This window comes from Pelobates fuscus, chromosome 4 (genome assembly GCF_036172605.1).
Source record: "Pelobates fuscus isolate aPelFus1 chromosome 4, aPelFus1.pri, whole genome shotgun sequence".
Classification (NCBI taxonomy): Eukaryota; Metazoa; Chordata; class Amphibia; order Anura; family Pelobatidae; genus Pelobates; species Pelobates fuscus.
The window spans coordinates 2,226,182-2,370,360 of record NC_086320.1 but is presented as its reverse complement, the minus strand read 5'-3'; the positions used below and the strand labels follow the sequence as shown (position 1 = coordinate 2,370,360).

At 47.4% G+C, this 144,179-nt stretch overlaps 1 protein-coding gene across 1 annotated transcript; it reads right to left on the bottom strand.

Moving 5' to 3' along the window:
* Positions 1-77,711: 77,711 nt before the first annotated feature.
* On the bottom strand, positions 77,712-137,979 carry GRINA (glutamate ionotropic receptor NMDA type subunit associated protein 1). Its single transcript, XM_063450899.1, has 7 exons — positions 137,896-137,979; positions 101,315-101,716; positions 101,094-101,218; positions 100,806-101,006; positions 98,361-98,489; positions 83,444-83,587; positions 77,712-80,761 (listed from the first exon to the last, which is right to left on the bottom strand). The coding sequence occupies exons 2-7, from the start codon at positions 101,619-101,621 to the stop codon at positions 80,612-80,614; spliced, it is 1,056 nt and encodes a 351-aa protein (XP_063306969.1). The 5' UTR covers positions 101,622-101,716; positions 137,896-137,979; the 3' UTR covers positions 77,712-80,611.
* Between the last annotated feature and the right edge of the window lie 6,200 nt (positions 137,980-144,179).

The following is a 144,179-nucleotide window of genomic DNA, read 5'->3' as shown; positions in this document are numbered from 1 at the left end:
CTGCCTAGCAATTAGGTTTCATGTGTTATATTTAACCCTGTACCCGCAAGTACTGCTAGAGCAATTTCAGACCGGCTATGCCAATGTCATACACTCTCAAAAATACTTATCTGTTCTCACGTATTGTGGGGATATTTATGGGATAATAATTGTAAACAGAGAGAATTGCCCACGATTTCAATTCTCAGATCCCTAATCGTTATCGTTATAAGTGAAATGTATGATCATATACCGGTAATTAAAATCACAAATTGTTATAAAAATATAATTTTTAACAATTTAAATTAATAATGATGAGTAGCATGCATGATAATAATCAATGGAATTCGAGTATAACAATATGCAATACATTATGGTAATTTAAAACAAACATTTCCTAATGACTAAGACATAGTTTAAAATCTACACATTAGGTGTCAAGATTGATTTACGATGGGCTTCACAGAGGGGATGTTTCAGTGTGCAGCATGAGATCTTAAAAGAAACTTTCAGCTGGCAGTTTAGAAAAAACCCTTGCAATGATGGCTAGACCTCCTAGGGATTTAAGATCTACTCTTGTGTAATTTTAAATAAAAATAATATTTAAATAGTCAGTAACCACTCCTTGATCCATCCAATGAGAAATCTACATGTTACATAAGCTGATATTTTAATTAATTTGTCTAAATAGATATTTTATCTTATTTTAGAGCCAATCAATACAGCTGGATAAATGGTCATGATATGCTAACGTGATATTAATCACACAAATACATTAATGATTATATTGATCCCAGCTGCAGATCGGATGCTATAACCATATATATATCCTTTAATAATTAAGATTTCTAAATATGAAATCAAACATGATTTATCCAGTCATATATCATGCTATTAATTTAATTAATTTAAATTAATTAATTAAATGCCTGTATATTTACCAGTTAAGTAGATATTTTCTCATCAGATATCCTCAGGTAGCTAAGTGTCATGGATCTCTTTCTCTGCATGGAGTGTAAGAGTTTCTTGGTTACTCTGATCGCCCGATTCTGCCTGGATCTCTCTGAATCCCCAGAGTGTCGTAATGTGTCTCTCTTCAATCTTTGAATCTTCGACTCTTCCCTTGTCTTAACTTTTTAAAGGGGACATTCCTCTAAGTGATAGCCAATCACAAATGTGGGGTGTGGTTGCCTTCTAGGTAACCATTCTCGTATTTGGACTCTAGATGGCAGCATTGTTCCACTACACATACCTATCCAGGAAAGAGTTAACTTTTCCTGGTGGCTATTTTTGACGTCATTTACGTTATCTTAATGGTGGCTATAACTTTATATTTTCTGTCAGATCACAGGGTCTTTCTCAGTTTTGTCCAGACTATGCGTCTGCAAATTCTGCTATAATTCCTAAAATTGATAGTTTGTGAACTAAGTTTCACCTTAAACTATAATGGGACGTTGTACAATATCGAAAGTAAAATTTAATTATTTAATCTCCTCTGTCACCTAAGTCTGGGAATAGAATTTATTATATTCCATTTGCAATTAGACAGTCTGTCTACCCCCATTCTCAATGTCTTATCTATTTGGTTTGTTTATATACACATTCCATTCAGCTTGGGCAAAGCAGTCAGTTTTAGAGAAAAGATAGACATTTTGTGTCTCTTTGTTAACTTGAAGATACAAAATGGAGTCTGGTCTATTTAGATTGACTTCAGAATATACACTTTGTACTTCTATCATAGCACAAAATGTCTGCCGATATAAATACCCTGACAGTATGACCATGTTATATATCTGCTTAGAATGCTTTTCAAGTGTAATAGCTATTAAGCGTATGTCTTATCAAATATTACTGCTACAAAAACAAAATGTGCTGATTTATTAACTGCCCTGTATTGTTAAACAATGTATGCGGATTCGCTTGCTACCGCTATTGGGGCAGTGCAAGCGTAAATGTAACCTTCGAGCACAACAAAAATAAAGAATGAAAAAAATAAAAAAAAATAAGTGCTTACGTGCAAATACTCTACAGATAAGACATAGGGATGAGCGCCATGTATACATAACAAATACGTTTCTGGGTAAGAGAGAACAACAAGATTAGAGTAGAGACATATTAGGTGGGGGCTCTCTGCTCCCGGGACTTAGACATATATGGTCTTAAGTGTTGTTCAAGCATCAAGCAATCAATCCTAATTCCAAGTTAGCCAATTTTAATATAGGATATCATTATATGACACCTATAAGCTTGAGCCTTGGAATCAAGATAAATTATATCACACTGGTGAAGGGGGGAACCCACTGTCTCCCCTTTCAATATTTTGTCCTGCGGCTGGGGTGCGAGACCGACGGTCTCTGCTCCCTGCAGGACACACTGCCGCTGGGGAGGAAGGACGGCACCTTCAGCTCCCTGGGATACACACTGCCGCTGGGGAGGAAGGACGACACCTTCAGCTCCCTGGGATGCACACTGCCACTGGGGAGGAAGGACGGCACCTTCAGCTCCCTGGGATTCATACTGCTGCTGGGCAGAGAGACCAATTGGCCACAGCCCCAATCTCCGCAATCGGCACTCGCATTCCCATACCGCTCGATTCTCCGCATCCAACTTGCGCACGGTTGCCAGAATCGTCTCTGTCGAAGGATTCGGGCCACATCTCGTTAACCGCCTCATGACCTCATCCCTGCAAGCGTCGCCCTCAAAGCTGTGAACAGGGGCGCTGTACGAATACTAGCGTTGCCCTTAAATTGTAATTCCAAACGTTACCGGTGCCTATGCGCTGCTTCTCCTCGCACTAGGACGCCATCCCACCGTTTGCCACCAATGTAATGGATCGACGGGCACCCCGACTGGGTACCTCCATTAAAGGATGCTCCTAGCGTTTCCTGAGGACTCCAAGCACTCTGGCAGACACCACAATCACAAACCGGAGAAACATATAAATTCTCTCAAGCTTTTGAATGCTGTATACAGCCGAATAGGAAAAAACATGCAAATAGGTTTACACTCCTAGCAGTCAAACTGGAACAGCATACAATAAATCCTCCCCCAATAATGAGACGACACTTCACTTTGAGGGTTAAGCAGGAACTGGCTGTACTGGCACATACAGTCTCTTTTATTCCCAATCCACAAACATAGTACAGCGCACAGGGTTTTACAGAACAACCAATCAATCCATACAATACACACAGACACTCCCACACAAAATTTTCCCCTCTGCCTGTGATATTATTACTGAACACAATGTGTAATCTCATTATCACAGGCAGAGGAATACAGTTTTTTACACAATATTCATAACTTTGAAAGTATACATTACATTCACATAAACTTACATTTTCCAAATCAGCATGCTCCAAATACAAACATATGTCAAAATCATACAAATTGGTCCATTGGTTCAAAAGATAGATCGAAGTCCTTTGTGACCAAATGAAGCATGGCTTTTCTGCCCAAAACCAGTTCCACAGAGTCTTCTATCCTGGAGATAATTGAGAAGTAATCCAATTATCTCCAAGGACAGAGGCAAAACTCGATTAAGCACATGGCAGTAAAAAGACAGTAAAATACAATAAAATACACAAGGTTACATTTATTACATAAAATACAGACATTCTACCTATCCCCAGATAGCTTAGGAGTTTAAGTATGCGTGGGATAGGCATAAGGCTATCCTAACTATAAGATAAGGCCAGGGACTAATGAAAGTATTTAGAAAACTGGGCAGACTAGATGGGCCGAATGGTTCTTATCTGCCGTCACATTCTATGTTTCTATGTTTCTATGTTTCTAAAGCTATGTATATTGCTGCTTTGATGACAGAATTTGTATTGGTGTCAAACGGTTTTAAATCAATCAGGTTAGACAATGCTTTGAAGATATGGTTATCTATGAGTAGCCTCTGTGATGTATGTGTGGGTTCAGATTTCTGAATGCCTCTGAGTATGGTCTTAATCTGGTGAGAGGCCATGAAACTAGTGTTATTTGGGTGTAAGATTAGCATGTGGTGTTGAATGCCAGTGAGATAGAGTTTGATGGTGTTATATGACATTTTAAGTTTAAGGTGGCAAAAAGAAGCAAAACCCAAAAAAGATGTCATAACAAATGGTTGCATGATGTTATGTTCCAGAAGGAATCTTTTGAATAGTGTGAAAGCTCTGTTGTATGTTTTGTGTGTATTGTTTGAAAGTGACAATTGGGACAGTGTCCTGCTATGATGCATGATGGTTTCTAGTCCAGAGTTGTTGAAATGTTGGAGTGATGGTGGCTGTGGGCGCCGCTGACGGGAGTGCTTAATGAAATGCCTGAAATTTGAAACGAGACAAACTGTCAGCAGCTGTGTTACATACACCTGGAACATGGAAACAATACAGGAAAAAATTATGACAAGCCGCCAACCAAGTGAGTTTCCTCAGAAATCTCATGATAGTAAGGGATTTGGAATGACCTTTGTTGATGATGTGACAGGTTGCCTGGTTGTCTGAGTAACAACGAACTGGCATGTTTGCCCATAAATGACCCCATGCTACGGCAGCCGCCACGATGGGACAGATCTCAAATAGAGCTGAGGTAGTGGAAAAACCTTCCAAATCCTGAACTGCTGTAGGCCAGCTGCCCCAAAGCCATTCGTTCCCAAAAATTGCTGCAAAACCTGTGGTAGATGCCGCATCTGACCAAATGGTAGGAGATGAGTCAGTCAATTGAGGGAGGACCATACTTTTACCATTGTTACGGTACCTCCTGTAATAAATGCCCAAACCCCCGTTTAGTGGATATTCCCCGGTCACAATCCTGCAGTCGGTAGCGTATGCAGTATAACCATGCGAACCGATAGTTAGGGAATCCTCCAAACTCTCGAACGGTACTGGTACGGCTTTCTACCTTCCGAGCTCCAGTCATACGAATCGCCACTTACAGCCGAACGGCAATAGGTCCTAAGTGGCATATAATCCCCATAAGCAGTCTCTAGTCGCTGGTAATAAAATCCCCCCCCAATAACGAGACCAAGCTCCATTATGAGGGTAAAACAAGAACTGGCTTTACTGTGGGCTACCTGCCCGTATTCATGCAGGTCTCCCACTTGGTGGGCACTCCCCTAGGGGACCAAATGGAAGACTGAAATAACAGAAGGACATGGGGACATTTCAGACATACATCCTCCCAATATTCCCAGCATGCATCACAGTTTCCTTCCCTCTGCTCGGGAGATAATTGGGAAGTAATTCAATTATCTCCTCGAGCAAAGGCACATCGTCATTTTAACTTCAAGTTATAAAAGACATAAAAATATATAACTTTGCAACTGCCGAACATATTGTATTCGCATAACCCATCTCCAGATAGCCTGGATCTGAGCGCATATTATTGACGAATAGCTCTCAGATCCCATACGCATAGTTCAATCGCCATGGAGTCAAAGTCTGTTATAGTCCTTCGGTATGCGATTGACTCCATGGGACGGCTATCTGAGTTCAAGTCTATTCGTGCTGTTAAAGTTCCCGAACGGCCGGCGTTCGTATATCCCGGTCGATGGAGAAGGGAAGGTTGATGGCTTCAGCGGTGTTCGGTTGACTAAGTGTCCGTTTTGAGTTCCATAGAATAACCGTCGAACACCGCTGGGCTTTCGCATAGTCAAAATGGCTGCCGTCTCGTGGTCGACATACGAACGACGACCACCCTGTCTTCGGTCTTAATTGAGAAGTGGCTGTGGTTAACCTCAACGTTTTAATTGGGATCAATAGGTTAACGAGCAGCACACTTCTCTCCTGGGTGGCCGTCCGTTCGGTAGTTGCGGTCGGCAAACAAATGTATTCCCTTAATCCAGGCATACGAACGGGGAATACAGGCAAATGGCAAAGCAGACAAACACAGTACGTTTAGTCCAGACGGATGGGTCTGTCACACGGCTCCCCCCTTGTGGAACACTCCGGCAGACCCGGCTTGACCCTTTGGCGGGTCAACTTGGGGATGACCGGACTTAGAAGAAATAGGGATGTCTGTTTGCCGGGATAACCCATCCGCATTCCCATTCTGCTTACCGGGTCTGTAGCTGATGGTGAAATTATAAGGCTGTAATGCCAAACTCCACCTCAGCAGCCTGCCATTGTCTCCTGAGACCCGGTTAAGCCAGACAAGGGGATTGTGGTCTGTTATAAGAGAAAATTCTTGTCCATATAAATAAGGGCTCAGTTTCTTCAGTGCTAAACACTCTTTTTCCACTACCGCATAACTCACTTCTCGGGGTAGTAACTTTCTGCTGAGGTATGCAACAGGGTGCTCTCCTCCATCCTCCCCGACCTGGCTCAGCACAGCCCCCAGTCCATACATGGAAGCATCTGTATGGACAAGAAAACGTTTGTTAGGGACTGGGGCAGCCAGGACAGGGGCATTCACAAGAGCTTGCTTCAGGGCCTGAAACGTGGCTTCACACGCTGGAGACCACAGGACCTGCCTAGGTAGGTTCTTTTTAGTCAGGTCAGTCAGGGGCTTGGCAATCGTGCTGTAGTCAGGGACAAAACGTCGGTAATACCCTGCCGTCCCTAGGAAGGCTAGCACTTGGGTCTTGGTGATAGGTGTGGGCCAGTTAGCTACCGCCTCTACCTTAGCTGGCTCTGGTCGCTGGCTCCCACATCCTACCCTGTGACCCAAGTACTGCACTTCTGCCATGCCTAAATGGCACTTGTCCGGTTTCAAGATCAGACCGGCGGCCCGAATCTTGTCCAGCACTACCCCCACGTGTACTAAATGGTCTTCCCAGGACTCACTGTAGACCACAATGTCGTCCAGGTATGCACATGCAAATCCCTGGAAGCCATCGAGGAGCCTATCCACCATACGCTGGAAAGTTGCCGGAGCATTCTTCATCCCGAATGGCATAACCTTAAACTGGTATAGGCCAAATGGAGTGACGAATGCCGACTTAGGGATAGCATCCTCGGCCAGGGGGATCTGCCAATAACCTTTGCATAGGTCAATGGTGGTCAGATAGCGTCCCCTGGCAATGCGGTCTAATAAATCGTCTACCCGGGGCATCGGGTAGGCGTCAGTGGTGGTCCGCTCGTTGAGCCGCCTGTAATCCACACAGAACCGGGTGGTCCCATCTTTCTTAGGCACCAGGACTACAGGCGAGGCCCAAGGACTGTCTGAGTGCTCAATAACCCCCAGCCGGGTCATCTCTTGAATCTCCTTCCGCATTCCTTCTCGGACTGCTTCAGGGATACGGTATGGGGGTTGTCGTAGGGGGTTCTGTCCGGGTGTCTCGACCTTGTGCACAGCTAGGGTGGTGTACCCGGGTTCTTGGGAGAACGTCGCCTGCTTCTCCCACAGCAGCTGTCTTGCCTGTACCTTCTCTGCCGGGTTTAGTCAGTCTCCTAGCTGCACAAGGCTAGTAAGGTCAGTCTGGGGATCCTTCTCTAACAAGTCAGGTAAAGGTAAGTTCTCGGGGTCGTCTGTAGCTGGGGCACAAACTGCCGCAACATCCTCTGGTCGCTCCTGATACTCCTTCAGCATGTTCACATGAAAGGATCGCTGAACCCTTTCATCTGAACAGCTGGCTATAAGGTAGGTAGTATAACATACCTGAGCTAACACCTTATACGGGCCCTGCCAAGATGCTTGCATCTTGTTTGCCTTCACAGGCTTGAGCACTAGAACCTTCTGCCCAACCTGGAAGACCCGCTGTCGGGCACCCCAATCGTACCATCGTTTCTGTCTCCCCTGGGCCGCCTGGAGATTTCCCCTTACCATCAGGGATAGTTTCTCCATGCGGTCCCGGAGTTCCAGAACATATGGCACTATGGGGGTCCCCTCTTGCTCTGTTTCCCCCTCCCAGTGTCCTCTAATGAGATCTAGAGGTCCACGGACCCTTCTCCCATAGAGCAACTCAAAGGGGGAGAACCCAGTAGATTCCTGGGGCACCTCTCTGTATGCAAATAGCAGATGAGGCAGGGATCGCTCCCAGTCCCTGCAAGTGTCAGTAAAGGTCCTCAACATCTATTTAAGGGTGCCATTAAATCGTTCGCAGAGACCGTTAGTCTGTGGGTGATAAGGTGACCTAAGCAGCGGTTTAATGCCGCACACCTTCCACAGCTGCTGGGTAAGCACAGCGGTAAACTGAGTTCCCTGATCAGAGAGGATCTCCTGAGGGAACCCGACCCTAGTAAAAATTTTAACCAGGGCATCAGCAACCGTCTCTGCCTCTATGTTAATAACGTGTGGCGTAGTCCACCACGGTAAGAATGTATTTCTTACCGGTGGGGCTAGCCCTGGCCAGTGGACCCACAATGTCAACGGCTATGCGGAAAAAGGGTTCTCCAATGATAGGCATTGACTTGAGAATAGCTTTTGGGTGATCCCCCCGCTTACCTACCCGTTGACAGGTGTCACACGTGCTACAATAAATCCGCACATCTCGGTTAAAATTGGGCCAGAAAAAGTTTTGGGTGATTCTATGAGCTGTGCGGTGGGAACCTAGATGGCCTGCTAACGGCACATCATGCCCAATCCGCAGAATCTCCTGCCGATACTTTGCAGGTACTTGTAACGGAATGCAGTATATTAGTCCACGATATCCGTTGGTATCCTCAGGTAATCCACAGTCAGAGTAGAAAGCACGGCAATATTCCCAATCCTCCCAATAACCGGACGAAACACAGTTTGGGAGTCAACTAACTTGCTTTATTCACAGACTTCCATATTTATGCAGTTCCCCTTGCAAGGGGTTTCCTTACAGATGTTACAGGGGATTTCTCCCATCAGGCATTGTAATTATCCCAACAGGCATTGCTACACGAGAGGGGTACTCCCACTAAAATGGACGATTAAGTGGATTATCCCCTCGTGGAGCAAAACCGACAATTTACACAGAAATCCATATTTTATACATTTTTACTCGCTTTTAGACGAATGACCGTTCGGTAGATAGCTGGGGTCGGCGGGCACATTTAGTGAGAATACTGCTCTGATCCCAGCTAAACTAACCGAACGCCGCACAAAATACATTAAAACATTGAGTTCGGTTTAAAAGTACCGAACATCTATGGGGAACAGAATGTGCCGAACGCGGAACTCCCGAACGCTCTGGAAGTCCAGCGGTGTTCGGATCATTGAGTAGCCGTTTTCAGTTCCAGGCTCTCGACGACCGAACACCGCTGCAGAGACAAAGGATCCAAGATGGCCGACCGCCGCATGGTCGGTAGCCGAACGACGGCCACCTAGGAGAGCCCTTAATTACAATGTTGCAATCGGTTAATTGGTGCCACACGACTGGTGAGTGGGTGGTCTACCTGGGGAGCCCTCATTCGTATGGCGAACGGCCTGGATAGCGGGTTTCGTCAAACAAAAGGGATTTGTATGCTGGCAGCGTACGGCTGCCAGCATGCGAACGGCCACAATACGGTACATACACAGGTTAAAATACACAGTACATATTCAGCCTACAGACAACCTTTAATAACTACAGTCCAGAAGTGGCTAGGTTTGCCACAATGCTCCCCCAGAACCAAGCCGGCATACACAGTCTGATCCCAACGGATCGGCTTGGGGATGTCCGGGGGAGTACTCACAGATCACTTCTCGAGTTCAGTCTGTTCAGTCTGTCTGGATAACCCGTCGGCGTTACCATTTTGCTTTCCTGGGCGGTAATGGATGGTAAAGTCAAAGGGCTGCAGCGCCAAACTCCAGCGCAGCAGCCTGGCATTGTCCCCAGACACACGGTTCAGCCACACCAACGGGTTGTGATCTGTGAGTAATGAAAAAGGTTGTCCATACAAATACGGCTGTAACTTTTTAAGGGCCCACACCACGGCCAGGCATTCTTTCTCAATGGCGGCGTAGCTCACTTCACGGGGCAACAACTTTCGGCTTAAGTAGGCTACGGGATGCTCTCCGCCATCGGCTCCCACTTGGCTCAGCACTGCCCCCAATCCAAACATTGAAGCATCTGTGTGGACAAGAAATCTTTTAGTTGGATCAGGAGCTGTCTTGAGTTGTTGGAATGCCTGCTCACACTCTGGGGCCCAGACAACCAGTCGGGGAAGATTCTTTTTGGTCAGGTCTGTCAGAGGTTTGGCCAGGGTGCTGTAGTCGGGGACAAATTTTCTATAATACCCGGCAGTCCCTAGGAAAGCTAGCACTTGAGTCTTAGTCCTTGGGGTAGGCCACTTAGCTACGGCCTCAATTTTGGCTGGCTCGGGTCTCTGCTGCCCACACCCTACTCGGTGGCCCAGATACTGCACCTCGGCCATACCTATGTGGCACTTACTAGGTTTTAAAGTTAACCCGGCTTCCCCAATACGGTCTAAGATCGCCCCTATATGGCGTAGGTGGTCTTCCCAGGTCTGGCTAAAGAAGGCTATGTCATCTAGATAGGCACAGGCATATTCCTGAAAGCCATCCAGTAGCCGATCTACCATCCGCTGAAAAGTAGCCGGGGCGTTTTTCATTCCGAAGGGCATGACCTTGAACTGGTACAGGCCAAACGGAGTGACAAACGCCGACTTGGGGATGGCGTCATCGGCTAGAGGAATTTGCCAGTATCCCTTACACAAGTCAATGGTAGTGAGATACTGGCCCTGTGCCATCTTATCTAACAGCTCGTCTATCCGGGGCATCGGGTAGGCATCAGACACCGTTTTGTCATTCAGCCTCCGGTAGTCAACGCAGAATCGGGTAGTGCCGTCCTTTTTAGGCACCAGTACTACCGGCGATGCCCAGGGGCTATCTGAGGGTTCGATAACCCCTAGCTGCAACATTTCATCCAACTCGGCTTTCATATGGGTCCGGACTGATTCCGGAACCCTATACGGAGCCTGTCGCATAGGTAGCTGTCCCGGGGTTTCGACTCGGTGGGTGGCTAACGGAGTGTACCCAGGTAAATTGGAGAAGGTAGCCCCTTTAGCTACGATCAGCGCCTGTACCTGGGCACGCTCGTGAGGGCTTAGCCGCTCCCCCAGTTGAACTCCCCGGGAGGGCTCTATCGGTTCTTCTGGTTCTAGTAGGTCAGGTAGGGGCAGGTTCTTCTGATCTTCTAAGGAGGAGGCACAGATCGCCGTCACATCTTCTATCCTCTCATGGTAGGGTTTGAGCATGTTCACATGGAGCATGCGTCTCTTCCCTACCCATGAGCAGGGGCCAATCACATAGGTAGTGTCGCATCGCTGCTCCACTACCTGGTATGGGCCTTGCCAGATGGCCTGCAGCTTGTCTGTGCGGACGGGTTTTAAAATTAACACCTTCTGTCCCACCTGAAAGCTGCGGTCTCTGGCTCCTCTATCGTACCAGCGCCGCTGGCGTTGCTGAGCCGCCTGGAGGTTGGTGTGCACAGCCTGAGTCAGCGCCTCCAGACGGTCTCTGAACTCCAGTACGTATGATACGATAGGGGTTTCGTTAGTAGTACTTTCTCCCTCCCAGTGTTCCCTAATCAAGTTCAAGGGTCCCCGCACCCTCCTCCCAAATAGTAACTCAAATGGGGAGAATCCTGTCGACTCCTGGGGAACCTCTCTATACGCAAAGAGTAGGTGAGTCAGGAACCTCTCCCAGTCTTTGTGGGTCTCCCCGAACGTCCGAAGCATCTGCTTCAGCGTCCCGTTGAACCTCTCACATAGTCCATTGGACTGGGGGTGGTAGGCGGAATTGACTATTGGCTTAATGCCACATACCTTCCACATATGTTGGGTGACTTCGGCCGTAAATTGGGTGCCCCGGTCCGATATTATCTCTTGGGGAAACCCTACCCTGGAAAACACTTTCATTAAGGCTTCAGCTACGGTCTCAGCATGGATGTTAGTGAGGGCCACAGCCTCGGGGTACCTGGTGGCGTAGTCCACTACAGTTAAAATGTACTTTTTGCCAGAGGGACTGGGTTTTGGCAGGGGTCCTACTATGTCTACAGCTACCCTGCTGAAGGGCTCTGCAATAATGGGTAGGGGACATAGCTTGGCCTTGTGGCGATCCCCTCGTTTACCTACTCGCTGGCAGACGTCGCAGGAGGTGCAATACTGTCGCACATCCTGAGAGATTCCGGGCCAGAAAAAGGCATGCGTTAAGCGGTATCGGGTACGGGTCATCCCTAGGTGTCCTGACAAGGGGATATCATGAGCAATTCTAAGCAGCTCCTGCCTATACTTCTGCGGTACCACTAACTGTTTGTTAGTCAAGGTGACAGACCCCCCCACATCTTTTGCCGTGACACGGTATAATAGCCGTGACACGGTATAATAACCCTTTCTCCCACGTGTACCGCTCCCCCTCTAGCCCTGCTTGGTCAGCTTGTGCCCGGTCCCTATATACTTGTAGGGTGGGGTCTGTCTGGACTTCGGTTGCAAAGGTAGTCGGGGTATCCCAGGACATGGGAGTCGGTTGGGGGTCATGGTCTCTTACCTGAGCCTCAGAGTGTATCGGTGTAGCCGTGGTGCGAGCCTGCTGCCGGGTAGTTACGGGATGGGCCTCCTGGTATGGAGCCTGGGGAATAAAAGCGGAAGTCATCTGGCCCAAGTCATTCCCCAGTACAACATCTGCGGGTAAATTTTGCATAAGCCCCACTTCCACAGTTCCCTCTCCCACACCCCAATCCAAATGTACCTTGGCAGTGGGTAGCCGGTATACTGCTCCCCCTGCCACCCGTACTGCCACTGATCCGCCAGTGTGGGTTGCGCCTGTTACCAAATGCGGTGCAACCAAAGTTAGAGTGGCTCCCGAATCCCGGAGCCCTTGTACCTCCTTCCCCTCCAGGGTCACTAGCTGCCGATGATGTTGTCGGTTGTCGGTGGCTCGGACCGACATTACTTCGTGAAGCACCCCTAGAGGCTCCTCGATTTGAGCGCTCAGCATTTCCTGGGTAGCCGGTGCTACCTGGTAGTGATGCGCAGCAGCCCTGGGTGTTAAATTTTGTCGCACCTGGTTCCAAGCTTGACGGCTCTGGTTCTGCGTACACTCACGAGAAATGTGTCCCCACTGCTTGCAGGTGTGACACTGAATGTTAGCCCGACCGTTGTATCGGGAGGGGGGTGGTGGAGTATTCAGTGCTGGCCTGTACAGGGGTACTGTGGGGCTGGTAGGAGTAAAATTATTGGGTGGCCCGGTAATCCGAGGGAGAGTCTTACTTTGTAGTCCGTGATGCCTCCTGGCATCAAAATGCTGATCCGCCAATCTAGCGGCTTCGGGTAGGGTGAGTGGTTTACGATCTCTCACCCATTCTTGTGCTTCTGGGGACAAACCATTAAAGAACTGCTCCAGCAGCATTAACTGTCGCAACTCTTCCATATTAGTAGCGTTGCTGGCAGGGCTGCCATCAGAAATTTCGGGGCCCCTGACACAGTTCAAAGTGTGGGCCCCCTGGGCCTGCCCCCGAGGGCCCATTCTGAGTCCACCCACAAGGATGGCCTGTGTGGTGTGTAAAATGGATACAGATTGCACATTTGTATAATGAATGTAGTTTTGTGTGTTTTAGATAAAGTGTGTGTTTGTGTGGTGAATGCAGAGTGTTTGTATGGTGAATGCTGTGTGTGTTTGTGTGGTGAATGCAGAGTGTTTGTATGGTGAATGCTGTGTGTGTTTGTGTGGTGAATGCAGAGTGTTTGTATGGTGAATGCTGTGTGTGTTTGTGTTGTGGTTTAAGTGTGTGTATGGTGAATGCAGTGCGTGTTTGTGTTGTGGTTTTAGTGTGTGTATGGTGAATGCAGTGCATGTTTGTGTTGTGGTTTTAGTGTGTGTATGGTGAATACAGTGTGTGTTGTAGTTTTAGTGTGTGTATGGTGAATGCAGTGTGTGTTTGTGTTGTAGTTTTAGTGTGTGTATGGTGAATGCAGTGCGTGTTTGTGTTGTGGTTTTAGTGTGTGTATGGTGAATACAGTGTGTGTTTGTGTGGTGGTTTTAGTGTGTGTATGGTGAAAGCAGTGTGTGTTTGTGTTGTGGTTTTAGTGTGTTTATGGTGAATGCAATGTGTGTTTTTGTTGTGGTTTTAGTGTGTTTATGGTGAATGCAATGAAATGCAATGTGTTGTGGTTTTAGTGTGTGTATGGTGAATGCAGTGCGTGTTTGTGTTGTGGTTTTAGTGTGTGCATGGTGAACGCAGTGCGTGTTTGTGTTGTGGTTTTAGTGTGTGTATGGTGAACGCAGTGCGTGTTTGTGTTGTGGTTTTAGTGTGTGTATGCAGTGTGTGGGTGCTGTGGTTTTAGTGTGTGTGTTGTGGTTTTAGTGTGTGTATGCAGTGTGTGTGTGTTGTGGTTTTAGTGTGTGTATGCAGTGTGTGTGTGCTGTGGTTTTAGTGTGTGTGTTGTGGTTTTAGTGTGTGTATACAGTGTGTTTATGCTGTGGTTTTAGTGTGTGTATGCAGTGTGTGTATGCTGTGGTTTTAGTGTGTGTATGCAGTGTGTGTATGCTGTGGTTTTAGTGTGTGTATGCAGTGTGTGTGTGCTGTGGTTTTAGTGTGTGTATCCAGTGTGTGTGTGTTGTGGTTTTAGTGTGTGTGTATGCAGTGTGTGTGTGTTGTGGTTTTAGTGTGTGTATGCAGTGTGTGTGTGTGTGTGTTGTGGTTTTAGTGTGTGTATGCAGTGTGTGTGTGTTGTGGTTTTAGTGTGTATGCAGTGTGTGTGTGTTGTGGTTTTAGTGTGTGTATGCAGTGTGTGTGTGTATGCAGTGTGTGTGTTGTGGTTTTAGTGTGTGTATGCAGTGTGTGTGTGTGTGTGTTGTGGTTTTAGTGTGTATGCAGTGTGTGTGTGTTGTGGTTTTAGTGTGTGTATGCAGTGTGTGTGTGTATGCAGTGTGTGTGTGTTGTGGTTTTAGTGTGTGTGTGTTGTGGTTTTAGTGTGTGTATGCAGTGTGTGTGTGTTGTGGTTTTAGTGTGTGTATGCAGTGTGTGTTGTGGTTTTAGTGTGTGTATGCAGTGTGTGTGTGTTGTGGTTTTGGTGTGTGTATGCAGTGTGTGTGTGTGCTGTGGTTTTGGTGTGTGTATGCAGTGTGTGTATGCTGTGGTTTTAGTGTGTGTATGCAGTGTGTGTGTGCTGTGGTTTTAGTGTGTGTATGCAGTGTGTGTGTTGTGGTTTTAGTGTGTGTATGCAGTGTGTGTGTTGTGGTTTTAGTGTGTGTATGCAGTGTGTGTGTGTTGTGGTTTTAGTGTGTGTATGCAGTGTGTGTGTGTGTGTGTTGTGGTTTTAGTGTGTGTATGCAGTGTGTGTGTGTGTTGTGGTTTTAGTGTGTGTATGCAGTGTGTGTGTGTGTGTGTGTGTTGTGGTTGCAGTGTGTGTGTGTGTTGTGGTTTTAGTGTGTGTATGCAGTTTGTGTGTTGTGGTTTTAGTGTGTGTATGCAGTGTGTGTGTTGTGGTTTTAGTGTGTGTATGCAGTGTGTGTGTTGTGGTTTTAGTGTGTGTATGCAGTGTGTGTGTGTTGTGGTTTTAGTGTGTGTATGCAGTGTGTGTGTGTGTTGTGGTTTTAGTGTGTGTATGCAGTGTGTGTGTGTGTGTGTGTGTGTGTGTATGCAGTGTGTGTGTGTATGCAGTGTGTGTGTGTGTTGTGGTTTTAGTGTGTGTATGCAGTGTGTGTGTGTTGTGGTTTTAATGTGTGTATGCAGTGTGTGTGTGTTGTGGTTTTAGTGTGTGTATGCAGTGTGTGTGTGTGTTGTGGTTTTAGTGTGTGTATGCAGTGTGTGTGTGTGTTGTGGTTTTAGTGTGTGTATGCAGTGTGTGTGTGTGTTGTGGTTTTAGTGTGTGTATGCAGTGTGTGTGTGTGTTGTGGTTTTAGTGTGTGTATGCAGTGTGTGTGTGTGTTGTGGTTTTAGTGTGTGTATGCAGTGTGTGTGTGTGTTGTGGTTTTAGTGTGTGTATGCAGTGTGTGTGTGTTGTGGTTTTAGTGTGTGTATGCAGTGTGTGTGTGTTGTGGTTTTAGTGTGTGTATGCAGTGTGTGTGTGCTGTGGTTTTAGTGTGTGTAAATGTGGGGGCTGTATGTACAATAGGGGGCTGCATAGGGGGGTGGGGGGTGAGAGGGGAGCTTTTTTGGCTGCATTGACATTTTATTCCCCCCTCCCTGCTTCTTACCTGGCCAGGGAGGGGGGAGCTCGCATCCCTGGTGGTCCGGTGGTCTGGTAGAGGGAGCCAGCCGCTGTCGAACTCAGACGGAGACCAGCCAGCACCATCTTAACTCTCCAGCAGCTCCTCCTGCCTGTAAGTCTCGCGAGCTGTGCTGTTTGCCGCGCGGAGCGTTGCCATGGTAACCCGTGACAACGCTCTGCCGGCCGCGGAGCTCGCGAGAGTTATGGGCAGGAGCAGCTGGAGAGTTAAGATGGTGCTGGCTGGTCCCCGTCTGCATTCTACATGTAGCCGGGGCCCGAGGTGAACATATAGATAGCGATAATCGCTATCTATATGTGCACAAATAGAATGTGGGGCCCGGGACTCCCTGAGCAGTCCGGGCCCCCCAGGACCGCCGGGCCCATGACAACCGTTATGGTTGTCATGCCCTGATGGCGGCCCTGGTTGCTGGCCTGTATCCAGCCTTGCGATGCTTGATCTAGCTTGTGCGCCCACTCTGCATGAGACTCTTTCTCAGGTTTGCGCAAGCCCCTGAACTTGCGCCGGTACGCCTCTGGGGTAATGGCATACCTCTCCAAGATCGCCCTCTTTACTTTAGGGTAATCTTTGCTGTCCTCTCGGGGCACAGCGCGGTAGGCTTCAGCTGCCCTACCCGATAATTTGCCTGCCAGTAGCGGTACCCATACTGCGGGTTCCAAGTCGTGCAAATCACACAGCCGCTCAAAATCTTGTAAATACCCGTCAATCTCGTCCTTTTCTTCACAAAACGCTTTAAATGCGTGATGTGGGACTTTGGGTTTTACCTGTCCGTATATGGAGGCAGTAACAGACTCTGCCCTAGACGGTGTCTCCGGTGTGCGGTTTGCCATCAGATAATCCTGTACATCTGACATCAGCACGGTCAATATCTCCAAGGGTACTGGCTGTGGCAGAAAAGCCATCCTGGTTCTTAGCTCTTTCTGGTATGGGGTCTCTTCCATGGCTGGTGGAGGTGTAGCGCTGCGGGCTCTGTCTCCCTCCATCAGTTCAGCGATCAGCACAGCTTTAGATTTGTTGCTGGCTATCTTACCCCTGGCTTCCAGTAGCTCTTTTAAAGTCTGTCGTTTCAGTATGGTATAATCAATCTCCATACGAATTGCCCTTGCTTTCTTTGTTCGGTAGTTCCAGTTTACACGAACGCTGCTTTTCGGCTGTAAGGTTCGGATCCCGTCGCTTGCCACCAATTGTAACGGAATGCAGTATATTAGTCCACGATATCCGTTGGTATCCTCAGGTAATCCACAGTCAGAGTAGAAAGCACGGCAATATTCCCAATCCTCCCAATAACCGGACGAAACACAGTTTGGGAGTCAACTAACTTGCTTTATTCACAGACTTCCATATTTATGCAGTTCCCCTTGCAAGGGGTTTCCTTACAGATGTTACAGGGGATTTCTCCCATCAGGCATTGTAATTATCCCAACAGGCATTGCTACACGAGAGGGATACTCCCACTAAAATGGACGATTAAGTGGATTATCCCCTCGTGGAGCAAAACCGACAATTTACACAGAAATCCATATTTTATACATTTTTACTCGCTTTTAGACGAATGACTGTTCGGTAGATAGCTGGGGTCGGCGGGCACATTTAGTGAGAATACCGCTCTGATCCCAGCTAAACTAACCGAACGCCGCACAAAATACATTAAAACATTGAGTTCGGTTTAAAAGTACCGAACATCTATGGGGAACAGAATGTGCCGAACGCGGAACTCCCGAACGCTCTGGAAGTCCAGCGGTGTTCGGATCATTGAGTAGCCGTTTTCAGTTCCAGGCTCTCGACGACCGAACACCGCTGCAGAGACAAAGGATCCAAGATGGCCGACCGCCGCATGGTCGGTAGCCGAACGACGGCCACCTAGGAGAGCCCTTAATTACCGATTGCAACATTGTTGCAATCGGTTAATTGGTGCCACACGACTGGTGAGTGGGTGGTCTACCTGGGGAGCCCTCATTCGTATGGCGAACGGCCTGGATAGCCGGGTTTCGTCAAACGAAAGGGATTTGTATGCTGGCAGCGTACGGCTGCCAGAATGCAAACGGCCACAATACGGTACATACACAGGTTAAAATACACAGTACATATTCAGCCTACAGACAACCTTTAATAACTACAGTCCAGAAGTGGCTAGGTTTGCCACAGTACTACTAGCTGTCGTTTCTGCGGAGGGGTACTCGGTTTCTGGGACGGTTTCGGGATCCTGTACAGCCTATCCCCCACCCACTTATAGTGCTCCCCATCTACTCCTTCTTCCCCAGAGTCGGCCCTGGCCCTGTACTTTGCTAATGTCGGGTCTTCCCTAGTTTCTTTCCCGTACATCTCTGGGGTATCCCAGCCTAACGGGGCCTGGTCTAAGGTACAAGTCGGGGTAGAGAGTCTTACCTGGGTCTCAGCAGCAGGTGAGCCGGTCTCGGCGGCACGGGTCTGGGCACGGCTCGTGACAGCATCCACTGCAGCGGGACCCATGGGGGCGTAGGCCGAAACAAGGGGAGCCAAGTCATTGCCAAGGAGGACATCAGCGGGTAAATCCTTGATGACCCCCACATTCACATGTCTAGCGCCCACTCCCCAATCCAAATGTACCCGGGCAATGAGTAGACGAAATACTGCACCCCCGGCTACTCGTACTGCAACCGTGTCCCCGGTATGTTGGGCTTCGGACACCAGGTGCTTCTGGAGCAAAGTCAGGGTTACACCGGTATCTCGCAGACCACTGACCTCCCTTCCGTTGACCTTTACATTTTGTCGGTGGTGCTGTCTGTTATCCTGGTGGGCAGCCTGAACGGGGCCTGCCTCATGTAAGATGCCCCAGCATTCCTCTTCCCCTACACAGTGAGCTGCTGGGAGAGGTGGTCGGGGATTGCCCCCTGCGGGTCTCCTCCAGGACTGGTTCTGGTTTGCACTGTTCATTGGTCACTCCGTTTGTGCCCTATCTGATTGCATAGGTAGCACCGACTGGGTTGGGAGTACTCTCGGGAGTTAAACCGGGGTGGTCGTTGAAACTGGGCAGATGGAGGGGGTGCGGAAAGCCGATTCATTGGAGGCTGATAGATGGTAGCTGCTGGTTTGTATTCCACTCTGGCGGGAGCCTTGCTGATGGAATTGTCCAGTTTGCGGGCATCGGTATACTCATGCGCCAGGCGAGCTGCTTCATGTAGAGTGGAGGGTTTACGGTCCCTTACCCACTCTCTGACCCCTGCTGGTAATTTGTCGAAACAATGCTCTAATAGGAACATCTGTAGAACCTCTTCTCCAGACACCGCCTGGCACCCCACCATCCAGTGGGCGGCGGTGCGGTGTACCTTACATGCCCATTCAACGTAGGAGTCCCCAGTTGTTTTAGCAGTGTCTCGGAACCTCCTCCGGTATGCCTCGGGTGTAACGGCATACCGGGTAAGTAAAGCTTCCCTGACGGCCACATAATCCCCGATCTCCTCATCAGGGATGGCCCGAAAAGCCTCGCTGGCCCGGCCGGATAACTTGCCGGACAATAGAGTAACCCAGTCTTCCAGGGGTACCTTGTGCAGGGCACACTGCCGTTCAAAATCAGCCAGGTACCCATCAATCTCTCCTTCTGTCTCACTGAAGGCTTTAAATGCCGCAAACGGCACTTATTTCTGTCCCCCGGGTTTGCTGTGACTGGGGCTGCTGCAGCACCGCTTTGGCGTAGCAGGTTGGCCTCCACAGCGGCTTGGACCTGGGTGATAATCTCTGCAGATGGGTTGGGACCATAATGGGCCAGCCTAATTCTTACCGCCCGGTCAAATCTTGCCTCCTCGGGGGTTCTGTCGTCTGGGCTGGGTCCATTGGTTCCCTCTGCCAGTGGTACTCCATCCATTTCCAGCAATAAAGCAATAATGTCCCTCTTCTTGAGGTTACTGGCCTGTCCGCCTCTTTGTTCCAATAAATCTTTTAGGGTAGCTCTTTTCAGGTTTTGGTATTGTAATTCCATTTAATCCTGGTCGTAGTGGTCTCTTTGGGCGCTGAGGATCATCCCGTCGCTTGCCACCAGTTGTTACGGTACCTCCTGTAATAAATGCCCAAACCGCCGTTTAGTGGTTATTCCCCGGTCACAATCCTGCAGTCGGTAGCGTATGCAGTATAACCATGCGAACCGATAGTTAGGGAATCCTCCAAACTCTCGAACGGTACCGGTACGGCTTTCTACCTTCCGAGCTCCAGTCATACGAATCGCCACTTACAGCCGAACGGCAATAGGTCCTAAGCGGCATATAATCCCCATAAGCAGTCTCTAGTCGCTGGTAATAAAATCCCCCCCAATAACGAGACCAAGCTCCATTGTGAGGGTAAAACAAGAACTGGCTTTACTGTGGGCTACCTGCCCGTATTTATGCAGGTCTCCCACTTGGTGGACACTCCCCTAGGGGACCAAATGGAAGACTGAAATAACAGAAGGACATGGGGACATTTCAGACATACATCCTCCCAATATTCCCAGCATGCATCACAGTTTCCTTCCCTCTGCTCGGGAGATAATTGGGAAGTAATTCAATTATCTCCTTGCGCAGAGGCACATCGCCATTTTAACTTCAAGTTATAAAAGACATTAAAATATATAATTTTGCAACTGCCGAACATATTGTATTCGCATAACCCATCTCCAGATAGCCTGGATCTGAGCGCATATTATTGACGAATAGCGCTCAGATCCCATACGCATAGTTCAATCGCCATGGAGTCAAAGTCTGTTATAGTCCTTCGGTATGCGATTGACTCCATGGGACGGCTATCTGAGTTCAAGTCTATTCGTGCTGTTAAAGTTCCCGAACGGCCGGCGTTCGTATATCCCGGTCGATGGAGAAGGGAAGGTTGATGGCTTCAGTGGTGTTCGGTTGACTAAGTGTCCGTTTTGAGTTCCATAGAATAACCGTCGAACACCGCTGGGCTTTCGCATAGTCAAAATGGCCGCCGCCTCGTGGTCGACATACGAACGACGACCACCCTGTCTTCGGTCTTAATTGAGAAGTGGCTGCGGTTAACCTCAACGTTCTAATTGGGATCAATAGGTTAACGAGCAGCACACTTCTCTCCTGGGTGGCCGTCCGTTCGGTAGTTGCGGTCGGCAAACAAATGTATTCCCTTATTCCAGGCATACGAACGGGGAATACAGGCAAATGGCAAAGCAGACGAACACAGTATGTTTAGTCCAGACGGATGGGTCTGTCACAACCATTCCAAGTGGTGAAAAATTTCTTCCACATGCGTAAGTCTGCCGGTGCTTGGGTATCTAGTCTAGTCTTGGGTAAGAGTCGTGATATGAAGGAGCGGCCTTGAGGTATGATACGCATGGCAAAATTTAGTGAACCCAACAGAGGGAGGGGGCAGTGTATTTGGATGGAGGGGACAGTGTATTAGAATGGAGGGAGGGGGCAGTGTATATTATTTGTGGGTAGTGTATTAGAAAGGGGGATGGGTAGTGTTTTAGAATTGAGGGAGGGGGTAGTCTATTGTATTTTGGTAGTGTATTAGAAAGGGGGAGGGCAGTGTATTAGAATGGAGGGAGGGGGAAGTGTATTAGAATGGTGAAGGGGCAATGTATTGTATTTGTGGACAGTGTATTAGAATGGGGGAGGAGGCAGTGTATTAGAGTGGGGGGAGGAGGCAGTGTATTATATTGGGGTGGGGCAGTGTATTGTATTTGTAGACAGTGTATTAGAATGGGGAGGGGCAGTGTATTAGAATGGGGAGGGGCAGTGTATTAGAATGGGGGAAGGGGCAGTGTATTAGAATGGGGGAGGGGCAGTGTATTGGATTTGAGGGCAGTGTATTAGAATGGGGGAGGGGGCAGTGTATTAGAATGGGGAGGGGCAGTGTATTGGATTTGTGGGCAGTGTATTAGAATGGGGGAGGGGCAGTGTATTAGAATGGGGGAGGGGGCATGTGGCAAACCTAGCCACTTCAGACTAGAAAACTGTGTTTGTAAAGGTTGTCCTAAGCACTGCTGCCATATCGTGTTTAAATGTACTTTGCTTTCTGTATTGAACTGTATGATTGCCTGTATCCTATAGTATTCGTATGCTAGCAGCCGAAAGCCGCTAGCATTTACATGGTTGTTTCACGAACAGCAACTTTACCGGCTGTTCGTGAAACTAAATAAGTACCGAACCCAAGCCCACACACTGAGGGTCGTGTGGCACCAATTAACAGATTGCAACATTGTTGCAATCGGTAGTTAAGTGCTTTCCTGGGTGGCCGTCGTTCGACTACCGACCACGCGGCGGTCGGCCATCTTGGATCCTTTGTCTCCCCAGCGGTGTTTTGTCATCGAGTGCCTGGAACTGAAAACGGCTACTCGACGGCACGAACACCGCTGTACTTCCAGGCCGTTCGGGAGCTCTGGTCTTTTCCTATTGTGGTTTCCCATCGGTGTTCGGTACTTTCATACGACTTTAATAGTAAAGTGTATTTCGTGCGGCGTTCGGTTGTTTTAGCTGGGATCTGAGCGATACTCTCACGAAAAGTGCACTCAGACCCCAGCTATCTAATGATTCGTCAGAATCACATGAATATTGTACGAATGGTGAATTTAAATGTAAAATGCCGGTTCTGCTGCACGGAGGGATAATCCACTTAACGGTGTATTTCAGTGGGAGTGTCCCACTCATGCAGCAGTGCCTGATGGGAGAAATGCTCCAAATGTTAAGTCCCCCATGTAGTACCTCACTGTATTACCCCTGCTATGTCAGTAAGGAAACCCCTTGCATGGGGACTTGCATAAATACTGGAAGCTGTGAATAAAGATCTCAGTTGACTCCCAGAACTCTGTTTCGTCCGGTTACTGGGGGATTTGGGATATTGCCTTACTTTTCAGGACTTACTGTGGATTTACCCTTAATACCAGCGGAGATCGTGGGATTTAATATTGCCGCTCTGCTACAATTGGTGGCAAGCCACGGGATCCAACCTTACAGCCGAAAAGCGCAATTCGTGCTATTTAAACTGCCGAACCGGAAAAGGGCATGGCAATTGGAATACAACAAAAGAACCGAATACCGAAGTGAATGGATACGGATTATTCTACATTAAAGCGGCAGACATTAAAGGAACTGCTAGAAGCCAGGGGTAAGATAGTCAGCAACAAATCCAAAGCTGTGCTGATTGCCGAACTGATGGAAGGAGACAGAGCTCGCAGCGCTACACCCCCAGCAGCCATGGAAGAGACCCTCTACCAGAGGGAAATGAGGACCAGGCTGGGATTTGATGGCGGATGTGCAGGAGTACGTGATGGCACACAGTCCGCGGAATGCACACTCCCGAGCAGAATCCATTACTGGTTCGCTCAGCAACCAGGTAAAACCCAAAATCCCATATCATGCCTTTAAGATGTTTTGCGAGGAGAAGGATGAGATTAATGGGTATTTACAGGACTTTGAGAGACTGTGTGATTTACATGATTTGGATCAGACAGTATGGGTCCTGTTACTGGCAGGCAAGCTGGCCGGTCGGGCAGCAGAAGCATATCGCGCTGTACCCAGAGAGGACAGCAAGGATTACGCTAAAGTGAAAAGAGCGATACTAGAGAGATATGCCATTACCCCGGAGGCATGCCAACGCAAGTTTAGAGGCCTGCGCAAGCCGGAGAAAGATTCACATGCCGAATGGGCACACAAGCTGGATCAAGCATCACAGGGGTGGATACAAGCCAGCCAAGCCACCACTATGGAGGAGTTGCGACAACTGATGCTGTTGGAGCAATTCTTTAATGGCTTGTCCCCAGAGGCACAAGAATGGGTGAGAGACCGAAAACCCCTCACCCTAACTGAAGCAGCCCGATAAGCTGACCAACATTTTGATGCGAGGAGGCATCATGGGCCCCTACCGAAGACTTACCCACGTGGCAAACCAGTACTCTACCGCCTACCGCTCCCACAGCAACCCCTTTCCGTCCATCTCAGGGGAATCCACCACCACCCTCCCGATATAACGGACGGGCTAATATACAATGCCACACCTGCAAGCAGTGGGGACATATATCACGTGAGTGCACCCAGAACCTGAGCAGACAGGCATGGAACCAAGTCCAACAGAACCTGGCACCAAGGGCTGCTGCCCACCATTATCAAATGGAGCCAGCCACTCAAGAGATACTGTGCGCTCAAGCCGAAGAACCCCTGGGAATCCTGCATGAGGTGATGTCGGTTCGAGCCACGGATAACAGACAGCATCATCGCCAGCTAGTGACCCTGGAGGGGAAAGAAGTTCAGGGGCTCAGGGATTCAGGAGCTACTTTAACCCTGATAGCACCCCATTTGGTTCCTGATTCAGCACACACCGGCGGATCAGTGGCAGTACGAGTGGCAGAGGGAGCAGTGTACCGACTACCCACTGCCAAAATACATTTGGATTGGGGTGCGGGGGAGGGCATGGTAGAGGTGGGCCTGATGCAGAACTTGCCAGCGGATGTTGTGCTAGGGAATGACTTGGGTCAGATGACCTCTGCTTTTGTACCCCAGGCTCCACACCAGGAAGCCCATCCAGTGACCACCCGGCAGCAGGTGCGCACCACGGCTCCACAAGCACACACTGAGGCTCAGGTAAGAGACCATGACACCCCCTTGACACGTATGACCTGAGATTCCAACACCCAAGTTGAGGCGGAGGTGAAGTCAGACCCCACACTGCAGGTATACAGGGATAGAGTGAGCACAGATCAGGCCGGGTTAGAGGGGGAGCGGTATACCTGGGAGAAAGGGCTATTATATCGTATGGCAGAAAGGGGAGTGGGGGGGTCAGTCACAGTGACGACCAAACAGTTGGTAGTACCCCAAAAGTATAGGCAAGAACTGCTTAGGATAGCTCATGACATTCCCTTGTCTGGGCATCTGGGAATGACACGCACCCGATACAGATTGACCCACGCCTTTTTCTGGCCCGGCATCTCTAAAGATGTACGGCAATACTGTACCTCCTGTGATATTTGCCAGCGAGTGGTCAAACGAGGTGACCGCCACAAAGCTAAATTATGCCTGTGGCGAAACCGACCTCGCCACGTGTGCTTGGAGGGGGCTGCTTGCCCGCCTCTTGCCTTTGGACTATGGCCCTGGGAGATTGGGCCCTTTTACAAAACGTATTCTGGCCCTTTAAACACAGTGGGGCCATTCGGTACTTGCCCTGTGTGAGCAGTGATACCCCCAGATAGCTATACCATGGAGCCTATTCATATAATGAAAGACTATGGGAAAGACTTTGGCTCCATGGCAATTAAACTGTATTTGTGTGGTCTACGTGCCATTCACCTAATAATGTGCACGCAGACCTGAGCTATCTGGGGATATGTTACATGTCTGTGTTTAATGTATAAAAAGTAACTTTATATATTTTAAAACATAATCCTGTATTTAGGTCCCCACATGTGTAATGGAGTTTTGTCTTTGACCTGGGAGATAATTGGATTACTTCTCCAATTATCTCCAGGGCAGAAGGGAGGAAACCAGGATGTATTGTGGGGATGTTTTACTTTTCCTGTTTGAGAAGATTAAAATACTGCCAGCCAGGGGGAACAAAAGATACTTTTACTAACTTTTGAACCCCTGGTCTGATTTTTTAATATGTTGTTCCCCTGAATGGATTGATTGTGGATATGTATTTTTTATGAGAATGCGATGTATGGTTTTAAAGTTACAGAGTATGTGTGGAAACTGTATTTTTACTGTATGTAATAATTATGTTAATGGCTTATCTGAGGGGAGGGGATGTGTGGGTTGTACTGTTGCTTGATTGGTTGTTTTATGCCTCCCCCTGGGTGTGTCCTGTATGTGCACAACTGTAATAAAAACCAGGCTGGGTGTTCCAGACCTCAGATTCTGCTTGACCCTCAAACCGATGTGTCGTCTCGTTTTTGGGGGAATTGGATTGTATGCTGACTGCCAGGAGTGTAAGCGGATTGTATGCTTTTCCTGTTCAGTTTATTCCAGGGTTTGTGTGTTTCCAGTTCGGGATTTTGAAGATTTGTACAGTTTGCAGTCCGGGAGATTGGTGCTTGCAGTAGCTGCTGGTCTATGGAAAAGGGGGCTGTCGCCTAAACTGGGTTTTATCCTCTTGTAAATGAAACGGTCCGTTACAATTGGTGGCAAGCGGCGGGATCGTTCCTACAGACAGAAGGACAGCTACAGAACACCAATTCCTTGGAGTTACAAATTGAGGGCAACGTTAGCACTCGTGCAGCGCCCCTGGCAGCAGAGGTATCCAGCGACTTGGAGCAGACAAGTATGGAAGGCTCTGACGCTGAAGATTATGGGCTGGCCGAGGTGAGGCAGCGAGTGGCCCAGTATGGGGGTTATGTATCCATGGAGATATTCCAGGGGATCTGGAACAAGGTCATGGCTAAGCGAAACTCAAGGATGGACGGAGAGTATGCTCAGCGGAGTGTTACAGCAGCAGAGTAGAGACTGCATCCGAGGAGGTTAGCCGTCTTCCCCTGAGGCAGCAGTGTGTAACCCAGGGAGCTAAAGGTTCCGTCCTTCCTCCCCAGCGGCAAATTGTATCACAGGGAGCTGAAGGTGTCGTCCTTCCTCCCCAGGGGCAGATTGTATCTCAGGGAGCTGAAGGTGCCGTCCTTCCTTCCCAGCGGCAGTGTGTGTCCCAGGGAGCTTAAGGTGCAATGCTTCCTCCCCAGCGGCAGTGTGTATCCCAGGGAGCTAAAGGTGCAATCCTTCCTCCCCAGCGGCAGTGTGTATCCCAGGGAGCTGAAGGTGTCGTCCTTCCTCCCCAGCGGCAAATTGTATCACAGGGAGCTGAAGGTGTCGTCCTTCCTCCCCAGGGGCAGATTGTATCTCAGGGAGCTGAAGGTGCCGTCCTTCCTTCCCAGCGGCAGTGTGTGTCCCAGGGAGCTTAAGGTGCAATGCTTCCTCCCCAGCGGCAGTGTGTATCCCAGGGAGCTAAAGGTGCAATCCTTCCTCCCCAGCGGCAGTGTGTATCCCAGGGAGCTGAAGGTGTCGTCCTTCCTCCCCAGCGGCAGATTGTATCTCAGGGAGCTGAAGGTGCCGTCCTTCCTTCCCAGCGGCAGTGTGTGTCCCAGGGAGCTTAAGGTGCAATCCTTCCTCCCCAGCGGCAGTGTGTATCCCAGGGAGCTGAAGGTGTCGTCCTTCCTCCCCAGCGGCAGTGTGTACCCCAGGGAGCTGAAGGTGCAATCCGTCCTCCCCAGCGGCAGTGTGTATCCCAGGGAGCTGAAGGTGCCGTCCTTCCTCCCCAGCGGCAGTGTGTACCCCAGGGAGCTGAAGGTGCAATCCGTCCTCCCCAGCGGCAGTGTGTGTCCCAGGGAGCAGAAGGTGCCGTCCTTCCTCCCCAGCGGCAGTGTGTACCCCAGGGAGCTAAAGGTGCCGTCCTTCCTCCCCAGCGGCAGATTGTATCACAGGGAGCTAAAGGTTCCGTCCTTCCTCCCCAGCGGCAAATTGTATCACAGGGAGCTGAAGGTGTCGTCCTTCCTCCCCAGCGGCAGATTGTATCTCAGGGAGCTGAAGGTGCCGTCCTTCCTTCCCAGCGGCAGTTTGTGTCCCAGGGAGCTGAAGGTGCAATCCTTCCTCCCCAGCGGCAGTGTGTATCCCAGGGAGCTGAAGGTGTCGTCCTTCCTCCCCAGCGGCAGTGTGTACCCCAGGGAGCTGAAGGTGCAATCCTTCCTCCCCAGCGGCAGTGTGTATCCCAGGGAGCTGAAGGTGCCGTCCTTCCTCCCCAGCGGCAGTGTGTACACCAGGGAGCTAAAGGTGCAATCCTTCCTCCCCAGCGGCAGTGTGTATCCCAGGGAGCTGAAGGTGCCGTCCATCCTCCCCAGCGGCAGTGTGTACCCCAGGGAGCTGAAGGTGCAATCCGTCCTCCCCAGCGGCAGTGTGTGTCCCAGGGAGCAGAAGGTGCCGTCCATCCTCCCCAGCGGCAGATTGTATCTCAGGGAGCTGAAGGTGCCGTCCTTCCTTCCCAGCGGCAGTGTGTGTCCCAGGGAGCTGAAGGTGCAATCCTTCCTCCCCAGCGGCAGTGTGTATCCCAGTGAGCTGAAGGTGTCGTCCTTCCTCCCCAGCGGCAGTGTGTACCCCAGGGAGCTGAAGGTGCAATCCTTCCTCCCCAGCGGCAGTGTGTATCCCAGGGAGCTGAAGGTGTCGTCCTTCCTCCCCAGCGGCAGTGTGTACCCCAGGGAGCTAAAGGTACAATCCTTCCTCCCCAGCGGCAGTGTGTATCCCAGGGAGCTGAAGGTGCCGTCCTTCCTCCCCAGCGGCAGTGTGTACCCCAGGGAGCTGAAGGTGCCATCCTTCCTCCCCAGCGGCAGTGTGTACCCCAGGGAGCTGAAGGTGCAATCCTTCCTCCCCAGCGGCAGTGTGTATCCCAGGGAGCTGAAGGTGCCGTCCTTCCTCCCCAGCAGCAGTGTGTACCCCAGGGAGCTGAAGGTGCCGTTTTTCCGCCCCAGCGGCAGTGTGTACCCCAGGGAGCTGATGGTGTCGTCCGTCCTCCCCAGCGGCAGTGTGTAGCCCAGGGAGCTAAAGGTGCAATCCTTCCTCCGCAGCGGCAGTGTGTATCCCAGGGAGCTGAAGGTGCCGTCCTTCCTCCCCAGCGGCAGTGTGTACCCCAGGGAGCTGATGGTGTCGTCCGTCCTCCCCAGCGGCAGTGTGTAACCCAGGGAGCCGAAGGTGTCGTCCGTCCTCCCCAGCGGCAGTGTGTACTCCAGGGAGCTGAAGGTGCAATCCTTCCTCCCCAGCGGCAGTGTGTGCCCCAGGGAGCTGAGGGTGCAATCCTTCCTCCCCGGCAGCAGTATGTACCCCAGGGAGCTGAGGGTGCAATCCTTCCTCCCCAGCGACAGTGTGTACCCCAGGGAGCTGAAGGTGTCGTCCTTCCTCCCCAGCGGCAGTGTGTACTCCAGGGAGCTGAAGGTGCAATCCTTCCTCCCCAGCGACAGTGTGTACCCCAGGGAGCCGAAGGTGTCATCCGTCCTCCCCAGCGGCAGTGTGTACTCCAGGGAGCTGAAGGTGCTATCCTTCCTCCCCAGCGGCAGTGTGTACCCCAGGGAGCTGAGGGTGCAATCCTTCCTCCCCGGCAGCAGTATGTACCCCAGGGAGCTGAGGGTGCAATCCTTCCTCCCCAGCGACAGTGTGTACCCCAGGGAGCTGAAGGTGTCGTCCTTCCTCCCCAGCGGCAGTGTGTACTCCAGGGAGCTGAAGGTGCAATCCTTCCTCCCCAGCGACAGTGTGTACCCCAGGGAGCCGAAGGTGTCGTCCGTCCTCCCCAGCGGCAGTGTGTACTCCAGGGAGCTGAAGGTGCAATCCTTCCTCCCCGGCAGCAGTGTGTACCCCAGGGAGCTGAGGGTGCAATCCTTCCTCCCCGGCAGCAGTATGTACCCCAGGGAGCTGAGTGTGCAATCCTTTCTCCCCAGCGACAGTGTGTACCCCAGGGAGCTGAAGGTGTCGACCTTCCTCCCCAGCGGCAGTGTGTCCTGCAGGGAGCAGAGACCGTCAGTCTCACACCCCAGCAGCAGGACAAAATAATGAAAGGGGAGACAGCTGGTCCCCCTCTCCACCAGCAGAGAGATTGTCAGGGAGAGGAGCCTGTTAGCCCCTCTCCCCAGCGGCAGTTGACAGTACAGAGAGAGGAGCTTGTTACACCCTCTCTCCAGCGGCAGCCTAACCCACCAAGGGGAGATGTTGAGCCCCGCAACTGTGCAGATGGGACCGTAGTCTCTGCACTTACAGCCCAAGGGGTGGGACGGTCGGTCCTGTCCCACAGCCACAGAGCAGTGTAGCCAGAGGGGAGACAGTCGGTCTCTCCCTCCCACAACCAGGCTCCAACCAGGCTACTTCCGCGGTAGTACTGGCACCAGGGCAGAGTACCGCTGGTCTCTGCCCACTCAGCAACCCACCAAGGCAGACTACCAGTCCCCCACACAGCCGTGGTGAGACACCTGGACCTGGACAAAGTTCTCCTCTACCCAAGTGTAGTAACCAGTTATTGTGGGTGGGCTGTACTGCTGTTTCTGTTTTGTGGGTGGGTTGCTGGACTAACCAGGGCACTGACCGGCAGGAGGTCAGATACCCTGTTAGTCTGGGGGGTAAAGGGGAGAAGTGTGGCGAAACCGACCTCGCCACGTGTGCTTGGAGGGGGCTGCTTGCCCGCCTCTTGCCTTTGGACTATGGCCCTGGGAGATTGGGCCCTTTTACAAAACGTATTCGGCCCTAACAGAGTGCATGTCACTCATTCTGGCCCTTTAAACACAGTGGGGCCATTCGGTACTTGCCCTGTGTGAGCAGTGATACCCCCAGATAGCTATGCCATGGAGCCTATTCATATAATGAAAGACTATGGGAAAGACTTTGGCTCCATGGCAATTAAACTGTATTTGTGTGGTCTGCGTGCCATTCACCTAATAATGTGCACGCAGACCTGAGCTATCTGGGGATATGTTACATGTCTGTGTTTAATGTATAAAAAGTAACTTTATATATTTTAAAACATAATCCTGTATTTAGGTCCCCACATGTGTAATGGAGTTTTGTCTTTGACCTGGGAGATAATTGGATTACTTCTCCAATTATCTCCAGGGCAGAAGGGAGGAAACCAGGATGCATTGTGGGGATGTTTTACTTTTCTTGTTTGAGCAGATTAAAATACTGCCAGCTAGGGGGAACAAAAGATACTTTTACTAACTTTTGAACCCCTGGTCTGATTCATGCCATTTTTTAGTATGTTGTTTCCCTGAATGGATTGATTGTGGATATGTATTTTTTATGAGAATGCGATGTATGGTTTTAAAGTTACAGAGTATGTGTGGAAACTGTATTTTTACTGTATGTAATAATTATGTTAATTGCTTATCTGAGGGGAGGGGATGTGTTGTCAGGGTATTTATATCGGCAGACATTTGTGCTATGATAGAAATACAAAGTGTATATTCTGAAGTCATTGCTAAACAGACCAGACTCCATTTTGTTATTCTCAAGTTAACAAAGACACAACATTTCTTTCCTTTCTCTATTGCTGACTGCTTTGCCCAAGCTGAATGGAATGTGTATATAACCAAACCAAATAGATAAGACATTGAGAACGGGGGATGGACAGACTGTATAAATTCTATTCCCAGACTTAGGTGACAGAGGAGATTAAATAATTAAATTTTACTTTCGATATTGTACAACGTCCCATTATAGTTTAAGGTGAAACTTAGTTCACAAACTATCAATTTTAGGAATTATAGCAGAATTTGCAGACGCATAGTCTGAAGAAATTCTCTTGATCTGACAGATAAAATAAGTAATAGCCATCATAAAGATAACGTAAATGACGTCAAAAATAGCCACCAGGAAAAGTTAACCCTTTCCTGGATAGGTATGTGTAGTGGAACAAGGCTGCCCTCTTGAGTTCAAATACTAAAATGATTACCTAGAAGGCAACCACACCCCACATTTGTGATTGGCTATCACCTAAGGAATTTTTCCCTTTAAAAAGTTAAGACAAGGGAAGAGAGAAAAAATTCGGAGATTCAAAGATTGAAGAGAGACATTACGACACTCTGGGGATTCAGAGAGATCCAGGCAGAATCGGGCGACCAGAGTAACCAAGAAACTCTCACACTTCACGCAGAGAAAGAGATCTATGACATTTAGCTACCTGAGGATATCTGATGAGAAAATATCTACTTAACTGGTAAATATACAGACATTTAATTAATTAATTAAAATTAATTAAAATTAATAGCATGATATATGACTGGATAAATCATGTTTGATTTCATATTTAGAAATCTTAATTATTAAAGAATATATATATATGGTTATAGCATCCCATCTGCAGCTGGGATCAATATAATCATTAATGTATTTGTGTGATTAATATCACGTTAGCATATCATGACCATTTATCCAGCTGTATTGATTGGCTCTAAAATAAGATAAAATATCTATTTAGACAAATTAATTAAAATATCAGCTTATGTAACATGTAGATTTCTCATTGGATGGATCAAGGAGTGATTACTGACTATTTAAATATTATTTTTATTTAATATTACATAGGAGTAAATCTTAACTACTTAGGAGGTCTAACCAGCATTGAAAGGGTTACTTCTGCCAGAAAGTTTTACTGCAGCTCTAAGGAATGCTCTGTCTCCTTAAAACTTTGTTTCCTTAGCTGTAAAGAAAGGGTCGTAAATCAGTCTTGACAGCTAATGGAGTCTATGCTATACTAACCAGGAAGTAAATTGCCTATTGTATTGCATATTGTTTTTATACTGCATATTAATTATTATTGCCATATTGTATTACATATTCATGTTATACTCGAATTCCATTGATTATTATCATGCATGTTACTCATCATTATTATTTAAATTGTTAAGAAATAAATATCTATTTTTATAACAATTTGTGATTTTTAATTACCGGTATATGGTTATACATTTCATTTAACACGATAACGATTAAGGATCTGAGAATTGAAATCGTGGGCAATTCTCTCTGTTTACAATTATTATCCCATAAATATCCCCACAAATCGGAGGCACTGCTGAGATCGTTTAAATTGAAATTATATTCCATATACAATAATATTTGTGTAATTCATGCAATTAATCTTAATATAGAAAAGAGTTTTGTATTGAGATTAAATCACTGTATAAAATATGGCCAGCGGCAGCGACACATCTGTAACAGATAATACTGAAATAATTGAAGACTTAAGAAAACATGCTTTAATCAATATTCATAAACATATAAAAAATGATTTAAGCTATGACGTTTGGTTAAAGAGCGTAGAATGGGATGCTAAACGGACGCTTATGACTGATGAACACATACTGAAACAACTTAAAGTAATTGCTGAACAAAAGAACATAGAGAAAAAGATGGGGTACATAATACACTCTTGGCCTTTCTTTATGACAGCACTTCTTAAGGCGTTAGATGAAAACAAGGTATTGAATACCAAACTGGACACGTACAGTGAACAATTTGGCATTCAAGATGGGAAACTCCAAGATTTACTTGCTGAGCATAAAACTCGTCAGGCTGATCATGAAAAAGAAATGACAGCTTTGATGGATAAATATGCACAGGAAATAAATCAGCTCAAAATGCAAGTGGATAAATATGAAAAGGAAAGCCTGAAATCAGGCAGTGAGGTTGATAGCCATCATTCTGTGCCAAAAAGTTGCACAAAAATGAAAGAAAAGACTATCTATAAATCCCCTCCTTGTCATGATTTTCCCACACCAGACCAGGTTTTCATAAAACAGTCTGTAAGGAATGAGGTGAGTAATTCAGGAATATCACATGTGAAACAGAATTCTCCATCTCCTGGCATTGCCAAACAACCTTGGCAATCTTGGGCAGAACAGTTTGAAAAAGCTGTCTTGGCCAAACTTGAGAGGGAGAGTCCAGTTCAAGGTGATAGGAATGAAAACAGACATGGTTCTGTACACTGGCAGGATTCTGATGCTGATCAGAATTGTGACAGTGAACAAGAAGCTCAGAGTGATGGGAGTGAAAGTGATTGCACTGTCCACTCTGAAGGCCATGTGACTGATATGCCATCTGCACTGTTGTACGGGTCTAATTCCTCTTCAGCAGACAGATCACATAGACGTTTACCCAAAAACAGAAACAGAAGTCGTAAATCAACGACGCCTGTTTATGAATCGCCAAAGGTTGTTAAGTTCCTTAGAGAGACTGTCCCACAATTTTCTAGAGGTTCAGGAAACATATCTGAACATCTGGAAAATTATGATAGAGCAATGAATTCATTGGGCATGTATGATGACATTCAAAAGAAATGGTTCATTACATGGACCTTTGATTCAATGTGCCGTGTTCATCTTGAAAGTCTTCAAGCTATGCAGTTAATGTCCTGGTCCAAAATGAAATATGAAATAATCATGGAATATGGTAAGTATAAAACCGTTGCTTCTGCAAAGAAGGCGCTTTATAACTTAAAGTGCCGTCCAGATCAAAGCCCCAGAGAATTTTTAGTAATTCTTAAGAATGCATACTCCGTGGCCCAAAGAAAACCCAGGTATGAAAGCACAGATTTCAAAGATCTGTATTTTCATGCCATGCCTGTAAACATACAGATGAATCTCGCAAGAGATTATGACTGTAAGCTACCATTAGAATGGCTAGTCAGTCAGTGCATGAAATTGTATACCATACACCATGCACATGACGAAAATCAGCCAAAGGTTAAGAAACCTGGTGATAAAATGGTGTCAGAGACTAAAATACAGTTAGGTTTAGAAACCCAACAGAAAAAGAGGACCTATTCTGAGGTTTTGAAAACACCAAAGCCTCAGAAACAGGAAAACGCCAGAAGCAATTCTGCAAACTCCTCTGACAATAACTCTGAAAAATCCAATTCCAATGGGAATAAACGCCCCTGGGTTAATAAAAACCAAGGCAATTCCCAATGGAGAAGGAATCCTCAGGAGATATGGAAACAGAAACAACCAATCTGCTTCCAATAACTCCCAACAGTCTCAGCCATCCCAGCCAAATTCTAATGGGCAAAGACAAAACGGCAATGGGGGAAATAATTTGCGTCGTCAGGTTGGTCAATTGACAGATCAGATGGGCAAATTAATGGAGCAAATGACAAAGATCAACCAAGTCTTTGCTATCAATCCTTTTTTAGGGACAGCTCAAATTGCAGAGACACCTGTTCAATTGCAACAGCAACAACAAGTGCCGCAGCAAATATAGCTACAGTGACTAAACAGGATAGGTTGTCAGTAGATGTAATGCCTAACCCTGTTTCCTTTCCAGGTACTAACAGTCAAATAAACAATAGTTGTGTTAGGAAACCTATTGCCAATCCCGTCACTTCACTTCCGGGTGAAGGAGGCGCAACGTGTTCCTCTGTTTTTTCATTTCAGCCAAAGGCTAAAATAGCCCCAGCAACCACTAGTTTCCAGGATCCAGCCCTGAAAGGGTTAACTGATGAGATGCCGACCACTAGTTCCCGCTTGACAGTTCAAGATATTCCTACAAAGGATGGGCCTGTGGTTAAGACTGAGCATTCCTCAGTACAGGTAGAAACTACTGCTGTGACCGTGTAACGAGTATATACCCCTACACGCAGGATCCAGCAAAACAGACGACAGCACAGAGGAGAGATACGTCTACCGGACCTTAGAGTGGCCGGACTCGACGTAAAGGAGAAGTACAGAGTCAGGAGCGATCCGAGGTCAAGGGCACAAAGAGACAGCGTAAACGAGAACTAGCCGGGGTCTGGTACACAGGAATCAGCAAGCCGGCAAACAGTACAGACAAGGATAAAGCGAAAACGAAGTCAGAATACAAAGCCAAGGTCAAGTACGGAGAAACACAACTGAATACAACAAGCACTAAAGGGAACTGTAGCAGAAACCACGATAGGGCAAGGAACTAAGGGAAAAGGGTAAGTATAAGTAGCCTTCAAACTAACGTGATTGGCTCCTGTCACTTCCACTCCCCCAACAGGTAAGTGTATGGGGTGATTGGCATGACAGGAGCCAATGGGAGCCTTTTTGCAATTTAGGCTCCCACTGTCTCTTTAAGAGCGCGCCCGAGATTCGCGGCGCGCTCTTAGCTGCAGGCGGGACACTTGGCCGCTTCTCGCGGTCACTGCCCGCCTTCCTGTTTGAGCAGTCGGATGAGCCGCGCGCGGCTCGTGCAGCCGCAGGACCGCGCGCGGCTTGAAGAGAGGACCGCGGCCGGCCCCCGGATAAGGTAAGTACCGCTACAGTACCCCCCCCTGAGGACACGCCCTCCGGGCGGGCAGGACCAGGCCTGGCAGGAAAACGCGAATGGAAAGAACGTACAAGGCGGGGAGCATGAACAGCATCCGCAGAAATCCAACTGCGCTCCTCAGGCCCATAACCCTTCCAATGTACCAAGTACTGAAGCCGACCCCTGAGGAAACGAGAGTCAATAACAGCAGACACTTCGAACTCCTCATGACCCTCCACAGAGACAGGAGGGGGAGGGGGAGTATGCCGGGTATAGCGGTTGCGTACGTAAGGCTTCAACAACGAGGTGTGAAATACATTGGGTATACGCAGATTCTTAGGCAGACCCAAGGCATAAGAAACGGGATTAACCTTATGTATAATGCGATAAGGACCAATGAAGCGGGGAGCCAATTTCATAGAAGGCACCCGGAGGCGAATATTCCGTGTGGAAAGCAAAACCCTGTCCCCCACAACATAGGAAGGAGCCGCTCTGCGATGCTTGTCAGCCTGAGCCTTCTGGCGGGCAGCAGAGTCCACCAAAGAACGCTGAACCTGCTCCCAAGTATTACGCAAACCAGCCAAATGCTCATCCAGAACTGGCATGCCCTGTGAGGAGAATGCAGCCGGAAGAACAACGGGATGCTGGCCATAGACAACGTAAAAAGGGCTTTTGCCGGAAGAATCATGAGTGGCATTATTCCGAGCAAATTCAGCCCAAGGAAGCAGGTCAGACCAATTGTCCTGATGGTGAGACACAAAACAACGGAGGTACTGCTCCAGAGACTGGTTGGCACGTTCAGCAGCTCCATTAGACTGGGGATGGTAAGCGGAAGAAAATGAGAGGGAAATACCCATCTCCGAACAAAAGGCTTTCCAGAACCTGGAAATAAATTGGCTACCCCTATCGGATACAATAGATAAGGGAATACCATGTAATCGAAACACTTCTTTAGCGAAGATAAGAGCCAGTTCCTTGGAAGTGGGCAACTTGCGAAGAGACACAAAGTGAGCCATTTTGGAAAACCGATCTATTATCATTAGGATGACTGTGTTACCATTCGAAGGGGGTAATTCAACAATAAAATCCATTGATAGATTAGACCAAGGTCTCTCGGGAACGGGTAACGGATGCAACAGCCCACAAGGAACTCTACGAGAGGTTTTCATACATGCACAAGTAGAACAAGCACTTATATAGTCAGTGACATCCTTACGTAAGGTATCCCACCAGAAATACCGAGAAACGGCTGACACTGTTTTGGAAATACCAGGATGTCCAGCAGTCTTAGTATCGTGATACAGTGACAGAATATCCCGTCTCTCGGGAACGTCAACGAACAATTTATCATTAGGCCTCTCGCTAGGTGCCATGCTCTGTTTCGCTTGTATGGCCTGCAAGAGGGACGAGGAAATAGACAATATAGTAGTTGCTATTATCCTGTCTGGGGGAATGACAGGAGTAACATCAATCTCCTGTTTGTCAATAGTCTCGAATTGTCTGGACAGAGCGTCCGCTTTAGTGTTCCGATCACCTGGCCTATAGGTGATTATATAATTAAAATGGGACAAGAACAGTGACCACCTAGCCTGCCTGGAAGACAATCTTTTAGCTTCGCTAAGGTAGGACAGGTTCTTATGATCCGTAAATATGAGGATGGGATCCTTAGTGCCTTCTAACAAATGTCTCCATTCTTTGAGTGCTAAAATGATAGCAAGGAGTTCGCGATTACCCACATCATAATTCTTTTCTGCTTTGGACATTTGTTTAGAAAAGAAGCCACAAGGATGCAATGGCTTGTCAGGAGACTCTCTTTGGGATAAGACAGCACCTACCCCTATATCGGAAGCATCAACCTCAAGTATATATGGCAATGAGGGGACAGGATGCTGTAAAATAGGGGCAGAGGCGAACGTAGTCTTAAGAAAGTCAAAAGCCTGAAGTGCCTCAGTAGACCAGACACGTGTATTGCCATCCTTTTTAGTCATACGAGTAATAGGCGCTACTATAGACGAAAAACCTTTGATAAAACGTCTATAATAATTAGAGAAACCCAGAAAACGCTGGATGGCTTTCAGACCTTGCGGCAGAGGCCATTCTATGACCGCAGCGAGCTTCTGGGGATCCATCCGAAAACCCTCAGCGGAAATCAAATACCCTAAAAACTGGACCTCGGATTGGTCGAATAGACATTTTTCTAATTTGCAATAAAGACCATTAGCAAGAAGGGTCTTCAGAACTGTCGTAACATGTCTGTGATGAGTGTGAATGTCTGTAGAATATATTAAAATGTCATCCAAGTACACAATAACAAATGAGTGAATAAAGTCCCTTAAGACATCATTAATAAATTCTTGGAACACTGCTGGGGCATTGCAAAGCCCAAATGGCATGACGGTATACTCATAATGACCTGACCGAGTGTTAAAGGCTGTCTTCCATTCGTGGTCCTTTTTTATACGTATCAAATTATATGCTCCTCTAAGATCTAATTTGGTGAATACCGTAGCATGTTTGAGCCTGTCAAACAATTCTGTTATTAACGGTATAGGGTAAGCATTTTTGATGGTGATTTTATTAAGACCTCTATAATCAATGCAAGGTCTTAAATCACCTTCTTTCTTCGATACAAAGAAGAACCCCGCTCCAGCCGGAGAAGAGGATCTCCTAATAAATCCCTTTTCTAATGATTCTTTAATGTACTCCTCCATGACACGGTTTTCTTGAACCGATAGGGGGTACACCCTGCCCTTAGGAGGTATAGTACCAGGCAACAAATCAATAGTGCAATCGTAGGGTCTGTGAGGCGGTAATTTGTCAGCCTCTCTTTTATCAAAGACAGTCTTTAAAGTTAAATACTGAGAGGGTATAGCCGTAGATAAAGGAGGAACAGTAGGAACGTTAATAGAATTCACAGGCGTGACTTCAATAGTACATGACTCATGGCAGGCTTCACTCCATGATTTTATCTGCCCTGTCTCCCAGTCAAAAATGGGATTGTGGGCACGTAACCATGGATACCCTTATACCAACTGTGAAGAGGGAGAGGTGATGACCTGGAACCGAATGGTTTCATAGTGTAGAACCCCTGTGTACATGTGTAGCGGTGCAGTCTCGTGAGTAACAACTGGAGATATCAATGGTCTACCATCTATGGCCTCAACGGCCAAGGGTATCTCCTTCTCCCTGATGGGAATATTGTTTTTCTTTACAAAACCAGAGTCTATAAAATTCTCAGCTGCCCCAGAGTCAACCAGGGCGTATATGTTTTCAACTATACAACTCTCTCCCATATGTAAAGAAACAGGGAGAAGCAGTCGGTTAGGAGGCAATGTAGGAGACTTAGAAATCACACCCAAGGCCAGTCCCCTATAAGGTCTTAGGTGCGAGAGTTTTCCGGGAGCAGAGGACACTCCTTTACCATATGTTCTCTCCTACCACAATAGAGGCAGAGTCCCTCTCTTCTCCTGTGTAATTTTTCATTATCAGAGAGTTTGGCAACCCCTAATTGCATTGGCTCCTCTTCAGATACTTTTACACTCTCCGGTGGATTAACTCTGGGGTGAATAGGCGTAACAAAACGTCTATTCCTGTTCTTGGTATAGAGCCTGTCCCGAATCCTATTATCTATATCGATGAGGTAGTCAATAAGGTCCTCTAAGGCAACAGGAAGTCCCTTACCCGCTACCTCATCCAATATAGAATCTGATAAGCCTTCCATGAAGGCAGTAGTTAACCCATTATTGGTCCAATCGACCTGTGAGGCAAGGGTACGAAACTGTATAGCGTAATCAGCCACAGACCTAGAACCCTGTTTAACCCTCATTAATGCTCTAGCGGCATTCTTAGACCTTTTCATAGTGTCAAAAGTTCTGCGAAAAGCTGTTAGGAAACTGTGAAAGTTATGCACCATAGGTCCATTAGCCTCCCAAATAGGGTTTGCCCATTCAAGTGCTTTGTCGGTAAGTTGGTGCATAAAGAACCCAACTTTGGACCTCTCTGTGGGAAATGAACGTGGATACATTTCAAAATGAAACTCTATTTGGTTAATGAACCCTCTGCATGTCTTAGAATCCCCTCCATACCTAGGAGGAGGCGTTAAATGTGCTGCAGCATTAGGCATAGTCGATACTTCAGGAAGCAGGGGTGTAGGAGGGTTAGGTGCGGTTGCTGGAATGGTTCTAGCTAAGAGCGTCTGGAGAGCCTGAGCTATTTGATCCATACGGTGATCCTGCTCTACAAATCTAGCCTCATGGGTTGCCATCTGTTGAGCTACATCTGCGGGGTCCATGGCCCTATCGTAATGTAACGAGTATATACCCCTACACGCAGGATCCAGCAAAACAGACGACAGCACAGAGGAGAGATACGTCTACCGGACCTTAGAGTGGCCGGACTCGACGTAAAGGAGAAGTACAGAGTCAGGAGCGATCCGAGGTCAAGGGCACAAAGAGACAGCGTAAACGAGAACTAGCCGGGGTCTGGTACACAGGAATCAGCAAGCCGGCAAACAGTACAGACAAGGATAAAGCGAAAACGAAGTCAGAATACAAAGCCAAGGTCAAGTACGGAGAAACACAACTGAATACAACAAGCACTAAAGGGAACTGTAGCAGAAACCACGATAGGGCAAGGAACTAAGGGAAAAGGGTAAGTATAAGTAGCCTTCAAACTAACGTGATTGGCTCCTGTCACTTCCACTCCCCCAACAGGTAAGTGTATGGGGTGATTGGCATGACAGGAGCCAATGGGAGCCTTTTTGCAATTTAGGCTCCCACTGTCTCTTTAAGAGCGCGCCCGAGATTCGCGGCGCGCTCTTAGCTGCAGGCGGGACACGTGGCCGCTTCTCGCGGTCACTGCCCGCCTTCCTGTTTGAGCAGTCGGATGAGCCGCGCGCGGCTCGTGCAGCCGCAGGACCGCGCGCGGCTTGAAGAGAGGACCGCGGCCGGCCCCCGGATAAGGTAAGTACCGCTACAGACCGGTAATGTATGGAAAACAAGTAATATGTTGACACATTCTAAATTCTTATGTGAATTAGAAGAACATGAAGGAAGGTCTGTAGAAATACAGGATTCGCTACCCCAGCCTTTCAAGGGGTTAATAGATACTGGCTCACAAGCCACGATCTTATCCAATACCTACTTCCAGCAGGTAATGGACTTAGCAACGGATAAGCCGAAGCTAAGAGATTTCCCCAATGCTCTGTTGAGTGTTGGAGGGAATGCCCTTCATGTTATTGGCAATACCTGGTTAAAGTTTAAAATAGGTAACAAAACCTTTAGACACCCGGTGATAGTGGTAGATCTCCCCTATAACCGATTGATTCTGGGTATAGACATACTCAGAAGACTTAACACAATTATTGACTGTGTGAATGGAATTGTATGGTCACAAGCTAAGGTTCATATAACCTATGAGAAATCACATGTACAATCTGATCGTAACTGCCATGTGATAGAAGAAAGACCTGACTCGATAGAGGTACATTTTAGGAATAGTCAGTCACCTGACGTGACTATCCTGCAGGTGAATGATGCAATCGCACCTGTAGATGAGCATTCCGTAAGAATTGCTCCAGAGAGGATCCAGAATGTCTCTCTGGAAGGTGATGTTTTAACCATTTCTCTCCACAGGGACTATGTTGAATCTGTAGATCTGGCAGGTCATGCTCAATTCCTTGCCAGAATTGAAAGGGTTAATGACAACTTATTCTTTCCTATTCAGATAAATGACTTAGGAAGAAATAGGAATGCAAAGCTGGACTTAAAGAGTGAGAACAGCTATATTAGCAGAAGTCTGTTAAAGCAGATCGCTAATCCTAAAATGATCAGGTACACTTCCCCACATGACAGGTGGATCCAAAACCTGGATGGCGAATCAGAGAGTCACAATGTGATCGCAAAATGTTTACTATCTATTTCCATCGGAAATAAGACAGTTAAACATTTATTCCTAGTGATAGACGAACCTCGCTATCAGGTTTACATTGGCAATGATGTCATACATCGCTTTGCCATACACCTTGATCTGATTAATTCCAACTTGTGGACAAGGTTAAAAGGCAATCCTTGTGGATACCTTCACGAGGAAAACGCCCTGAAATCAGGACAAATACTCCCATATGCGGTAAGTGTCCAAGTGCCTAATGACATAACCATTCCACAAGGGACAAGTAATTTTCTTTTACCCCTACAGGTCAAGGAGGGTCAGAGATTAGAAAACTCTGATGCCCTAATCTGTTTATCCAACAGGATACAACAATTAGGGATGGTGGTAACACATACACCAATGGTAAGTATTGGTAAGAATCCCACCTGTATAATGGTCAACAATGTTACACCCAATAGTGTTACTTTATCAAAAGGAACATTATTAGGTCTAGCATTGGATGCTGAGTACTATACATTTGGTTTCCAAAACCAAATTATAGGCCTCATCCCTGAAGAATACTTAACTGAGGACGAAATTGTCGATCAAATATTCCATTCCTCCCCAGAAGGATTATTCACTATCCTATCTGCATATCCCTTCAACGTCGAAGACGGCTCGTGTAAAATCGAAGAAGCATCAATCACCTTCGATCATCCGCTCAATGAGCAGGAATCACAAGAGTATCACGACCAAAGAGAAAAGGTAAGTCAACACCGAACTGACCTAACTTCTAGGCTTGAAGAAGCTTATGAGATAGGCCAGCCTGAAATCTTTCCAGGATTTCAGGAAAGGCTAGAAGAGCAAATATCTTTAGCTGACGGTTGCTCCAACGATGTTGAGCGGCAACAGCTAAAGGAAATCCTTTTGGAATTCCAAGATATTTTTGCCAAAGATTCCTACGACTGTGGGTTAACTAACCTCCACGTAGCCAGAATACAAACTGATCCAAATTTACCACCTGTATTTATCAAACAATATAGACTCCCATTAGCGTCATACGATGGTCTACAAGACATCATTCAGAATTTAAAGGAAAGGGGCATTATACGTCCAGTGCACAGTTCGTATAATAATCCGATCTTGGGGATTCTGAAACCTAATGGACAATGGCGTTTATGCGCTGACTTACGACAGCTAAATAAACGCGTCTATATGTCTGGTTGGCCAGTGCCATACATAGATCAATGTTTGGTACAAATGCAGGGATCCAAAATATTCACTGCCATTGACTGTGCGCAGGGATATTGGACTGTACCAGTCCATAATGAAGACCAATACAAATTGGCCTTCACATTTGGAAAGCAGCAGTATACCTGGACCCGTATGCCTTTCGGTTACATAAACTCTGGTCATGAATTTGCTGTGTTCATGCATAAAGCTATGCCTGACGCACTCGAGAGAGGAACGTTATCGTATGTCGACGATGTCTTGCTGAAAAGCACTTCCTTTGATAAGCATATCATAGAGATTAGACATGTTCTCACTCAGTTAAGAGAGGCAGGGATTAAACTGTCTTTACATAAGGCGCAATGGTGTCGAACTCATGTCAATTTCCTCGGACATGAGGTAACCTCTGAAGGATTAAATCCCCAGAGGAAGAAGGTTGAAGCCGTACTGAAGGCTAAAACACCTTCAAACATCAGGGAATTAAGATCGTTCCTTGGTATGACTAACTACTCTCGTAAGTTTATAGATAACTATGCAGAAATAACGAAACCACTCTTACACCTGCTTAAAAAGGAAACTACCTGGAACTGGGGGGAGCCTCAGGACCTAGCGGTAAGTGAACTGAGGAGGAAGCTCACTCAGGCACCCTGTTTAGCATACCCAGAAGGGGGTAAACCCTTCTATCTGGAGACAGGATATACCGATTTAAGCATAAGTGCTGTTCTGTATCAGAAGCAGGACAGTTTAAACAAAGTTATTGCATATGCTAGCAAGACTTTGTCACCTGTTGAAGTTAAATTCAACAAGTGTGAGAAGGCGTTATTGTCGACTGTCTGGGACTACAAAATTTTCGTAGCTATATCCAAGGTGAGAAAATAATTGTAGAAACAGCTCACCAACCTCTACAGTATCTGCAGAGTGAAAGAATTAGAGACGGTAATCTCTCTAACAGTCGGATTACTGCATGGACTCTATCCTTACAGGGATGGCCGTTAGAAGTCCGTTATAAACATAATAAGAGAAGCCCAGTTGCCCAAGGTTTAGCAGAATTACATGACTGTACTGCTCCATCTCTGGATGATAATGACACCGGAGATGACTTCCTAGAAGAGCAATTGCTATCCCCTTATAAAGTTTATGACGAGGAATACTGTCGACCACTACCGTGGGTATACATTGATGGTTGTTCATATCACCACGTTGCTGGTGCTGAACGGAAGTTAGTTGCAGGTATCGGAATCTCCTGGATAGGTGATTATCCCAATGTATCTATAGGATACAATATTGGTCCCAAAAGCAGTCAGATAGCCGAACTCTGTGCAGTATATAAGACCATTCAAATGGCAATAGAATATAGTATCAAAGAATTTGTTATCATAACTGATTCCAACTATGTTCGCAACAGTTTCGTCGAATATCTGCCTAGCTGGAAACGTAACCAAATGCTGAAAAGCAATAACAAACCTGTTAAACATGGGAAATTGTTTTGCAAAATCGATGAGTTGGTTAAGGAACATGGTTTAACCATATATTGGAAGAAAACCAAAGGCCATTCTAAGATAGAAGGTATTGATAAGGATGGTAATGACTTAGCCGATTCACTGGCAAAACAAGCAGCCATCAACGGTGAAACCCTAAACATTGATGATCTTATGGGTTCAATTCACGTTGAAGCCATAACTAGACGACAGGCTAGAGATACTGCCGACTTAAATGTCGTGCAATGGAGTCAAGAAGCTCCTAGTGAGGACCTGATTACCAGTCAGAAGAATGATCCTGTCATAGGTATATTCTATAAACATATAGAAGACCCTACTGCCAATCCCATCACAGATGAGGATTGCAAAGATAATGAAGATTTACGAATCTTGATGAGATATAAAGTCCAATTTAGTATCATGGATGGGTTGCTGGTCAGAACTTCTAAACATGGTATTCAACAATGGGTAGTCCCAACTGTATACCGAGGGTTAATGCTCCAACACGCACATGATGCACCTACATCTGGGCATCGTGGTGATAAGATCACATATGAGATATTGTGTGATTATGCATATTGGCCACACATGTTAAGAGATGTTAAGACATACTGTCAGGGATGCTTGATTTGTCCGCAATATCAACCCCATGGTCCAACCCATCGTGCACCACTTCAGAAGAGGGGGGTGTCATTACCCTGGTCTGATATCCAAATTGACTTTATAGGTCCTGTAACAAGATCTTCAAGAGGTAACAAATACATGTTAACCGTTACATGTATGTACACAAAGTGGATAGAATGTTTGCCTTGTAAAGAGAACACGAGTGCCGTGTGCGCCACTTTGTTGATTAACCATGTCTTTTCCAGGTTCGGTCTGCCTCAAAGAATTGAGTCAGACAGAGGTAGTCATTTTACCAGCGAAGTTATGGCTAAGATGTGGAACATTCTAGGTGTTAAACGAAAGCTACATATTGCATACCGCGCTGCGTCTAGCGGGGGGGTAGAGCGATATAACCAGTCGATCGTTAATATTCTGAAGAAGTATGTTAAGGAGTCTGGTAAAGACTGGGACATTAAATTGCCCCTAGTTTTAATGGCGATTAGAGCTACACCTAGCACTGCTACCAAATTGTCACCTTTTGAATTGATGACAGGAAGAAAGATGGTTTTACCACAGCATTTACTATATCGTACTTCGGATCATAATTTGATCAATGCTGCCACTACGCATCAGTATATCGAAGATTTGCGCAAGCATTTACAGCATGCGTTTGCTTTTGCCCAAAAGAATCTAGAGAAAGCAGCAACAGGGGTTAAAACCTATTACGATTTAAAAACCACGAAAAAGGAATATGAGATAACAGATCAAGTCTATCTGTATAATTTTGCGCGAAATCAAGTCAAGGAAAATACATTTTTACCTTCTTGGAAAGGGCCATATGTCATCATTGACAAAATTTCCCCAGTAGCGTACAAAATAAAAATTCCTAAGGATGGCGATTTTATTGAAAAGTGGGTTCACATTAACCAGTTGCGTGCTTGTCATCCTAAATCTCAATTAAGGATTATAGGTGTGGATTCGGATGCAGAAGGGTGAACGACTAACCTGGATGAATGCTTGATTCACGTGGTATCGTATGATGTGAAATGTTGTGATGTGCCATGATCTCATGTATGTTCATGTCATTAACCATTTCCTTGCCATCCAATAAATACATTTTCTAAGCAGGTTACTAACTTGTTTAACTGCTATAGGAATATTGCTGAGGAGTCAGTAATAAATGTAGTGAGGGATGAAGTTATAAAAATAGAATTAGAGAGAATACATATGTTGATGAATCGTAATAATGCGTTGTCCTAGGCCAAGTGATGTCACACTGTTATAAGTTCGTATACTTAACAAACCTTGAATCATTAGTAGATAAGTCTGAAACAAGTTCCTGATCCGTGACTGTCGAAAGATGTCCAAGAAGGATGTGGCGTGTTTCTGGATCGTACTGCTCCTGTGCCAAGAGCTACGGACCGACCCGATCGTAGAGATGGGACCATCCTCCGGCATCCTGATTCAAGAGACACCAGGGTTCATCTTGACAGAGAAGAGGATCCTTACCCGACGTGTGTTCGTCAGCTTGGACCCCAAGATTTCCATCGAGAAGGCGTTCAACATTTCATCGATGCAGCTTCCTGAGTTACAGACTTGGTACCAGATGCACCTCCAAAGAGCACAGGACCGTGTGCGAAACATCTTGGAGCAAGCCCGGAAACCATTTGTATCCAGTTCTATTTCGATGAGTAACCGACCCAAAAGGTTCCTCACCGCTATAATTGTTGCATTAGTTTGTGCCACTGTCGGAGCAGTTGTCGCAACTGGAATGTCTGCAGCCAACTCTATTACTGTCCAAAAGCTGGATATGGAAATCTATGCGCTAAAGCAACACATTAACGACATTCATCAGGTGATAAAACAGCAAAGAACACTTCTCCAAGACGTGTTAACTATTGTGGAAGACACAGTTGTTACAACAAATTTGCATTCGGAGTTGCACCAAAGTCATGACTTATTTAAGCGTGAACTTCTATTTCTGCATGACCCAATATTGTTCCACACACTTGCTTTTCTCGACGAAGTGCAAACTGGAATGATCGAATTGGCAGGGGGACGCATACCTCTGTATTTTGTATCCAAGGATATTGTTCATGCGATGCTTGCCAATGTGGATGGAGAAACAATTGAGCCTATGCAATTAAATCTGGCCTTTGAGATGGGGAGCGCCATACCTCTCTTAATTGATCCGGAACGTATGGAGATTTGCTTTTTATTGGCCATACCATATGTAACTCCCAAAAACATTTTTCAAATGAAAACAATCTACAACGTTGGTACATGGAAGGAAAATATCCATGTAAAAGTCCAAACCCCAGATGTTTTGGCTTTTCAACCGTGGATACCAGATTGGTATTCAATACCCATTTTGAATGACTGTGAGAAATTCAAAGACAATAATTTCCAATGTGATGGAAAACCTTTTGTGTACGATTCTACCAATGCTTTGTGCGGAATCGAGTACCTTAAACATGCCTCTGAAACATGTCAAGTGACTATGTCAAAAACCGACAGTAATGCGTTAGTACATGCTATCTTAGTAAAAGATAAATGGTTGGTAAGCACGTGTCTTAAAAACATGAGTGTTTTTCGCAGGGACCAGGTGACTAATAAAGTAATTGCCTTACCAGCACCTGTATCACTGATCAAGGTACCCCACGACTCTCGTATAACCATCGGTGACGTTACGCTATACCCAGTGTACACTGACGTCCTCGAAAGTGCTATTGAGATGGTGGATCCCTTCCAGAATCTAGATATCCCTCTAGATCCTAATCTTAAGTTCTTGCTGGACCATAAGCCCAACCACACTATCCAAATGTCAATCAAGAAAGATAACATTTCTGTGGACACATTTAAATACTCTGAGTTAGATACTGACCTTATTGATCGTGTTGACTGGTTCATCCATGTTAAGGTGTGTTATGATAATGATGTTATTATGGTTGATTGTACTAAGCGTAAAGTTCAAAACACTTACAGGTACAAATATATACAAAAATGTTCATTCCACGCATGAGCCTATGTCAGAAATGATGTGATTGCACACTATGTCTTGTGACTTCCATAGTGCCTATTCATAAGCTAAATTATTATTATTTGGCTATGACAGGCACTAAAGGGGGGTTATGTCAGGGTATTTATATCGGCAGACATTTGTGCTATGATAGAAATACAAAGTGTATATTCTGAAGTCATTGCTAAACAGACCAGACTCCATTTTGTTATTCTCAAGTTAACAAAGACACAACATTTCTTTCCTTTCTCTATTGCTGACTGCTTTGCCCAAGCTGAATGGAATGTGTATATAACCAAACCAAATAGATAAGACATTGAGAACGGGGGATGGACAGACTGTATAAATTCTATTCCCAGACTTAGGTGACAGAGGAGATTAAATAATTCAATTTTACTTTCGATATTGTACAACGTCCCATTATAGTTTAAGGTGAAACTTAGTTCACAAACTATCATGTAACGGCTACCCAGGTAGAGAGAGGGTATCTGCCGTTGAAGACGTCCTTTTTCCCTGCAAGCTGCTGTGGAGAAGTAAGCTGATGTAATCCCATCCACGATATCCAGAGCGAGAATCAGGTTCAGTTATAACAGGAACAGAATAACATCCCAAATAATCCCCTTCCAAGAACGAGACGAGGCTACGTTTTGAAGGGTCAAGATGAACTGAGGACTGGAACACCCAGCCTGCTTTTTATTAGGAAAAGACACACACAGGACACTCCCAGGGGGAGGATAAAAACAACCAATTATACACAGGGTAACACCCCCACGTCTCCTCCCCTCAGATAACCACATAACACAATTATAACGTACAATATTTTACCCCAGTTCTGGATGTACCCCAAAAACAGGGGGTACACCTTTAAGTCCAGCACCGCTTAAAAGGTCTTGGTTAGGGGAACAATCTGTCCAAAAATCAGCCCGTTCGGATGAATGGTTCGGGAGATACAGAGTTCCAAAGTTTTGACCGACCGCACAGACCAACTAGCCGAAAATAGTTCCATGAGTTTTGGCCTTGCGGTCGGTCTCCGTTCGCACGGTAAAAAGGTACGAAAATCTTGCCATCCATTCGAATAACGGGGTTCGCTGAAATCCCCATAGACGATTGAGTATAACTACCGAACGGTGGGACGTTCGGTAGTTTCCGTACGAACTTATGGAGGTCTGGAGGACTCAGCGGTGTTCGCCTGTTTGCGTATCCGTTTTTAGTTCCATGCGGTTACAGGCAAACACCGCTGTTCGTGCACAAGATGGCCGCGAACACGTGTAAAGTCCCGAAATGGCGGCCACCTATATTTTATACACGGAATTCGTACGGAATCATACGAACGAGGAAAATGAAACGAATAGGTGATTAAGTTGTAATTCCCTTGCTTGCTTCACAGCCACCAGAGACTTGTAAGGATCTAGGAATTATAGCAGAATTTGCAGACGCATGTTATGGTACTTTTTGAAAGTAAACCAAAATGTTCAAATGTCTATCTGTTCCTGTCCAAATCAATAAAATTAAATTGCGTATATACGCTGAAGTAATTAAGTCTGACACACAAGGTTCAGGTTAAAATAACTTCGAGAAAGTTTATTGGCAAGTGAAGTAAAAGCGGGCGCGCAGGCCCTTTTAAGAGGCATTTTGCGTCATCATTGATTATTAGAATATCAGCAAATAAACATCATCAATTGGATTAATTGTTAAGTGTCGGGGTTAGTGTCTTACCTATTGGTTCGAAAAATTAAGAGGTTAGTCCCGTGCCCACCCATCAGAGGTGGGATTATTCTGGACACGGGTGGGGATAAGGGGGTCTTGAGCGTCATTTTACATGGTCAATGATATCAGGCTTCATGTCCAGGTGCAAGGTCTCTTATGAATAGAACATTTCATTACTACTGTGTTCTCGTGGCCTTCAAACTACATTATCTTACAAGTTCTAAGGAGTAACCGGCAAGGTTTAAGGAGTAGCCAGCACCTCCTGGTGCTTGTCCTTGCAGGAAACACAGTCTTTGTCTACTATACTAATTGGGTTGAGAAGTTCAGTCACGTAAGGTAGTTTTAAAATGAACAAGTTAAGTCATGAGGACAAAATGGAGGATTGAAGAAGTCAGGTTAGGAGGACAAAATGGAGGAGGAAGTCACAGTATAAAGTTAAAATGGAGTTAGTACAATAATTCAATACAAGTACAATAATAATTTTTAATAATTCCACATCAGTCCCCCCTATGAAATGTTAGATTCTAAGAGATAAAACTTTATTATGTTAGTATCAGAAGACGTGTTAACCCAAAGGCACAGAAACCCCGTGGTCGCTATCTAGGTGTTAATGCAAAGTGCAAGTCTGTCCCCAGAGCTGACCCTAATAGGCTAACTCATCCGTCAGTATGGCTCTCGAACACTTCACACCCATGGGTGTCCCATGGCAGCTAACCCACCACTTCTCCGCACGGGGCCTTTACCATTCACTGACAGATGCTGTCCCTAAGCTAGTCCCTTCCTAGAATTCCTGCACTTTATCAACAAAAGGGATTGTTTGCAGCGGCAGACAGGGTGAGTTGACGTCTTGGAAATCTTGGTCATCAACTTCGAGATGGGTGAAAGTGGGTGCCGCTTGGTCAACAGTCTTCATGAGGGATTTTCTCAGACAGGGGAGGATACAACAAAAGAGAAGAGCAAAAATAAAAAGGAAAATTAGTATAGCCATACCAATCTGCATTAAAGCCTTTTGCCATCCTGTCATCCAACCAAACCATCTTTCCCAGGGATCTTTTATCCCAGAATTCCTTTTTAATTCTTCAGACAGGTCATTTAACTTTTCTATGGCTAATGTAACTTTACCATTAGGGCCTGTGTTTTCTGGGATATAGGTACAACATGTCATGGTGTCGGGCAAAATTTTACAAACCCCTCCTTTTTCGGCTAAGATCATATCTAGGGCCATTCTATTCTGAAAAGCCATTTGGGATGTGGCCTGCAGCTGTTCGGCCAACCCCTGGAGGGCGTCTCTGGTGTAATTAACAAAACGCTGTTGATTATAATAAATGTAATTTATCCAATTTAAATTCTTGTTTGCGGTAACTATGGTAAAGATTGATTCAAACCCTGCGGCAACTTCATCCCTTGCTTTAAACTCATTGGGCACCCCCCTAGGCACTCCAATGGCATCAATATACACATGAGGATCAAAACTTCCTTTCACTGGGGCGTCACGCTTAACCTTAGTGTGTTTGGACCCATGGGTGACGAGGTGTGTGTCAGAAATGATATGTATAGGCATAATAGCTTTAGCCAGAGTACACTCCCCCCACCACTGCTTGTCCATTCTGGATCTTAGCTGTAAATCCCCACACAACCAGTAAATATCCCCTAATGACCTGGTGTGAAACTGCAACAAGTCCATAGAGACATTTCTGTAGGTAGCACAGTACCCCTTGGAGAAGTTACCCAAGAATTTACCTATTCCATCGTAATTAGCATAACAGGTGTAATTACCTTTATACACAGTAATACCATCTGGGGGTTTGACATCCTGGGTTAGGAGAGGATACTCCTTTGTCCATGCAATACATATGGACCTGTTAAAATTATAGTGATAGGCAAAAAGGCTTAAAACACATTCTTCTATATCTACTGGTAGAATTAAAGGCACGGTACCCAGGTGAGGCCGGGCACCGCCACACACATAACATGCAGTTCTATTATGCTTATTAGCATTATATTTCATCCATTCTAACCATAGATTTACATCATTAAAACTGTTTCTGCGGCCATGGTATCTTCAAAGGTGGGGTTAGCAATGGCCATCATGTCTTGAAAGGTCTGAATATGAGGTTTTAATGGGTTAGGGACCATATGGGTGGCCCCTTGCCACTCAGAAGAGTTGCACATATCTTTGAGGTAGAAATGCCCTAATTTTTGGTAGGAACCCTTTTTCCAATACATTCCCATCACATACTGGTCTGCATCTGTTGGGCTTGGATGCTCAATGTTAAGGATTAATTTCATTGGTGTACTCCCCCCAGGCTTTCTCAAAGTCATTCTCTGGAGAAGAGATCTACCATGATCCTCTACTTTAGCTACGGCACTTTTTGGTTTGTAACCCCAGGCAGGCCCGGCATTCCATCCCGCCGCCCCCCAATGGTCACAATTGTGCCCCCATTGCTTGTCAACTACACAAACATATGGGTCTTTCGAATGAGGGATATCTCTATAGATGCTCTGGATTTGTGGTGTGGGAAATGGGCATTCTACAATATCACAGTAATCAAAGGTATAAGTAGCCACCTGGGTGCACGATGAATTATACCAGAAGGTGTACCCACTAATATCTTTGGTAATGGCTACTTGCTGGGCCTTTATAAGGCTAATTAGGGAGAAGGTGTACCAGAGATACATGTTTGTGCGGTACTCGCTTCCTCTGGGGCAGGAGATTTCTTGCAGTGGGAAGCGTGGATCCAATTTGGCCTTCCGGCCAGTTTGACGGAGGTTGCGGTAATCAGAAGAACTTGGAATGGACCGTCAAATCTTGGTTCCAGGGTATTTTTCCGCACAAACTTCTTGACCAGGACCCAATCTCCGGGAAGCAGGTTATGGGAACCTGTATCCAATTCGGGATCTGGAATTGAAGAGAAAACTTGGGCATGTATTTTGTTTAAGGCACTTGCAAGTTCAGTTACATAATCTACTAAAACATCTGATTGGAGCTGCAACTGTTGCGGATAATAACAACCTAGTCTGGGTGCTGTCCCAAATAGAACTTCATATGGGGACAGTGAATGCTTCCCTCTAGGTGTGTGCCTAACGCTAAATAAAGCTATTGGCAGGCTTTCTGGCCAGGGCATCTTTGTTTCTTGTGACATTTTTAACATTCTGGTTTTTAGAGTGCCATTCATGCGCTCCACTTTACCACTACTTTGTGGGTGGTAAGGGGTGTGGAAGGCTAGAGTCACCCCTAGAGCAGTCCAAATTTCTTTAGTCACTGTTGCTGTAAAGGCTGGGCCTTGGTCACTTTCAATGACTTCTGGAAGTCCGAACCTACATACTATCTCGGTAAGTAGGCGTCTTGCGGTTGTTTTTGCAGTGATATTGGCCACTGGGTATGCCTCTGGCCATCCTGAGAACATGTCCACTATGACTAGTGCATATTCATGGGGCCCACTCTTGGGCATTTGGATGTGGTCAATTTGAATTCGCTGGAAGGGGTACATGGGCTTTGCCAGGTGTTTTGCAGGCACCTTGACTGGTCTTCCTGGATTGCATTTTGCACAAATGACACAGGCTTTACAGAAGTTGCTGATCAATGTTGTAATTCCAGGTGCTTCATAATACTTCTGTATGAGGGCGGCCATCAGTTCTTTTGACAGGTGTGCAGGCCCATGTGCCCATTGGACCACTGCTGGGTATAAATTTCTGGGAAGACAAAATTTGGAGTTGTTGTAATATATTCCGTCCTTTTGGACAGCTCCTTTCTTTTTCCATTTCTGGATTTCCTCAGGAGTGACTGCAGCTTGCTGTTCTCGTAAAATTCGTAAATCAGTAGGAAGAGTTTGCAGAGCAAAAATAGGAACTTCTTCTTCTTCTTGTCCGGACACTTCTTCGTCCACTTCCTGCAGATCCCTGGCCGCTAGCTTAGCAGCCTGATCAGCCAAATGGTTGCCCTTTGCTTCATCTGTATCCAATTTCCCATGGGCCTTAACTTTTAAAACGGCCACCTCTTTGGGGAGTAGGAGGGCATCCATTAGCTCCTTGATTGCAGTGCTGTGCTTGACTGGTGTACCGGCGGTGGTAAGGAATCCTCTTGTCTTCCAAATTAGGCCGAAGTCGTGTGCCACACCCAGAGCATATCTTGAATCTGTATAGACGTTGGCACGTTTTCCTTCGGAAATTTTGCATGCTGAGGTCAGAGCCTGTAATTCAGCTTCTTGCGCAGACATTGCTGGCGGTAAGGATGATGATTTGATAACTTCATCTGTTGTGGTTACGGCATATCCTGTATGGTATCTTCCTTCTTCATCAGCATATCTTGAACCGTCCACAAACAGGGTAAAATCCGGATCTGGTAATGGATTCTCATGCACAGTTGGTAAGTGCACTGTTTCCATTTTCATCTGTTCAAAACAGTCATGAGGTGTTTCTGGGTCATAATCATTCTTTATGACCAGATCTTGAAATTCCTTTTCCAGGAAATGGCGTGGCCATGCTTCTAGAAGGTCAGTTGTTGGGTATTTGACAATACCATTTTCCTGTAGCTGTTCTTCATTCATGGTGGCCCATAGTTTTGCCATGGGCCCAAGATCATTCCATGACCTTGTCTTCAACTTGGTAACAGGAATATGTGGGATAGCGGTATCCCAATGACGGTAAAGGTAGTTAAGTTGTTGAGGTAGCTGGACCAAGACCATGCTATTGCCTTCAGAGTCACAATAGAAGTCTTGTGCAGTGAGCTTTACATCGGTCCAGTGGTAAAGCTCATCTTCATAGCAAGGTTCAGGAGTAATGTTCGGCTTGTACCACATGGTGCAGAAGGCGTAATCCGGGCCTTCACAAAGAGGTGTCTCATCTTCATAAAATGACAAATGTGGATGCATGACTTTCTTGATACATCCACAGAGCAGGTAGATGTAGGTTTCATCTGTGATAAATCCATAATAGATACCCCCCTCAGGGAGTGGAAGAAGAGTGGACGGATTAAGCACTTGACATCTTTGGATGGAAATGTTGTCAGGCAAAAGAAGATGACACTGTAGGCGCAGGTGTCTGGCTGGAGACACGTGCTTGAGCTGGACTTGGTTGATAATAGCAGAAATGTCATGAGGGGCCAAAACAACCAGAGGGTGGCCAAGGACCAGGTCTGAGGTTCTTTCTATGAGTTCTCTCGCAGCAAAAACAGCCCTGAGACAGGAAGGAGTCCCTCTGGCCACAATGTCCAGTTGACATGAGAAATATCCAATAGGCCTCTGGCGGCCTCTTAAGTCATTAGTTTGGGTGAGAACTCCTGTTGCATGGCCTTGTCTTTCAGAGACAAATAATTTGAAAGGTTTGGAGTAGTCAGGTAGGCCCAAGGCAGGAGCAGAAGCAATGGCACGTTTGAGAGCATTGAAATTGTCCAGAGCTTCATCGGTCAGACAGAATGGGTCAGACTTAAGAGCATCATAGAGAGGTTGCATAAGCAGAGAGGCTTCTGGGATCCATGCTCTGCAGTAGGAAATGAGGCCTAGGAAGGCATGAAGAGACTTTGAAGTCCTTGGAGGCGGAATGTCCAGCACAGCTCTCACCCGGTCCCGAGTAAGATGTCTGGTACCTTGAGATAGGCAATGTCCAAGGAAAATTACTGAAGGTTGGCAGAATTGCAGCTTGATGAGCGAAGCTTTGCATCCTTGTTCTGCCAAATAGCAAAGGAGACTAATTGAACACTTTTCAGTAGTGGGTATATCATCTCCACAGAGTAGCAAATCATCCACATACTGGAGCAGAACAACTTCTGGGTGCTCGGCCTGCCATGGATCAAGGATGGTACCCATGGCCTTTGCAAATTGACTTGGAGAATTTTGTGCCCCTTGGGGCATGACAGTCCAGGTATACTGTTGCATCTCATGAGTGAAAGCAAACAGGTATTGACAGGAAGGGTCCAGTGGGACACTGAAAAAGGCATTGGCCAGGTCAATGACTGTGAAGAATTTTGCAGATGGTGGGACTCCAGAGAGCAGAGTATGGGGATTTGGTACAAGAGGGGTATCCAGGACGGTAGCTTCATTGACAGCACGGAGATCCTGGACCATCCTGTACTTCTCTGGCTCACCCTTTGGAGTTTTCTTTTTCACAGGAAATAATGGGGTGTTGCATTCAGATTTACATTTTACCAGGGCACCCTTCTCTAAGAGTGCCTTGATGTGAATAGAAATGGCAGCAGACTGTGCTGGTTTTAAGGGATATTGTGGTTTTCTTGGTAGCTTAGCTCCTGGAATGAGCTTTACCACCACAGGGGGAACATTTAGGTGACCTATGTCCTCTGGGCCTGAGGACCATAACTTGGCGGGCACCTGTGTTTTTAATTCCTCTGGGAAATTAGACCTTAATTCTGCTGCTTCCTCACGGGGCTTTTCTAAATGCAGCATTAGAGGCAAGGAGCACAGGGCTGAAGTGTCCGATACAGATAGAGGTGTAAACATCTCTACCTGCCCATCCGGGGTAAAGGTGATGGATGCTTGCAGGCGTGAGAGGACATCAGCACCTAACAGGTTAATTGGGCATGTGGAGGATACTACAAAGCGAGCGAGCAGGCTAGAACCAACTCGTAGTGGAGTCGTTAGAGGGCTATGTCTCAGCTGGCCATCCACTCCAACACAAGAGACATCGATATTTGACAGAAAAGATGGGTCTGGCAGGTCTTGTTCTCGCAGAACACTACGGGCTGCACCTGTGTCAACAAGGAATGTGGTAGGGTGGCCTTCAATGGGCAAAGTCACTGTGGCAAGTGGCCCCCCTTTCTCCCCTGTAGACACTGCCATTACAGGGGTTACAGACACAGGCTTGCCAGCTTCCTAATCATCTGGTTCTTCAACAATTGGAACCTTTTTCTCGGTCTTGGGGCCTGGGGCAGGCTTGGAGAACTTTTTGGGTGCCCCTGGTTCCCTTTTAGGTTCCAGACAGTCACTTCTGTAGTGTCCCTGAGCCCCACAATTAAAACAAATTACATCCTCTAACTTGACTCCCTTGGTGCCAGAGGTGATGGGGGTAGCGCGGGCCACCATGAGGGGAGCTGGATTGGGTCTTCTTGTGGTCTGAACAGATTCCAAACCTCTAGCAACTAAAAGCAGGGTATCCAGGGGAACAACCTTATATTCAGGGCGTGCAGCAATGATTCCCTTACGTATAGAGTCTTTAACACCTTGGACAAACGCACCTGACAGCATTTGTGAATGAATTTTGTCAGTAAGATCAAATCCTAAATCTGTAAACATTTGATACAGTCTTGCATGGAACCTTTCTACTGATTCTCCTTTATCTTGAATAACATCAGTGAGGCCAGCAGCCTGATCTGCAAGTTTGTCTTTAGCCCATTCTCTTAATTGGGTGCAAAAGGTTACCCCGGAGGGGTAATCAACATCACTGGAAAGCAGATCTGTACTGAGGTGACGGGCCATGCTCGGCCAGTATGCATCCCCGGCTTTAATAGCACAAATGCTCAGCAAATCACGCCATGCGGCGGAATAGGTCTTTTGAATTTGAACTATCCCTCGGTAAAAAGGCATAGGCTGTTTTTCTGGGTCAGGGAGCGATTTCATTAAAGCGCTAGCTTGAGTGGGGTTAAAAGCGACATATTTCGGAGGGGACCGTTCACCCCGGCCCTTGTGTCCAAAGGGATCATCGATGGAACGATGAGTTGAGGCTCCTGCAGCGGCTCCTGCAGCCTCCGACGAGTCCTGGGATGAACTATCCTCATCTCTCTCATCTAATTCTATGATCTGAGCTTTCTTTCGTGCAGGGCCCGGGTAAGGTGACAGGACCGGAGGATGAGCGGGGGTCCCAGATGCGGGGGTGGCTAGCGAGTCATAACCGGGGGACAGGTAGTCACCGGGAATTACCGGCATCAGGGCTGTACTGGGGGCCGCCATATTAGTGGCCGGAAAGGGTATTGTATTAGGGTTAAGGGAAGAAGTGGCGGCCATGTTGGATGTGGGCACATCCGGAGCAGACTGTGTCGGACTGGGCATGCCCGGAATCTGGGGAGTGGCTTGGGGAAGGGGTAGTGGATATCCGGGATAGGGCAGGGCCATGGGATACGGGAAGGGGTAGGGCCAGGCTGGGGAGGGGAAGGAGGTGGGGTATTGGACTGGGGTGGAGATGGGCGGGGACGGAGAGGGATTGGTAGGGGTGGGTGTAGAGGGAGGAGCCGGGGCGAGGGTGGAAGAGGTGGTTAGCTGGGCGGATGAGGGGGGGAGGGGATCATGAACGGAGAGGGAGCGTAGGGAAGGAATGGCAGATGAAATGTTAGGGGAAGGTACAGTAGGTAGCGTAGGGATGGATGAGGATGATGGGAATGTTAGAGACGGGGAAGGGGAAAAGAAAGATCCGTCAGAATTCAGGACCGGGCAGACAGGGGAGGTGATGGGAAGGGTATTGGGAGGATTGGGAGTGGGGAACATAGTCAGCTGACTATCACTTATGGCTGACTGAACCTTGGGGATAGATGTCCCCTGGGTGCCATTTTGGGGCGCTGGCTGAGGGTAAACCCCAGTAACACAATTATTATGATACACAAACAATTTCACACCTTTGTGATTTATTTCTTCCTCAACCCAACCTTCTAGCTGAATAGCCTTCGCTACTCTGTACCATGCTTCAGCAGTCTTTAATAAACCATTATCTGTAAGCTTGCCTTTCATTTCTGCCAGTAACTTACGCCAACTTTCTGGTTGCAATCTTCCACCCGTTGGTACAGTAATTTTACATACTTTTGCAATCTTTACAACACCTTTAACCATCTCCTCACCCTCTCTGTTTTCTACCAAATCACATGCTAACCAGCCCTTACTGGGCTTACCTAAATCCTGCCCCATAATCCCTCTACCCCTATACCAGCGTCCTAGATATAGAGAGAGAGAGAGAGGGAAAACTGAACAAGAACGTCTACAATGCTCGACTGCCGCCTGAGAACCGTGGGACTTTCTCAGGTGCGTCTTCCCAAAACGTAGACTAGTCACTGAATCCGCCTACCCGGGGTGGTAGACACGGATTGGAGCGAGGTGAGAAGTGTGTGACCAATCACTTCTCTTTTAAGAGGAATGGGAGTGGATAGTATAATAATATAGGAAGTACAGAAAAGATGAAAGGCAAGGAAAATCCTTAGAGACAGACACAGGAGTTCATGAGACTCTTATTAAACAAACAAGACAACAATACAGTCGAAATACAGTGCATGCATTACAGTTCGAATGAAATCAACAATAATCCCTTTCCTTCTACATGTGCTTACTGCAAAGTCACCTCCCTCAAACTCGTAGTGTCCCCGCTCGGAGAATGACTTCCTCAAGTCTCACTACTAGCGGCCAAGGATAACAGCTAACACCGGTCCGAAATCCTTTCTAGCCTCCCTCGTTACAGCAGTCCACTTAAAGTGGCCGCGCCACCCTCACTCCCGTAGTGCCCCTATAAAACCCACTTTATAAGTCTCACTACCACGTGATGCGGAAAACAAGCAATGCCTGCCTGAATCCCCCCAGGAAACTGAGTCCCCTGCCACAAGGCTAAGTCTCCTACCACAATTAAATAATCAGTGGACCTTCAACTCAACTAGAGCCGAAGGGTCCGGGTCAGGACGTCCCCAACTCAACTAGAGCTGGATGGTCCGGGTCAGGACGTCCCCAACTCAACTAGAGCTGGATGGTCCGGGTCAGGACGTCCCCAACTCAACTAGAGCTGGATGGTCCGAAAGCGCACAGTGAAGCTAGCTAGGCTATCAAAGTGACACAAAATTGGATCACAGGAAACTATGATTCTACACAGATCCCACAGTTCCACAAACTTCTTTTTCCATACAGCCACAGCCACGAGGCTCCTAAAAGAAGTAAACAGGCAACAGAAGACCCCCAGGAACACATCCACAGGTCAACCCCCCTTTATCCCAAAAGGGGTAAAATACAAACAGATAGACAGATATACTGAAGACCCAGGCAAGTCCCCTCAGGTCCGCCCCCCTTTATCCCAAAATGGGGAAACAGGCAAACAATTCAGACACACCCAGGCAACAGATAGACTAAAATGCAGGTAAACAAGTGAGTAACGAGGCACCGGGCAAGATATTACCTGTCTTTGATGTCCTCCCGGGAAGCAGTCACAGACACGTGGACGGGTCAATCAAAGGGGCCGGAACATACCGGTGGCTCTGCAGAAGTCTCTACCGTGTACCTGGAGGTGATCAATCTCCTTTCCTTCCCCCCGGATTCCTCCGTCCACCCTTGTCTTCCTTAGGACGGCTCACCGGCCGGACATAGCCCGATGCCCCACGTTGGGCGCCAAGTTGTTATGGTACTTTTTGAAAGTAAACCAAAATGTTCAAATGTCTATCTGTTCCTGTCCAAATCAATAAAATTAAATTGCGTATATACGCTGAAGTAATTAAGTCTGACACACAAGGTTCAGGTTAAAATAACTTCGAGAAAGTTTATTGGCAAGTGAAGTAAAAGCGGGCGCGCAGGCCCTTTTAAGAGGCATTTTGCGTCATCATTGATTATTAGAATATCAGCAAATAATCAATTGGATTAATTGTTAAGTGTCGGGGTTAGTGTCTTACCTATTGGTTCGAAAAATTAAGAGGTTAGTCCCGTGCCCACCCATCAGAGGTGGGATTATTCTGGACACGGGTGGGGATAAGGGGGTCTTGAGCGTCATTTTACATGGTCAATGATATCAGGCTTCATGTCCAGGTGCAAGGTCTCTTATGAATAGAACATTTCATTACTACTGTGTTCTCGTGGCCTTCAAACTACATTATCTTACAAGTTCTAAGGAGTAACCGGCAAGGTTTAAGGAGTAGCCAGCACCTCCTGGTGCTTGTCCTTGCAGGAAACACAGTCTTTGTCTACTATACTAATTGGGTTGAGAAGTTCAGTCACGTAAGGTAGTTTTAAAATGAACAAGTTAAGTCATGAGGACAAAATGGAGGATTGAAGAAGTCAGGTTAGGAGGACAAAATGGAGGAGGAAGTCACAGTATAAAGTTAAAATGGAGTTAGTACAATAATTCAATACAAGTACAATAATAATTTTTAATAATTCCACATCACGCATAGTCTGAAGAAATTCTCTTGATCTGACAGATAAAATAAGTAATAGCCATCATAAAGATAACGTAAATGATGTCAAAAATAGCCACCAGGAAAAGTTAACCCTTTCCTGGATAGGTATGTGTAGTGGAACAAGGCTGCCCTCTTGAGTTCAAATACTAAAATGATTACCTAGAAGGCAACCACACCCCACATTTGTGATTGGCTATCACCTAAGGAATTTTTCCCTTTAAAAAGTTAAGACAAGGGAAGAGAGAAAAAATTCGGAGATTCAAAGATTGAAGAGAGACATTACGACACTCTGGGGATTCAGAGAGATCCAGGCAGAATCGGGCGACCAGAGTAACCAAGAAACTCTCACACTCCACGCAGAGAAAGAGATCTATGACATTTAGCTACCTGAGGATATCTGATGAGAAAATATCTACTTAACTGGTAAATATACAGACATTTAATTAATTAATTAAAATTAATAGCATGATATATGACTGGATAAATCATGTTTGATTTCATATTTAGAAATCTTAATTATTAAAGAATATATATATGGTTATAGCATCCCATCTGCAGCTGGGATCAATATAATCATTAATGTATTTGTGTGATTAATATCACGTTAGCATATCATGACCATTTATCCAGCTGTATTGATTGGCTCTAAAATAAGATAAAATATCTATTTAGACAAATTAATTAAAATATCAGCTTATGTAACATGTAGATTTCTCATTGGATGGATCAAGGAGTGATTACTGACTATTTAAATATTATTTTTATTTAATATTACATAGGAGTAAATCTTAACTACTTAGGAGGTCTAACCAGCATTGAAAGGGTTACTTCTGCCAGAAAGTTTTACTGCAGCTCTAAGGAATGCTCTGTCTCCTTAAAACTTTGCTTCCTTAGCTGTAAAGAAAGGGTCGTAAATCAGTCTTGACAGCTAATGGAGTCTATGCTATACTAACCAGGAAGTAAATTGCCTATTGTATTGCATATTGTTTTTATACTGCATATTAATTATTATTGCCATATTGTATTACATATTCATGTTATACTCGAATTCCATTGATTATTATCATGCATGTTACTCATCATTATTATTTAAATTGTTAAGAAATAAATATCTATTTTTATAACAATTTGTGATTTTTAATTACCGGTATATGGTTATACATTTCATTTAACACGATAACGATTAAGGATCTGAGAATTGAAAATCGTGGGCAATTCTCTCTGTTTACAATTATTATCCCATAAATATCCCCACAGTGTGGGTTGTACTGTTACTTGATTTGGTTGTTTTATGCCTCCCCCTGGGTGTGTCATGTATGTGCACAACTGTAATAAAAACCAGGCTGGGTGTTCCAGACCTCAGATTCTGCTTGACCCTCAAACCGATGTGTCGTCTCGTTTTTGGGGGAATTGGATTGTATGCTGACTGCCAGGAGTGTAAGCGGATTGTATGCTTTTCCTGTTCAGCTATTCCAGGGTTCGTGTGTTTCCAGTCGGGAGTTGGAAGATCTGTACAGTTTGCAGCCTGGGAGATTGGTGCTTGCAGTAGCTGCTAGTCTATGGAAAAGGGGGATATCGCCTAAACTGGGTTTTATCCTCTTGTAAATGAAACGGTCCGTTACAATGCCCTCTGCCCATTATTGAAGAACCCTTTAGCAGGGTAGCAGTTGATATAGTAGGGCCTCTGCCCAAGCCCAGTCCCTCGGGGAAGAGATATATTTTAACCGCAGTGGACTACGCCACCCGGTACCCAGAGGCCGTCGCCCTCTCCAACATTCATGCGGAGACGGTAGCCGAAGCGTTAATGAAAATATTTTCCAGGGTGGGGTTTCCCCAAGAGATAATATCCGATAGGGGCACCCAGTTCACCGCCGAGGTCACCCAACAACTTTGGAGGGTATGTGGCATTAAGCCGATACAAAATAAAACCAAAATCAGAAATTCTGCACTACAATAGAAAGCCCTACGCGTTTCGTTCAGTAACCTGAACTTCCTCAGGGGCAAATGGATCTCCTAGTCTAGTCCTAGATTTTGGTTTTATTTTGTATTTTATTTCCACATCTCTTTTTTGGACATTGGTCATTTTGATGTTCCTGATTCCAGGGATCCTGAGATTGGATTTATTGATGTGCCTGTTTTCCACTTCTATTTTGTAAGTGTGTTTGTACATTAAAGTGTTCATTTTATCAAAGATACTCTGCACTATTATTTTTATATATTTTTTCTCCTCTATATCTGCCATGATGCTTCGCAAGTCCTGAGGTTTATGATAACGCCTACAATCAATTTCTGTTTGTGAGTGTGACTATTTTGCATCTACTCACCATTTTAAAGTGTTATAGCATTATTGCACTATGTTTTTCTGTTGTTATTGTATTGTAGATTTTCTATTTTCCATGTTAATCTGAGGACTGTGAGGAGTCCTTATCTACAATACTTCAGTACAAGGGTAATTGTTTTTAGAGTTTTTCTCTATCTATTTACCCACTAAGTGTGTGTCTTTTCTTATCCACGCTCTGGTGTATCTGGACATTTCTGTATTTAGATAGTAAACTCTGCCTACCACCCCCAGTCCAATGGTTTATGTGAGAGGTTTAACAGTACCCTAAAGTAGATGCTCCGTACGTTTTGAGAGGCTCATAAGGACTGGGAGCGCTTCTTACCCCATCTGCTTTTCGCCTATAGAGAGGTACCCCAGGAGTCGACAGGTTTTTCCCCCTTCGAATTGCTATTTGGGAGAAGGGTGCAAGGGCCGTTAAACCTCATTAGGGAGCATTGGGAGGGAGAGAGTAGCCAGATGGGACCCCCATTGTATCTTACATACTGGAGTTCAGGGACCGACTGGAGGCATTAACCCAGGCCGTGCGCACCAACCTCCAGGCGGCCCAACAACGCCAGCGCCGCTGGTACGATAGGGGAGCCAGAGACCGCAGCTTTCAAGTCGAGACCCCGGGACAGCTACCTATGCGGCAGACTCCATATCATGTCCCTGAAGCAGTCAGGGCACATATGAAGAATGAGATTGAGGAGATGTTGCAGCTAGGGGATATCGAACCTTCCGATAGCCCCTGGGCATTGCCGGTAGTGCTGGTACCTAAGAAGGATGGCACAACACGCTTTTGTGTCGACTACCGGAGGCTAAATGACAAAATGGTGTCTGATGCCTATCCGATGCCCCGCATAGACGAGTTGCTGGATAAAATGGCTAGGGGTCAGTATCTCACTACCATAGATTTATGTAAGGGATACTGGCAAATTCCGTTAGCCAATGATGCCATCCCCAAGTTGGCGTTTGTCACCCCGTTTGGCCTGTACCAATTTCGGGTCATGCCTTTCGGGATGAAAAACGCCCCGGTGACCTTTCAGAGGATGGTAGATCGGCTACTGGACGGGTTCCAGGAATATGCATGCGCATACCTGGACGATATTGCCATATATAGCCAGACCTGGGCAGGACACCTACACCACATAGGAGCCATTATTGACCGTATAGGGGAGGCAGGGCTGACACTGAAACCTAGTAGAGGAGATAATCCACTTAAGCGTCCATTTTAGTGGGAGTATCTTTCTCGTGCAGCAAGGCCTGTTGGGAAAGTCACAGTGCATGTTGGGAGAAATCCCCTGGAATTACTGTCTGGAAACCCCTTGCATGGGGAACTGTATAAATATGCTACCTGTGAATAAACCGAGTTAGTTGACTCCCAAACTGTGTTTCGTCCGGTTATTGGGAGGATTGGGAACATTGCCTTGCTTTCTACTCTGACTGTGGATTTCCTAGATGTACCAACGGATATCGTATGCTGTTACACTGCATTCCGTTACAATTGGTGGCAGCGGTGGGATCCGAACCTTACAGCCGAAAAAGCAGCGTTTGTGTAAACTGGAACTACCGAACAAGGAAAGCAAGGGCAATTCGTATGGAGATTGATTATACCATACTAAAACGACAAACTTTAAAAGAGCTACTGGAAGCCAGGGGCAAGATAGCCAGCAACAAATCTAAGGCTGTGCTGATCGCTGAACTAATGGAGGGAGACAGAGCCCGCAGCGCTACACCCCCACCAGCCAAGGAAGAGACCCCATTCCAAAAAGAGCTACGAACCAGGTTGGAGTTCTTACCGCAACCAGTACCGCTGGAAATACTGACCGTGATGGTATCGGATGTACAGGATTATCTGATGGCGACCAGCACACCAGCGACCCCGCCTAGGGCAGAGTCTGTTACTGCCTCCACCTACGGACAGGTAAAGCCCAAAGTCTCACATCACGCATTTAAAGCGTTTTGTGAAGAAAAGGACGAAATCGATGGGTATTTGCAGGACTTTGAGCGGCTGTGCGATTTGCACGATTTGGAACCCGCAACATGGGTGCCGCTGCTGGCAGGCAAATTATCGGGTAGGGCAGCTGAAGCCTACCGTGCTGTACCCCGAGAGGACAGCAAGGATTACCCTAAAGTAAAGAGGGCGATCTTGGAGAGGTATGCTATTACCCCAGAGGCATACCGGCGCAAGTTCAGGGGCTTGCGCAAGCCTGAGAAAGATTCTCATGCAGAATGGGCGCACAAGCTGGACCAAGCATCACTAGGCTGGATACAGGCCAGCAACGCTACTAACATGGAGGAGTTGAGGCAGTTAATGCTGCTGGAACAGTTCTTTAATGGTTTGTCCCCAGAAGCACAAGAATGGGTGAGAGACCGGAAACCACTCACCCTACCCGAAGCCGCGAAATTGGCGGATCAGCATTTTGATGCCAGGAGGCATCACGGTGCCCAAAATAAGACTCTCCCTCGGACTACCGGGCCACCCAATACTTTTATCCCTACCGGCCCCACCGCACCCCTGCACAGGCCGGCACTGAATACTCCACCAACCCCCTCCCGATACAACGGCCGGGCTAACATTCAGTGTCACACCTGCAAGCAGTGGGGGCACATTTCTCGAGAGTGCACCCAAAACCGGAGCCGACAAGCTTGGAACCAGGTGCGACAAAATTTGGCACCCAGGGCTGCTGCGCACCATTACCAGGTAGCACCCGCCACCCAAGAATTGCTGAGCGCTCAAATTGAAGAGCCTCTTGGGGTGCTGCACGAAGTAATGTCAGTCCGAGCCACCGACAACCGACAACATCATCGGCAGCTAGTGACCCTGGAGGGGAAGGAGGTACAAGGGCTCCGGGATTCGGGAGCCACTTTAACTTTGGTTGCACCCCATTTGGTACCAGGCGCAACCCACACTGGCGGCTCCGTGGCAGTACGGGTGGCCGGGGGAGCAGTATACCGGCTACCTACTGCCAAAGTTCATTTGGATTGGGGTGTGGGAGAGGGGACCGTAGAGGTGGGGCTGATGCAGAATTTACCTGCCGATGTTGTACTGGGGAATGACTTGGGCCAAATGACTTCCGCTTTTATTCCCCAGGCTCCGTACCAGGAAGCCCTTCCCGTAACCACCCGGCAACAGGCTCGCACCACGGCTACACCGATGCACTCTGAGGCTCAGGTAAGAGACCATGTTCCCCAACTGACCCCCATGTCCTGGGATACCCCGACTACCTTTGCGACCGAAGTCCAGACCGATCCCACTCTCCAAGTATATAGGGACCGGGCACAAACCGACCAAGCAGGGTTAGAGGGGGAGCGGTTCATCTGGGAAAGAGAGTTGCTCTACCGTGTCACAGCAAAAGATGTGGGGGGGTCTGTCACCTTAACTAATAAACAGCTAGTGGTACCCCAGAAGTATAGACAGGAGCTGCTGCGAATTTCTCATGACATCCCCTTGTCAGGACACCTAGGGATGACCCGTACCCGATACCGTTTGACCCATGCCTTCTTCTGGCCCGGGATCTCTCAGGATGTGCGCCAATATTGCACCTCCTGCGACGTCTGCCAGCGTGTAGGTAAACGAGGAGATCGCCACAAAGCCAGGCTATGCCCCCTGCCCATCATAGCAGAACCCTTCAGCCGAGTAGCAGTGGACATCGTAGGTCCCCTGCCAAAACCCAGTCCCTCTGGCAAAAGGTATATCCTAACTATAGTGGACTACGCCACCCGATACCCCGAAGCCGTGGCCCTCTCTAATATCCACGCTGAGACCGTAGCAGAGGCATTAATGAAGGTATTTTCCCGAGTAGGTTTTCCCCAAGAGATAATCTCGGACCGAGGTACCCAATTTACGGCCGAAGTTACCCAACATATGTGGAAGGTGTGTGGCATTAAGCCAATAGTTAATTCCGCCTACCACCCCCAGTCCAATGGGCTATGTGAGAGGTTCAACGGGACGCTGAAGCAGATGCTTCGGACGTTCGGGGAGACCCACAAAGACTGGGAGAGGTTTCTACCTCACCTACTCTTTGCCTATAGAGAGGTCCCCCAGGAGTCGACAGGATTCTCCCCGTTTGAACTACTGTTTGGGAGGAGGGTGCGAGGACCCTTGAACTTGATTAGGGAACACTGGGAGGGAGAGAGTACCACTAACGAGACCCCTATCGTGTCATACGTCCTGGAGTTCAGGGACCGTCTGGAGGCGCTGACTCAGGCTGTACACACAAACCTCCAGGCGGCCCAGCAACGCCAGCGCCGCTGGTACGATAGAGGAGCCAGGGACCGCAGCTTTCAGGTGGGACAGAAGGTTTTGATCTTAAAGCCCGTCCGCACAGATAAGCTGCAGGCCATCTGGCAAGGCCCATACCAGGTAGTGGAGCAGCGATGCGACACTACCTATGTGATCGGCCCCTGCTCAGGGGTAGGGAAGAGACGCATGCTCCACGTGAACATGCTCAAGCCCTACCATGAGAGGATAGAGGATGTGACGGCCATATGTGCCTCCTCCGTAGAGGATCAGGAAAATCTACCTTTACCCGACCTACTAGAACCCGAGGAACAGATAGAGCCCTCCCGGGGAGTTCAGCTGGGGGAGCGGCTAAGCCCCCAGGAGCGTGCCCAGGTACAGGCGCTGATTGTAGCAAAGGGGACTACCTTCTCCAATTTACCTGGGTACACTCCGCTAGCCACCCACCGAGTGGAGACCCCGGGACAGTTGCCTATGCGCCAGGCTCCATATAGGGTTCCGGAATCCGTCCGTACCCATATGAAAGCCGAACTGGACGAAATGTTGCAGCTAGGGGTTATCGAACCCTCCGATAGCCCCTGGGCATCGCCGGTAGTCCTGGTACCTAAAAAGGATGGCACCACCCGATTCTGTGTTGACTACCGGAGGCTAAATGACAAAACGGTGTCTGATGCCTACCCGATGCCCCGGATAGACGAGCTGTTGGATAAGATGGCACGGGGCCAGTATCTCACTACCATTGATTTGTGTAAGGGGTACTGGCAGATCCCTCTAGCCGATGACGCCATCCCCAAGTCGGCGTTTGTCACCCCGTTTGGCCTGTACCAGTTCAAGGTCATGCCTTTCGGGATGAAAAACGCTCCGGCTACCTTTCAGCGGATGGTAGATCGGCTACTGGATGGTTTTCAGGAGTATGCCTGTGCCTATCTAGACGATATAGCCGTTTTTAGCCAGACCTGGGAAGACCACCTACACCACATAGGGGCGATACTAGATCGAATTGGGGAGGCCGGGTTAACGCTAAAACCTAGCAAGTGCCACATAGGTATGGCCGAGGTGCAGTATCTGGGCCACCGTGTAGGGTGTGGGCAGCAGAGGCCCGAGCCAGCCAAGATTGAGGCCGTAGCCAAGTGGCCTACCCCCAGGACTAAGACCCAGGTGTTGGCGTTCTTAGGGACAGCCGGCTATTACAGAAAGTTTGTCCCTGACTATAGCACCCTGGCCAAACCCCTAACCGACCTGACGAAGAAGAACCTTCCCCGACTGGTTGTCTGGGCCCCAGAGTGGGAGCAGGCATTCCAACAACTCAAGACTGCTCTCACTAATGCTCCTGTGTTAACTGCTCCTGATCCAACTAAAAGATTTCTTGTTCACACAGACGCTTCAATGTTTGGATTGGGGGCAGTACTGAGCCAAGTGGGAGCCGATGGCGGAGAACACCCCGTAGCCTATTTAAGCCGCAAGTTGCTGCCTCGTGAAGTGAGCTACGCCGCCATCGAGAAAGAATGCCTGGCCGTGGTGTGGGCCCTCAAAAAGTTACAGCCATATTTGTACGGACAACCTTTTTCCTTACTCACAGATCACAACCCGTTAGTGTGGCTAAACCGTGTGTCTGGAGACAATGCCAGGCTGCTGCGCTGGAGCTTGGCGCTGCAGCCCTTTGACTTTACTATCCAGTACCGGCCAGGAAAACAAAACGGTAACGCTGACGGGTTATCCAGACAGACTGAACTCGAGAAGTGATCTGTGAGTACTCTCCCGGACATCCCCAAGCCGATCCGTTGGGATCAGACTGTGTATGCCGGCTTGGTTCTGGGGGAGCATTGTGGCAAAACTAGCCACTTCTGAATTACATACAGTACAGGTTGTCCGTAGGCTGAAAATATAATGTATAACGTTAAATGTATGTGTATTGCTCTATGGCCGTTCGCATGCTGGCAGCCGTATGCTGCCAGCATACAAAGCATTCATACGGCGAAACACGGCTATCCTGGCCGTTCGCCGTACGAATGTGGACTCCCCAGGTAGACCACACATTCACAGGTCGTGTGGCACCAATTAACCAATTGCAACATTGTTGCAATCGGTAATTAAGGGCTCTCCTAGGTGGCCGTCGTTCGACTACCGACCATGCGGCGGTCGGCCATCTTGGATCCCTTGTCTCTGCAGCGGTGTTCGGTCGTCGAGAGCCTGGAATGGAAAACGGCTACTCAGTGATTTGAACACCGCTGGACTTCCAGAGCGTTCGGGAGTCCCGCGTTCGGTACATTATATGTCCCGTACTTATTCGGTACTTTTAAACCCTCTTTTATGTTTTACTGTATTATGTGCGGCGTTCGGTCAATTCTGCTGGGATCAGAGCGGTATTCTCCCAAAGTGTGCGCTCCGACCCCAGCTATCTACCGAACGTTCAATTATTATAAAGTACCGAATATTGTGTGAATTGTGTATTTTAATGTCAATTGTCGGTTTTGCTGCACGAGGAGATAATCCACTTAAGCGTCCATTTTAGTGGGAGTATCTTTCTCGTGCAGCAAGGCCTGTTGGGAAAGTCACAGTGCATGTTGGGAGAAATCCCCTGGAATTACTGTCTGGAAACCCCTTGCATGGGGAACTGTATAAATATGCTGCTTGTGAATAAACCGAGTTAGTTGACTCCCAAACTGTGTTTCGTCCGGTTATTGGGAGGATTGGGAATATTGCCTTGCTTTCTACTCTGACTGTGGATTTCCTAGATGTACCAACGGATATCGTATGCTGTTACACTGCATTCCGTTACAACGACTGCTTGAGGATATTCAATCCGAGAGAGAGGGACTACACTTTTTTTCTCATGTCCATCAGACTTATTCTTGCATTGACATGTTTTTTGTAAAGGCAGGGCTCCTTGATTCGATTATTAAAGCAAATTTTGGTTCTATAGTATTATCGGATCATGACCCTATGTTTTTGAAAATCAAATTTAAAGATAGTTTTAGACCTAGTGTTATAGTGTAATTTAGCAATAAACAAAGATGTTTAAATGTCTATCTGTTCCTGTCCAAATTAGAAAAGATTGAATTGCGTATATACACTGAAGTAATTCAGACTGACACACGGAGTTCAGGTTAAAATAACTTCGAGGAAATTTATTGGCAAGTGAAGCAAGAGCGGGCTCGCAGGCCCTTTTAAGGGGAACTTTGCATCATCATTGATTATCGAGATATCAGTAAATAAACATTGTTAATTGGATTAATTGTTAAGTGTTTGTGTCAGTGACCACCCATCAATATGATTAATTGGCTCAAAAACTAAGTGGTTAGCTAAGTGTCCACCCACCGAGAGGTGGTATTGTTCTGGACACGGGTGTGGACAGAAGGCTCAAGCACCATCTTTCCCAGCATGAGGTTTACTCGGTGGAAAGGGGGGCTTGAGCGTCATTTTACACAGTTAGTGATGTCAGTCTTGTGGTCAGGTGCAAGGTTCTCTTATGAATAGAACATTTCATTAGTACAGTGTTCTCATGGCCTTCAGATTATACTATGTTGCAAATTACAGGAGATTCAGCAATTCCTGGGTTAGTCATGTCTTTATAGAAAATACAGTCTCTGTTCATTGTATTAAATGTACTGGGAAATTCTGTCATGTAATGTAGTTTTAAAATGGAGAATCTGTCAGGTAATGAGGACAAAATTGAGGGTCTGTCACAGTGTGAGGTTAAAATGGAGTTAGTACAATAATTCAATACAAGTTCAATAAAGATTTTTAATAATTCTACATCACTAGGACAAGGTGGAGAGTTAACGAAAGTATATTGAAAGTCGACCATATTAGGGACTCCATCTCAGTGGAAATTGAGAATTTTCAAAAAATTAACAACAATGGAGAAGTCTCGGTTCCTATGGTGTGGTTGTGGCGAAAGTAACCTCGCCACTGGTTTTTGGAGGGGCCTGTTTGCTAGCCTCCTGCCCTGCGACTATGGCTCTGGGATATATTGCCCTTTTAGAACTGTATTTGGGCATAATGGATTTTTGTATGCTGTTCCTGGCCCTTTAAATATGTGGGAGCAGTGTTACAACTTTTAAACTGGCACTTCGGATGCAGTCGAAGTGCCGAAGTCGTCAAAGTGGCAGCCATTCGACAAACGAACACGTGGCGGTGGCCATTTTAACTTATTCGAACGTGGTCAGCGGTGTGTGCAGCCAAATCTATGGAACTGTTTTCGGCTACCGAATTGCACAAATACCGCTGACCCGTACCTTCTTCGACACCGCGGCTGGAGATTAAGTCCCGTTCGAAGATTCGAACGCTCGTTCGAATGGGACTTAGTCAATTTCTCGGTGTAAAATAGACCGACCGCACAGCCCAAATCCATGGAACTATTTTGGGCAGAAATATGTGCTTGCGGTCGGTCATAAAGGACTTCCAGCTAACTCTTTAACCCCTGGATGGAATTGGCTGAATTTTGGATATGTGTGTAAGTAAAGTATTCTGATTATTAATATGTGGTTTTTATGAAGATTGAATGTATAGTTTTGGAGTTAAAAAATTTACAAGTGTTAGCTTGGAGATAATTGAGGAGATACAGTAAGAAACTCAATTATCTCCCAAGCAGAGGGGAGGGAATATGTGGGGTGTAACCGATATCTGATTGGTTAATGCCTAATTGCTTGTGGGCGTCTCCCTTGCAGGGGAGCACTGCATAAAAGCAGAGTACCTGCCATTAAACCAGAGTTCTTCTTCACCCTCAATCTAGAGTCCTGTCTCTTATTGGGGGAATTGCTATATCACTACAAGGGATTGCTATGCTCTGCATATTCTCTTAGTTAATCACTTCTAAGCTCTTGTAAGAGCTTGTTCCTGCTTCACTCTCTTGGAGGAGAGGTTCACCAACTGGAACCTGGAGCCTGGTCAGAGGTCCAGGGTGTGTAGGAGACAGCGAGACCCCAACCAAGCTGTGGCGGTTCGTGGGGTCTACAGTGGTTGTGGTGTCTGCGGAGCGCTTGGAGCCCTCTGTAAGCCCTAGGAGCATCCTTCAACGGAGGTACCCAGTCAGGTTGCCAGGTGATCCGTTACAGTGGTGGCACAATGGGATGGTGTCCTAGTGCGAGGAGAAGCAGCTCAGAGACACCGGTAACGTGTGGTGTTACAACTAGAGGGATAGAGCTAGCTACCGTGCAGCATCCCTATCTACAGCAACATGGAGCAGGAGTTCCACTGGAGATTGCAGGAGCTCCTGTCCCTGCAGGAGGAGCCTATATCCAAAGAGGCCATGATGGAAACCACCATAAAGGAACTTTGGGACAAAGCCCTGGAGGATGTGCAGCATCAGCGAGGTGAGAGGCTCCCCAGTGAAGAACAGCGGATGCAGAGGCAAGTGGCTCTGCGAATGTCTTTCCTGGGAGAGCAGCCCTTGGACGAGTGGGTAACAAAGCTCGAGAGACTGGTATGGAAGGAGATTTGGCTGGAGGACGCCTACCAGGCCCTCTGGTGGTATACAGTGCAGCATACCCCCGAGATGGAGGAGCTCGACAGGCCTGAGGGGGACGAATACGATGGTCCTGGTCTACTACTGGATGCCATGGAGGAGGAGCCTGATTTCGGCAGCACAGAGGATTTTCGATTTTGGGACATCCTTGACTACAGGATGGGCATGCACGATTGGCCTCTCGACTGCGTGGTGAAACCAGACATGATGCACCTGGCAACCATGGAGTGGGAACTGGAGCAGGCCGATCAACGCCTGCTATGCGCCATTCAGCCCCAGTCTACCCTGCAAGCAGAGCTAGAGGACTGGGTAGCAGAACCAGGTCTAGAGCCCTTCAGCTCGAAGGGTATCGTAGAAGTTTACTGGGAGGAACCCCAGCCGGCAGGTAGAGATGGGACCGAGGTCTCTCTACCGGCCCTACAGGGATGCTGGGCAGTCGGCCCAGATCCCCAACCCCAGAGTGAGTGTCAGGGAGCCGAAGGGGTCGTCCTTCCTCCCCAGCGGCAGTGTGAGTTATAGGGAGCCGAAGGTGTCGTCCTTCCTCCCCAGCGGCAGTGTGTCCTACAGGGAGCAGACAGTTGGTCTCTCTCTCCAGCAGCTGGACAATGTTATGGGAGTGGAGACAGGCGGCCTCCCTCTCCAGCGGCAGCCTGTGTTTCAGGGAGAGGAGCACAGCACCCTTTCTCCCCAGCGGCAGCTTACCCTAACAAGGGGAGACACCAATCGCCCAGACGGCGCAGATGGGACCGTGGTCTCTGTGCCTGACCTACAGGGATGCTGGACAGCCTGTCCAGATCCCCAACTACCCTCACAGGGACAACAGGAGGAGGGGGTAAGTACGAATTCCCCTCCCCAGCTAATTCCTAACTTGGCCCCAGGGTTAACAGAGGAGATGTTAACCCCTACTGACTCCCATTTTCCCCTGGCTACTGAGCTGGACTATGTTCCCAGCACCCCAGCAGAAGAGCTGGCAGCTGGGCAGAGTGCAGTTGGCCTCTGCCCTACCTTTGTCCCTGATCCCGAGCCTGATGTCCTGCAGGCTACCCCAGCAGAAGAGCTGGCAGCTGGGCAGAGTGCAGTCGGCCTCTGCCCTACCTTTGTCCCGTGTCCAGAGCCTGATGTCTTGCAGGCTATCCCAGCAGAAGAGCTGGCATCAGGGCAGAGCGCCGCTGGCCTCTGCCCCTCAAGTCCCCACAGCGAAATACCCAGGTGCAGTAACGGTTTGTTGTGGGTGGGTTGCTCTTACACTTTGTTGTTGTGGGGGGGCTGCTCTGGCACTGGTTTATTGTGGGTTGGTGGATCGACTAACATAGGCACTGACCGACAGAAGGTCAGGTGCCTGGTTAGTCTTCCCCCCAAAGGGGAGATATGTGGCGAAAGTAACCTCGCCACTGGTTTTTAGAGGGGCCTGTTTGCCAGCCTCCTGCCCTGCGCCTATGGCCCTGGGATGTATTGCCCTTTTAGAACTGTATTTGGGCACAATGGATTTTTGTATGCTGTTCCTGGCCCTTTAAATACGTGGGAGAGTGTTACAACTTTTAAACTGGCACTTCGAATGCAGTCGAAGTGCCGAAGTGGCCGCCATTCGACAAACGAACACATGGCGGCGGCCATTTTAACTTATTCGAACGCGGTCAGCGGTGTGTGCAGCCAAATCTATGGAACTTTTTGCGGCTACCTAAATGCACGAACACCGCCGACCCGTCAGTCATAAAGGACTTCCAGCTAACTCTTTAACCCCTGGATGGAATTGGCAGAATTTTGGATATGTGTGTAAGTAAAGTATGCTGATTATTAATATGTGTTTTTTATGAAGATTGAATGTATAGTTTTGGAGTTAAAAAAAAGTTTTAGCTTGGAGATAATTGAGTAGATACAGTAAGAAACTCAATTATCTCCCAAGCAGAGGGGAGGGAATCTGTGGGATGTAACCGATATGTGATTGGTTAATGTCTAATTGCCTGTGGGCGTCTCCCTTGCAGGGGAGCACTGCATAAAAACAGAGTACCTGCCATTAAACCTGAGTTCTTCTTTTACCCTCAATCTAGAGTCCTGTCTCTTATTGGGGGAATTGCTATATCACTACTAGGGATTGCTATGCTCTGCATGCTCCCTTGGATAATCACTACTAAGCTCTTGTAAGAGCTTGCTCCTGCTTCACTCTCTTGGAAGAGAGGATCATCCACTGGAACCTGGAGCCTTGTCGTAGGTCCAGGGTGGGTAGGAGACGGCAAGACCCCAACCAAGCTGCGGCGGTTCATGGGGTCTACAGTGGTTGTGGTGTCTGGCGGAGCGCTTGGAGCCCTCTGTAAGCGCTAGGAGCATCCTTCAACGGAGGTACCCAGTCGGGGTGCCAGGTGATCCATTACAGTGGTGTACTCTGAAAAGTTTCAGCAGAGGTTTACTAATTAAACATCGATCTGAACTCACACGAAAGAAGGGAGATACTCTTCAATAATTGAGGATTAAATGGGTCGAGAAAGAACATTTAAATAAAAAATTAACAAGTAAAGAACTAACTGCCAAAATAAATAAATTGAAATTATCTATCAAAGTAAAAACATACGAATTGGTAAATAAGAACCTTACCTTTCTCAAACAAAGATGGTATCACAACAGTAATAAAATAAATAGAGACCTTTCAAATAAACTTAAAAACTATAATAAAGATAAATCTATAAAAAAAATAATTTCAGGAGATACCCACCTAATTTCACCAAATGATATTGCTAAGGCATTTGTGGATTATTACAGTTCTTTGTATAATTTGGACACAGTAAAAGCTACTGGTATGGAAATAGATAGCTTTTGAAGTAGTCTTAATCTCCCTAGAATTAACACTTTGAATCTAGAAAGACTTAATGCTCCATTTCTACGAACGGAAGTTGTTGAGGCGATAAAGAACTTAAAACTTAAAGCGCCTGGTCCGGATGGGTTTCCAAGACCAATTCTCTCTCTCCCACTTTGTTAGAAATGTTTACAAAAGTATCCATAGACTCTCCCTTCCCGAAAGAGATGATGATATCAATTATCCGGATTCCAAAGCCCGACAAGGATTCTACTCTAATTACAAACTATAGACCAATCTCGTTGATTAATACGGATATACATTTTTTTTTTAGTATTTTGTCTAATCGACTTAAAGAGGTTATAAGCGAAATTGATTGGAGTAGACCAGTCGGGTTTTGTGAAGGGAAGAAGCACTACTGACAATACTCGTAGGATCTTTAATTTAATACATAGAATAAATGAGAATAGAATGGGTTCGGTGGTCGATGCCGAGAAGGCCTTTGACAGGGTGTATTAGAATGGGGGAGGGGCATTGTATTAGAATGGGGGGAGGGGGGCAGTGTGTTGCGCAGCTTTTTAACTAACATGCACAATAGCCTCCCAATGCTTTCCTATAGGAAAGCATTGGATTGGCTGAGATCCTTAAAGGGACAGTATAGTCACCAGAACAACCACAGCTTATTGTATTTGTTCTGGTGAGTAGAATCATTACCTTCAGGCTTTTTGCTGTAAACACTGTCTTTTCAGAGAAAATGCAGTGTTTACATTACAGCCTAGTGATAACTTCACTGGCCGCTCCTCAGATGGCTGTTAGAGATCCTTCCTGGGTCATGGCTGCCTAAAATGCATCCAAACATTCAGTATGTCCTCCCTCTGCATGCAGACACTGAACTTTCCTCATAGAGATTCATTGATTCAATTCATCTCTATGGGGAGATGCTGATTGGCCAGGGCTGTGTTTGAATCATGCTGGCTCTGCCCCTGATCTGCCTCTTTGTCAGTCTCAGCCAATCCTATGGGGGAGCATTGTGATTGGATCAGGCTACCACTTCTAATGATGTCAGCAGACTGCTTGTTTTTCTGAGTGTGACAGCATGCAGATTTACAGCTTCAGGCTTGAATATAGTAAGATTTTTACTAGATTTATGGATTCATGAGGGGCTAGATGGTGGTGTTAACACTATAGGGTCAGGAATACATGTTTGTGTTCCTGACCCTATAGTGATCCTTTAAGTTTGATGATCTCAGCCAAAGTGAAGAACACACTTATCGGACTTCAAGATAACGTCATTTGTTTTTTTACAGATGGGCAACAGCATACATTCACCATTTCACTCCCATTACCAAACTTCTTAATATGTCACGGAAGTTGAACTGAAACATTGGTCATATGCACATACGTCGCCTTAAAATAAATTTGCTCTTTTGTTTACATTGAAGCCCCACAAGTGTAAGGATGTCCAGATTCCATTAGGCAACTTTTTTTTTATACTGTACTTTTCAAAATACACCTAAATTTTTTGTGTGGTTTTATCAGAGTCCATACAGATGTTCAAACAGCTACTAGATGCATACTTGCAAAAACAGAATATTCAAGGATATCGTTTTTCAATGTAGGGTAATAGCTTCTTGATCCAAGGATTAATCTGACTGTCATTCTGGGGCCAAGAGGGAATTTTTCCTAGTTTGTTGCAAAATTGGAAGTGCTTCAAACTGGGTTTTTCACCTTCTTTTGGATCAACAGCAAAATAACAAATACGAGGAAGGCTGAAATTCTGCAAGGCTTCCTGTTTGGCTACTTTGGCCCTGAATTTGAAATTCACAAAAAATCCTGAAAGTGAATCTCGCATTTAAGACCACAATAGTCAAACATTGCCCAATAATTCAATGTTCTTGGGATATTTTAGCCCAAAATGTTCCACTACTTTCAAATTCGCAGTGAACCGTGCCAGCTGTACTTCCTATTGGGAAGTTTACATTCTCTAGTCTGTTTGGCTGCTAGAGGTTGCCCGTCAGTCTGTGGTTAATAATAATACCCCAGAAATGGTGTCCCTAATGTATGGGACTACAGTTTCCATGGTGCTCTGTCAGCCTACACAATGCCAAGTAGAATTAAAGGTGTAGTAGTTAAACCTTAGACCCCGCTAATTCCATTAAATAACCAGCCACAATGCCAAAGAAGAAATATTTCATTCACAGAATTGTATTTTACATCATTGTCATCATGCAGTGCATAGCATGACCGCAGGATGTGGCAGAGTCAGAACGATCCCACAATGTCCAGCGAAACGTACAAATCCAGCCCATAGACAGCTTCAAATTAGACCCATCTCCATCACAAACCATAACTATTTACATAAAGCCTTTCTATTGGTGCCTCCACTACCCAATTGTTAGAAGTTCTCAATCCCTTGCTAAATATTCAGACACCAATGTGCCTAATCCTTAACTCACAGCATAATGCCTTTCCCCATTTATCCAGGTCACAGTGTCCCCACTACCTACCTCTCTGCCTCTGACACCCTCTGACACCCTCACCCTGACAACCCTTGATCCTAGCGCAAAATCCAACCATGTACAAGGCATTACTGACCAACTGCACAGCATGACTAGTCCCCTAGACGTGCCTTACCAAATGCCCAGCATGACTAGTCCCCTACTTGTCACTGACCATTTACCCAGCACGACTAGTCCCCTACTCGTCACTGACCAACTGCCCAGTATGACTAGTCTCTTACCTTTGACCTCTAGCCTCCAACTTTGGTGAATATTGCAATAAAACTCTGGTGTCTGGCTGTATCTTAATGAACTTCTAACCTTCTACTCTCAGAATGTGCTAGTAAGTCCTAGTCCAATTACTGCATAATATGGTCTTTAATCCCTGATCTGCTGCACGGCCCCTGAACCCCGAAACCCACCGAGCAGTTTCCACACACTTTACATCAAAGGGACAGAGCAGGCACCAACACAACTTAAGTGTATTTGTTTTAGCTCATATTCATGTTTCCCCAACACCACAATTAAATTATTTATTAGTTTCACAACACGTCTTCCAGATAGGAAGCAGGGATGTATGTCTACAACTGTGCTCCCCACCAGTCACGGTCCTCCTATTATCTGGCACCTTTCCTTTGGCATGGCTTTAACTTACCATTTAGAAAACCCAAGGAACGTATTTCAGCTCACACTGATCACTTATTGGCAGAGCTGGGCAATGCCTGATGCTTGGCAAAACGAAGATATGACTGTTGACACAGTATGGATCTTAGATTCACTTATGTTGTGATGGTGCCGGGAGTGTGCCTTAAATGTGACATTATTACTCGACTGATGCACACTTCCTTCTTTACATTCACATAATGGTTTCCCCTTTCTCCAGGTTTCCTTTTCAGTCCATTGCAAATTAAATGATCATTTTTACATTTTACCGCAGTGTCCATTTACTGTGTAATAAAAGATCATCTAACACACTAGACCTGTGGTGTCTCTCCTATTCTCTGCTCACAAATCAGCTGATTCCATGCGTACGGTGATTAAGTCGCAGGCCATGTCCAGGGATTCTCTGGGTGATGAGTTAAGAGTAAGACATGAGGTTTGTCCAAGAGAGCCATTCACATTGAGGGATATGACGTCTAAGCATGTATTTATACATAACATGGATGTGTGGAAATATCTAGAAATGTAAAGAACTATGAAAAGTGAGGAAACTCAAAGAAATATATACAGTTCAGCAATACGAAATAGTGGTCATTTGAGTAAACAGAACGTAGGGAGCTACAAAGGTAGGTTTGGTAATGTAGGTATACTGTAGGTTGAGATCTGGAATTGGGGGGGGGGGACTAGTGGATAATGACAGAGGGCTGAGGCTCCTTGATAGAGACAGGGAAATGGCGGGGCGGCCAACGTTACAGGAGACAGGGAAATGGCGGGGCGGCCAACGTTACAGGAGACAGGGAAATGGCGGGGCGGCCAACGTTACAGGAGACAGGGAAATGGCGGGGCGGCCAACGTTACAGGAGACAGGGAAATGGCGGAGCGGCCAACGTTACAGGAGACAGGGAAATGGCGGGGCGGCCAACGTTACAGGAGACAGGGAAATGGCGGGGCGGCCAACGTTACAGGAGACAGGGAAATGGCGGGGCGGCCAACGTTACAGGAGACAGGGAAATGGCGGGGCGGCCAACGTTACAGGAGACAGGGAAATGGCGGGGCGGCCAACGTTACAGGAGACAGGGAAATGGCGGGGCGGCCAACGTTACAGGAGACAGGGAAATGGCGGGGCGGCCAACGTTACAGGAGACAGGGAAATGGCGGGGCGGCCAACGTTACAGGAGACAGGGAAATGGCGGGGCGGCCAACGTTACAGGAGACAGGGAAATGGCGGGGCGGCCAACGTTACAGGAGACAGGGAAATGGCGGGGCGGCCAACGTTACAGGAGACAGGGAAATGGCGGGGCGGCCAACGTTACAGGAGACAGGGAAATGGCGGGGCGGCCAACGTTACAGGAGACAGGGAAATGGCGGGGCGGCCAACATTACAGGAGACAGGGAAATGGCGGGGCGGCCAACGTTACAGGAGACAGGGAAATGGCGGGGCGGCCAACGTTACAGGAGACAGGGAAATGGCGGGGCGGCCAACGTTACAGGAGACAGGGAAAAGGCGGGGCGGACAACGTTACAGGAGACAGGGAAAAGGCGGGGCGGCCAACGTTACAGGAGACAGGGAAAAGGCGGGGCGGACAGGGGATGGTGGCAGTGTTGAAGGCTATAGGGCAGTCTTCCAGACGACCGGGATAACAAATGACGTTATTGCTGAAGGAGGAAGAGTACTGTACTACAATACTTAAATAATGGTGCTTAAGGAAAATAAAGAGGATAACTGAAGTTAGAAATGTAAGGGACTGAGGTGAACACTGAATATTTAGAGCAGGAGGAAGTACATGTTTGAAGGTGGGGTATCTAGGACAACAAGGTTGCCAGGATATTTGAAAGTTACAAATCGCAATCAATTTGTGTGCAAAGCATAACACAGGAATGGAGAGTCTGGAGGGACAATACAGGAATTCCACGCTCAATCCTTGGCTTTTCCAATAATGGCCAAGATATAGAGGAAAATGTTGATAATATCCGTGTAGAGGTTAAGAGCAGCAAAAACATATTCCTCAGGACTGAGAGATAACTGTTTATTTCCCAGAATCATCTGTGTATCCACCGCAAGGAACTGGCAGAGAGAGAGAAGATATCGTTATCGATTATAAGGAAAGGAGTATAATAAAAATATTTATATTAGATATATAGATCCTTCCCTCTAACTCCTCCCGTTACTGCATCTATCCTTCCCTCTAACTCGTCCCGTTACTGCATCTATCCTTCCCTATTACTCCTCCCGTTACTGCATCTATCCTTCCCTCTAACTCGTCCCGTTACTGCATCTATCCTTCCCTATTACTCCTACCGTCACTGCATCTATCCTTGCCTAGAACTCGTCCAGTTACTGCATCTATCCTTCCCTATTACTCCTCCTGTCACTGCATCTATCCTTCCCTAGAACTCGTCCCGTTACTGCATCTATCCTTCCCTATTACTCCTCCCGTCACTGCATCTATCCTTCCCTAGAACTCGTCCCGTTACTGCATCTATCCTTCCCTATTGCTCCTCCCGTTACTGCATCTATCCTTCCCTATTGCTCCTCCCGTCACTGCATCTATCCTTCCCTATTGCTCCTCCCGTCACTGCATCTATCCTTCCCTATTGCTCCTCCCGTCACTGCATCTATCTTCCCTAGAACTCCTCCCGTCACTGCATCTATCCTTCCCTAGAACTCCTCCCGTCACTGCATCTATCCTTCCCTAGAACTCCTCCCGTCACTGCATCTATCCTTCCCTAGAACTCGTCCCGTTACTGCATCTATCCTTCCCTAGAACTCGTCCCGTTACTGCATCTATCCTTCCCTAGAACTTCTCCCGTCACTGCATCTATCCTTCCCTAGAACTCTTCCCGTTACTGCATCTATCCTTACCTAGAACTTCTCCCGTCACTGCATCTATCCTTCCCTAGAACTCGTCCCGTTACTGCATCTATCCTTCCCTAGAACTCGTCCCGTTACTGCATCTATCCTTCCCTATTACTCCTCCCGATACTGCATCTATCCTTCCCTATTGCTCCTCCCGTTACTGCATCTATCCTTCCCTATTGCTCCTCCCGTTACTGCATCTATCCTTCCCTAGAACTCCTCCCGTCACTGCATCTATCCTTCCCTAGAACTCCTCCCGTCACTGCATCTATCCTTCCCTAGAACTCCTCCCGTCACTGCATCTATCCTTCCCTAGAACTCCTCCCGTCACTGCATCTATCCTACCCTAGAACTCGTCCCGTTAATGCATCTATCCGTCCCTTGGATTCGTCCAGTTACTGCATCTATCCTTCCCTAGAACTTCTCCCGTCACTGCATCTATCCTTCCCTATTACTCCTCCCGTTACTGCATCTATCCTTCCCTAGAACTCGTCCCGTTACTGCATCTATCCTTCCCCATTACTCCTCCCGATACTGCATCTATCCTTCCCTAGAACTCCTCCCGTCACTGCATCTATCCTTCCCTAGAACTCCTCCCGTTACTGCATCTATCCTTCCCTAGAACTCGTCCCGTTACTGCATCTATCCTTCCCTATTACTCCTCCCGATACTGCATCTATCCTTCCCTATTACTCCTCCCGTTACTGCATCTATCCTTCCCTATTACTCCTCCCGTTACTGCATCTATCCTTCCCTAGAACTCCTCCCGTCACTGCATCTATCCTTCCCTAGAACTCGTCCCGTTACTGCATCTATCCTTCCCTATTACTCCTCCCGATACTGCATCTATCCTTCCCTATTACTCCTCCCGTTACTGCATCTATCCTTCCCTAGAACTTCTCCCGTCACTGCATCTATCCTTCCCTAGAACTCGTCCCGTTACTGCATCTATCCTTCCCTATTACTCCTCCCGATACTGCATCTATCCTTCCCTATTACTCCTCCCGTTACTGCATCTATCCTTCCCTAGAACTTCTCCCGTCACTGCATCTATCCTTCCCTAGAACTTCTCCCGTCACTGCATCTATCCTTCCCTAGAACTCCTCCCGTTACTGCATCTATCCTTCCCTAGAACTCCTCCCGTTACTGCATCTATCCTTCCCTGGAACTCGTCCCGTTACTGCATCTATCCTTCCCTAGAACTTCTCCCGTTACTGCATCTATCCTTCCCTAGAACTTCTCCCGTTACTGCATCTATCCTTCCCTAGAACTCCTCCCGTTACTGCATCTATCCTTCCCTAGAACTCCTCCCGTTACTGCATCTATCCTTCCCTAGAACTCCTCCCGTTACTGCATCTATCCTTCCCTAGAACTCCTCCCGTTACTGCATCTTTCCTTCCCTAGAACTCCTCCCGTTACTGCATCTATCCTTCCCTAGAACTCCTCCCGTTACTGCATCTATCCTTCCTTATAACTCGTCCCGATACTGCATCTATCCTTCCCTAGAACTTGTCCCGATACTGCATCTATCCTTCCCTAGAACTCGTCCCGATACTGCATCTATCCTTCCCTAGAACTTGTCCCGATACTGCATCTATCCTTCCCTAGAACTTGTCCCGATACTGCATCTATCCTTCCCTAGAACTCCTCCCGATACTGCATCTATCCTTCCCTAGGTTACTGCATCTATCCTTCCCTGGAACTCGTCCTGATACTGTATCTATCCTTCCCTAGAACTCCTCCCATCACTGCATCTATCCTTCCCTAGAACTCCTCCCGTCACTGCATCTATCCTTCCCTAGAACTCCTGTTACTCCCAATAAACCATCCCCCTGCACCATGTAAGATAGAAATGCTAGAATGTTACCCCACAGACAGACAGACACTCACGCATGTGAAGAGTAGTGCTCCCAGCGAGGCGTACACTATATCCATGATCTTGTTACGGATGAAGATGCAAAGTATTGAGAAGATGAGAAGGACAATCAGACAGACCATCAGCACTCCCATGCAGGACGTAAAGTCGTACTTTGTCTGGAAGAGACATAAAAAAAAAAAAATAGGTTTGGATGATAAAGTAGAAGACATTATATAAAACTGATCGCTGGGAAAACAAACACGTTTAATGCAAATTTTATAACATGACAGGAGGCTTCGTATTTGCTTAAGTCTCTCTTTACTAGAACTCCACAGCAGCACAGAAAAACAACCAATCAGAAAAAAGTTAGGTACTATAAAACTCCCCTCCCCGTGCATCATTTCCTCTTTCTTTGCTGCTCCGCATCAGTACAGGTCAGAGTACCACTGCCTCCTGCTTTTAGTGGGTGGCTTTGGGATTTTATTATGATATATTTATGATCTATATTTATTATATTTAGTTGTCATATTATTTTTTTATATTATCCATTTTATATATATATATATATATATATATTATTTAGTTATATTTAGTTGTCATATTATGTTTATCTATTTATTTTTATATTATATAGTTATATCTTATTTTTATCTATTTGTTTCAGTTTGGTATAACTTTCCTATTGCCTCCTCTTTGCTTCCCCTGTTTCTTTGGGGTGTGTGCCTTTCAGGGTGGTGGTTTATGGGGTTTTCCCTTGCAGTCAGCTTCCCCCTTTGTATTTTACCCTTCCTCCACCCTCAAGCGCCTGCCTGTTAGCCCTCCGCGGGCTATGGGCGCTCCGCTCGGGGTGTCAGGAGATTAGCCATTTGGCTGCCTCCTCTGACTCCCCGAGCTGCAGTGTGAGCCTGCCGGCGCCCGGGGTAACTCGCGGTCGGCCGCGAGCACCGGGCGGCCGGATCCACTCACACACGTGACCGCATGTCCGCCGGGGGAGTAGGGAGCACTAACGCTGCCCCACCTCCTGTGGTTCCTTCTCCTCCGGTCGCGGGTGCTACGATACCGCCGACCGGAGGCTCGACACGTGGCTGCCTTCCGCGGACCGCATGTGTCCGCCGGGGGAGGTGAGAACAATCACCTGCTCGCCCCCCCCAAACCCCCTCCTCACCTCACTCCACTGTCAGAGGTGCACCGGGAAGCCGTTAAAGGCAGAGGCAGGCTTCCCCTCCAGGGTGCTGGCAAGTACCTTTGATTTCCACCAGTGACAAGTCTGTCTAGTTTAACAGTCACATAGTTTAGATTCTGCAGTATTTTTATATGTTGTGTCTATTAGAGATAGTTTACATGGCTTGATTTTTTGTATTTATACTATACTGTGTTTATACTGTACCCTATTTATCTCTGCATCAGCTTTATTTTACTTTCCAAATGACACCACTGGCATTTTATTTTGTGATTTGTTTAGTCACATGTTAAATGAGGTATATATGCTGGTGCTGGTTAAACGACTTTATGTCATACATTTTGCTCTTTAAGTCAGATGGAGAAGCTTTGTTCCCACTTCCTTTAGTACTTCTCTGGTTTGAAGGCATACTTACTTACATATAAGTAGTGTTTCATATTTTAAAGGACGTGGGCTGTGAATATACTGTTCCTGCCTTCAGATTACTGTTGATTTCTACATGTGGTTGTGCAGGGGTGGACAGTTGTAGTTGTCCCACACAGGGTGCAACACCGTACTTCATGCACTTGCTTCCAGTGGGAGCCTGTAACCTGCATGCACCATAACTACTGTATCAGAGACCTACATCTGCCCCATTTGCGCATGGTGCCCCAGGACCTATTATGACACAGATTTGGAGCACTTCCTTAACAAGGACCCTTGCCGCTGAATGATACACCACCGATAGGTGGCTTGGCCAGCTCTGTCTGTGCCATTTTTGCTAGCCTGCTAGGTCCGTGCCCATTGAAACGGCCTGCTAGGTCCGTGCCCATTGAAACGGCCTGCTATGTCCGTGCCCATTGAAACGGCCTGCTATGTCCGTGCCCATTGAAACGGCCTGCTATGTCCGTGCCCATTGAAACGGCCTGCTATGTCCGTGCCCATTGAAACGGCCTGCTATGTCCGTGCCCATTGAAACGGCCTGCTATGTCCGTGCCCATTGAAACGGCCTGCTATGTCCGTGCCCATTGAAACGGCCTGCTATGTCCGTGCCCATTGAAACGGCCTGCTATGTCCGTGCCCATTGAAACGGCCTGCTATGTCCGTGCCCATTGAAACGGCCTGCTATGTCTGTGCCCATTGAAACGGCCTGCTATGTCTGTGCCCATTGAAACGGCCTGCTATGTCTGTGCCCATTGAAACGGCCTGCTATGTCTGTGCCCATTGAAACGGCCTGCTATGTCTGTGCCCATTGAAACGGCCTGCTATGTCTGTGCCCATTGAAACGGCCTGCTATGTCTGTGCCCATTGAAACGGCCTGCTATGTCTGTGCCCATTGAAACGGCCTGCTATGTATGTGCCCATTGAAACGGCCTGCTATGTATGTGCCCATTGAAACGGCCTGCTATGTATGTGCCCATTGAAACGGCCTGCTATGTATGTGCCCATTGAAACGGCCTGCTATGTATGTGCCCATAAGATTGGCCTGCTGTGTCTGTGCCCATAAGATTGGCCTGCTGTGTCTGTGCCCATAAGATTGGCCTGCTGTGTCTGTGCCCATAAGATTGGCCTGCTGTGTCTGTGCCCATAAGATTGGCCTGCTGTGTCTGTGCCCATAAGATTGGCCTGCTGTGTCTGTGCCCATAAGATTGGCCTGCTGTGTCTGTGCCCATAAGATTGGCCTGCTGTGTCTGTGCCCATAAGATTGGCCTGCTGTGCCTGTGCCCATAAGATTGGCCTGCTGTGCCTGTGCCCATAAGATTGGCCTGCTGTGTCTGTGCCCATAAGAACGGCCTGCTGTGTCTGTGCCCATAAGAACGGCCTGCTGTGTCTGTGCCCATAAGAACGGCCTGCTGTGTCTGTGCCCATAAGAACGGCCTGCTGTGTCTGTGCCCATAAGAACGGCCTGCTGTGTCTGTGCCCATAAGAACGGCCTGCTATGTCTGTGCCCATAAGAACGGCCTGCTATGTCTGTGCCCATAAGAACGGCCTGCTATGTCTGTGCCCATAAGAACGGCCTGCTATGACTGTGCCCATAAGAACGGCCTGCTAGGTCTGTGCCCATAAGAACGGCCTGCTAGGTCTGTGCCCATAAGAACGGCCTGCTAGGTCTGTGCCCATAAGAACGGCCTGCTAGGTCTGTGCCCATAAGAACGGCCTGCTAGGTCTGTGCCCATAAGAACGGCCTGCTAGGTCTGTGCCCATAAGAACGGCCTGCTAGGTCTGTGCCCATAAGAACGGCCTGCTAGGTCTGTGCCCATAAGAACGGCCTGCTAGGTCTGTGCCCATAAGAACGGCCTGCTAGGTCTGTGCCCATAAGAACGGCCTGCTAGGTCTGTGCCCATAAGAACGGCCTGCTAGGTCTGTGCCCATAAGAACGGCCTGCTAGGTCTGTGCCCATAAGAACGGCCTGCTAGGTCTGTGCCCATAAGAACGGCCTGCTAGGTCTGTGCCCATAAGAACGGCCTGCTAGGTCTGTGCCCATAAGAACGGCCTGCTAGATCTGTGCCCATAAGAACGGCCTGCTAGGTCTGTGCCCATAAGAACGGCCTGCTAGGTCTGTGTCCCATTGAATAGCCTGCTATGTCGGTGCCTACTTGAATGGCCTGCTATGTCTGTGTCTATTTGCTTGGCTAACCTTTCTGTGTCCATTCGTTTGGCCTGCTGAGCCTGTGCCCTACTGGCGGACCTACACTATTGGTACCGAACCCCCTTTTTTGGCCGCAGGCCTGGGGTAATATCACTGAGGAAAGCCCAGTGCCCACCAGTAACATGGAGATAGGCAGGTGTCCAGACAAACACCATTGCCACCGTGTTCAAGAGGACACCAGTATACGGCCATCTGAATTTGGTGGGAAGGGTGAAGGCCCTACACCTCATGCCTGAAGGGCAAGGTTTCTTATGAAGATCCTGGACACATCCGCGGTTTATTCCAAACCGGCGACGGCACGTCTCCAAGGTGAACTTCGCACAGGCAAGGACCGGTACTCAGACTCCTACAGGAGAAAGCAGTGTTTTTTCCTTGCCTTTACCAACTATTCCGTATCTGCCTCCCGGAAGCCTTATAGGTTCAGTTGTTTTTTCCTGCGTTAGGTTAGCTCCTGGCCCGGTCCAGTGGGATTTACTTTTCTTACCTTCCGGACTGCTGTTTTGCCTTCTATCCGGGATAGAATTGGTGTTTTTTCTCTTATCTACGTTAATTGTGGCTTTTTTGTTTTTTCATGACTTCCTTTTTCCTTTTCGCTCGGGTCGTCGTGAGGCCTGACTTGACCTCCTCCGACCTCCCGGGCACTCGTGGATTGCGGAGAACGTCTCCAGCTTTCCTCAGACTACCAACGGTCTACCTGGACCCCGCGCACGGGATCCGGATAGTCGGTTGATAGTTTTCCATCGTTGTTTCCGTAGATTGTCCTCAGCCTTATGCTGACATTAATAATAGGTACGCCCTACAGTTTGGTCACCCTGAATCTCTAGGCACTCTAGTTTGCACCACGGGAGGGTGTGGCCCTCCATCACCTCGATCCGAGTATATTTATTTTCAGGAACAGAGGGCGAACCCTCTCATACAGAACCGGATGCTGATTTGTTACTAGTGGGCGCGGCCCGCACTCATCCTCAACCAGATACTGGGCTGGATACAGAGGACAGGTTGGGAAGACCCATTCTCATAGAAAGAACCGGTCACGGATGTAGACTCTGCTGTTGGTTACTACGGGTTGGCCCGCTCAGGCTAGCAGCCGGACGCTCTCACGGTATGCAATCACAGTAGTAGAGAGCGCGGCTCTCTCATACGCTCGGCGCTCTACAGTACCGGCCATTTGTTCATCACACAGGCTTGCACCTGTGCAAGACATTGACTTCATAGAGGGGCGTCCCTCCTGCATTCAATTAGAGCTGACATCCACGCTACTGACTTCGTTCTAGAGGACTGCCTGGTCATGCAAGAAGTACATGTTTAGACTAGATCCCTCTATTCGATCTCCTGTAATGGATCTACTGGATCCAGACCGCTGTAAAACACGCAAGGAATACTCAGTGATATAATGAGGGAGTCTCCCACTTATTACACACACTCCTGGAGTTGGTACGGCTAACGGATGGCCCTCCGGTATTTGAGAGTGCAGGTTTTTGGGGCATATTCTGCACCATATAATACAATGATTGCTTTCTGTTTTGGATATTCAGACCATTTCGAACAAACTGCGCAGACGGTTTCTCCCATTTCAGGATGTCAGGTGATACGGAGACATTCATGGAGCAAACGGGCACTGCCTTGCTCGGGTAACAAGATTATGGACGGCCTAGTACCCGGTCTGAAGGTATAATCGTACGTATGGATCACATGGTAAGACCGGAAACCCCGTTTGTCTTGACTTCCCCGGTCATTATGATCTTGGGATAAGATGGCAGGACTGCCCCGTCTCCTCGGAGCGCGTACCTGGTGAACATGGTTCGAAGATAGAGGGTCCTCCTTCCATGCTCTATTTATCCCTCACGAGAGCTGTTTTGTTGGTTTCGCGCTAACTGTCAGGATCGGGACAGGGATCCAACACGCAGAGTACAAAGAGAGGAAAGGTACGTATACCGGGCCTTAGAATGGCCGGACTAACGTACCGAGAGTAATAGAGAATAGTCAGAGACAAGCCGAGGTCGAGGGAACGAGAAGACAGATAAGCGAGAGACAAGCCGGGTCAAGGGATAACAGAGAAGCAGGGTAGTACAACGAGCCGAGTCAAAACCAAAGAGCAAACAAGAATACCAGAGCGCTGAGTGACTAGACAAGCTAGAACCACGACAGGGCAATGAGCTGAAGTGAGAAGTAAGCTTAAATACCCTGGCTCTGGATGGTAATCACGCCTCTGACAAGTACCGATTGGATATCGGACACTTGAGTGACAGGTCGCTCGTGATAGCGTCATGACGTCACGTATTGAGCGTCCTGCTAGAAAAGGACGTGGATTCCTCGCGGCCGGTGTTTAAGTGACTGGATGAACCGCGAGGAACGGAGGAAACAGCTCGCCTGGACGGATAAACCACCAAGTCTCTACCTCCCTTAGAGGTAGAGGCCTCAGGTACCCTGACAGTACCCCCCCTCTCAGATACGCCCACCGGGCGGAATGAACCGGGGCGAGATGGGAAGCGGAGGTGAAATGCTCTGCGAAGGCGAGAAGCATGAACGTCCTCCTGAGGTACCCAACTCCTCTCCTCAGGACCATATCCCCTCCAGTTGACCAGATATTGCAATTTTCCCCTTGAAATTCTGGAGTCAATGATGGAGCTGACCTCGTACTCCTCCCGACCCTCCACCTGAACAGGACGAGGTGAGGAGACCTTAGAGGAGAATTTGTTGCAAATAAGAGGTTTCAACAAGGAGACATGAAAGGAGTTAGGAATGCGTAAGGCAGGTGGCAGAGCAAGGCGATACGCAACCGGATTGATACGAGTGAGAACCCTGTAAGGGCCTATGTAACGAGGAGCAAATTTCATAGATGGAACTTTTAGGCGAATATTCTTGGTACTCAACCATACCCTATCCCCAGGAACAAAAACAGGGGCCGCTCTTCTATGCTTGTCAGCGTGTTTCTTGAACAGTGAGGAACTATGTAATAGAATTTGCCGAGTCTGATCCCATAATTTCTTCAGGTTGGCGACATGATCATCAACCGACGGTATCCCCTGAGAAGAGGAAACCGAAGGAAAAATCGAAGGATGAAAGCCATAGTTCATGAAGAAAGGGCTAGAGCGAGTTGAATCGCAAACAAGGTTATTGTGTGCGAACTCCGCCCAAGGAATCAGACCGACCCAATCGTCCTGGTGTTCGGAAACAAAGCAACGTAGATACTGTTCGATCTTTTGATTAGTACGTTCAGCAGCTCCGTTAGACTGAGGGTGATAGGCAGAGGAGAAGTTCAATTTGATGCCCATTTGAGAACAAAAGGATCTCCAGAAACGTGAGACAAATTGAGAACCTCTATCAGAAACAATCTCTGAAGGAATCCCATGTAGGCGAAAAACCTCCCTCGCAAAAATCTCCGCCAATTCAGGAGAAGTCGGAAGTTTAGGTAATGGCACGAAATGGGCCATCTTAGTAAATCTATCCACCACCGTGAGAATAACAGTCTGTCTCTTGGAAGCAGGCAAATCAACGATAAAGTCTATGGACAAACAGGACCAAGGTTTCTCAGGAATGTCCAAGGGGTGTAACAGGCCACATGGAGATGCATGAGGTAGTTTAGTCTTGGCACAAGTCTCACAAGCAGCGACGAACTCCTCAATATCTTTACGAAGTGAAGGCCACCAGAAATCCTTGGATATCAGAGAGTATGTCTTGCGAATACCAGGATGACCAGCTATTTTACTTTCGTGAAAGCATTGTAAGAGCTCCAGTTGAAGTTCAGGAGGAACAAAGTTTCTTCCCTCAGGAGTGTTTCCAGGAGCTAGATGTTGTGACTTCAAGATCTGGTCAAGTAGCGGAGAATGAATTTTGAGACTGGTATTAGCAATAATATTGCATTTGGGTACAATGGAGGACAACAGTGGTTCAACTGAGGCAGAGGGCTCATATTGGCGAGATAGCGCATCGGCTTTAGAATTCTTTGACCCAGGTCTGTAAGTCAGAACGTAATTGAAATGGGTAAGAAACAACGACCAACGAGCCTGCCTGGAGGACAGACGTTTGGCCTCTCCGATATAAGACAAGTTTTTGTGGTCTGTCAGAATGGTAACAGGATGTAAAGTACCTTCCAATAAATGTCTCCACTCTTTCAAAGCCTTGATAACCGCTAGTAATTCTCTGTCACCAATGTCATACCTGCTCTCAGTACCGGTCAATTTTTTAGAGAAAAATCCACATGGATGTAATGGTTTATCAACACCCAACCTTTGAGATAGGACAGCACCTAAACCCGTCTCTGATGCGTCTACCTCAAGTAAAAAAGGCAGAGAAGTGTCGGGGTGGACTAAAATTGGAGCGGAAGCGAAAAGCTCCTTGAGAGTTTTGAACGCCAGGAGAGCTTCAGTAGTCCAATTCTTAGTATCAGCCCCCTGTTTGGTCATGTTAGTGATAGGTGCGATAATGGAAGAATAGCCCTTAATAAAGCGCCTATAATAATTAGAAAAACCAATAAATCTCTGTACGGCTTTAAGACCTTTGGGTAAAGGCCACTCTAGAATGGATTGGAGCTTATCCGGATCCATCTTAAATCCCTCCCCAGAGATCACATAGCCGAGAAAGGTTACCTGGGTTTGATCAAAGCTACATTTCTCCAACTTGCAGTACAAGCCATGCTGGAGAAGCTTGTGCAAAACCCTCCTGACTTGCTTGTGATGAATCTCAATGTCACTAGAATGAATGAGTATATCATCTAGGTATACAATGACGCAATCTTGCTGAAATTCCCTAAGAACCTCATTTATCAGATCCTGGAATACAGCTGGTGCATTGCATAACCCAAAAGGCATAACAGTATATTCATAGTGACCATATCGAGTATTGAATGCCGTCATCCACTCATGTCCCTGCTGGATTCTCACCAAGTTATATGCCCCTCTGAGGTCTAACTTGGTGAAAATTGTAGAGCCCTTCAAACGATCGAAGAGTTCGGTAATCAAGGGGATTGGATAGGCATTTTTAATGGTTATCTTATTTAGGCCTCGATAATCAATACAAGGTCTCAAAGAACCATCCTTCTTTTTAACAAAAAAAAATCCAGCCCCGGCAGGGGAGGAGGACCTTCTAATGAATCCCTTGTCTAAATTTTCGTGAATATACTCCTCTAGAACGGAGTTCTCTTTCGTAGATAACGGGTATACATGACCTCTGGGTGGCATGGTACCAGGGAGTAGGTTAATTTTGCAATCAAAGGACCTGTGTGGGGGTAAGGTATCGGCTTTCTTTTTGTCAAATACAGCCTTTAAATCTAGATACTGAGACGGAATTTGTGTCTCTGTAGAATTATCAGAGTTAGCCGCTGTATTGGTTAAGCCGAGAGGTGAGACTTTCCGCAAGCACTTCTCTTGACAATTCTGTCCCCACGAAACTATCTCCCCTGACTCCCAATTAATAATAGGGTTATGTCTCCTCAACCAGGAGTACCCCAGCACTATGGGAATAGACGGAGAAGAAATGAGCAGTAAGGATATGTCTTCTCTATGTAGGATGCCAACAGTTAAGTTAATCGGTATGGTCTCATGGAAAATAACAGGCTCAAGTAACGGTCTACCATCGATGGCCTCAACGGCCAGTGGTGTCTCTTTTAACTGGGATGGAATAGCATGCTTGGCAGCAAAACCCTGATCTATAAAGCTCTCAGCAGCTCCAGAATCGATTAGTGCCATAGTCTTAACTACTCCCTTCTCCCACTTTAAAGAAACGGGTAACAGAAGCCTGAGCTCTTTGTAGTTGTGAATAGAGGACAAAGTAGAAACACCCAAGGCCTGTCCCCTAGAGGAACTTAGGTGCGAGCGTTTCCCGAACGATTGGGACAGTTTAGGCGTAAATGACCCCTGACTCCACAATACATACATAAGCCCTCCCTTCTCCTGTACTGTCTCTCACTCTCTGTGAGATGAGTACTGCCTATCTGCATAGGTTCAGGAATACGTAAGTCCTCGAACTCAGAAGTTTGAAAAGTAGGTGCTAGTTTAAAGGAGGGTCTACGGGTCCTATCTCGAGTGTTCAGCCTCTCTCTTAAGCGTTCATCAATACGAGATATAAAAGAAATTAAATCCTCCAAATTTTCAGGGAGTTCTCTAGTAGCGACCTCGTCAAGAATTACATCTGATAACCCATTCAGAAACACATCTATATAAGCCTGTTCGTTCCACTTAACTTCTGCCGCCAAGGACCTGAACTCTAGTGCATAATCCACAAGTGTTCGATTGTCTTGTCTAAGGCGCAACAGTAATCTAGCTGCATTGACCTTCCTACCAGGGGGGTCAAAAGTTCTTCTAAACGCAGCTACAAAGGCATTATAATTATAGACTAGTGGGTTATCATTCTCCCATAAAGGATTGGCCCATCTCAAAGCTTTTTCAATGAGTAGAGTGATAATAAATCCAACCTTCGCTCTATCAGTAGGATAAGAGCGGGGTTGTAATTCGAAATGGATGCTAATCTGGTTTAGAAAGCCACGACACTTCTCCGGTGACCCGCCATAACGTACTGGTGGGGTAATACGGGAAGAAGCACCTACAGTGGCTACCTCTAGACCTGAGACTGCAGGAGAAATAGAAGGAGTACGTGTCTCCTCAGGTGGATTACTAGCACGAGACAAAAGTGCCTGAAGTGCCAAAGCCATCTGATCCATCCTATGCTCCATGGCGTCAAACCTGGAATCCGAAGAACCAAGCTGACTGTTTGTACCTGCAGGATCCATTGGCCCTGTCGTAATGTCAGGATCGGGACAGGGATCCAACACGCAGAGTACAAAGAGAGGAAAGGTACGTATACCGGGCCTTAGAATGGCCGGACTAACGTACCGAGAGTAATAGAGAATAGTCAGAGACAAGCCGAGGTCGAGGGAACGAGAAGACAGATAAGCGAGAGACAAGCCGGGTCAAGGGATAACAGAGAAGCAGGGTAGTACAACGAGCCGAGTCAAAACCAAAGAGCAAACAAGAATACCAGAGCGCTGAGTGACTAGACAAGCTAGAACCACGACAGGGCAATGAGCTGAAGTGAGAAGTAAGCTTAAATACCCTGGCTCTGGATGGTAATCACGCCTCTGACAAGTACCGATTGGATATCGGACACTTGAGTGACAGGTCGCTCGTGATAGCGTCATGACGTCACGTATTGAGCGTCCTGCTAGAAAAGGACGTGGATTCCTCGCGGCCGGTGTTTAAGTGACTGGATGAACCGCGAGGAACGGAGGAAACAGCTCGCCTGGACGGATAAACCACCAAGTCTCTACCTCCCTTAGAGGTAGAGGCCTCAGGTACCCTGACACTAACCTATTTTTCAACTACCGTCGAGGAGACTATGGAAGTACCTGGTGTGCCCCGACTCCTACACAGAGATCTTTCACTTTTGGGCGAGGGCATTTCTGGATGGAAATCTGCGTTCCGGTTTGTTTTTTCCATTCCTTTGTAGATTTCTGTGATTCACTATTCTCAGAGTAGTCGACCACCGTTTCCTCCACACAAGTTCAGTTCGGAACCCTGAATGGACGTCCTTTGGAGTCTTTTCTCTACTGCGTCCAAGGATTACACAGTCCATTTGGTATATTGGTATCACTTAGAATACGGCTGGTTTGGTCACACTCTTGCCTGCATTGTGAATTTATCCTCGGATGAGGCATCTCACCGGGAGGACAGGAAGGAACGGAAGACCCTTCCCCGGTTTTCTATGGCGATTTTGGTGGTGGACTTAGGCGCATTCCTTGAGGTTGTAGATCTACCCGCAAGGTCGCATCGCCGAATGACCCTGGCACAATCGGAGGAGCCGCCTTACGGATCGTGAGTTGAGACAAGGTGGCAGTTTCTTCTCGCGACCCTAAGTCCGAGATTGACCTTCGATATTATACAACTACAGGAATATGGCTGATAGGTCAGCTTGCCAGCTCATGGACCGACTGCTAGGAAACGGTTCGCAACATCACGTTCAATGGATTTAACAGCGGATGGTACTTTTTTCCGTAATTGAGATGCTTCGTCGCTGGCATTTTCTTTGATTCGTCTGCTGTCATTTATCGTACATGGAATGTCCAATTAGGTTTACTCTGATATTTCCTGGAATAGATACCAGCGACACAAACAGCGTTGGATTTGTTGTCTGAGCGTTGAAACAGCAAATACGAAGCCTCCTGTCATGTTATAAAATTGTAGATTATGCTAGCTTTAGTGTACCTATAATCTTAATTTTATTAATGACAGGAGGCGAGTATTTCCCACCCATTCTTGTCCCTCCCTTGTTTAATGTTATAGTTTAGATTATCAGGTACGTATGCAACTCTGTTTGTTGTCTCTGCTACCTGTCGCTTGTTCCTTATGTCTGTGTTTTTTCATAAGTAGGGTTGGGATATCTACATATTAAGGTTAATTTTGGTTGCTACATTGGGTACCTACATGTTTATTCAGAGTACATTTCATTGGATAATCCACCTGTTCGATTCTGTTTTTCTCTCGTTTCAGTTTATGGTCCATCAACACTATCGATGGTGGACATCGTTATATTCATCGTATCTAGGACTTCGTTTCTTCCCCATGATGTTCTCTGCCTTTTATTCTGTTTTGTCGCAGCTTGAAAGAGGAAATGATGCATGGGGAGGGGAGTTTTATAGTACCTAACTTTTTTCTGATTGGTTGTTTTTCTGTGCTGCTGTGGAGTTCTAGTAAAGAGAGACTTAAGCAAATACCCGCCTCCTGTCATTAATAAAATTAAGATTATAGGTACACTAAAGCTAGCATAATCTACAATTATATAAAGGGCTCTCGAGGTTTTCAGAGCTGTGAAATATATCACCCACCACAACCACTGCAAGAAAGGAGGGGAAAACTCCAGTCCAATGCCACCTGGGCTAGTGCTAGTCACTGCGATCCGATACCATCTGGGCTAGTGCTAGTCACTGCGATCCGATGCCATCTGGGCTCGTGCTAGTCACTGCGATCCGATGCCATCTGGGCTAGTGCTAGTCACTGCGATCCAATGCCATATGGGCTAGTGCCAGTCACCGATATCCAATGCCATCTGGGCTAGTGCCAGTCACCGCGATCCAATGCCATCTGGGCTAGTGCTAGTCACTCCATCCAATGCCATCTGGGCTAGTGCTAGTCACTCCATCCAATGCCATCTGGGCTAGTGCTAGCCACCCCACCCGATGCCATCTGGGCTAGAGCTAGCCACCTCATCCGATGCCATCTGGGCTAGAGCTAGCCACCCCATCCGATGCCATCTGGGCTAGTGCTAGCCACCCCATCCAATGCCATCTGGGCTAGTACTAGCCACCCCGATCCGATGCCATCTTGGCTAGTGCTAGTCACTGTGATCTGATGCCATCTCGGCTAGTGCTAGTCACCCCATCCAATGCCATCTGGGCTAGTGCTAGCCACTGTGATCTGATGCCACCTGGGCTAGTGCTAGTCACCCCATCCAATGCCATCTGGGCTAGTGCTAGCCACTGTGATCTGATGCAACCTGGGCTAGTGCTAGTCACCCCATCCAATGCCATCTGGGCTAGTGCTAGCCACTGTGATCTGATGCAACCTGGGCTAGTGCTAGTCACCCTATCCAATGCCATCTGGGCTAGTGCTAGCCACCCCATCCGATGGCATCTGGGCTAGTGCCAGTCACCGCGATCCGATGCCATCTCGGCTAGTGCTAGTCACTGTGATCTGATGCCATCTGGGCTAGTGCTAGTCACCCCATCCAATGCCATCTGGGCTAGTGCTAGCCACCCCATTCGATGCCATCTGGGCTAGTGCTAGCCACCCCATCCGATGCCATCTGGGCTAGTGCCAGTCACCGCGATACGATGCCATCTGGGCTAGTGCCAGTCACCGTGATATGATGCCATCTGGGCTAGTGCCAGTCACTGATCTGATGCCACCTGGGCTAGTGCTAGCCACCCCATCCGATGTCATCTGGGCTAGTGCCAGTCACCGTGATCCAATGCCATCTGGGATAGTGCCAGTGACCCCATCCAATGCCATCTGGGCTAGTGCTAGCCACCCCATCCGATGCCATCTGGGCTAGTGCTAGCCACCCCATCCGATGCCATCTGGGCTAGTGCTAGCCACCCCATCCGATGCCATCTGGGCTAGTGCCCGTCACCGCGATACAATGCCATCTGGGCTAGTGCTAGCCACTGTGATCTGATGCCACCTGGGCTAGTGCTAGTCACCCCATCCAATGCCATCTGGGCTAGTGCTAGCCACTGTGATCTGATGCCACCTGGGCTAGTGCTAGTCACCCCATCCAATGCCATCTGGGCTAGTGCTAGCCACTGTGATCTGATGCCACCTGGGCTAGTGCTAGTCACCCTATCCAATGCCATCTGGGCTAGTGCTAGCAACCCCATCCGATGGCATCTGGGCTAGTGCCAGTCACCGTGATCCGATGCCATCTGGGATAGTGCTAGTCACTGTGATCTGATGCCATCTGGGATAGTGCTAGTCACTCCATCCAATGCCATCTGGGCTAGTGCTAGCCACCCCATCCGATGCCATTTGGGCTATTGCTAGCCACCCCATCCGATGCCATCTGGGCTAGTACTAGCCACCCCATCCGATGCCATTTGGGCTAGTGCTAGCCACCCCATCCGATGCCATTTGGGCTAGTGCTAGCCACCCCATCCATTGCCATTTGGGCTAGTCTCTGCAGTCTGATGCCATCTGGGCTAGTGCTACTCACTACGATCTGATGCTGCAGTGTTCGAGATCTGAGCAAATTAACCTTTGTGATATCAGTCCTAGTGTCAAATTGGTCATTTTTTACTCAATTATACAGTGTACTTTAATAGGATATTGGTGAAAAGCAGGCACTTTGTCAGTCTCTTCCTGCGGCAACAATCGGCTCTCTAAGTAAACCTCTCCTCCCTTTATAGGACTCATTATCAATTTACAGAATTATTGGGAAAATACATGCCTCAGGAATGGGTAAGAGAAGGGGGAACTGAAATCATAAAAAAATTCAATCTGGTGATAGGCGACTTATTGTGAGTCCAGACAGGAAGGACGACTAGTCCCTCTCCATGTCCATAGTCAGCAGAGGTAAAGGGTTCCTAACCATCTCACTGAAACATATCTGGACTTCACTTATCCTACGGTAATAAGAATTCACAGCCACCTACCTGCATGGAGAAGAGGACAACCGTGAAGCAGACAGCAGCTGTAATCCCAAGAGCCATAATCACTGCATCAGTGTCGTAAAAACTGGCAATCATGCCCACCATGTAGGACAAGCTTAACGTCAGGATTGCCTAAGAGAGACAGTCAGTGGGGGAGAAAACAGAGACAGTCAGTGGGGGAGAAAACAGAGACAGTCAGTGGGGGAGAAAACAGAGACAGAGGGGGGACAGAAAACAGACAGTCGGGGTTGGGAGAAAACGGAGACACGGGGGGGAGAAAACAGAGACAGGGGGGGGGAGAAAACAGAGACAGGGGGGGGGAGAAAACAGAGACGGGGGGGGGGAGAAAACAGAGACGGGGGGGGGAGAAAACAGAGACAGGGGGGGAGAAAACAGAGACAGGGGGGGAGAAAACAGAGACAGGGGGGGGAGAAAACAGAGACAGACAGGGAGAAAACAGACAGTCGGGGGGAGAAAACAGAGACAGACAGGGAGAAAACAGAGACAGACAGGGGGGGAGAAAACAGAGAGTCAGTGGGGGAGAAAACAGAGAGTCAGTGGGGGAGAAAACAGACAGTCGGGGGGCAGAAAACAGACAGTCGGGGGGCAGAAAACAGACAGTCGGGGGGCAGAAAACAGACAGTCGGGGGGCAGAAAACAGACAGTCGGGGGGCAGAAAACAGAGACAGTCGGGGGGCAGAAAACAGAGACAGTCGGGGGGCAGAAAACAGAGACAGTCGGGGGGAGAAAACAGAGACAGTCGGGGGGGAGAAAACAGAGACAGTCGGGGGGGAGAAAACAGAGACAGTCGGGGGGGAGAAAACAGAGACAGTCGGGGGGGAGAAAACAGACAGTCGGGGGGGAGAAAACAGACAGTCGGGGGGGAGAAAACAGACAGTCGGGGGGGAGAAAACAGACAGTCGGGGGGGAGAAAACAGACAGTCGGGGGGGAGAAAACAGACAGTCGGGGGGGAGAAAACAGACAGTCGGGGGGGAGAAAACAGACAGTCGGGGGGGAGAAAACAGACAGTCGGGGGGGAGAAAACAGACAGTCGGGGGGGAGAAAACAGACAGTCGGGGGGGAGAAAACAGACAGTCGGGGGGGAGAAAACAGACAGTCGGGGGGGAGAAAACAGACAGTCGGGGGGGAGAAAACAGACAGTCGGGGGGGAGAAAACAGACAGTCGGGGGGGAGAAAACAGACAGTCGGGGGGGAGAAAACAGACAGTCGGGGGGGAGAAAACAGACAGTCGGGGGGGAGAAAACAGACAGTCGGGGGGGAGAAAACAGACAGTCGGGGGGGAGAAAACAGACAGTCGGGGGGGAGAAAACAGACAGTCGGGGGGGAGAAAACAGACAGTCGGGGGGGAGAAAACAGACAGATGGGGGGGAGAAAACAGACAGTCGGGGGGGAGAAAACAGAGTCGGGGGGGAGAAAACAGAGTCGGGGGGGAGAAAACAGAGTCGGGGGGGAGAAAACAGAGTCGGGGGGGAGAAAACAGAGTCGGGGGGGAGAAAACAGAGTCGGGGGGGAGAAAACAGAGTCGGGGGGGAGAAAACAGAGTCGGGGGGGAGAAAACAGAGTCGGGGGGGAGAAAACAGAGTCGGGGGGGAGAAAACAGAGTCGGGGGGAGAAAACAGAGTCGGGGGGAGAAAACAGAGTCGGGGGGAGAAAACAGAGTCGGGGGGAGAAAACAGAGTCGGGGGGGAGAAAACAGAGTCGGGGGGGAGAAAACAGAGTCGGGGGGGGGAGAAAACAGAGTCGGGGGGGAGAAAACAGAGTCGGGGGGGGAGAAAACAGAGTCGGGGGGGAGAAAACAGAGTCGGGGGGAGAAAACAGAGTCGGGGGGAGAAAACAGAGTCGGGGGGAGAAAACAGAGTCGGGGGGAGAAAACAGAGTCGGGGGGAGAAAACAGAGTCGGGGGGAGAAAACAGAGTCGGGGGGAGAAAACAGAGTCGGGGGGAGAAAACAGACAGTCAGAGGGGGAGAAAACAGACAGTCAGAGGGGGAGAAAACAGACAGTCAGAGGGGGAGAAAACAGACAGTCAGAGGGGGAGAAAACAGACAGTCAGAGGGGGAGAAAACAGACAGTCAGAGGGGGAGAAAACACAGACAGTCGGGGGGAGGGAGGGGAGGAGACAGAGAAACAAATGAGACAGAGAAAGTGGAGATAGATATTCATGTCAGGGTGGACATAGAGACCATGAATGTGAGAGAAGGGACAGGAGAATAAAAGCATGTGTCCAAGACATAAGGACAGGTGGAAAGAGGTTAATAAAGGTGGGCGAGGAAAGAGGTAGAAATGTAAAACACGGACGGACTAGAGGAAAGAGCAGTAAACGAGACAGATAAGAAAAGTAAATAAGGGTTGGATGGAAGGAAGAAGTAAAAATGAGACAGGCTAAGAAAGCAAGAAGGGAATTAGAGAGTGAGTCTGCCCTGCTCACCAGTGCCACGAGATTCCACGGATGCCGACGGCGAAAATCTCCACAACAGCTGAGAGTGATAAGAGAGCAGAAGAAGACGGCATAGGAGAGGTAATACGTCCAGACATTGCGTCGCACGAACACTTTGACCCCGTCCACAAAGGTGAAGACGGCAACAAATGCAAAAGTGACCAGGAGCTGGACTGTGAGCACCATGAACACCTAGAATTACAGAAATGTACCATTACCCTGACAAACGGCGCACTCCCCACACTTCACCAACCAATGTCACGCTTTCCATCTGAATACCTTGCGGATAAAAGCTCTTCGAATATTTTTATCATCCCAGTGGCTGGTGGGGAAGTCTTGATTGTCACAGTAGGATGGCGGACCCTCCTCATGGTATGTGGTGCTGTGTATTGGGGATCCAAAGTCTGTACAGAAGGAACAGAATGTACAAAAACATTTTATATGTGCCAATACTGACATAACAGAGGTTAATCTCTACTAACACGTCAGGAGATACTTACCGCTTTGCTCTGACGGGTACGCACTCTGTCCGTATGGAGGATGTGGGTAGGGTTGGTTAGGGTAAGGACCAGCAGGATTGTAAGGACCAGCAGGATTGTAAGGACCAGCAGGATATGGCCCCTGCCCCATGGGTGCATGGACAGGATAAGGGGCAGCGTTTGGATAAGGTGGAGCCATAGGATATGGCGCAGTTGTAGGGTACGGAGGCTGCCCATAGGCTGGTGGAGGGACAGGACCTTGCCCTACGGGGTATTCTGCACTGGCATACGGGTCACCAGTGACCAAAAAACTCTTCTCATGGGACATCTTGAAACAGGCGTTGGGTTAATAAACCCAAACTCGAAATAACAGAAACCTGAATCCAAAGATGATGGCTTTCTTTTACTGGGAGAACCTTGTACCTGTAAGAGAACAAATATATACATTAAATAGAGGTCTAGGCCTCTCCGGCACCAAACCCTCGCTTGTATCTTTTTTCCCGAGATCTTACAGAGCCGGACATTATATCACGGGGAGCACAGGGCAATAGACAGCTTGTATCACGGGGAGCACAGGGCAATAGACAGCTTGCATCATAGGGGGCACAGGGCAAAAGACAGTTTGTATCACGGGGAGCACAAGGCAATAGACAGTTTGTATCACGGAGCAAGTTAAAAGGAATCACCCTGGGACAATAATAACTTTGTCTCCATTAAGTTTTATGGTGCCTTTGCCATTGATCTAATGCCTCTCTATGAGAAGATACGGACTGACACAGTGCGGGGATTGTATCCCAGAGATACATGGATCTAACGCCTCTCTATGAGACGATATGGACTGACACAGTGCGGGGATTGTATCCCATAGAGATACATTGATCTAACTGTAACGCACCACCTGGCACCCCAACTGGGTACCTCCGTTGAAGGATGCTCCTAGCACTTACAGAGGGCTCCAAGTGCTCCGCAGACACCACAACCACCGCAGACCCTACTAACCGCCGCAGCTTGGTTGGGGTCTCGCCATCTCCTACCCACCCTGGACCTACGACAAGGCTCCAGGTTCCAGTGGGTGAACCTCTCCTCCAAGAGAGTGAAGCAGGAACAAGCTCTTAAAATAGCTTAGTAGTGATTATCCAAGGGAGCAGGCAAAGCATAGCAATCCCTCGTAGTGATATAGCGATTCCCCCAATAAGAGACAGGACTCTAGATTGAGGGTGATGTAGAACTGACTGTACTGGCACATACAGCCTCTTTTTTTTTTTTTTATTAAGCAATTTTTATACACAATCATGCATGACATGTACATTGAATAAGACAGTTGGGGTGCGTCAATTGATAACAATTATCTGTTGTAACTCTGTGTTTAGGGCGCAAGCCCATTGCGCTTTTCATTTGTTCATTACATGTTGTGGCTTTTCCAAACTAAACCTTGGGGTGGGAAACTTGGGTAGGTCACCGGGGGATGGGGGGGGGGGAATGGTCCCCTGGGCTGTGAGCCTCTCCGGGGGTTAGGTTTGCTTTGTACCATTTTGGACCTTTTCTTCGTCTGATCTGTTGTTTTATTGGCCCTGCTGCGGGCTATGGAGGACAGTTCTGTGTGTGATTCTGTTTAGGGAAAGGCCAATCTGAGGTTTAATGGTGGCCTAAGCCTGAGGTAAGCGAGTGCTCGGTGCCATCCCGTCACTTATATGCTTTGTCTATTTTTTTATTTTGCCCATTTTTGTTAATTTCTTATGAGTGCGGCTGTCGGCGCTGCGGCTGGGTCTGGTCCCTTTTTGGTAGGTGTGTTGGCTTTCGTCGCCGAATCCCATTTTTCCCAGGCTATTCTCCATATCTTAGATTGTTGATTTGCTGCTATTCTTGCTGCGCATTCCAAAGTTTTATTCTGGTTCACCAGCTGTATGCATTCATGGAGTGTTGGGGGTTCAGTGTGACGCCACTTTCTGCTGATGAGTGTTAGGGCTGCTATATTTATTTGGTATGTAATATATTCTATCGGTTTTGTCATGTTGGGGGAATATACGTGTAGTAGAAAAGTCTCCGGGACTTGCGGCATGGTGAGTCCCGTTATAGAAGTTACTAGATTGGCTATCTCCCGCCAGTATTTTGATAGTTTTGGGCATCCCCACCAAGTGTGGAGCATATCTCCTAGGTCATTGAGGCATCTCCAACATTGATCAGAAACTGTTGGGTATATCTTATGTAGCCGTTTTGGCACTAGGTACCAGCGATATAGTAGCTTTTTTGACAGTTCTATGTGGGATGAACATAAAGTTAGCTTTTTGTGGGTTGCGAATATCTTTTCCCACGTTTTGTCTGGGAGGTTGAAGTTAAGCTCACGTTCCCATGCTCGAATAAATGGCAGTGTTTTGATATTCGTGTCTGTAGTGAGACTGGTATATAGTAGCGAAATTCACTTAAATTTTTCATAGCTGGTGTATAGTGGTTTTGTAACCATGCCCTAATTTGAAGGAATGAGAACTTAGCTGTATTCGGAAGGTTGTACTCTTTTTGCAGTTGGGGGAATGTTAACATTGTCTGTCCCTGTACCAGTTGTGTGATGTATTTGATGTGATGTCTGTGGCGGAACCAACCTCGCCACTGAGAACTGGAGAAGCCTGGTTGCTAGCCTCCTGCCCAGTGATTATGGTCCCTGGGAGGTATTGCCCTTTAAGGGACTGAATTATGGACTGCTACCATAATGTACTGACCCTTTGGGAACTACTTTTGGGCATGGGGATTGTATAATACTGTCCCTAGCCCTTTTAATACTTTGGGGACAGATTGGTACTTTTGTATATGGCACTTCGGACACAGTCGAAGCTGTCAGTTACCGAAGTTGTAGAAGTCGTCGAAGTGGCCGGTATCGGACAAAGGACCACGTGGCGGCGGCCATTTTAACTTCGAACACTGCCGACCCTTAACATCAACTCCACTTCGACACTTCGACTAAAGTCGAAGTACAGGCACACTTCGAATGGGACTTAGCCGTTTTTATGCCAGGAATTGACCGACCGCACAGCCCAAATCTATGGAACTGTTTTGGGCAAGAAAATGTGCTTGCGGTCGGTCATAAAAGGACTTCCGTGTAACTTTTGATCCACTGGAGGGATTTGCCTGAATTTTGGAAGTGTTTATGTTTAAAGTATGCTGAGTCTGAATATATAGATTTGTATGTGAATGTGATGTATGGTTTTGAAGTTACAGATATTGTGTAAGAGTTATGTTTTAAACTGTATATTAAGTGGATTGTCTCTCAGGCTAAGGGGAGGGGATGTGTGGGTTGTACCATATCTCGGATTGGTTATTTTATGCCTCCCCCTGGGTGTGGCCTGTATGTGTGAGATGGAAATAAAAGCCAGGCTGGATGAGCCAGTCCAGAGTTCTATTTTTACCCTCAACTTGAGTCCTGTCTCTTATTGGGGGAATCTGCTACAAGGGATTGCTATGCTAGGCATATTCCCTTGCTATAATCACTGAGCTCTTGTAAGAGCTTGTTCCTGCTTCGTTCTGAAGGGAGATAGCTGCAGCCTGCGGTGCTTATGGTGTCTGGTGGAGTGCTTGGAGTCTTCTGGAAGCGCTAGGAGCATCCATCAACGGAGGGTACTCGGTCGGAGTACACGGAGATCCGTTACAATGTCTTTCCCATAAGTGGGAGTTAAAGTCTGGGATTAACATCTGTAATGTGGAAATCGTCATTGCCGGGGTGTCACGACTAGTAATGTGGTCCAGCACGCAGAAACTATGTAAACATATACATAAGTCAGAAAAGGAAAAATAACAGGACAGAGCGTAAACCGGACCTTAGAATGGCCGGACTAATACGCTAGAGACAGAGAATGGTCAAAGGGAAAGCCGAGGTCAAGGAAGCCAGAAAATACTCAATACCGATAAGACAAGCCAAGTCAGGGAAACCAGAGATCAGAATAACCAGGGAAACGCCAAGGATCAGGATACCAGGAAATCAGAAACACGAAACTAGCACTTTCAGGAAACCAGGAAACTGAAACCACGACATGGCAAAGTACTAGGGTGAATTAGGGGTTTAAATACCCCTCTCTAAGCTATGATTGGTCAGAGGGCGACCTCTGACCCCAGAACGTGCGTGTGCGTTGACGTCGTGACGTCACGCACACGTTAGTATAATTCTCGGGGGCGGGGCTATCCATAGACGCGACCACGTGGTCGGCGCCATATTGGATTCGGGCGTGATGCCCGGAAGAACTACATGCGCGGTTCCCGGCTCGCCGACGAGCAGGTAAGCTCGTGTAGTCGGAGCGGTCGTGCCGGTCGGGCACGACCGTGAGGCTCGGCGGGCCGGTGACCGCAACAGTACCCCCCACTCGAAGACCGCGCACCGGGCGGGAAGGACCCGGCTTAAGAGGAAAGCGGTTGTGAAATGACCGGATAAGACGGGGCGCATGGACCCGGTCAGCAGGAACCCAACAACGTTCCTCGGGACCATAACCCTTCCAGTCAACGAGATAGGACAAGACACCTCTGGATAGTTTGGAGTCCATGATAGAACGGACTTCGTATTCTTCTTGATCACCCACTACCAAGGGTGGAGGAGGAGTGGATACCCTGGTGTAGCGATTGCAAGTAAGGGGCTTGAGCAGAGACACATGGAAAGTATTCGCTATTCTCATATGAGCCGGTAGTGCCAAAGTATAGGTCACTGGATTAATACGTTGGGTAACTCGAAAGGGACCAATGTACCGAGGGGCAAATTTCATGGACGGGACCTTAAGCTTGATATGTCTTGTGGAGAGCCACACCCTGTCACCTGGAAGATAGACAGGATTAGCGCCCCGTTTCTTGTCAGCTTGGACCTTTGCTCGTAATGAGGCTTTTTGCAGAGCTGAATGGACGGAATCCCAGGTATCATGAATCGATTCTAAACGGGTGTTCAAAGCGGGGATTTCTGTGTCTGAGAATGCAGAAGGAAAAACAGTGGGGTGATAACCCTGATTAACAAAGAATGGACTGTGATTAGAAGATTCATGAGTGGCGTTGTTTCTGGCGAACTCAGCCATGGGTAAGAGCTCGTACCAGTTAGATTGATTGGCATTTATAAAGCAACGTAAATAGGCTTCTAAAGACTGATTCGCCCTCTCTGCTGCTCCATTTGTTTGAGGGTGATATGCTGACGAAAAGGAGAGTTCGACGCCCAATTGTTTGCAAAAGGAACGCCAAAACCTAGAAACAAACTGGGTACCTCTGTCAGATACTATGCTTTTGGGTACACCGTGCAACCGAAAGATCTCTCTCAGGAATATTTGAACTAGATCTTGAGCAGATGGTAATTTTTTAAGTGGGACGAAATGTGCCATCTTCGTGAATCTATCAATAACCATAAGGACTGTATTAAACCCGTTTGAACTGGGTAGATCCACAATGAAATCCATGGCCAAGTGGGTCCATGGAGCACTAGGTATGGGCAGTGGTTGTAACAGTCCAGGAGGTGACCTAGGAGGAACTTTAGAAACGGCACATATTTGACATGCCCCAACATAATCTTTGATATCGTTTCTAAGAGCAGGCCACCAAAATCTCCTGGAGATGGCAGAGAGAGTTTTATGGACTCCAGGATGGCCCGCTGTGAGGCTGTCATGGAACAAATCTAGTACCTTCTTTCGAAACTGAGGTGACACATACAGTTTGTCCGGAGGTTTTCCCACAGGTGCCTGAGTTTGATCTGCTATTATGGCACAGAAGAGTGGAGAAGACACTTCGGAAACTGTAGTGGCAATGAGGCATTCAGGAGGTACAATGGGATATATCACCTGTTCCGGAACTTCATCTGTCTCAAACTGCCGAGAAAGTGCATCTGCCTTGGTGTTTTTAGTACCAGGTCTGTATGTAATTACGAAATTGAATCGGGAGAGGAACAATGACCACCTAGCCTGACGAGAGGACAGTCTCTTAGCGTCCCCAATATAAGCCAAATTCTTATGATCAGTAAAGATCAAAAGTGGCTCTTTGGAACCTTCCAAGAGATGCCTCCATTCCTTAAGGGCAAGTACAATGGCCAAAAGTTCCCTATTCCCTATGTCGTAATTCCTCTCTGCAGGTGTGAGTTTGCGAGAGTAAAATCCACAGGGATGTAAAGGCGTATCAGGACTTTCTCTTTGAGACAGAATGGCTCCAACTCCTGTCTCTGATGCATCCACCTCTAGGATAAATGGTTTGGATGGATCAGGATGGGTCAGGACAGGTGCTGAGGAAAATAAAGATTTTAATCGTTCAAATGCCTCTCTTGCTTCTTTGGGCCAAGATATACAATTTGCTCCTTTTTTTGTTAAATTGGTTATAGGGGAAATCACGGAGGAAAATCCCCTTATGAATTTGCGGTAGTAATTCGCAAAACCTATAAAGCGTTGAGTAGCTTTAAGGCCCTTGGGTAATGGCCACTGTAAGACTGCCTCCAGTTTGCGACGATCCATCTGGAAACCAGACGGAGATATAACGTATCCAAGGAATTGTATCTCCGTTTGGTCAAACTGGCATTTCTCCAGTTTACAGTAAAGGCCGTTCTGTAACAGGGTTTTCAGTACAATTCTCACATGTTCGTGATGTGTCTCTAGGTCTGGGGAATAGATGAGAATGTCGTCCAAATACACTAGAACGAACATGTGAAGGTACTCTCTTATGACATCGTTAATAAAATCCTGGAATACCGCTGGAGCGTTACATAATCCAAACGGCATAACCAGGTATTCGTAATGTCCCATTCTGGTGTTAAATGCGGTCTTCCATTCGTGACCGTCCTTAATCCTGACTAGATTGTATGCACTTCGGAGATCGAGCTTGGTAAAGACTCGAGCTCCCTTCAATCTGTCAAATAGCTCTGATATAAGGGGAATAGGGTAGGCATTTTTTATGGTAATCCTATTCAAACCCCTATAATCAATACAAGGGCGTAGGTCTCCTTCTTTTTTAGAGACAAAGAAGAATCCAGCCCCGGCTGGTGAGGAGGACCTACGGATATGACCCTTTCTGAGAGCATCCTTAATATATTCCTCCAAACAAAAATTTTCCTGGGGGGACAAGGCATAGACTCCTCCCTTGGGAGGCATAGTCCCTGGTAATAAGTTTATAGTACAGTCATAAGGTCTATGAGGAGGTAACCCTTCTGACTGGACCTTGTTAAATACCTCTTTCAAATCCATATACTGCTGTGGAATTTGTGTGGTCAAGGGAGGTGTAACAGGAACATTAATGGTGCCAATAGGTTGTGGGATTTGCTTAAAGCAAACACCTTTGCATCTCTCACCCCAACTCACAATCTCTCCTTCAATCCAATCCAAACGTGGATTGTGTTTCAGGAGCCAAGGGAAACCGAGTATTATCGGAACTGTAGGTGAAGATATGATTTGAAAGGTCATTTCTTCAGAGTGGAGAATACCCACTGAAACAGTGATTGGCAGAGTTTCGTGTGTGATGAAAGGCTGGGTCCTCTGGAGCAAGGTCTGAAATGCCTGGGCAAATTGGTCTAACCTGTGGTCCATATCCTCCACCCTATTTTCACAGGCGATCATATGTTTGCATAGTTCTGCAGGATCCATGGCCATGTCGTAATGTCACGACTAGTAATGTGGTCCAGCACGCAGAAACTATGTAAACATATACATAAGTCAGAAAAGGAAAAATAACAGGACAGAGCGTAAACCGGACCTTAGAATGGCCGGACTAATACGGTAGAGACAGAGAATGGTCAAAGGGAAAGCCGAGGTCAAGGAAGCCAGAAAATACTCAATACCGATAAAACAAGCCAAGTCAGGGAAACCAGAGATCAGAATAACCAGGGAAACGCCAAGGATCAGGATACCAGGAAATCAGAAACACGAAACTAGCACTTTCAGGAAACCAGGAAACTGAAACCACGACATGGCAAAGTACTAGGGTGAATTAGGGGTTTAAATACCCCTCTCTAAGCTATGATTGGTCAGAGGGCGACCTCTGACCCCAGAACGTGCGTGTGCGTTGATGTCGTGACGTCACGCACACGTTAGTATAATTCTCGGGGGCGGGGCTATCCATAGACGCGACCACGTGGTCGGCGCCATATTGGATTCGGGCGTGATGCCCGGAAGAACTACATGCGCGGTTCCCGGCTCGCCGACGAGCAGGTAAGCTCGTGTAGTCGGAGCGGTCGTGCCGGTCGGGCACGACCGTGAGGCTCGGCGGGCCGGTGACCGCAACACGGGGAGTATGCTTTTGTTTTGCATAGAGTGGCTCTGTGGGCCTCCCATATACGTTTAGTCAAAGCTGTAGTTGGCAACATCTGTGTCCTCTTGGGACTGAGGAGGGGAGGGGTTCACATGATCGATAGAAAGTGTTGCCCTGGTTCTGGGCCAGACTCAAGTGCTACCCACTGTGGGTGTTTCTCTTGGGTTTGTGCTGTGATAATGGGGTTAATGTTGGCTGCTCTATAGTACTGTTGTAGGTTAGGGAGGTTCATGCCTCCTCTCGTATGGCTTCTGTACATCGTGGTTATGGCTACTCTGGGTTTGTGTTGCGCCCAAATAAATTTGTTCAGTAGTGCTTGGTTTTCTGTGAAATAGGGCACCTGGACTTTTATGGGGAGGTTCCTGAATAGGTATAGGTATTTTGGGAGAATTATCATTTTTATTGCGGCTATTCGGCCAGTCCAGGAGATGAATTTTTTATGCCATCCCTGAAGGAGTGTTTTCACCTGATTGTGTAGTGCTGTGTAGTTTGCCTTGAAGAGGTGGGTGAGTAATGCCGTAAGTTTTATACCTAAGAAGGTGAGGTGATCAGTTCTCCAATCAAAGTTGAATTGGGATTTCAAGTTTTGCATTCGTTTGCTGGGGAGATTGAGGCACATGGCTTGTGTTTTGGTCACATTCAATTTATAGTAGGAGCATTTACTGTAGGCTTCTAGGAGAGCTGTGAACTGTTTGAGGGAGGTCTCTGGGTTGATATTGTAAGTAGTATATCGTCAGCAAATAGTGTGAGTTTGTATTCTTTTTGTCACACCTGTATGCCTTGTATGTGTGGGTTGTTGCGAATAAGAGTGGTCAGGGGTTCCAGCGCTAGGATATATAAGAGGGGGGGGGACAATGGGCATCCTTGGCGTGATCCATTAGAAATGGTCGGCGGGTCCGAGATGAACCCGCTCGTAGTGACTCTGGCGGAGGTGTTGCTGTAGAGTGTAGTTACTGCTGCTAGAAATTGCTGCGGGAAATTAAATTTATTGAGCACTTCAAGGAGGATGGACCAGTTCAGGATATCAAAGGCTTTTTCTGCATCCAGGGAGAGGAACAAGCTTCCCTCCCCTCCCTGGAGGCAGTGCATTAGGTCCAGCACTTTCCTGGTCCCATCCGCCCCCTGTCGGCCTTTCACAAATCCTACTTGATCATCATGTACAATGGTTGGAATTATGTTTGCTAACCTGTTGGCAAAAATGTTCGCAAACAATTTTATATCTGTGTTCAGTAGCGATATGGGTCTAAGGTTCTGTCCTTTATTAGGGGGTTTACCTGGTTTTGGCAATGCCGTTATATGTGCCATCAGCATCTCCTTTGGTGTAGAACCTGTCTGTAGCATATTCTGGTAGGGTATAAGCAGGCGGGGCCCTAGCGTGTTGTGGTATGTTTTGTAGTATTGGTTTGAAAACCCATCTGGTCCCGGTGATTTCCCAGTGGGCAGTGCTTTAATAGTGGAGGTAATTTCGTCTATCGTGATGGGCTTTTGTAGTGTTTGTTGTTGTTCTGGGGAAAGGGTTAGTAGGTGGACTTGGGCCAAGAAATTATTTATGTCTGTCTGTTTTTGTTGGTTGGTGAGTGTTGTTGTCTTGTTTGAGGTTGTAGAGTCCCGCGTAATATGTTGCCATCTGCTATGTTTTGGGGATTGTATATTTTTGTGCCATCCGGGTGTGTAAGAAATGGGATTTTCAATGATTGTCTCTGCTGTCTGAGGCGTGATGCAAATAGTTTCCCTGCTTTATTACTCTGGGCATATTCTCGTGCCTTGAGTTTCTGCATTATGTAAGTGGTTTTGTGAAGGTGCCATTCGTTAATCAGTGTTTGTGTTTGGTAAATGACAGACTGCAGGGCTGGCGATGGAGATAGGAAATTGTGGGTGGTAGCGTCCCGCAATTGTCTCAGTGGTGTCAAGAGCTCGGTTTGTGCTGTTTTTTTGATGTGTGCCGCTCGGCTAATGAGTATTCCCCTGATTACTGACTTGTGGGCCAGCCATTGTGTCAGTGCTGTGCTGTCATTGGTTTTAAAGTACTCCTGTAGGTCTTTGTCCAGTTTCAGTTTGAAGTGTTCGTCAGTTAGTAAGGACTCGTTCAGCTTCCATGGAGCTCTGCCTCTGGATTTGAATGTCTCGGTCAGCGTCAGGGTGTCAGGATCGGGACAGGGATCCAACACGCAGAGTACAAAGAGTGGAAAGGTACGTATACCGGGCCTTAGAATGGCCGGACTAACGTACCGAGAGTAATAAAGAATAGTCAGAGACAAGCCGAGGTCGAGGGAACGAGAAGACAGATAAGCGAGAGACAAGCCGGGTCAAGGGAGAACAGAGAAGCAGGGAAGTACAACGAGCCGAGTCAAAACCAATAGAGCAAACTAGAATACCAGAGCACTGAGTGACTAGACAAGCTAGAACCACGACAGGGCAATGAGCTGAAGTGAGAAGTAAGCTTAAATACCCTGGCTCTGGATGGTAATCACGCCTCTGACAAGTACCGATTGGATATCGGACACTTGAGTGACAGGTCGCTCGTGATAGCGTCATGACGTCACGTATTGAGCGTCCTGCTAGAAAAGGACGTGGATTCCTCGCGGCCGGTGTTTAAGTGACTGGATGAACCGCGAGGAACGGAGGAAACAGCTCGCCTGGACGGATAAACCACCAAGTCTCTACCTCCCTTAGAGGTAGAGGCCTCAGGTACCCTGACAGTACCCCCCCTCTCAGATACGCCCACCGGGCGGAATGAACCGGGGCGAGATGGGAAGCGGAGGTGAAATGCTCTGCGAAGGCGAGAAGCATGAACGTCCTCCTGAGGTACCCAACTCCTCTCCTCAGGACCATATCCCCTCCAGTTGACCAGATATTGCAATTTTCCCCTTGAAATTCTGGAGTCAATGATGGAGCTGACCTCGTACTCCTCCCGACCCTCCACCTGAACAGGACGAGGTGAGGAGACCTTAGAGGAGAATTTGTTGCAAATAAGAGGTTTCAACAAGGAGACATGAAAGGAGTTAGGAATGCGTAAGGCAGGTGGCAGAGCAAGGCGATACGCAACCGGATTGATACGAGTGAGAACCCTGTAAGGGCCTATGTAGCGAGGAGCAAATTTCATAGATGGAACTTTTAGGCGAATATTCTTAGTACTCAACCATACCCTATCCCCAGGAACAAAAACAGGAGCCGCTCTTCTATGCTTGTCAGCGTGTTTCTTGAACAGCGAGGAACTATGTAATAGAATTTGCCGAGTCTGATCCCATAATTTCTTCAGGTTGGCGACATGATCATCAACCGACGGTATCCCCTGAGAAGAGGAAACCGAAGGAAAAATCGAAGGATGAAAGCCATAGTTCATGAAGAAAGGGCTAGAGCGAGTTGAATCGCAAACAAGGTTATTGTGTGCGAACTCTGCCCAAGGAATCAGACCGACCCAATCGTCCTGGTGTTCGGAAACAAAGCAACGCAGATACTGTTCGATCTTTTGATTAGTACGTTCAGCAGCTCCGTTAGACTGAGGGTGATAGGCAGAGGAGAAGTTCAATTTGATACCCATTTGAGAACAAAAGGATCTCCAGAAACGTGAGACAAATTGAGAACCTCTATCAGAAACAATCTCCGAAGGAATCCCATGTAGGCGAAAAACCTCTCTCGCAAAAATCTCCGCCAATTCAGGAGAAGTCGGAAGTTTAGGTAATGGCACGAAATGGGCCATCTTAGTAAATCTATCCACCACCGTGAGAATAACAGTCTGTCTCTTGGAAGCAGGCAAATCAACGATAAAGTCTATGGACAAACAGGACCAAGGTTTCTCAGGAATGTCCAAGGGGTGTAACAGGCCACATGGAGATGCATGAGGTAGTTTAGTCTTGGCACAAGTCTCACAAGCTGCGACGAACTCCTCAATATCTTTTCGAAGTGAAGGCCACCAGAAATCCTTGGATATCAGAGAGTATGTCTTGCGAATACCAGGATGACCAGCTATTTTACTTTCGTGAAAGCATTGTAAGAGCTCCAGTTGAAGTTCAGGAGGAACAAAGTTTCTTCCCTCAGGAGTGTTTCCGGGAGCTAGATGTTGTGACTTCAAGATCTGGTCAAGTAGCGGAGAATGAATTTTGAGACTGGTATTAGCAATAATATTGCATTTGGGTACAATGGAGGACAACAGTGGTTCAACTGAGGCAGAGGGTTCATATTGGCGAGATAGCGCATCGGCTTTAGAATTCTTTGACCCAGGTCTGTAAGTCAGAACGTATTTGAAATGGGTAAGAAACAACGACCAACGAGCCTGCCTGGAGGACAGACGCTTGGCCTCTCCGATATAAGACAAGTTTTTGTGGTCTGTCAGAATGGTAACAGGATGTAAAGTACCTTCCAATAAATGTCTCCACTCTTTCAAAGCCTTGATAACCGCTAGTAATTCTCTGTCACCAATGTCATACCTGCTCTCAGTACCGGTCAATTTTTTAGAGAAAAATCCACATGGATGTAATGGTTTATCAATACCCAACCTTTGAGATAGGACAGCACCTAAACCAGTCTCTGATGCGTCTACCTCAAGTAAAAAAGGCAGAGAAGTGTCGGGGTGAACTAAAATTGGAGCGGAAGCGAAAAGCTCCTTGAGAGTTTTGAACGCCAGGAGAGCTTCAGTAGTCCAATTCTTAGTATCAGCCCCCTGTTTGGTCATGTTAGTGATAGGTGCGATAATGGAAGAATAGCCCTTAATAAAGCGCCTATAATAATTAGAAAAACCAATAAATCTCTGTACGGCTTTAAGACCTTTGGGTAAAGGCCACTCCAGGATGGATTGGAGCTTATCCGGATCCATCTTAAATCCCTCCCCAGAGATCACATAGCCGAGAAAGGTTACCTGGGTTTGATCAAAGCTACATTTCTCCAACTTGCAGTACAAGCCATGCTGGAGGAGCTTGTGCAAAACCCTCCTGACTTGCTTGTGATGAATCTCAATGTCACTAGAATGAATGAGTATATCATCTAGGTATACAATGACGCAATCTTGCTGAAATTCCCTAAGAACCTCATTTATCAGATCCTGGAATACAGCTGGTGCATTGCATAACCCAAAAGGCATAACAGTATATTCATAGTGACCATATCGAGTATTGAATGCCGTCATCCACTCATGTCCCTGCTGGATTCTCACCAAGTTATATGCCCCTCTGAGGTCTAACTTGGTGAAAATTGTAGAGCCCTTCAAACGATCGAAGAGTTCGGTAATCAAGGGGATCGGGTAGGCATTTTTAATGGTTATCTTATTTAGGCCTCGATAATCAATACAAGGTCTCAAAGAACCATCCTTCTTTTTAACAAAAAAAAATCCAGCCCCGGCAGGGGAGGAGGACCTTCTAATGAATCCCTTGTCTAAATTTTCGTGAATATACTCCTCTAGAACTGAGTTCTCTTTCGTAGATAACGGGTATACATGACCTCTGGGCGGCATGGTACCAGGGAGTAGGTTAATTTTGCAATCAAAGGACCTGTGTGGGGGTAAGGTATCGGCTTTCTTTTTGTCAAATACAGCTTTTAAATCTAGATACTGAGACGGAATTTGTGTCTCTGTAGGATTGTCAGAGTTAGCCGATGTATTGGTTAAGCCGAGAGGTGAGACTTTCCGCAAGCATTTCTCTTGACAATTCTCTCCCCACGAAACTATCTCCCCTGACTCCCAATTAATAATAGGGTTATGTCTCCTCAACCAGGAGTACCCCAGAACTATGGGAATAGACGGAGAAGAAATGAGCAGTAAGGATATGTCTTCTCTATGTAGGATGCCAACAGTTAAGTTAATCGGTATGGTCTCATGGAAAATAACAGGCTCAAGTAACGGTCTACCATCGATGGCCTCAACGGCCAGTGGTGTCTCTTTTAACTGGGATGGAATAGCATGCTTGGCAGCAAAACCCTGATCTATAAAGCTCTCAGCAGCTCCAGAATCGATTAGTGCCATAGTCTTAACTACTCCCTTCTCCCACTTTAAAGAAACGGGTAACAGAAGCCTGAGCTCTTTGTAGTTGTGAATAGAGGACAAAGTAGAAACACCCAAGGCCTGTCCTCTAGAGGAACTTAGGTGCGAGCGTTTCCCGAACGATTGGGACAATTTAGGCGTAAATGACCCCTGACTCCACAATACATACATAAACCCTCCCTTCTCCTGTACTGTCTCTCCCTCTCTGTGAGATGAGTACTGCCTATCTGCATAGGTTCAGGAATACGTGAGTCCTCGAACTCAGAAATTTGAAAGGTAGGCGCTAGTTTAAAGGAGGGTCTACGGGTCCTATCTCGAGTGTTCTGCCTCTCTCTTAAGCGTTCATCAATACGAGATATAAAAGAAATTAAATCCTCCAAATTTTCAGGGAGTTCTCTAGTAGCAACCTCGTCAAGAATTACATTTGATAACCCATTCAGAAACACATCTATATAAGCCTGTTCGTTCCACTTAATTTCTGCCGCCAAGGACCTGAACTCTAGTGAATAATCCACAAGTGTTCGATTGTCCTGTCTAAGGCGCAACAGTAATCTAGCTGCATTGACCTTTCTACCAGGAGGGTCAAAAGTTCTTCTAAACGCAGCTACAAAGGCATTATAATTATAGACTAGTGGATTATCATTCTCCCATAAAGGATTGGCCCATCTCAAAGCTTTTTCAATGAGTAGAGTAATAATAAATCCAACCTTCGCTCTATCTGTAGGATAAGAGCGGGGTTGTAATTCGAAATGGATGCTAATCTGGTTTAGAAAACCACGACACTTCTCCGGTGACCCGCCATAACGTACTGGTGGGGTAATACGGGAAGAAGCACCTACAGTGGCTACCTCTAGACCTGAGACTGCAGGAGAAATAGAAGGAGTACGTGTCTCCTCAGGTGGATTACTAGCACGAGACAAAAGTGCCTGTAGTGCCAAAGCCATCTGATCCATCCTATGCTCCATGGCGTCAAACCTGGGATCCGAAGAACCAAGCTGACTGTTTGTACCTGCAGGATCCATTGGCCCTGTCGTAATGTCAGGATCGGGACAGGGATCCAACACGCAGAGTACAAAGAGTGGAAAGGTACGTATACCGGGCCTTAGAATGGCCGGACTAACGTACCGAGAGTAATAAAGAATAGTCAGAGACAAGCCGAGGTCGAGGGAACGAGAAGACAGATAAGCGAGAGACAAGCCGGGTCAAGGGAGAACAGAGAAGCAGGGAAGTACAACGAGCCGAGTCAAAACCAATAGAGCAAACTAGAATACCAGAGCACTGAGTGACTAGACAAGCTAGAACCACGACAGGGCAATGAGCTGAAGTGAGAAGTAAGCTTAAATACCCTGGCTCTGGATGGTAATCACGCCTCTGACAAGTACCGATTGGATATCGGACACTTGAGTGACAGGTCGCTCGTGATAGCGTCATGACGTCACGTATTGAGCGTCCTGCTAGAAAAGGACGTGGATTCCTCGCGGCCGGTGTTTAAGTGACTGGATGAACCGCGAGGAACGGAGGAAACAGCTCGCCTGGACGGATAAACCACCAAGTCTCTACCTCCCTTAGAGGTAGAGGCCTCAGGTACCCTGACACAGGGTTATTGGAGCGTGGTCCGACCACAAAATGTCTCCAGTAGGGTTGGGGCTGACGTCAATATGTGATCTATTCTCGAGTGGGTCTTATGGACTGAAGAGTAATGGGAGTACGATTGTTCTCCTGGGTGTAGTGTTCGCCACGAGTCGTATAAGCTGAACTCATATATAAGTTTCATCATGGACGTGCATTGCGTCAGTAGTGTTTTACGTCTTGGTTGGTATGGTGTGGCGGAGGTGTCCAGTTCCAAGTCAAAAAAGTGGTTAAGGTCCCCGCAGACTATTAGTTGTTCAGCTTGGGGTGGGTCTAGTTTCGATAGCACTTTATGGAGGAAATTTCTTTGATTTACATTTGAGCTGTATATGTTTGCTATCCTGTATATAGTATCATTAATCTTGCAGGTCATTATTATGTACCTGCCTTGGTTATCTGTGTTTAGTGTGAGCAGTTCAAATGCTTGTGATCTATGTATCAAGATTGACACCCCTCTTGCTTTGGAGGTGTGGGCTGCGTGGTATTGAGTGGGGTAGTCCTTGGTGCCAAAGGAGGGAATTCTGGATTTGACAAAGTGTGTCTCTTGCATGCACAGAATGTCAGCTTGGATCTGTTTTGCGTCTCTCAGTAACATCCTACGTTTGTGAGGGGTATTCATGCCCCTCACATTATGTGAGTGTATAATCAGCATTTAGGGATGTGAGGTTCGGTCTGCGGTCTCTCTGTTCAGCCGTAGCACTAAAGCAGGTTTGGGTGTGAGTCCTATTCCATGGTACTCTTGTTCTGTGGGCCTGGGTGGTAATGTGACGTTTAGCATTAGTGTTAATATGTTTTGGATTTGGTCCGGTGGTTATTACATCTTGTACCAGACCTGGGTTTGGAGTAGTGTGGTTCCATTCGGTACAGTGGGTAGGGTTCCAGAGGGGGTGGCAGGAGGGGGTTGTGAACAGGAATGGGGAGGTAACTAGGGGTTGTAGGGCTATATACAGATAATTCCCCTGGTGGGGCGCAGTGTCATCCATGTGCACTGCGGGGGTAGGAAACGTTTTGTTCCCTATGGGTGGCTAGTGAGCTATTTTACATCTCTGGTGTGTGTTCAGAAATAAATGTTTTTTTTTTTATTTTTTTTCAGGTTTTAAAGGGTGGGTTATTGTGCTTTATATAATATTTATCGCCTTGCCTGTGAGTCCATAAATCAGTCAGACAGGACAAATTGCAAGCTTCCTGGAAGGGGCCGTACAAAATAATAGAAAACGGTGCAACACTACATTTATCATTGCCAGCTGTCAAGATGAAAGGCTGCAGAAAGCCTTTCATATTAATATGCTCAAGGAGTGCCATGAGAGACCAGAGGACGTGGCCGCCATATGTAGTCCAGCACACGAGGACCCCGACAATCTCCCCATACCTGACCTCTTAGCTAAAGGGTCCCACACTGACTTATTAAGTCAGGTACAACTAGGCGACAAACTTAGCCCCACTGAGAGGGAGCAGTTGCACACCTTATTACAAGATAAAAGGTTCACGTTCTCCCAAGAGCCTGGCTACACTACCCTAGCCACGCATCATGTAGATACCCCAGGACAACAACCCCTACGGCAGTCTCCCTACCGCATCCCTGAGGCAGTTAGAGAAGAGATGCGGAAGGAGATAAATGAAATGTTAAAATTAGGAGTCATTGAGTCCTCCGACAGTCCTTGGGCTTCCCCAGTTGTGTTAGTGCCCAAGAAGGACGGCACCACACGATTTTGTGTAGATTATCGTCAGCTTAACGATAAGACGGTGACAGACGCCTACCTTGATGCCCAGAGTAGATGAGCTGCTGGATCGCATAGCCAGGGGACACTACTTAACTACCATTGACCTCTGTAAAGGTTACTGGCAGATTCCCCTGGCCAAGGAGGCTATCCCCAAGTCGGCCTTTGTCACCCCGTTTGGCTTGTATCAATTTAAGGTCATGCCATTCGTGATGGAAAATGCCCCAGCCACGTTCCAGCGCTTGGTGGATAGACTCCTTGATGGCTTCCAGGATTTTGCCTGGGAGGACCACTTAGCTCACGTAGGAGCGGTCCTGGATCAGATTCGGGGCGCCCGCCTGACTCTGAAACCAGAGAAGTGTCATTTTGGAATGGCAGTACCTGGGACACAGGGTGGGGTGTGGAAAACAATGACCTGAGCCAGCCAAAATAGAGGCTGTAACTCACCAGAGGTTAAAAAACGTTTAGGCGATATTCCCCTTTCCAGATACACCAACAGCTACTGTAAGCACCAATCTCCCGACCTGAAAACACAAGAACCCTGGAAATATCTGAACAGGAAAACCATACGAAAGGGTTACACTCCTGGCAGTCAGCATACAATCCAATTCCCCCAATAACGAGACGACACTTCGTTTTGAGGGTTAAGCAGAATCTGACGGTCCTGGCACATACATACAGTCTCTTTTATTTCCAATCCAAAACCACAGTACAGCCCACAGGGTATTACAGAACAACCAATCAATCCGTACAATACACACAGACACTCCCACACAAAATCCTCCCCTCTGCCTGTGATATGGTTACTGAACACAATGGGTAATCTCATTATCACAGGCAGAGGAATACAGTTTTTACACAATATTTATAACTTCTAAAATATACATGTCACAAACATAAAACATACATTTTCATAAGCAGCATACTCCAAATACAAACATATGTCAAAATCATCCAAATTGGTCCATTGGTTCAAAAAATAGATCGAAGTCCTTTGTGACCAAATGAAGCATGGCTTTTCTGCCCAAAACCAGTTCCACAGAGTCTTCTATCCTGGAGATAATTGAGAAGTAATCCAATTATCTCCAAGGACAGAGGCCAAACTCCATTAGCCACATGGCAGACAAAGGACAATAAAATACATAAAAATACAATAAAATACACAAGGTTACATTTATTACATAAAATACAGACATTCTACCTATCCCCAGATAGCTTAGATCTGAGCGCACATTATTACCGGATGGCACTCAGATCACATACATACAGTTCAATCGCCATGGAGCCAAAGTCTTTCATACAGTCTTTCAGTATACGGCTGGGCTCCATGGCATAGCTATCTGGGGTAGCATGGCTTTAACAGTCTGCAGAAAGGCACAAACCAGCCTTTCTGCAGGGAAAAAGAGCAGGAGCCATAGTCTAAAGGCAAAAGGTGGGCAAGCAGCCCCCTCCAAGGACACGTGGCGAGGTCGGTTTCGCCACAAAGGCCATTGCCAATTGGCCCACATCCCCCGCACCAAAACCCAAATACTGGCGTTTTTGGGCACCGCCGGGTATTACAGTCGATTTGTACAGGACTACAGTACCCTTGCCAAACCTCTGACTGACCTGACAAAGAAAAACTTACCCAGACAGGTCCTGTGGTCTCCCCAATGTGAAGCAGCGTTCCAGGCTCTTAAGAAAGCCCTTGTAAATGCTCCTATCTTGGCTTCCTCAGCCCTTAACAAACGTTTTATCGTCCATACAGACGCTTCCATGTTCGGGCTGGGGGCAGTTCTAAGCCAAGTGGGAGAAGACGGAGGGGAACATCCTGTCGCCTACATCAGCCAAAAGCTCCTACCACAAGAGATCAGCTATGCAGCCGTAGAAAAAGGATGCCTGGCTTTGGTGTGGGCATTAAAGAAACTGACTCCCTACTAGGGATCGACCGATTATCGGTTTCACCGATATAATCGGCCGATATCCGGTATTTTCGGCAATATCGGTTTCGGCCAATATAGATACCGATATTGCCGATAATACCTCCTAGGACCGCCAGGCTTATTACAAGCCCGGCGGTCCTGGGGGGGGCGGGCAGCAAGCGCTGACTTACCTTGCCTGCAGCTCCATGTCTAAATCTCGCGAGACCCGCGGCTGCAGAGCGTTGCCATGGGTTACCATGGCAAAGCTCCGCGCGGCACCAAGGGCCGCGAGATTTACACTGGGGAGCTGGAGGAGCTGCTGGCAAGGTAAGTCAGCGCTTGCTGCCGGCCCCCCACAGTACTTAAACCACCGGACCACTATATCCCCCCTCCCTGGTAAGAAGCAGAGAGGGGGGACTAAAAATAAAAACAAAAAACACCATTTAAATATTTAAAAAAACTAAATAAAAATTAACAAAAAACTCCCCCCCCCCATTTTACACAAATTACATCACTACATAAACACACACACTACACTGCATTACACACACACTACACTGCATTACACACACACACTACACTGCATTACACACACACACTACACTGCATTACACACACCACACACTACACAAACACACTGCATTACACACACTACACAAACACACACACACACACTGCATTACACACACTACACAAACACACACACTGCATTACACACATTACACACACACTGCATTATATACACACACACACTACACACACACACTGCATTATATATATACACACACACACACACACACACACTACATTATATACACACACACACACACACACACACTACATTATATACACACACACACTACACAAACACACACTCTGAATTCACTATACACCCTACACAAACACACTCTGCATTCACTATATATACACACACTACACAAACACACTCTGCATTCACTATATATACACACTACACAAACACAGCTCCCACTACATGTGGCATGTATATTTTGTGCATTTACCTTTAGGATTAGTTTATTTTTTCAAAATGGTAAATGTACAGAATATCGGCAAGTTATCGGCTATCGGCCTGAAAGTTCACAGATTATCGGTATCGGTATTGGCTCTAAAAAATCAATATCGGTCAATCCCTACTCCCTACCTCTATGGACAAGAGTTCACTCTGATCACAACCCATTGGTGTGGCTAAACTGGGTCGCAGGGGACAACGGCAGGCTGTTACGTTGGAGCTTGTCCTTACAGCCATTTAAGTTTACCATCCAATACCGACCTGGGAAGCAGAATGGCAACGCCGACGGGTTATCGCGGCAGACCGATATCAGTTCAGAAGAGGGGTCAAGCCGTGTATGCCAGAGTGTTTCACAAGGAGGGAGCCATGTTACAAAGTACCCTCTGTCTGACACTTTTGCTACACTGTTTGTTTGTTTTACCCGAATAAAACCACGTAAAACCTTCACCAGGTAATTTGTTCATACGTGTGCCGCCTATTAACATAGAAACATAGAATGTGACTGCAGATAATTTTCTAAATACTTTCATTAGTCCCTGGCCTTATCTTATAGTTAGGATAGCCTTATGCCTATCCCACGCATGCTTAAACTCCTTTACTGTGTTAACCTCTACCACTTCAGCTGGAAGGCTATTCCATGCATCCACTACCCTCTCAGTAAAGTAATACTTCCTGATATTATTTTTAAACCTTTGTCCCTCTAATTTAAGACTATGTCCTCTGGTTGTGGTAGTTTTTCTTCTTTTAAATATAGTCTCCTCCTTTACTGTGTTGATTCCCTTTATATGCACTTTTAGTGGATACTCCAAAACCACTGTAATAGTGAAACCAAAAAGAAAACAGAATACCAAGCAGTGAGTAAGAGTGTAAACAACGTCAAACCAAACTTGATATAGGTGCAGCGCTAGAAGTATAATATAAAATATTCCTTATGCACTTACCCCTTACAATAGGCACGGGGTGTACATGAAAAATAAACACAAAAGATATATAGAGTAGTATTGTCAGATAACTTAGTATAGAGTATATGGTATAAAAGGGGAAACTCACATTGTAAAGAGCCTTTTATAAGGATATAGGCTCTAAACATCAGCCAACGTGCCTTTTATGGTAGGCAGTAACACCTAGGGATAGAGGATGCTCCTTTCTTCCCTCTGTCTGTAGATTATATCTCCAAATTAAAGCACAAAAGAAGATTCCTGGTGCAGAGAAGAGGAGAGTGGACACTTTACTATTACTATATTTATGCATGCTACTTTGTATGTATTTTATTTTTTTTTTTTTATATAATAAATGTAAATTTTAAGTACCTATACTCCATCTCCTCCATATATTTGGTATCCGGTTGAGGGAAGTGTCACCTCTAATTTGACACTGATGCCTGCAGTACTTAGAGCCAGTCCCCAAAAGGCTCGATAAAAGGTGAGCACTGAATTTCTATGTGTGTTCTGCACCACTTGATTTAAAGGACCACTCTAGGCACCCAGACCACTTCAGCTTAATGAAGTGGTCTGGGTGCCAGGTCCAGCTAGTGTTAACTAATTGTTTTATAAACATAGCAGTTTCAGAGAAACTGCTATGTTTATCAATTAGTTAAGCCTTCCCCCTAATTCTCTAGTGGCTGTCTCACTGACACCCGCTAGAGGCGCTTGCGTGATTCTCACTGTGAAAATCACAGTGAGAGCACGCAAGCGTCCATAGGAAAGCATTATGAATGCTTTCCTATGTGACCGGCTGAATGCGCGCGCAGCTCTTGCCGCGCGTGCGCATTCAGCCGACGGGGAGGAACGGAGGCGGAGAGGAGGAGGAGAGCTCCCCGCCCAGCGCTGGAAAAAGGTAAGTTTTTACCCCTTTCCCCTTTCCAGAGCCGGGCGGGAGGGGGTCCCTGAGGGTGGGGGCACCCTCAGGGCACTCTAGTGCCAGGAAAACGAGTATGCTTTCCTGGCACTAGAGTGGTCCTTTAAGATAAATCTGCACCAGGAATCTTCTTTTGTGCTTTAATTTGGAGATATAATCTACAGACAGAGGGAAGAAAGGAGCATCCTCTATCCCTAGGTGTTACTGCCTACCATAAAAGGCACGTTGGCTGATGTTTAGAGCCTATATCCTTATAAAAGGCTCTTTACAATGTGAGTTTCCCCTTTTATACCATATACTCTATACTAAGTTATCTGACAATACTACTCTATATATCTTTTGTGTTTATTTTTCATGTACACCCCGTGCCTATTGTAAGGGGTAAGTGCATAAGGAATATTTTATATTATACTTCTAGCGCTGCACCTATATCAAGTTTGGTTTGACGTTGTTTACACTCTTACTCACTGCTTGGTATTTTGTTTTCTTTTTGATTCCCTTTATGTATTTAAATATTTCTATCATATCCCCCCTGTCTCGTCTTTCCTCCAAGCTATACATGTTAAGATCCTTTAACCTTTCCTGGTAAGTTTTATCCTGCAATCCATGAACCAGTTTAGTAGCCCTTCTCTGAACTCTCTCTAAGGTATCAATATCCTTCTAAAGATACGGTCTCCAGTACTGCGTATAATACTCCAAGTGAGGGCTCACCAGTGTTCTGTACAATGGCATGAGCACTTCCCTCTTTCTACTGCTAATAACTCTCCCTATACAGCCAAGCATTCTGCTAGCATTTCCTGCTGCTCTGTTACATTGTCGGTCTACCTTTAAGTCATCAGAAATAATCACCCCTAAATCCCTTTCCTCAGATGTTGAGGTTAGGACTCTATCAAATATTCTGTACTCTGCCCTTGGGTTTTTACGTCCAAGATGCATTATCTTGCACTTATCCACACTAAATGTCAGTTGCCACAACTCTGACCATTTTTCTAGTTTACCTAAATCATTAGCCATTTGGCTTATCCCTCCTGGAACATCAACCCTGTTACATATCTTAGTATCATCAGAAAAAATACATACCTTACCATCAAGACCTTCTGCAATATCACTAATAAACATATTAAAGAGAATGGGTCCAAGTACAGATCCCTGAGGTACCCCACTGGTGACAAGCCCAAGCTTCGAATATACTCCATTGACTACAACCCTCTGTTGCCTGTCACTCAGCCACTGCCTCACCCATTCAACAATGTGCAACAGTGTCAAAAGCCTTACTGAAATCTAGGTAAGCAATGTCTACTGCACCACCCTGATCTATAATTTTAGTTACCCAATCAAAAAAATCAATAAGATTAGTTTGGCATGATCTCCCTGAAGTAAACCCATGTTGTCTCTGATCTTGAAATCCATGTGTTTTTAGATGTTCAACAATCCTATCCTTTAACATGGTTTCCATCACTTTCCCCACTACTGAAGTAAGGCTTACTGGCCTATAGTTGCCCGACTCATCCCTACTACCTTTCTTGTGAATGGGCACAACATTCGCCAACTTCCAATCTTCTGGGACTACTCCTGTTAACGATTGGTTAAATAAATCTGTTAATGGTTTTGCTAGTACACCACTAAGCTCTTTTAATAGCTTTGGGTGTATTCCATCAGGTCCCATTGACTTATTTGTCTTTACTTTTGACAGTTGAAATAGAACCTCTTCCTCTGTAAACTCACGTGTAATAAATAACTAATTTATCCTTTTTCTTAACTGAGGTCCCTCTCCTTCATTTTCATCTGTAAACACCGAACAAAAATATTCATTGAGGCAGTTAGCTCGACCTTTATCCTCTTCTACATACCTTCCTTCTTTTGTTTTTAATCTAACTAATTCTTGTTTTACTTTTCTTTTCTCATTTATGTATCTAAAAAAGGTTTTGTCCCCCTTTTTTACTGACTGTGCTATTTTCTCTTCTGTGTGTGATTTGGAAGCTCTTATAACTTGCTTAGCCTCTTTCTGCCTAATCTTATAGATCATTCTGTCTTCCTCACTCTGGTTTTTTTTTATAATTACTGAATGCTAACTTTTATTTTTTTACTATTTTGGCCACATCTGCGGAGTACCATTAAACGCCGAGAAGCTGCGGTTCTCGCTTGTTAACCCCGTTCACCTCCCAATTACCGAACGACCGACCACCCTGCATGAGGAGTGTGCCCCTTATTAGCTGCCCAGAAACTGTGGTTTGTGGTTAACCGCAGCTTAATTGCCCAACGGCTGGGCGGTGGGCGTTCATATGCACAAACACGTCGCGGCGGCCATGATTAACTGCTGAACGCCCAGCGGGACTTGGTTGTCAACCTGCTGGTACGGTTCTCGGACACTTATTATTCACGAACCGCGCTGGGATCCCCAGAACTCCGTCCGTTCATATCTAAACAAACGAACACCGTGCTGTTCGGTACTTTGAGACTCTGGAAGCTAGACCGACTTTATGCCTTAACATTGTGGACCTAATTCTGGGCTGACCTTTGCTGAACGGCCCTGGAGACAAACTTTATCCCCATGGCGTTCCCACTATATTTGTGAGATCTGAGCGCTTTTTGGACATCTTGTGCGCTCAGATCCGAGCTATCTGGGGATATGTTGGACATAAAAGTTAAATACTGTATTATATGAGTTATGTATTTTGATGTGTTTTTTTTTTATAATTTCAACTACAGAATATTGCCTGTACCTGGAGATAATTAAGTTACTGTAACCATTGTGGCGAAACCGACCTCGCCACGTGTCCTTGGAGGGGGCTGATTGCCCGCCTCTTGCCTTTGGACTATGGACCAGACTTTATGGGAATGTGATACCCCAGATAGCCATACCATGGAGCCTATTCATATAATGAAAGACTATGGGAAAGACTTTAGCTCCATGGCAATTGTACTGTCTGAGTAGGATCTGCGCGCTATTCGGTAGTTTTGTGCGCGCAGATCCCAGCTATCTGGGGATAGGTGAAATGTCTGTGTGTTATGTGTAAATGTGACTTTATGTATTTTAAAGTGTTTTATGTCGTTTTGCAACCATGTGGTTAATGGAGTCTGCCTCTAGTCCTGGATAATTGGATTACTTCTCCAATTAACTCCAGGGCAGAAGGGAGGAAACCAGGGTGCATTGTGGGGATGTTTTTCTGCCAGACAGGAGGGACAAAAGATACTTTTAGTAACTTTTGAACCCCTGGTCGGATTCATGCCATTTTTTTAATATGTTGTTCCCCTGAATGGATTGATTGAGGATATGTATTTTTATGTGAATGTGATGTATGGATTTAAAGTTATGAAAGTTGTGTAAAAGTATATTTTACACTGTATGCATAATGGGATTATGTGTCACACTAAGGGGAGGGGATGTGTGGGAGGTAACATCTATGTCATTGGTTCTTTTATGCCTCCCCCTGGGTGTGGCCTGTATGTGTGAGTTGGAAATAAAAGCCAGGCTGGATGAGCCAGTCCAGAGTTCCTGTTTTACCCTCAAAGTGATGTGTCGTCTCATTATTGGGGGGAAGGATTTATTGCATGCTGTTCCAGTTGACTGCTAGGAGTACAAGCCTATTCGTATGGTTCCTATTCAATGGTCTACAGCATTCATATGCTTGGGAGAATTTAAAAGGTTTCTCGGATCCAGTGTTCGTGTGTCTCCAGTCGGGAGAATGGTGTTTGCAGTAGCTGCCTGTGCATCTGGAAAGGGGATTATCGCCTAAACTGGGTTTTATCCTCTTGTAAGTGAAACGGTCCGTTACAATTGGTGGCAAGCGGTGGGATCGTTCCTACAACCAGAGGGACAGCTACAGACAACACCATTTCTGGATTACAAAGTGAGGGCAACGCCAGTACCCGTACAGCAACCCTATCTACGAAGGATTTTGGGAAAATGGGCAACACGCACACCTGGGCAACACACACACCTGAGGAAGAGAGTGAATTAGAATGGAGAGATAATGCCCGGATAGAATTATGGTATGATGCCCTGGAAGAAGTCCAGTATCAGCGGCAGCAGCGCTTTCCTGGTGCCGCATACCAGTTGGAGGAACAAATGGCCTGGCGGATGCCGCTTCTGGGGGACCAACCCGGAGGGGAGCGGGTAAGACAACTTGAGTACCTCGTGGAAAGGGAACTGAGCCTGGACGTCTCATACCGGGCACTGTGGTGGTGCACTGTCCAGCCAGAGACGTGGAGGGCAGAGGGCATCCAGCCGGAGGGGGATCGCTACACTAGCCCTGGCCTGTTGTGGAAGGCCCTAACAGAAGACGTCGACTTCGGCAGTCCAGCAGAGTCACGGTACTGGGCTATCGTGCATTACCGGAGTGAGATGTTACAGGGCCCGAGATCTATTGGACTGGGACAAGACCTCCGCCGTTTCGCTGGCATGGAACAAGGGCTGGAGATGGACTATGTAGAACTATTAAATTCCGGCCAGCCGCAGAGCAGGGACGCAGACCGGGAAAACTGGGTGGCAGACCCAGACCTGCTAGCCTACAGCTGGGAAAACGGGGCCGAGGTACCTCCTGCTTCCCTACCAGCTGCAGAAGTGGGGGACCTCATGGACTGGCCCTGGAGAGACCCACAGATGGCCGGGGGAGATGGGACCGAGATCTCTCTACCGGCCCTACAGGGATGCTGGGCAGTCGGCCCAGATCCCCAGCGGCAGTGTGTGTCCCAGGGAGCAGAAGGTGCAGTCCTTCCTCCCCAGCGGCAGTGTGTACCCCAGGGAGCTGATGGTGTCGTCCATCCTCCCCAGCGGCAGTGTGTGCCCCAGGGAGCAGAAGGTGCAGTTCTTCCTCCCCAGCGGCAGTGTGTACCCCGGGGAGCTGATGGTGTCGTCCATCCTCCCCAGCGGCAGTGTGTGTCCCAGGGAGCAGAAGGTGCCGTCCTTCCTCCCCAGCGGCAGTGTGTACCCCAGGGAGCTGATGGTGTTGTCCATCCTCCCCAGCGGCAGTGTGTGCCCCAGGGAGCAGAAGGTGCAGTCCTTCCTCCCCAGCGGCAGTGTGTACCCCAGGGAGCTGATGGTGTCGTCCATCCTCCCCAGCGGCAGTGTGTAACCCAGGGAGCGGATGGTGTCGTCCTCCCTCCCCAGCGGCAGGCTGAGTTACAGGGGGCAGAGGTTGTTGTTCCTGCCCCCCAGCAGCAAAGTGATATGCCAGGAAGGCAGTGTGAAGTGAAGGGAGAGGAGAGCAGCGTCCTCCCTCCCCAGCGGCAGTGGGTGTCCCAGGGAGCAGAAGGTGCCGTCCTTCCTCCCCAGCGGCCGTGTGTACCCCAGGGAGCTGATGGTGTCGTCCATCCTCCCCAGCGGCAGTGTGTCCTGCAGGGAGCAGAGACAGTCAGTCTCGCACCCCAGCAGCAGGACAAGAGAAGGAAAGGGGAGACAGCTGGTCTCCCTTTCCACCAGCAGAGAGAATGGCAGGGAGAGGAGCCTGCTAGCCTCTCTCCCCAGCGGCAGTTTACCGTCCCGAGAGAGGAGCTTGTTACACCCTCTCTCCAGCGGCAGCCTAACCCACCAAGGGGAGATGTTAAGCCCCACATCCGTGCAGATGGGACCGTAGTCTCTGCACTTACAGCACCAGGGGTAGGGACGGTCGGTCCTGTCCCCCAGCCACAGAGCGATATATCCAAAGTGGAGACAGTCAATCTCCAGCAACCAGGCTCCAACCAGGCTACTCCCGGGGTAGTGCTGGCACCAGGACAGAGTACCGCTGGTCTCTGCACCCTCAGCAACCCACCAAGGCAGCCTACCAGTCCCCCACACAGCCGTGGTAAGGCACCTGGACATGGACAAGATTCTCCCTTACCCAGGTGTAGTAATGGTTTATTGTGGGTGGGCTGTACTGCTGTTTCTGTCTTGTGGGTGGGCTGCTGGACTAGTTTCAACCATTTAAGCTAATTATCTCCAGGATAGAGGGGAGGGTACAGAAAGATGCACTTTGTTCCTATTGGTTTATGTCCCTTGTAACACGGTGTTCCATCAGGTCCAGAGGGGTGTGCCCTATGGCCTGAAAATGTGTATATAAGCAATGCCTGTCTGCTCAATAAACCAGACATCTTACCCTCAACTCGCAGCCTCGACTCATGTTGTAGGGAAATGCTGATCACTAGCTCTGCTCAGAGTTCCAGGAATACTTTACACTTACAGGAAGATCGTTAGGTGCTGAATTGGAACTTTCTACCGCTCTCCAAGATCGGGGACAAGGACATCCAAGCGGTCCAACCCTCAGCTAGCCTGAGGCAACCGTAACAGAAGAGTGTAACGGACCGCCCGGCACCCCGACTGGGTACCTCCGTTACTGGATGCTCCTAGAGCTTCCAGAAGGCTCCAAACGCTCCGTTTGTGTTAAAGAGAATGGAGACCCCTGCTGGGGTATGTGTATAAAAAAAGACGGTGTTGGATGCATTAAATCAGTTGTACTCCTAGAACTATGTGTTGTCTAGTTACTGGGAGGGAAAGGGCCAATCCCTGCACCAGCTCGTGGAGGATTCGGCTGGGAAAGTCCTTGTAAGGACTACAGCTCCCAGGACTGAGTGTCGTCCAGTCCCTGGTGGTGGATAGAGCTAGTCACCTATCCTGTTCCAGGACGGAGAGGCTCCAGGAGGACCCCAGTAAAGCCACGGCAACAGGGGCAGAAGCACTGCGGTTTTCCCCTGTTCCATCTAGGAAGTGGTCCTTGGCGGAGGTACCCAGCCGGGGTGCAGGGAGGTCCGTTACAGGCCGAACTGGAAAAACTCTCTAAATCAGTTTGACTACTCTGGCCTGAAATATGAAAATCTATTTGAATTTCACTTTAGCAGAGAATCCAGTAAATATTAATATTTCAATGGTCTTGTAATGTAAATAGGATGCGAACACGATCATGATTTAATGACGAGACTTGGCAGACGCAGACAGACGACAAGGAGATTCACAGCCAATTCCCCCCAGCAAAGAACTCCAACCACCATTAAACAGAGCAACGTCTCCGAGCTGATCTGTGTTCATACAAACATCTAACATTAGAACACGGATTTCTACGGTATCCACTAACCGCTGATAAAGGAGAATATCCCAAACACGCAACTCACTGCAAATAAACCCCAACATGTATTGTTAGAAAAAGCAGAAATGAAACTGCAAAGTGAAAGCTCCACAGGCTGTGATGGCGAGGATGTTATGCCCGATCACATGTGTTTATTGCACAAGCAGCCTATTGACTTAAGGGATAATTCCTGGGAATGGAAGCAGAACGGAACGGGAGATTCACATATAATCGTAAATAACAGGGAACATTACTTACTGGGGGTAATACTATCACGGCAGGAGCAGTGTATACCCCCCAACATTTCACATGGACAAAACGGGGAAACTAATATTAGGGCTGTGATTTACTAATAATTCATAGCAAGACCACTTAATGTTATCTCACATATATATTATTATTATTATTATTATTATTATTATTATAGCCAAATTTGCTTTACCAAAACGTGCAGATTGTTCCCGATCGGATTGCTATTACTTTGTGGAACGTTTCGCCGAATGGTTCTCAGAATATCGTCGTTCTTGTGGCGAAATTTGTCCCATAGGAATGAATGGCAAAGCTAGAGTGGGAGCTGGCAGAAGCTGAAAAATCAGGACATGATTTCTAAACTGCCACCACTCCCTCATTTTCAGGCCCACCTACACAAATCTTATATCAAAACGTTCAGCTATCCCTGCTGCCACTAAAAATGTCCACAGCTAAGCCATAGTCCGAATAGTTTTCACAATATGACCATTTGTTTGCAACTCACGCCTTCCATTGACATTCATTGAAACTCCACTCTGCAAAGCTCACATTTGAAGGGCAATTTCTAAACTGCAACTGTGCCTTCATTGTTAATATTGCAGAGACATACTATACATCAAAATGTAGGTCTGGGTCTTGTGATTCTCACAATATAAAGCTCTTCACTGTAGGATTTATAGTTTTTAAAATATGACTGTTTGAAGATGGCAACCGCCAAAATACTCTGACTTGTGCCAGGTTGCAGCAGCAAGTGATGTCATAGACAGGGCCTTTTGCACCTGCTAATGTTTTTATAACTGTATGTTTTAATGTAACTGTGAAGCACTTTGGGCAACAACGTTGCAATTAAATGTGCTATATAAATGATAACAGTTACTCCGCCCACTCCAGTTGTAGACTACTGGTGGAGGCAAGAACACTTCACACAATTTCCCCAGAAATTGTAGCTTTTCTAGTTAAGTGTTCTTGCATAGCAAGACCACTTAATGTTATCTCACATATATTATTATTATTATTATAGCCAAATTTGCCACCCTAACTCCTCCCACAGTTTTTACACTACATAGACAAAAATATAAAAATGGAAAGGGCCAATCCCTGCACCAGCTCGTTCCAGCTCGTGGAGGATTCGGCTGGGAAAGTCCTTGTAAGGCCTACAGCTCCCAGGACTGAGTGTCGTCCAGTCCCTGGGGGTGGATAGAGCTAGTCACCTATCCTGTTCCAGGACGGAGAGGCTCCAGGAGGACCCCAGTAAAGCCACGGCAACAGGGGCAGAAGCACTGCGGTTTTCCCCTGTTCCATCTAGGAAGTGGTCCTTGGCGGAGGTACCCAGCCGGGGTGCAGGGAGGTCCGTTACAGGCCGAACTGGAAAAACTCTCTAAATCAGTTTGACTACTCTGGCCTGAAATATGAAAATCTATTTGAATTTCACTTTAGCAGAGAATCCAGTAAATATTAATATTTCAATGGTCTTGTAATGTAAATAGGATGCGAACACGATCATGATTTAATGACGAGACTTGGCAGACGCAGACAGACGACAAGGAGATTCACAGCCAATTCCCCCCAGCAAAGAACTCCAACCACCATTAAACAGAGCAACGTCTCCGAGCTGATCTGTGTTCATACAAACATCTAACATTAGAACACGGATTTCTACGGTATCCACTAACCGCTGATAAAGGAGAATATCCCAAACACGCAACTCACTGCAAATAAACCCCAACATGTATTGTTAGAAAAAGCAGAAATAAAACTGCAAAGTGAAAGCTCCACAGGCAGTGATGGCGAGGATTATATGCCCGATCACATGTGTTTATTGCACAAGCAGCCTATTATTTATTTATATAGCACATTTAATTGCAACGTTGTTGCCCAAAGTGCTTCACAGTTACATTAAAACATACAGTTATAAAAACATTAGCAGGTGTAAAAGGCCCTGTCTATGACATCACTTGCTGCTGCAACCTGGCACAAGTACATAGACAAAAATTTACCAAAACGTGCAGATTGTTCCCGATCGGATTGCTATTACTTTGTGGAACGTTTCGCCGAATGGTTCTCGGAATATCGTCGTTCTTGTGGTGAAATTTGTCCCATAGGAATGAATGGCAAAGCTAGAGTGGGAGCTGGCAAAAGCTGAAAAATCAGGACATGATTTCTAAACTGCCACCACTCCCTCATTTTCAGGCCCACCTACACAAATCTTATATCAAAACGTTCAGCTATCCCTGCTGCCACTAAAAATATCCACGGCTAAGCCATAGTCCTGATAGTTTTTACAATATGACCATTTGTTTGCAACTCACGCCTTCCATTGACATTCATTGAAACTCCACTCTGCAAAGCTCACATTTGAAGGGAAATTTCTAAACTGCGACTGTGCCTTCATTTTTAATATTCCAGAGACATACTATACATCAAAATGTAGGTCTGGGTCTTGTGATTCTCACAATATAAAGCTCTTCACTGTAGGAATTATAGTTTTTAAAATATGACCGTTTGAAGATGGCAACCGGCAAAATACTCTGACCTGTGCAAGGATTCTGCAGCAAGTGATGTCATAGACAAAGCCTTTTGTACACCTGCTAATGTTTTTATAAATGTATGGTTTAATGTAACTGTGCAACAAAGTTGCAATTAAATGTGCTATATAAATAAATAATAACAGTTACTCCGCCCACTCCAGTTGTAGACTACTGGTGGAGGCAAGAACACTTCACAATATCCCCAGAAATTGTAGCTTTTCTAGTTATTATTATTATTATTATTATAGCCAAATTTGCCACCCTAACTCCTCCCACAGTTTTTACACTACATAGACAAAAATATACCAAAACGTGCAGATTGACCCTTTGAAGATGGCAACCGCCAGTGACGTGAGCAGTTGGTTTCCCTGTTGGCAGTTGGTGGAATGTTCGAGGGATTTGAAAGCTCACTCCACCCACACAACAGTTACTCCGCTCACTCCACCCAGTTACTCCGCCCACTCCAGTTGTAGACTACTGGTGGAGGCAAGAACACTTCACACAATTTCCCCAGAAATTGTAGCTTTTCTGGTTTATAACTAAAACAATGTATCTTGTTTCCACAGACTGATTTCTAAACACTCTTATTGTTGTTTAACCCCTTAACGCCGTTCTATGCCGTTTAAAAGGGCTTTAAAGACGTTGTGGCGGCATAGACGCCGTAACGGCTTTCTGCCCCTGGAGGTCCGCGGTATTTACCTCCACCGCGATCCTCTCGGGAGGACTGCCTGACAGCCCACCCACGTCAAACCAGGCCCCCGGGGGCCATGTGATCGCTCTCAAACAGCGATCACATGGCCCCCTATAGCTGGCTGTGGATCTGAAATGTCAGACAGCCCCCCCTGCTGGTGGGAAAGTAAAAAAAAAAATATTAAACATGTTTAAAATAAATTAAATATACACATACATACATCTTATATGTAACATCATACATAGTGTATTTTAATATTAATATAAGTACATATATTAGTATTAAAATACACTTAGAATGAAGTTACATATAAGATATATATACGGATAATTACAATAATAAAATAAATCAAATATTTTTTAATGAAAATTAGATATACATATGTAATTTCATTCTAACTGTATTTTGTTATATATATAGAATGACATAACCCCATAAGTATACACGTAGAATTTAAATACATATATGTAGATATATTAAAATTCTCTATGCTCTGTTATACACTCAGACATTACTGGGAGTATTATTGCTGTGGAGCTCTGTTATACACTCAGACACATTACTGGGAGTATTATAGCTGTGGAGCTCTGTTATACACCCAGACACATTACTGGGAGTATTATTACTGTGGAGCTCTGTTATACACTCAGACACATTACTGGGAGTATTATTGCTGTGAAGCTCTGTTATACACCCAGACACATTACTGGGAGTATTATTGCTGTGGAGCTCTGTTATACACCCAGACACATTACTGGGAGTATTATAGCTGTGGGGCTCTGTTATACACTCAGACACATTACTGGGAGTATTATTGCTGTGGAGCTCTGTTATACACCCAGACACATTACTGGGAGTATTATTACTGTGGAGCTCTGTTATACACCCAGACACATTACTGGGAGTATTATTGATGTGGAGCTCTGTTATACACGCAGACACATTACTGGGAGTATTATTGCTGGGGAGCTCTGTTATACACGCAGACACATTACTGGGAGTATTATTGCAGTGGAGCTCTGTTATACACCCAGACACATTACTGGGAGTATTATTACTGTGGAGCTCTGTTATACACCCAGACACATTACTGGGAGTATTATTGATGTGGAGCTCTGTTATACACGCAGACACATTACTGGGAGTATTATTGCTGGGGAGCTCTGTTATACACGCAGACACATTACTGGGAGTATTATTGCTGTGGAGCTCTGTTGTACCCCCAGACACATTACTGGGAGTATTATTGCAGTGGAGCTCTGTTATACACTCAGACACATTACTGGGAGTATTATTGCTGGGGAGCTCTGTTATACACTCAGACACATTACTGGGAGTATTATTGCTGTGGAGCTCTGTTGTACCCCCAGACACATTACTGGGAGTATTAATGCAGTGGAGCTCTGTTGTACCCCCAGACACATTACTGGGAGTATTATTGCTGTGGAGCTCTGTTGTACCCCCAGACACATTACTGGGAGTATTATTGCAGTGGAGCTCTATTATACACTCAGACACATAACTGGGAGCATTATTACTGTGGAGCTCTGTTTGAGTGTATAACAGAGCTCCCCAGCAATACTACTCCCAGTAATGTGTCTGAGTGTATAACAGAGCTCCACAGTAATAATACTCCCAGTAATGTGTCTGAGTGTATAACAGAGCCCCACAGTAATAATACTCCCAGTAATGTGTCTGAGTGTATAACAGAGCCCCACAGCAATAATACTCCCAGTAATGTGTCTGAGTGTATGACACATTACTGGGAGTATTATTGCTGGGGAGCTCTGTTATACACTCAGACACATTACTGGGAGTATTATTGCTGGGGAGCTCTGTTATACACTCAGACAGATGGTGGTGGGGGGACTGGGGGTCAGATGGTGGGGGGGGACTGGGGGACAGATGGTGGGGGGGACTGGGGGACAGATGGTGGGGGGGGGGACTGGGGGACAGATGGTGGGGGGGGACTGGGGGACAGATGGTGGGGGGGGACAGATGGTGGGGGGGGACTGGGGGACAGATGGTGGGGGGGACTGGGGGACAGATGGTGGGGGGGACTGGGGGACAGATGGTGGGGGGGACTGATGGTGGGGGGGGACTGGGGGACAGATGGTGGGGGGGACTGGGGGACAGATGGTGGTGGGGGGACTGGGGGTCAGATGGTGGTGGGGGGGACTGGGGGTCAGATGGTGGTGGGGGGGACTGGGGGTCAGATGGTGGTGGGGGACTGGGGGTCAGATGGTGGTGGGGGGGACTGGGGGTCAGATGGTGGTGGGGGACTGGGGGTCAGATGGTGGTGGGGGACTGGGGGTCAGATGGTGGGGGGGACTGGGGGTCAGATGGTGGGGGGGACTGGGGGACAGATGGTGGGGGGGACTGGGGGACAGATGGTGGGGGGGACTGGGGGACAGATGGTGGGGGGGACTGGGGGACAGATGGTGGGGGGGGACTGGGGGACAGATGGTGGGGGGGACTGGGGGACAGATGGTGGGGGGGACTGGGGGACAGATGGTGGGGGGGACTGGGGGACAGATGGTGGGGGGGACTGGGGGACAGATGGTGGGGGGGACTGGGGGACAGATGGTGGGGGGGACTGGGGGACAGATGGTGGGGGGGGGCTGGGGGTCAGATGGTGCGGGGCAGTGTGGGTAGGGATGATATAAACAGAACAGCTGACTGTCAGTAATCAGGATTATGCAAACAGCTCCTCCCCACCATAGAGACAACATTAGGGGAGGGGGCACAGTGAGGCACTGGATAGAGGGGGCACTGGTTGGGGGGGCACAGCACTGGATAGAGGGGGCACAGCACTGGATAGAGGGGGCACTGGTTGGGGGGCACAGTGAGGCACTGGTTGGGGGCACAGTTTGGGGGCACTGTGGATAGAGGGGGCACTGGTTGGGGGGCTCAGTGAGGCACTTGTTGGGGGGGAACAGTGAGGCACTGGTTGGGGGGGCACAGTGAGGCACTGGTTGGGGGGCACAGTTTGGGGGGCACTGTGGATAGAGGGGGCACTGGTTGGGGGGCTCAGTGAGGCTCTTGTTGGGGGGCAAAGTGAGGCACTGGTTGGGGGGGCACAGTGAGGCACTGGTTGGGGGGCACAGTTTGGGGGGCACTGTGGATAGAGGGGGCACTGGTTGGGGGGCTCAGTGAGGCACTTGTTGGGGGGCAAAGTGAGGAACTGGTTGGGGGGACACAGTGAGGCACTGGTTGGGGGGCACAGTGAGGCACTGGTTGGGGGGGCACAGTGAGGCACTGGTTGGGGGGGCACAGTGAGGCACTGGTTGGGGGGGCACAGTGAGGCACTGGTTGGGGGGGGGCACAGTGAGGCACTGGTTGGGGGGCACAGTGAGGCACTGGATAGAGGGGGCACAGTGAGGCACTGGTTGGGGGGGCACAGTGAGGCACTGGTTGGGGGGGGCACAGTGAGGCACTGGTTGGGGGGGGCACAGTGAGGCACTGGATAGAGGGGGCACAGTGAGGCACTGGTTGGGGGGGCACAGTGAGGCACTGGATAGAGGGGGCACTGGTTGGGGGGCACAGTGAGGCACTGGTTTTGGGGCACAGTGAGGCACTGGATAGAGGGGGCACAGTGAGGCACTGGATAGAGGGGGCACTGGTTGGGGGGTGGGGGTGGGAGTGGGTGCGCATCTATGACATCCCAAAAGATAAACTCATCCTACAGATATTTTCTGATCCCAGGAGCTTACAACCTAATCCTAAAACAGGAGGGGGCAAGAGGGCACCCACCTGCAGCAAGCAGAGACCAAGATAATGCAGAGCCGGAGCAGGAACAGGGCCACAGTCTGCAGCCTGGGTAATGAAACATCACAGAGCTCCCCCCCCCCCCTGCAACAGAGCTCCTCCTCCCCCCGAGAGCTCACCCCCCAACAGAGCTCCTCCTCCCTCTAACAGAGCTTCCCCTCCTCTAACATAGCTCCCCCTCCCCTAACAGAGCTCCCTCTAACAGAGTTCCTCCTCCCTCTAACAGAGCTCCCCCTCCCTAACAGAGCTCCCTCTAACAGAGCTTCTCCTCCATCTAACAGAGCTCCCCCTCTCCTAACAGAGCTCCCCCTCCCTAACAGAGCTCCCTCTAACAGAGCTTCCCCTCCTCTAACATAGCTCCCCCTCCCCTAACAGAGCTCCCTCTAACAGAGCTCCCCCTCCCCTAGCAGAGCTCCCTCTAACAGAGTTCCTCCTCCCTCTAACAGAGCTCCCCCTCCCTAACAGAGCTCCCTCTAACAGAGCTTCTCCTCCATCTAACAGAGCTCCCCCTCCAATAACAGAGCTCCCCCTCCCTAACAGAGCTCCCCCTAACAGAGCTCCCCCTCCCCTAACAGAGCTCCCCCCAACAGAGCTGCTCCTCCCCCCGAGAGCTCACCCCCAACAGAGCTCCCCCTCCCCTAACAGAGCTCCCCCTCCCTAACAGAGCTCCTCCCTCTAACAGAGCTCCCCCTCCCCTAACAGAGCTCCCCCCCAACAGAGCTCCTCCTCCCCCCGAGAGCTCACTTCCCCTCCTCTAACAGAGCTCCCCTCCCCTAACAGAGCTCCCCCTCACTAACAGAGCTCCCTCTAACAGAGCTCCCCCTCCCCTAACAGAGCTCCCCCAGCAGAGCTCCCCTCCCCTAACAGAGCTCCCTCTAACAGAGCTCCCCCTCCCTCTAACAGAGCCCCCCAACAGAGCTCCCCTAACAGAGCTCCCCCCAACAGAGCTGCCCTCCCTTAACAGAGCTCCTTCTAACAGAGCTCCCCCTCCCTCTAACAGAGCTCCTCCCTCTAACAGAGCTCCCCCAACAGAGCTCCCCCTCCCTAACAGAGCTCCTCCTCCCTCTAACAGAGCTCCCCTCCCCTAACAGAGCTCCTCCCTCTAACAGAGCTCCTCCTCGCTAACAGAGTGCCCCCTACCCTAACAGAGCTCCTCCTCCCTCTAACAGAGCTCCCCCCAACAGAGCTCCCCTCCCCTAACAGAGTTCCTCCTCCCTCTAACAGAGCTCCCCCTCCCCTAACAGAGTTCCCCTCCCCTAACAGAGCTCCTCCTCTCTCTAACAGAGCTCTCCCCAACAGAGCTCCCCTAACAGAGCTCCTCCTCCCTCTAACAGAGCTCCCCTCCAATAACAGAGCTCCTCCCTCTAACAGAGCCCCCTCCCTAACAGAGCTCCCCCAACAGAGCTCCCCCTCCCTAACAGAGCTCCCCTCCCTCTAACAGAGCTCCCCTCCCCTAACAGAGCTCCTCTCTCTAAAAGAGCTCCCCCTCCCTAACAGAGCTCCCCCTACCCTAACAGAGCCCCCCTCCCTTAACAGAGCTCCCCCCCAACAGAGCTCCCCCAACAGAGCTCCCCTCCCCTAACAGAGCTCCTCCTCCCTCTAACATAGCTCCCCCTCCCTCTAACAGAGCTCCCCCTCCCTCTAACAGAGCTCCCCTCCCCTAACAGAGCTCCTCTCTCTAAAAGAGCTCCCCCTCCCTAACAGAGCTCCCCCTCCCTAACAGAGCTCCTCCTCCCTCTAACAGAGCTCCCCCTCCCCTAACAGAGCTCCCCCCAACAGAGCTCCTCCTCCCTCTAACAGAGCTCCCCCTCCTCTAACAGTGCTCCCCCAACAGAGCTCCCCCTCCCTCTAACAGAGCTCCCCCTCCTCTAACAGTGCTCCCCCCAACAGAGCTCCTCCTCCCTTTAACAGAGCTCCTCCTCCCCTGAGAGCTCCCCCCAACAGAGCTCCTCCTTCCATCCGAGAGCTCCCCTCCCCTAACATAGCTCCCTCTACATCTAACAGAGCTCACCCTCTCTCTAACAGAGCTCCCCCTCCCTAACAGAGCTCCACCCGTAACAGAGCTCCCCCAACATAGCTCCCCCTTCTTCTAACAGAGCTCCCCCTCCCTAACAGAGCTCCCCTCCCTATAACAGAGCTCCCCCTCCCTAACAGAGCTCCCCCTCCTTCTAACAGAGCTCCCCTTCTTCTAACAGAGCTCCCCTTCTTCTAACAGAGCTCCTCCTTCCTATAACAGAGCTCCCCCTTCTTCTAACAGAGCTCCCCCTTCTTCTAACAGAGCTCCCCCTTCCTATAACAGAGCTCCCCCTCCCTAACAGCGCTTTCCCCTCTAACAGAGCTCCCCCTAACAGAGCTCCTCCTCCCCCTAACAGAGCTCCTCTCTCACCGTGATTGCTCTAATCACATGTTATCAGGACAGGCTTAGACAGCGCTGGGTTTATATCTAATGTAATGTCAGCACGTTATCAGGACAGGTTCAGACAGCGCTGGGTTTATATCTAATGTAATGACTGCACGTTATCAGGACAGGCTCAGACAGCGCTGGGTTTATATCTAATGTAATGACTGTATGTTATCAGGACAGGCTCTGACAGTGCTGGGTTTATATCTAATGTAATGACTGCACGTTATCAGGACAGGCTCTGACAGTGCTGGGTTTATATCTAATGTAATGACTGTACGTTATCAGGACAGGCTCTGACAGTGCTGGGTTTATATCTAATGTAATGACTTCACGTTATCAGGACAGGCTCAGACAGCGCTGGGTTTATATCTAATGTAATGACCGCACGTTATCAGGGCAGGCTCAGACAGCGCTGGGTTTATATCTAATGTAATGACTGCACGTTATCAGGACAGGCTCAGACAGCGCTGGGTTTATTTCTAATGTAATGACTGTACGTTATCAGGACAGGCTCAGACAGCGCTGGGTTTATATCTAATGTAATGACTGTATGTTATCAGGACAGGCTCTGACAGTGCTGGGTTTATATCTAATGTAATGACTGCACGTTATCAGGACAGGCTCTGACAGTGCTGGGTTTATATCTAATGTAATGACTGTACGTTATCAGGACAGGCTCTGACAGTGCTGGGTTTATATCTAATGTAATGACTGCACGTTATCAGGACAGGCTCAGACAGCGCTGGGTTTATATCTAATGTAATGACTGCACGTTATCAGGACAGGCTCAGACAGCGCTGGGTTTATATCTAATGTAATGACTGTACGTTATCAGGACAGGCTCAGACAGCGCTGGGTTTATATCTAATGTAATGACTTCACGTTATCAGGACAGGCTCAGACAGCGCTGGGTTTATATCTAATGTAATGACCGCACGTTATCAGGGCAGGCTCAGACAGCGCTGGGTTTATATCTAATGTAATGACTGCACGTTATCAGGACAGGCTCAGACAGCGCTGGGTTTATTTCTAATGTAATGACTGTACGTTATCAGGACAGGCTCAGACAGCGCTGGGTTTATATCTAATGTAATGACTGTATGTTATCAGGACAGGCTCTGACAGTGCTGGGTTTATATCTAATGTAATGACTGCACGTTATCAGGACAGGCTCTGACAGTGCTGGGTTTATATCTAATGTAATGACTGTACGTTATCAGGACAGGCTCTGACAGTGCTGGGTTTATATCTAATGTAATGACTGCACGTTATCAGGACAGGCTCAGACAGCGCTGGGTTTATATCTAATGTAATGACTGCACGTTATCAGGACAGGCTCAGACAGCGCTGGGTTTATATCTAATGTAATGACTGCACGTTATCAGGACAGGCTCAGACAGCGCTGGGTTTATATCTAATGTAATGACTGTACGTTATCAGGACAGGCTCAGACAGCGCTGGGTTTATATCTAATGTAATGACTGTATGTTATCAGGACAGGCTCAGACATCGCTGGGTTTATATCTAATGTAATGACAGCACGTTATCAGGGCAGGCTCTGACAGCGCTGGGTTTATATCTAATGTAATGACAGCACGTTATCAGGACAGGCTCAGACAGCGCTGGTCTAATATCTAATGTAATGACTGCACGTTATCAGGACAGGCTCAGACAGCGCTGGGTTTATATCTAATGTAATGACTTCACGTTATCAGGACAGGCTCAGACAGCGCTGGGTTTATATCTAATGTAATGACTGCACGTTATCAGGACAGGTTTAGACAGAGCTGGGATTATATCTAATGTAATGACTGCACGTTATCAGGACAGGCTCAGACAGCGCTGGGTTTATATCTAATGTAATGACTGCACGTTATCAGGACAGGCTCAGCCAGCACTTGGTTTATATCTAATGTAATGACTGCACGTTATCAGGACAGGCTCTGACAGCGCTGGGTTTATATCTAATGTAATGACCGCACGTTATCAGGGCAGGCTCTGACAGCGCTGGGTTTATATCTAATGTAATGACTGTACGTTATCAGGACAGGCTCTGACAGTGCTGGGTTTATATCTAATGTTATGACTGCACGTTATCAGGACAGGCTCAGACAGCGCTGGGTTTATATCTAATGTAATGACTGCACGTTATCAGGACAGGCTCAGACAGCGCTGGGTTTATATCTAATGTAATGACTGCACGTTATCAGGACAGGCTCAGACAGCGCTGGGTTTATATCTAATGTAATGACCGCACGTTATCAGGGCAGGCTCAGACAGCGCTGGGTTTATATCTGATGTAATGACTGCACGTTATCAGGACAGGCTCAGACAGCGCTGGGTTTATTTCTAATGTAATGACTGTACGTTATCAGGACAGGCTCAGACAGCGCTGGGTTTATATCTAATGTAATGACTGTATGTTATCAGGACAGGCTCTGACAGTGCTGGGTTTATATCTAATGTAATGACTGTACGTTATCAGGACAGGCTCTGACAGTGCTGGGTTTATATCTAATGTAATGACTTCACGTTATCGGGACAGGCTCAGACAGCGCTGGGTTTATATCTAATGTAATGACCGCACGTTAACAGGGCAGGCTCAGACAGCGCTGGGTTTATATCTAATGTAATGACTGCACGTTATCAGGACAGGCTCAGACAGCGCTGGGTTTATTTCTAATGTAATGACTGTACGTTATCAGGACAGGCTCAGACAGCGCTGGGTTTATATCTAATGTAATGACTGCACGTTATCAGGACAGGCTCTGACAGTGCTGGGTTTATATCTAATGTAATGACTTCACGTTATCAGGACAGGCTCAGACAGCGCTGGGTTTATATCTAATGTAATGACTGCACGTTATCAGGACAGGTTCAGACAGCGCTGGGTTTATATCTAATGTAATGACTGCACGTTATCAGGACAGGCTCTGACAGCGCTGGGTTTATATCTAATGTAATGACTGCACGTTATCAGGACAGGCTCAGACAGCGCTGGGTTTATATCTAATGTAATGACTGCACGTTATCAGGACAGGCTCAGACAACGCTGGGTTTATATCTAATGTAATGACTGCACGTTATCAGGACAGGCTCAGACAGCGCTGGGTTTATATCTAATGTAATGACTGCACGTTATCAGGACAGGCTCAGACAGCGCTGGGTTTATATCTAATGTAATGACTGCACGTTATCAGGACAGGCTCAGACAGCGCTGGGTTTATATCTAATGTAATGACAGCACGTTATCAGGAGGCGCTCAGACAGCGCTGGGTTTATATCTAATGTAATGACTGCACGTTATCAGGACAGGCTCAGCCAGCACTTGGTGTATATCTAATGTTATGACTGCACGTTATCAGGACAGGCTCTGACAGTGCTGGGTTTATATCTAATGTAATGACTGCACGTTATCAGGACAGGCTCAGACAGCGCTGGGTTTATATCTAATGTAATGACCGCACGTTATCAGGGCAGGCTCTGACAGCGCTGGGTTTATATCTAATGTAATGACTGCACGTTATCAGGACAGGCTCAGACAGCGCTGGGTTTATATCTAATGTAATGACTGCACGTTATCAGGACAGGCTCAGACAGCGCTGGGTTTATATCTAATGTAATGACTGCACGTTATCAGGACAGGCTCAGACAGCGCTGGGTTTATATCTAATGTAATGACAGCACGTTATCAGGAGGCGCTCAGACAGCGCTGGGTTTATATCTAATGTAATGACTGCACGTTATCAGGACAGGCTCAGACAGCGCTGGGTTTATATCTAATGTAATGACAGCACGTTATCAGGAGGCGCTCAGACAGCGCTGGGTTTATATCTAATGTAATGACTGCACGTTATCAGGACAG

Excerpts from the sequence above, each read along its gene's own strand:
- GRINA (XM_063450899.1), bottom strand. The coding sequence starts at position 101,621 with ATGTCCCATGAGAAGAGTTTTTTGGTCACTGGTGACCCGTATGCCAGT. Across the intron at positions 101,219-101,314 it reads GTACCCGTCAGAGCAAAGCG|ACTTTGGATCCCCAATACAC; the intron begins GTAAGTATCTCC and ends CCTTCTGTACAG. Across the intron at positions 98,490-100,805 it reads CGTGGAATCTCGTGGCACTG|GCAATCCTGACGTTAAGCTT; the intron begins GTGAGCAGGGCA and ends TGTCTCTCTTAG.